Source organism: Bicyclus anynana, chromosome 13 (assembly GCF_947172395.1).
Source record: "Bicyclus anynana chromosome 13, ilBicAnyn1.1, whole genome shotgun sequence".
Lineage (NCBI taxonomy): Eukaryota > Metazoa > Arthropoda > Insecta > Lepidoptera > Nymphalidae > Bicyclus > Bicyclus anynana.
This window is the reverse complement of record NC_069095.1, coordinates 7,496,591-7,640,769: the sequence shown is the minus strand read 5'-3', so window position 1 is coordinate 7,640,769 and position 144,179 is coordinate 7,496,591. Positions and strand designations below refer to the sequence as shown.

General features: G+C 35.0%; 7 protein-coding genes and 2 long non-coding RNA genes across 11 annotated transcripts in view; 5 read left to right on the top strand and 4 right to left on the bottom strand.

Moving 5' to 3' along the window:
- Positions 1–21,766: 21,766 nt before the first annotated feature.
- Positions 21,767–23,409, bottom strand: LOC112043103 (uncharacterized). The gene is made up of 2 exons (XR_008251355.1): positions 23,176–23,409; positions 21,767–22,816 (listed from the first exon to the last, which is right to left on the bottom strand). It is a non-coding gene; the product is annotated as an uncharacterized LOC112043103 (long non-coding RNA).
- A 10,945-nt stretch (positions 23,410–34,354) lies between these two features.
- LOC112043102 (organic cation transporter protein) lies at positions 34,355–87,363 on the top strand. Its single transcript, XM_024078378.2, has 7 exons — positions 34,355–34,562; positions 79,742–79,920; positions 81,544–81,878; positions 83,025–83,345; positions 84,280–84,910; positions 85,391–85,503; positions 86,256–87,363. Exons 1-7 carry the CDS (start codon positions 34,490–34,492, stop codon positions 86,314–86,316), a joined length of 1,713 nt encoding a protein of 570 aa, XP_023934146.2. The 5' UTR covers positions 34,355–34,489; the 3' UTR covers positions 86,317–87,363.
- LOC128198624 (uncharacterized) lies at positions 65,796–71,420 on the bottom strand. The gene is made up of 2 exons (XR_008251356.1): positions 71,210–71,420; positions 65,796–71,118 (listed from the first exon to the last, which is right to left on the bottom strand). It is a non-coding gene; the product is annotated as an uncharacterized LOC128198624 (long non-coding RNA).
- Positions 87,364–92,344: 4,981 nt separating the features above from the next.
- Positions 92,345–109,515, top strand: LOC112043101 (organic cation transporter protein). Of its 3 annotated transcripts, none has more exons than XM_052884915.1 (7): positions 92,345–92,527; positions 103,906–104,075; positions 104,770–105,104; positions 106,242–106,562; positions 106,943–107,042; positions 108,104–108,213; positions 109,220–109,515. In XM_052884915.1, exons 1-7 carry the CDS (start codon positions 92,512–92,514, stop codon positions 109,278–109,280), a joined length of 1,113 nt encoding a protein of 370 aa, XP_052740875.1. In that variant the 5' UTR covers positions 92,345–92,511; the 3' UTR covers positions 109,281–109,515. The 3 variants fall into 3 exon arrangements, with proteins under 3 accessions (XP_052740875.1, XP_052740874.1, XP_023934144.2); XM_052884914.1 differs by having other exon boundaries at positions 106,943–107,276; XM_024078376.2 differs by having other exon boundaries at positions 92,348–92,527; positions 106,943–107,570.
- Positions 109,516–109,651: 136 nt separating this feature from the next.
- LOC128198621 (uncharacterized) lies at positions 109,652–114,087 on the top strand. Its single transcript, XM_052884917.1, has one exon. The coding sequence runs from the start codon at positions 112,167–112,169 to the stop codon at positions 113,352–113,354; it is 1,188 nt and encodes a 395-aa protein (XP_052740877.1). The 5' UTR covers positions 109,652–112,166; the 3' UTR covers positions 113,355–114,087.
- Positions 114,088–122,332: 8,245 nt separating this feature from the next.
- LOC112043100 (translation initiation factor IF-2) lies at positions 122,333–134,140 on the top strand. The gene is made up of 2 exons (XM_024078375.2): positions 122,333–122,490; positions 132,954–134,140. Exons 1-2 carry the CDS (start codon positions 122,461–122,463, stop codon positions 133,983–133,985), a joined length of 1,062 nt encoding a protein of 353 aa, XP_023934143.2. The 5' UTR covers positions 122,333–122,460; the 3' UTR covers positions 133,986–134,140.
- Positions 123,119–144,179, bottom strand: part of LOC112043087 (ATP synthase subunit O, mitochondrial) — a 385,841-nt gene continuing 364,780 nt past the window's right edge. Inside the window, exon 5 of the mRNA XM_052884919.1 lies at positions 123,119–123,128. The gene's annotated coding sequence lies outside the window, so the exon portion shown is untranslated. The remainder of the gene's footprint in view (positions 123,129–144,179) is intronic.
- LOC112043068 (histone deacetylase complex subunit SAP18) lies at positions 135,979–136,903 on the bottom strand. Its single transcript, XM_024078331.2, has 2 exons — positions 136,670–136,903; positions 135,979–136,461 (listed from the first exon to the last, which is right to left on the bottom strand). Exons 1-2 carry the CDS (start codon positions 136,742–136,744, stop codon positions 136,057–136,059), a joined length of 480 nt encoding a protein of 159 aa, XP_023934099.1. The 5' UTR covers positions 136,745–136,903; the 3' UTR covers positions 135,979–136,056.
- Positions 142,379–144,179, top strand: part of LOC112043099 (protein sarah) — a 6,002-nt gene continuing 4,201 nt past the window's right edge. The window contains exon 1 of the mRNA XM_024078374.2: positions 142,379–144,179. This exon is cut by the window's right edge and continues 4,201 nt beyond it. Coding sequence (XP_023934142.1) covers positions 142,537–143,208 — 672 coding nt within the window. The 5' untranslated portion in view covers positions 142,379–142,536 and the 3' untranslated portion in view covers positions 143,209–144,179.

Here is a 144,179-nt window from a genome sequence, read left to right as displayed (position 1 = left end):
TACACTTCCTGAACACACAACTCGACATTGTATTTATGTGTTATTTGTTTAAAAACGTTCGTTGTTGTCCACAACTAACATTGAGATGTGGAAATTTCCTCTTTTGAGCGCCTAATTTTTCATGACCTAGTAGTAACACATCTAACAGTATTTAAAATCATTGGTATTTTGTGGTAAAACACATACAATTTTTTCTTACTTTTAAAAATCCCGTTTATTTTTATTCATTCAATCACACTAACCTTATCTTAAGAGGAAATTCATAACTTGCCTCAATAAGTTTATTGACTTATGACACTTATGATCTCTTCGTTCGTTGTTTGAAAAAACCCACTTTCTACCCACGAACCATTCTAAAATAAAATAATGCTATAACTTTTATACGAACTTACCTAATAGTTAGTTAATAGGTAAAAATTACCATGTTTTCCTCTTATTTTATTAAATTCTTCTACAGGATGACCAAGAGTCTACTTTTCATTAAATAAAGATGTGTTAGGAAACCGCAAAACACAATACAATAGTTAGTAGGTAGGTTAAAGTAGGTATACGTTTGCTCTTGGGTTCTATAAATCGGACTTAGGTATTTATTATATCTATTATGGCATATATGTTAGGTACTAGCGGATGCACGCGACTTCGTCCGCGTGAAAATCGATTTCACTTTCAACCCCTATTTCATATTTAATTTTTACAAATCTAACTTGAAAAATAAAAGACTTTCAATACTAATTTTCATCTCCTGTTTCACCTCCGTTTGATTTAATTTTCGCGACAAAAAGTATACAACCTTTTTCTTTTTTTTCTTTCTTTACAAATTAGCCCTTTTCTCATCTGATAGTAACCTTCTACGTATATACCGTCTCAAATCTTGCCAAGTTTTATTTAAATACATTCAGTAGTTTCAGCGTAATGCCCGATCCACAAAACTACGGACACACAGACAGACATAGAAAAAAAAAAACATATTTGGCTTCAGTAGCCATTATACAGGTTGCTCGGGAGTATATCGCATAACTTTAGGGTATTATTCTTTAAGGAAAATTAATTTAGAATGTCTAAGGGTCTTGTGTTCTAAAATGAATATTTTTGGAGTGAAAAATATCCCATCCTTTTATTATGACTAACCAAACTAATTCATTGATAAATATCATGAAGTAGATTACTAGTGAAGTGCAGAGTGCCAGTTCTAATTTCTCGTCGATATCGACAGTTTTACCACTACGATTACATATTTTAAAATGCAAGGATAGATAAAGGCGTGTGTTACATGGATATTCTAATTATTTATTTACTTTGAACCTATAAAAACATAAAAATTAGACAGCTCGGTTCCTTTAAGTGGCCTCGTCAAAACCTTGAAGTTATGGGAAATCCCGAGCATCCTGTGTAATGCCCTTTAACTAAAACTTACAAAATAAGTTCAATGATAAACTTGACCTGCTATAGAGTTTTGAGTTTTATTATAAGTTTAAAAGATAGTTATCTAGTCGTAGAGTAGAGTAAGTAGAGCTCGGTAGTGATGATAGATATAGATGAAAATTATTGGTTTGTTCTTTCTTCGAAGAAATTCTAAAGTTCAGAGTTACGAAGTCTGTGGTGTAAGGTGTTACACCCCGGTGGCGCAGAGAGAACTCGTCCAAAGGGTCAATAACCTCTGATAGTGATCTTTACACACTTAATCACCTTAATTGGTAGTTTTTGCATTGGAGCAGGATTGTGGGTCAAAGCGTGAATTGATGAATACGAGAATAATTCTATACTAATATCATAAAGCTGTAGAGTTTGTTTGTTTGTTTGCATGAACGCGCTAATCTCAGGAACTACTGATCCGATTTGAGAAATTCTTTCAGTGTTAGATAGCCCATGTATCGAAGAACGCTTTATTATATGCTAAGACCAATAGGTGCATCAATAAAGAATAATTTTATAAAGATATTTAGAGTTATATCTTTGTAAAATGAGTAGAGGACTTTTTACAAAACATGCGACAATATAAATAAAATGGGGTGAAATAGGAGTTCAAAGTTTACATCGACTTTCACACGAACAAAGTCGCGGGCGTCTGCTAGAGGTCTCAGTTTGGAAATGATTGCGATTTTAATTAATTTTAATTTACCGTAAGAAGCAAAAAAAAGTAAGCTATTTTAATTATTCGTTTTGTTTAATAAACACAAACGGGATACCTACGTATGTACTTCAATATCAAATAGTAAAAAAGGTTGGTTTACCATTTGTTGAAAGCATTCAAAATGTAATCCATACATACTATGGAATAATTACTTGTACAGTCATACAATTCTATTAAAAAAGTAACTTAAATTACTATGCAAATCAATTTAAATAAATATACCCTGGGGAATCCCACAGGTATTTTTTGCGGTTACTCATTGTTATGTCTGTAAGCACCCACATCAAACCGGTGCTTGAAATATTTGAACAAGTTTAAATACATTTTGTAAATGTTTTTTTTTTTATCAGCTTGAGGAAAATTCCTTTTTAAGGGATCAGCAGTAGAACCAGAATTATTGTTTGAACTAGGGTATGCACTATAAGTAAAAATTGGAGGATTTTTGCATCTAAGTACTACAAAATGGCACGAACTCTCAATATATAATGTATCATCTATGGCACGAACTATAATGAAGTCGTAGGCAATGTAATGATCGCTAGATTTGTATGTGCGTACAAACAAAAATACTAATATCTTTGTTATTTGTGCGTTTATGTTTATAGTTCATATATTAAAAAAAAAAAAAAAAAAACATACATACAGCCGAACGTAGAACCTCCTCCTTTTTGGAAGTCGGTTAAAAATGTCACATTTAATGTAAGAAAGCTAAAACTGTATGAATTTTCATCTAATTACGATAAAAGATTTTTAATAGATTTTGAAATTTTATAATCTCATTTATTTTCAAATATCCAGACAAACTTTGCTTTTTATATATAAATTAGTTAACATTAACCCTATTTACCCGAATGTATCATAAAATCAGAATTGGATATACTATATGCAACTAACGTAGGTATAAGACGATTGTTTTCAAGAAAAACTACACAATTTAGCATCCTAATGGTACATTAAGTAACATTTATAAAGTGAATCCTGGCTAATGTCGAGTATTCATGTTTTGAATATTAATTAAATTTAGAAAAACGCCGATCGGAATTCCCCGTATAGACGCCACTACTTATATAAACATGATTTAAATAATAACTTTGGCGAATGCGTCTTTGCGAAAACTATCATAAAATGACGTCATAATATCGCCATTTAAGGCATTAGTCACTTTGCCACATCTTGTACGCAATAAAAACCTTATACGTCTATACAAAACGAAATCCTCTGTCTGTTTATTTGCGATAAACCCAAACACCACTGAAAGGATTTACACGCTGTTTTCACCACTAGATAGCTGTAAAGTATTTTTTTGAGAAAGCGTTCGATGTATAATTTATCAAGATTCTGTGTATTTTTGGAGTTTATTGGAGTTTACTCATTAAGAATCGATTTTTTATATATAAGGCGCCCGGTATGAGAAAAATCCGAGGGGTAAAACCAACTGAACTAACGAAAAAGTGTCACGTTTTTGGTGCGCACCTTTAGTGCGCAACTTTCTAATTTAGCTGTGAGTGTATTGAGACGTACATAGGGTATGCTGTATAGGCGACTATACCTATATACTATATGTTATTGGGCTTGTTTGTTTAATGATTATATCATTGTAAGAGTAAAATATATAATGTGAAGTATATTATAAAGTCTATTAGTTATTTTACAATTCTATACATTTAGTCTTCTTTAACATAAGTATTACTAAAGCCCTACTCGATGTGCACTGTTTACCAACAAAAAAAAGTGTGTATGTTAAAAAAAACAAAAAGTTAGCTCGAAGCACGTCTCAATACTCGCGCCTTATAAGTGAAAGGTGCGCAACCGATGTGCAGCAGGCCGCGGCGTGCGCACCCGCCTACAGCGTGCACATGGGTGCGATGTGCAAGTTGTTGGCGGCACAGCGCACGGTGAAAGGTGCGCAGAATAGGTTGCGCACAAAAAACGTAACGCATGTCATTTCATAACTTATTGGAGTTTACTCCTTAACAATCGATTTTTCATTTATACCCCTCGGTACGTTTTTTGTGCGCAACCTATTTTGCGCACCTTTCACCGTACGTAGCCGCCATAGCGTGCACATGCCTAGCGCGTCCGTACGCACGTGCACGCTGTTGGCGGGCGCGCACGCAGCGCTGCACCTGGGTTGCGCACCTTTCACTTTTCAGGCGTTGCTATTGAAAAGAGTAAACTCCATTCGTGCGACGGAGCTGACACACTTTTTTTTTATTCATATTACTAACGGACCCCTGCGAGTTCTTCAGCGTGAAATTCAGTTTTTCACAAATCTCACGGGAAGATACTCGATACCATTGGTTTTTTCAGGATAAAAGGTAGCCTATATGACCAATTAGTATATATTTTGACGGCCTCCGTGGCGCAGTGGTATGCGCGGTTTACTAGATGGAGGTCCAGGGTTCGATCCCCGGCTGGGCTGATTGAGGTTTTCTTAATTGGTTCAGATCTGGCTGGTGGGAGGCTTCGGCCGTGGCTAGTTACCACCCTACCGGCAAAGACGTACCGCCAAGCGATTTAGCGTTCCGGTACGATGTCGTGTAGAAACGCGAAAGGGCTGTGGATTGTCTTCCTACTCCTAACAAGTTAGCTCGGTAGCATTTTAGATTACATCATAACTTACCATCAGGTGAGATTGTAGTCGAGGGCTAACTTGTATAGAATTAAAAAAAAATAATAATGATAATCGGTAAAAGTAGGCTCTGAGTCACACAGCGGGCGATGGTACGAGCTATGCTTGGAGTATCTGCGTGATCGAATCAAAAATGCGGAGATTCGCAGAACAATCAAAGTCACCGACACAGCTCAACGAGTCGTCGAGCTGCAGTGGCAATAGTATACTTAACACGTTCGCTGGGATACGAGGTCAATTGACCTCGTACAGCTACTGTCATCAAGAGTTACGAGGTCGATGGACCTCGTACCGCACCAGAGGAAAGTACAGAAATGTCAGTGCGGCAGCGAACGTGTTAATATGTAATAGTTCTGACTATTACAGGCCCTCAGCTTAGCCATAACCAATTAAGCTAGCAACTAGACCTATACAAAAAACACTTGAAAATTGACAACCAAACATTAAAAACAGTTGCCCATATAGGTATAGTTAGGTACCATTCCAATTTATACACATATCTAATTTATTTTTGCATAACAACAAAGGCGGTTCGAGTATACATACTATAAAGAATTTAGAATGCGGATTAGAACTAGGCACCAATTAGATAATGGCCTTGTTTTTGGCAATCCTTTTCTTGTATTATTTAGACAAACTTAGGTAGGTCGTCATCGTTATCAACCCATATTCGGCCCTCTGGATTTGAATGAAATGAAATGAAAAAACACTTTATTGTATACCACAAAGAAACATACAATACAGAAAAATATTGGAAATAAAGAAAATGCACAATAGGCGGCCTTATCGCTAAAAAGCGTAAAGCTAAAAAGATGGAATCGGAGGCAGAGGTCATATCCACTGGGCTATCGCGGCTCACCAACAGGATAAGATTTTCGTTAGTTTGACGGTTGACATTTCAGCCGAGTAGTCGAAATTTGATCATAATTTTGAATTTTATCGAAGGTAGAACCTCCTTAGTGTAATTCATTTTATCGGTCATTTTTTTAAATATAGTATGTACTATTTTGTATTTTGTGCCACTACCCTCATTCTATGCAAAACTTTCCTCATAATGTAGGTACATACAAAAAAATATATATAATTTGAAATGGAGCACGTATTCTCCCACGCGAACATGATAATAAATCATTTACCTATAAGATTTTGCTTTTAAGGAAATTAAGTTACATACGATTATAGCTGTTAAAGTCTTATTTTATCTTTAAATCTCCATCGCCCCTGCATCAAGAATACATAATTTTCCAAATGACGTATTTGCAATAGGAAAATAGGATGCTTTAACAGGAAATTAGAAACGTTATAGAGATGCTAAGTTTATAGCATAAAAAAGCACGTTTCAAGAGGAAAACGGTCACCGTGGCTGTCCTGGGTTCGATCCCCAGCTAGGTCGATTGAGCTTTTCTCAATTGAACCAGGTCTAGATGGCGGGAGGCTGTGACTAGTTACCAACTTACTTTCTATACGTACCGAGATTACGTAAGCGATTTAGCGTTCCGGTACGATGTCGTGTAGAAAGCGGGGTAACTTGTTAGTAGAATGAAAATCCACACCCCTTTCGGATTCTATACGACATCGTACCGGAACGCTAAATCGCTTGGCGATACGTCTTTGCCGGTAGGGCGGTAACTAGAAACTCGTACAAGAACTACCAAAAGAAATAAAAATACTATGCAATAGCTTTATCGCGGCAGTCCCCGAGTGCTATGAATATTTTTTTTTATTTTATTAGATTTAAAGCCACGATCGAAGCTCACCATCATAATTAAATAAATAAATAAATAAATTGACTTGTGTCCATTTAGAAAATATAAAAACCTTAATTAAAAGAGCTGGGAATTGACCTCAGGACCTTTTGTAAATCAAGGCCACTTACTGAGCCAAATTATCGCCCTCTGTTGTGATCAGATTTGGCTGGTTTCTTAGAATGTACACAATAGTTTTATTCATTACAAATCCGGTTCATTTTGACGTTTGACATTTGACGGCGCAGTGGTATGCGCATTGGACTTACAAGACGGAGGTCCTGGGTTCGATCCCCGGCTGGACCATTGAGTTTTTCTTAATTGGTTCAGGTCTGGCTGGTGGGCTTTGGCCGTGGCTAGTTACCACCCTACCGGGAAAGACGTACCGCCAAGCGATTTAGCGTTCCGGTACGATGTCGTGTAGAAACCGAAAGGAGTGTGGATTTTCATCCTCCTCCTAACAAGTTAGCCCGCTTCCATCTTAGATTGCACCATCACTTACCATCAGGTGAGATTGTAGTCAAGGGCTAACTTGTCAAGAATAAAAAAAAAATGAGCTATTTATATTTTTTCTGCAGTTATGTCCAAAAACCCATGTCAAGGTAAAGGACAATACGTATATATGCTAAAAATAAACCAACTAAAATTATCAACGTTTTATAAATATTACCGAATCAGGGGCATAAACTGTTTCCGTAGTCTATTTTAAAATTTAATAAAAACGAAAAACATCGCAAGGTTTTATTATATTTATCTGCTGAAGAAATTTTTTATTCTTTAGAGAACGTTTATTTGTAAAACTGCACATTTATGTAAACGTACATTTAGTATAAATAACCCAGTGGATATCACCTCTGCCTCTGATTCCGGAGGGTGTGGGTTCGAATCCGGTCCAGGGCATGCACCTCCAACTTTTCAGTTGTATGCATTTTAAGAAATTACCTTTTAATTTTAATTTATCTCTGCATACCAGAGAATTATCTTAATTTTCTGCATGTGTGAAGTCTGCCTATGCGAATTGGCCTATTGGCTTAACCCCTCTCATTCTGAGAGGTGACTCGAGCTCAGCAGTGTGCCGAATATGGATTGATAATGAGGATTATGAATGATAGTATAGTATAAATAAATTCGCAATGTAATTTTACTAAATTGAACTTTAATCAATATGTTTGATCATATTCGCATAGGAATCAGCTTTACGTGTTGGTCAATATATGAAACCGAACTCAACGCAAACAAGGTCGCGGGCATCCTCCAGATTTTTTAAATTTTTTAATGACTAATCCTACTTCTTTTTAAAAATTTTACTATTTAACTTAAAAAGGGGTCTAAAAAGACAAGAAACTATTTCAGATAAATTAGAGAAATACATATTATGTACAAAAATGGCCATGGTAGAGTCGTGCTCGTTACCCTGCTCTCATTACAAATCTTTGGCACCTCATTCAGTAAAATCGATTCAGTAGTTTAGGCGCTACGGTGGTACATACATACATACATAGACTGGCAAAACCATAACCTTCCATAGGGCTTCACCGTAGTCGGGTAAAGAAGGTATAAATGTTAATGTGTTTACAATAATCTGTGTGTGTGGTATGGACACGACATTAGTATAATAGCAACTAGCAAGACAACGATTTCTCTGATCCAGTTAGTAATGGTATCGTTTTTAGTAGAGATCTTGACTTAGATTCCTAAATAAGGTCCAATAAGGATTCTATATTTGCTAAATTAAATGAATAATTTTCATAAATATATACGGACAATACGCACATCACTATTTAACCCCAAAGTAAGCATCGCTCATTTTTGACCAGTCTTACTCATTTTTTGTTTTTTTTTTTGTTTTTTTCTTTACAAGTTAGCCCTTGACTACAATCTCACCTGATGGTAAGTGATGATGCAGTCTAAGATAGAAGCGGGCTAACTTGTTATGATGAGGATGAAAATCCACACCCCATTTCGGTTTCTACACGACATCGTACCGGAACGCTAATTCGCTTGGCGGTACGTCTTTGTCGGTAGGGTGCTAACTAGCCACGGCCAAAGCCTCCCACCAGCCAGACCTGGACCAATTAAGAAAATCTCAATTGGCCCAGCCGGGGATCGAACCCAGGACCTCCGTCTTGTAAAGCCCACTGGGCATAGCACTGCGCCACGGAGGCCTTCAAATTTGTTAATTTTGTTTACTCGATTTCTATTCTCTTGTTATAAGTATAGATAGATATAGATAATATACCTACATATATAGATGTAGAAGATAAAAGAGCGGGTATCGAACTTAGAACCACGCGACCTTGATCCGACCTCTTAACCGTGAAACTATTGACGCTTATAATTGATTGATTAATTTGTAGTTTTGAACTGTGTAGTTAGATATTGTTAACTTTTAACAATGGAACAAATAAATCTCTTACAATAATTACTAAGTAACTTAAATTAATTAATGTTTTATTTATTATTTCCACTTCAGATCTAATTGGTATTGCGATTTGTGATTTATAATAGCTTTTAATAATAATGAACTAGAACTCTATAATTACGGACCCATTATATTAAAAATACTGAGATTTTAATTGAAAATAAAAATACTTCGTATTAAAAAAAATATTTATTATTTCTCAAGTTTTATATTTTTATTGGCAGGTACATCATCATCGACCATTTTGATCTTATGCATGTTGAGTTTATACTTTAGTAGTGTTGGACTCGGTAACGATTATTTATAATTATTATTAGATACTAGCGGATGCCCGCGACGTCGTCCGCGTGTATTTTACCACTTTAGGGGATGAATTTCAAAAAAACTTAAATCACATTATATTTCGTGTTGTTTTTATGATTTATGAACAAATTTTTAAGACTGTAACTCTAAAAATGAAAGACTTTTCATAAAAACTTTCAACCCCTATTTCACCCCCTTCTATTTTTATTTTAGAGTCAAAAAGTACCCAATATTTTGCTCCAAGGTCACATTTACCATTATCATAAAATACATCTTGATCGGTTCAGCCGTTTAGCCGTGAAAAGGTAACAGATAGACAGATTTACTTTCGCATTTATAATATTAGTAATATTGGATTATTTATTAGATAGTTTAGGCACAAGCCTAGAATAGCAAGCACAAAAGAAAATTCAACACTAATAAATTTTAATTCCCCAAATATGATTAACAAATGTGGAGTACCACAAGGAAGTATTCTTGGCCCCTTGCTTTTTATATTATATATTAATGACCTCCCTGACGTAACTTCTGATAAATATATATTATTTGCTGATGACATATCAATTATAAAAACTTGTAGTAATGACATAATAAATAGCGAAATTGACATCAATAACACAATCAAAACAGTTGTAAATTGGCTTACTGACAACAATCTTTTTGTAAATTTAACCAAAACGAATTATATGTATTATAGCTATTATAATAATAAAAAGGTTATTAACTTAAATTTAAGTCATGACAAACAACAAATTCACCAGGTAGATTATGTAACCTTTCTAGGACTGAAAATTGACAAACATCTAAACTGGAAAGTACATTTAGTCAATATATGTAATAAACTTAATAAATATAAATTTGTTTTAAATAGACTACGTAAAACTACATCTTTTGAAATAATGAAAATGGTTTATTTTGCAAATGTGGAATCGATATTAAGATATGGTGTAATATTATGGGGTAATTCATGTGAATTAGAAAGAGCCTTCATTGCACAAAAAAGTGTATTCGTGCGATATTTGGATGTCTCCCTACTGATTCATGTAGGCCTCTATTTAAAAAAATTGAAGTTTTAACTCTGCCTTGCCTGTATATATTTCAATTAGCGCTTTTTGTTAAATCTAATATGAATCTGTTTGTGAAGGCACAGGACCAAAGCAATAGAAACTTAAGACATCCCCAAAAATTAGTCTTGGGCAGATTTCCCAGAACTGCAACATACCTAAAAAGTTGCCATTGTATGGGTATTAAAATATTTAATTCGTTGCCCGAAAACATAAAATTATTGCCCTATAAAAAATTTAAACCCGCACTTAGAAAGTGGCTCATTAATTATGGATTTTATTCAACTAGAGATTTTTTTAATTATAAAAGCAAATAAAAAACTATGTATTGTGACATTTTTAATATTTCAATTTTTTTTTTGTTTGTATTTATTAATTATGTTTATCCTATGACATTGTAAAGATTATTATTATATTATTATTATTTGACATAAGTACTCGTACCTGCACAGATTGTAATGTTTTACTTGTTCTAATTTTTATTTTTTGATTAATCATCTGCTATTGAATTCATTTTTTTTTATATATTGTTAATAGTATTTGTAATATAAACTGTTGTATGCCAGAAATGGCTGAATACATTAGAATGTATGTGTTCTCAGCAAATAAATAAATAAATAAAATAAATAGAGCAGTCTTGCATCCAGTTCAGTCCCGCATTCTGTAAAGTTGAAACGCTGTGACATCGTTGGTTTCCATAGATACTTCTTAGTTAGTGGTATTTAATTATTGGCATCCCATAGAAATAAAGTTCAACTTGTTGTAGGCGAATATTCATTGACGAGTATAAAATAGCGGAATCACACCTCTATTAATTTTCAATAAGATTTAATAGTGAAAAGTGGCTGGGTCTGAGCTTCATATCCCCTCCCCCAACAAGAGGAAGGCTTGTAGTGAAAGGATGACACGTAGTTTCGTACCAGAACTAAAAATAGCTAGGCGGCGTCTTTAGCCAGTGGGGTGGTAGGGTAGCCGCAGCCATGCCATTACTAAGTTCAGGAAAGGCAGATTTTGTATGGGATTTTTCAAATCAAAATATTCTCAAGGGTCAACGCTTGCAATCTACGTAGTAGCAATGACACAGTCATTATAGGGCTCAGTCTTGAACTCATCGAACCTACAGGGCCACTTAAATTTATAACGGCACTAAAGTTTCGCAACTGTCAAGTGTTGAGCTGTTGCGTGATTTTGTAATTATGAGTATATGTTTACTACGATCATTTGGAACTGCCTCGTTGGTGCAGTGGTTATTATACATAATATCTAGGACAGACTAGTGCCTGCAAGCTCTCTCTACTACTCTACTAGTCAGCCACGAACCCGAAGAACAACAAAAGACAAGATATGCCCATAGGTTGTTATTTATTAATTTTTTTTATTCTTTATTCTTTTACAAGATAGCCCTTGACTACAATCTCACCTGATGGTAAGTGATGATGCAGTCTAAGATGGAAGCGGGCTAACTTGTTAGGAAGAGGATGAAATCCACAATCCTTTCGGTTTCTACACGACATCGTACCGGAACGCTAAATCAGCTTGGCGGTACGTCTTTGCCGGTAGGGTGGTAACTAGCCACGGCCGAAGCCTCCCACCAGCCAGACCTGAACTAATTAAGAAAATCTCAATCTGTCTAGCCGGAGATCGAATCCAGGACCTCCGATTTGTAAATCCACCGCGCATACCACTGCGCCACGAAGGCCGCCACAATGTTATCCACTGTTTAGCCGTAAAAAGGTAACAGATAGACAGACAGATTTACTTTCGCATTAATAATATTAGTAATATTGGATTATTTATTAGATAGTTGCCCCATGCTTTGAGCACGTTAATCCTGCACCCGCATTCTGTAATATAAAGCGCTGTGTGATGTACTATACTTTTTTCGAAGCAATTCAAACATTTCAAACCATCTTCGACCCTCTATAACTTCGTTGTGAGTGAAACCGGAAGCAGACATTGTATAGAAACGGTATATTTCAAAATACATTGAAAAGAACGCTTAGTTTAAGAATTATAACTAGTCAAAGTTTCCTAATTTTGTCAATCACTGACCGATCATCAAAACTCTATGGCACTTTCAACTGACATACAAGCTTCAGAGCGCTGGTTAAGTAGTGGGCCGTTTAAATAGGCTAATAATGATCAATGAATTATTATGTAGATTATTTACCACGAGGAAGCTTTTTATGACCACAGATTACTCTCGACTCATATGAATATTAATAAGAATGTGAAAAACCTAATTCTAAATTGAGAATCCACCTGTTATGACATCATTATAATTAAATTGAGTCAAGGGATCCATCAAAATGTTAAACAAAAAATTGTTTAAAATTCATACTCATTAAAATAAGAAACTTTTTTTAACACATTCTGTTTTTATATTTTTAGGGTTCTACAAAAGAAAGATATATATTCCCTTATAATATCACTTTTTTGTCAGTCTGCCTGTCAAGTCTGTATTTACGATAATTAATACTGTTCAAATTAACGAGGTTTTCACGTATAAGTCTTTTCAATTATATTTTGAAAAATATATTAGTAAATACAATTTTATATTTCTATGAGAAATATTTTGAAAAGCACAAAACATACGGATATGCATTTGAATTTTATATTACGGATATCCGCTAGGTACCCACGGATACGGAAATTGAAAAACGGTTAAGTTATGACATTAATTTTATAGACAGTATATTTGAAAGTTAACAATAACTTATAGTAGACTTATACGGAACTAATTTTCATGGTTTTATGGTACTATGGAAGGATTAACGACTATCTTAATGTCCTTCGAATATCTGGACTAATCTGTTCTAAGTTAAGTCCTTAATACTCATCACAATAAATATTATTACTCAGTAGGATGTAAGTAAGTATAATAATTTGACTAGATCGACTACTGTAGCTATCTTATGCTGGTCAAGGCAATATCAATCCATCCCACACTAAAATTTTTTTTTGAAAATATGTTTTCACAGACCAAAGTCGTGAACGTCGGATCAGTAAAATTGACTGACATATTACAAACCTCAAAAACGACCAGTGGTATATGATGACCTCTTTGGCGCAGTTGGTAGTGTTGTGGTTCTGAACAGAGACGTCCTGGGTTTGATTCCCAACTCGCCCAGTTTAGGATTTTATATTTTCTTCAGGTCTGATCTGGCGGTAGGTATTGGCCGTGGCTAGTTACCTACCACTCTACCGACAAAGATGTTACGCCGAGTGATTTAGCGTTCCGGTACGATGTCACGTCCGTCAGTTCGTAACTAACCGTCAGAGGTATGGGTAGGACAAACTTCTACCTCCTCCAAATAAACCGCCTTTCAACTTAGTCTGTGACGACCTCCGTGTCGCAGTGGTGTGTGCGGTGGATTTACAAGACGGAGGTCTTGGGTTCGATCCCCGGCTGGGCCGATGAGATTTTCTGAATTTGTTGGGAGGCTTCAGCAGTGGCAGTGGGTAGTACACCCTACCGGCAACGACGTACCGCCAAGCGATTTAGCGTTCCGGTACGATGTCGTGTAGAAACCGAAAGGGGTGTGGATTTTCATGCACCTCCTAACAAGTTAGCCCGCTTCCATCTTAGAGTGCATCATCACTTACCGTCAGGTGGGATTGTAGTCAAGGGCTAACTTGTAGAGAATAAAAAAAATGCATCTTCTGTCAACATCCGGTGAGACGCAGACAAGGGTTAATTAACTTGTCTTTTAATGAAAAAAAAAATGGTTGAATACAGAACATTTTTTTTAGTACTTAGACGAATAAAAAATGGTATATGTCGTGGAAAAACTTTTAATTAAGTTCAATACAATTTGTATAATGTAATTAAATAGATTTAGTTTTTTAGAAAGGGACCAGTAGTTGTGGTATTAGGTATACAACTGAGATAAGCCTTCACCTTGACTGATTCGGTAAAAGGCCTTTAGCCTTTGATTGATTATTTCATGGTACGTTCAACCTATAGCTGACATTGAGACAAAAGAGTTTAATGACAGAGATTCATGGAAACAATTGTCTATGCTTTTTTTCTGTACGCAAGATAGGATGATATAGACCGTGGAGTAAATTAACAATTACTTGCATCATCAACCCATATTCGGCTCACTGCTAAGCTCAAGTCTCCTCTCAGAATGAGAGGAGTTAGGCCAATAGAGTCCACCACACTGGCCCAATGCGGATTGGCAGACTTCACACACGCAGAGAATTAAGAAAATTTTCTGGTATGCAGGTTTCCTCACGATGTTTTTCCTTCACCGTTTGAGACACGTGATATTTAATTTCTTAACTTATTTAATTACTTGCATAACCGGGTTTTCCCTAGCCTAGTTCCCGTTTCTGTAGGAATATATAAAATATAACCTTGGTTACTTGGTAAAGATGTAACTTGAGTTATGTACTTGGGGATGGTAATGGGTCAAGTAGTTATTAAGTTAAAACGTAAAAAAAGAAATCAAATCTACCCCTACCTACTTCTTTGCTTCTTACCTCTTTTTAAAAAAGACGTGGTTTTTTTTTAGAAATAAAGTTGAGTTTCTTCCCGGCTCTTATCGATGGAATCTGCTTTCCTTACCGGTGCTAGAGTCAGTACTCACTGATAGGCTTAAATTTTCAAAATTTTCAAAAGTGTGTATGTATACCTTAATATTATATTTATGTAAAAACTGCGCTTAATAGTTTTTGAGTTAAGAGCGTTCGGATAGATATCGGTTTTTCAAGTAGGCTTACATAGGATGTAGTTTTTACATAAATATAACATCATGGTATCATAATACATAATAAAAATATAATTTTGTAGGAAATAGTAGTCTGAGACGGATATGACGTCACTCGATTTCGTGTTGGCTCGTGCCGACGCTGGGTGCCTCGACTTGTTTTCGTAAAGAGTAGGGAGTTAGAGATGGGTAGCTATCGGTTGGCGGGAACCACTTGCGATTTAAGGCGCTCGACGTACGGCCGGCTTTAGTATTCTCGTGGCGTTTGATTTGGAGTAATGAACACAAGTTCATTACTCCACTCAAGGTCATTCTGTTCCATTCTAGGGTTTGTTTTGGTTACAGTTAATTTGTTAATTAAGTTGTCCTTACCAATTAATGTTGTGAATCATAACCTTTGTAGGTTTAGTCTGCTAAAAATGTATTAATTAATAGTACACACAAAGTTTAAAGTTTAGATTGTTATTGAAAATGCCTCCTCCGAAACGGTTTGAATGTTTTAATGTTTATTTTTTGTTGAGATTAGGTCGTAAAGTATTTTTAACCTATTATGTACCACAACGATTTTAATAAGGATTTTAGTATTTTCTAAAGTTTCTTAACATACGTAACATGTAGTATGTATGTTGCGGTTAAGAAACCAAAAGCATCTGACCTTTATTTATTGTTTGTTCATTCATAGTTGTGTACAATACTCACGCACTCTCGTAAACCTTACTGATGTTACTGATATACTTTACATTAAATATTGACACATAACATTCAATATTCTAAACCATGCCAGACTTGCTGGCTCGATGGTATTGCAGTTGGTCTGTGAGGTGTTGTGGAACATGGGTCCTGGCCAATGAAATACAATTATTTTTCCAAGAAATCATCAGTATCTGCCTGTAGTTGGGAAGTTGTAACATTACAGTTAGGGTTGGCGTACAGTCACAAACAGGTTAGGTTAGGTTGGGCAAGCTTCAAATCCAGTGACGGATTTACAAATTTGCCGCCAGTAGGCCATTGAATGTTAGCAGCCCCTATTGATCTCTGAAATTCGATAGGTATCGTATCAATACCTTAAATTAGGTTAATAAAATTACAAGTTTTAATATTTTACTGTACAGGGCTGTACAGGGTGTACAGGACGTACAGAACTAATATATTAAAATTATCGTTACATTTTCTTTATTTCTGTAGAAGAAAAAGTTTTTTGGGGCAAATTTACCGCCCTCTAAAATCTGCCTTCATGCCTTCATGCCTAGGCTAACTACTGGTAAATTCTCCAATGTTCAAATCCCCTCTTATAAAATAGATTGAGGATTCAATAAAATAAAGCAAAATAGGTTCTAAGAATAATCTGAATCATAACTTCATTCACAACCATTTTTATGTCGGTCGGGAATCGGGATACGGGTTAAATTATCTCTTATCTGAAGAAGAAAGGATTAGGTGTCTCTGTGATAAATGCTGTGAAATATTAGTTAATATTTAATATTAAAGTAATTTTATAGCCGAAAGAAATTAAAGTCAAGACGTATGTCATCTGATAACTTAGTTGAGTTTAATCTTAAAAATACTTTATAAGTAATTTAATATTGCAACACCAGTTGCAATCTAATGATACAAATGTCATGGCTCTATTTATTTTATGTGACCTCTTGTATAGTATAGAGTACGGAAAGTTAATTTAAAAGTTCACTTTGACTTTAATCCGACGACGTGTCAATACCCAACGATTTTATATTATACTGTTAGATATGTTAAGTGCCTACAAAATCACCGCAAATAGTGATCCGAATTTAGCTACTCCACTGAGTGCACACATGCACAGTTTTGTGTTTATAAAGTTTTATGTATATAAAGTTTTTACAATTTTTGTTGGGGTCCCAAAGTGCTGAAATGGCGACCCCGCACTAGTAAGCGCAGTGTTGGTCGACCCCCCCACCAGGTGAACTAACGACATCGAGCGAGTCACAAGGATTCGCTCGATACAGGTGGCTCAGTATCGTGATGTTTGGAAGTCCCTACAAAAGGCCTATGTCCTGCAGTGGACGTCCATCGGCTGATATGAAGATGATGATGATGATGATGACACTTTCTGAAGACACAACTCGACATTGTATACAATATTTAGGTACGACTAAATAAAATTATGACAATTAGCCACCTTAGTTCGCCTCAGTTTCGACGCGCTAGTGACATATCTATAGTATAAAATCTTTCTGAATACCTCAATTTTTAACTACTGGATGACACTAAGCCGTGGGCCGCCGTCGGTCTATGGACCTTCATTTTAGTCTATGGGCCTGCGATATTTAGATCTTCGTCGTTTTAAAAGCTGAAAGTTTGTCAGCACATGCTAACATGGGATTTTTTATTTAAAAAATAAGCTCGTGCTCGACCACGTTCTCACCTGGTTTAAATAGATAGTTAGATAATTGAATTGATTGGCTGTAGATTAACATTTTATTAAATAGTTACGTAGATATAATACAAAAGTTAATGTCAGTGACCCTGCCAAGTGCCAACGTGCGATATTTACTGAGCTGAGTCATGGGAAGCGAAGTCACTAGATTCAATGCCAACGCGTAAAAAGCCGTCAAAACACCAAATCTTAGCACGCGACGTTGCTGCGATGTATACATTATTATTAACCGACTTCGAAAAAGGAGAAGGTTCTCAATTCGACGCGTATGTTTTTTTTAAATGTTTGTTACCTTATAACTTCGTCATTTATTAACCAATTTTGAAAACTTTTGAAAGAGTCCCATTTCATTTACATGAAAATTGAATTAGTAATTTTATGTTAAAATCAAAATAGCTGAAATAAGTCTTTGCAGTCAGTTCATTTTTTATGGTAAAATAAAAAGATTATCCATACCAAACTACCTAATATTATAAAGAGGTAAAGTTTGTAGTATTTTAGGGGTAATATCTATAGATCTACTAAACCTTTGAAAATTCTTTTACCACTAGAATGCCACGTTATTTATGAGTGTTATAGGCCATATTTTATCCCCGTATTCTCACGGAAACGAGAACTAGATACTTGAAAACGCTGAGTGGTGATACCCATATAAAAAAAGGAATAATGGTTAAAAACAACAGTGGAAACTACGCTGTGTTTAATAGGTATTTATATTCAGGGAGAGACGTCATAATTCGTAACTTTGTAAATATTATTCCGATATTCCTTACAAGTATTAATGTAGTAGATACTTATCTTTACATATCTTATACGCACATTACCTGTACACAGACGCCTCTATAAAGATCATAATATCTGTTATGACTTGTACAAATTGTTTACAAACGATAAACGTGATCTGCGAAGGAATTCTAGTTTTACTGGTCTAGCACATAATAAAGAGATTTGTTTGATAAATGTACACATAGTAATTAACTATTAATAAATAATCCCTTCCTACGTTTTATAAATATTAAGTGAGAATAACTACCACGTAAATAAAATCATGCTGGCCAATACAACAAATATTTCCACCACGTAAAACGTCCTGGAGCCGTGATAGCCCAGTGGACATGACCTCTGCCTCCGATTCCGGAGGGTGGGGGTTCGAATCCGGTCCGGGGCATGCACCTCCAACTTTTCAATTATCCTCCAACAATATGAAATTTGGGTGGGAGGTAGTACTGAGTTTGTATCAGGGCCGGATTTAGGAGGTATAAGAGTGGACGAAGTTAGCTAGTTTTGATATAACTAAATAATATTTCTAGGTTATTCTTCTGTTAGACCCTGAATATGACCGTCCACGCTGCAACGCCTTGTGAATTGAATGCAAATGGCGCCCTGTTAAATCTGGGCCGATCATCATTTACGCGTACAATTGCAGTAGTTTTATATAACGGGGTCCCACAATGAAGGTGACATCCATATTCCTAAGAGATAATTCTTAAAACATTTCCGAATCAAATTAGATGAGAGGAGACGAGGAAAAAAATTATCATATTTCTTGCAATTTCTTTAATTAACATAAGTTAATTTTCTGTTCAATACCAAGCCTTTATTCAGCGCCGGACCGAGGTAAATTTTAGAATGGAGCGAGATCCAATTATGGCGCCTTTCTTGTTTGCTCCTAACATTATATACTAGGGACGTTTGAAAAGTTCGTAGCCTAATTTATATCGGAATGTCATACATTTTTAACCGACTTCAAAAAAAGGAGGAGGTTTCTCAATTCGACCTTTCGATTTCGATTCGATTCAAGCCGTTTAAATCATAAAGATTTTAACTGGATTTTCAGATACTTCTTTCAGATACGGCTTTAAGTAACACAGCACTAACTTGACCGCCTTCAAACTGATGAACAAACCGAAGGCCGGTGGACAATAAAGTTCGCGGCCGAAGGCCGCGCGTTTTTTGCGCTTGCGTAAAATGCCCAGCCATAGTCACAGTCAGAAGCCCTATCACAAACCCCCGGCCGAAGGTTGGTACAGAATAAAGTTCGCGGCCGAAGGCCGCGCGTTTTTTGCGCTTGGGTAAAATGGCAGCGTTTTTTGCGCTTGGGTAAAATGTTCCAAAAAGGCAGAAGCAGTTTTGCGTTTTGGAAAAGTAATGGTTTTAGTTTTTTGAGATTCGCGGGATGTAATTACGGTGGATTACTAAAAAAAGGCGTAAATATAAACTCTGCTTAATAGTGAAATCTGCTGCGATGTTTCAGAGGACAAATTAAAGAAAAATGGTCATTGAGAAGAAAAGTTTTGTTTCATCAGGATAATTTGCGAGTTTCTGCTGTGCTTTTAACAAACGTGTGAACGTTTGTTAAAAGCATAGCAGAAATTCATCAGTATAATTTAGAATTCTTACCTTACCACCATATTCATATGATGTAGTCTTGTCTTCATCAGACTTTTATCTATTTCCGAAGCTAGAAAAAGCACTTATCGAGTTCAAAATTTTTATGAAAGTGGTCTATGCATTTTCTAAGAGTTTAAAGAAAAAAAATAGCTGGTATAGAAATGTTTCCAGGCCAACAAAATAAGTGTATTGAGCTCTAAATAAAGTTGAAAAATAAATTAACTAAAAAATTATAGCTTTGTAGTTTCCTGGTTTACTTAGGCTACAAACTTATGGAACGCGAAGATTTTGACCATATTCAGACCAATTGAAAATCAGGCACAATACCGTCTCTCGATTACGTAGTGCCCGGGTGCAATCATCACCCTAGCGCCGCTTAGTACCTATAGAACCAGCGCGGCGAGTGGCGCTTGGGCGCCCCTGAGATCGCGGCACGCGGGTGTAAGGCACCCCATGCACTACAGGTAAAGACTCTAGCTCACGAAGCGCTCGGGTGCAATCATCACCGTAGCGCCCTCTATTACATGTATATACCCGGGTTAAAATCAACGCACTCCCTGCACCATAGGTAAAGAAAGACGCCTCTATTAGAAGTAAATTCGCGCACGTCGCGTTCATCTCTTCGCTTTAAATATAGACGATCGATTTAATTTATTTCTTTTCGATCGTCTATATTTAAAGCCTTGTCTTTACCATTTCGGCGCCCCCTAGGATTTGGCGCCTGGAGCGACCGCTCCGTTCGCCGTATGGACGGTCCGGCCCTGCCTTTATTGAATAGAATTTTTACTACAATCATGCCTGGTGCAAAGCAATGATGAGGTTAAAGTTATTTATAAAAAAATCGCCTGAGTAATTAAATCACTTTAAAATAAAAATAAGTTACCTACCCACTTATTTTATAGAGCGGTGTTGCGATTTAAGGTATACGCACTTCACAAAATTTTGTCAAGATTAACTACCTATTTGTAGAAACTACTGATTCCAATGGTAAGACTTCAGGTTCGGCTGAGACAAAATTTAAAAATGTAGTAATCTAACCCACCGCGTGAGCCGTGATAGCCCAGTGGATATGACCTCTGCCTTCGATTTCGAAGAGTGTGGGTTTGAATCCGGTCCGGAGCATGCACCTCCAACTTTTCAGTTGTGTGCATTTTAAGAAATTAAAATATCACGTGTCTCAAACGTTGAAGGAAAAACATCGTGAGGAAACCTGCATACCAGAGAATTCTCTGCGTGTGTGAAGTCTGCCAATCCGCATTGGGCCAGCGTGGTGGACTATCGGCCTAACCCCTCTCATTCTGGGAGGAGACTTGAGCTCAGCAGGGAGCCGAATATGGGATGATAAGGAAGGAAGGAATCTAACCCATATCAAAACTGGCCAAGCAGTCATCAATATGCCTAAGATGCGGTTTAGTCGACATCATTGTAGATAACTCTCAGGCTTGGAGGCAGGATTTCCTTCACAATTACAGCTAAAGCAAGTGACATTTTATTCAGTTATATTGCAAATATACCTACCCTATACAATACCTACCTTACTCAAAAAATAATACTTACATCCGTGGGATCAAAATTGGTCCCTAAAAGGGAAAGGGAATTAAAGTCTTACTCACTAGACTAGACTATTAACACTTTCTCACCTTTACTAACTCATTTTTAATTTAATTTATAGCGCCTGCCAGCTTTAACCGAGCAATAAATAATAAAAGCTAAAGCTACTGTAATAAAATAAATAACAGACGGAATTAACCTCACATATTACAATAGCAATTTTTATGTTCACTGAAAATAATTACATCGTTTTCCATGGCTTAATGAAACAAATTTATTTAAATTCATAATTACCGAGAAGTAATTTTAGGACAATATTTAGGACTCATTTATTTTCTGGCACTTACATATACCGCAATTTAATTCCGAAGAAATGAAAAAAATACTGGACTTAGACAATTGAGGCACTAGACATTTATTTCTTACTTGCTACCTCCCAGAAGCAACGTGGTACATAATCCATAATTGCCTACCATACCTATATATATTAAAAACAAGTGCTTTATAACTTTGAATATTATAAATTTTATAAAGGTCTGGCCCCATTAGCTCTCATTTGACAGAAAATCTCCTTTGTATAAGTTTTGCACGCCTGTAGATTTATAATAGCAATTTTAATAATTACAAACATTGCATGTTAAGTCACTCTTTATCGATCGATTCATTTACACTTTTTGTTCGATTTTTAAACTGTTTAATAAGCTATAGGTGTATTTATGTCTGTATAAATTATATATATCTAATAAAAAGTTAGTTTCGTTTTTACTCATAATCACAGTGGAATCCATCAGAGATATGTAGTAGATAGAATAGATTTTTAAAACTACTAGGTAGGTACAATCATTTTCTTTACTATTATTAAATACTTATTTACTAAGTACAAATAAATTATTACATGGAAATATTATTATTTACAATTCATTATAATTAATATAATTTATAATTTAATTAGATATTAAATATAGGTACTTAAACTGTTCATCGTTGATCACCAGAAAGTATTAACTTCTCTAACAAATAGGGATTAGGTAAAACGTATTTGGGTTCGAAATCTGACATCTCTGCAATTCCATCATCTTGATGTTCTCCAGAAATTTCAAGTGTAGCTCCACTCACAAATTCAAAAACTCCATCAAATATTAAATGGAATATGTCGGCGACGGTAAACTTTCCCAGTTTTTTAATAAACCTCACTTTGCAATCGTGCAAGATTTTCCTCACGTATTTAAATACTTGAATAAGAAGATCGATCGCCACATCTTTTACTTGCGTTTTGACGAAAGTAATGATTGGTTCGAGGTTCCCAAAAGTGTTAGTTATTAATGATCTGAGTCCCAATTGTAAAGATTCTGTTCGCAACGATCGTTCTTCTCTATAGCTGCCCGTTTCTTCTGCATGTGTGAATGCGATTAGAAAATATATCACAAATATTGTCGTTGATGGATGCATCTGTAACAGAATATAAATATTAGCACTACTAGACAATTTAGTCTCGGACAATTTGTCCCGGTCTAAATTCCGCCAATCTATACATATTATTAAAAATAAATCCTCCGTCGCGTCAGTCTGTTCTTAATATTATTCGAAAACTACTAAACAAATTTTCAGGCAGTTTGATAGAGATAGCAATAGATAGAGTAATTCATGAAGAAACTTTAGGTAAATGATTTATCAAGGTTACGAGGTCCTCCTTCTGATGTTTTAAACAATTACATAATTTTCTCCTATCTCTAAACAGAAAAATATAGCTTGGTACACTATTAAAATAAAAATAAAACTAATAATAAAGAAACATTGATGTAACTTACAATTAATTCTTCTTTCTTTTCTGTCTCCCTAATATATTTTGGGGCACACAACGCTTAACAAACTTAATATGAGAATCGTAAGCATTTTTATACTCATGTTACGTAACTTACTCGTAACTTATGGTCTAACATTTGCTAATTGTTAATTTTATTAATTGTTACGATTAAGTATTTTGTGTGACTCAGTTTTTAATGAGGTACGTACATGGAATTTACTCATTCCATTTGAACTACGTACCTAATGTTTTAGTATTTTGGATTGTTTATATCAAAAACATATAAAGCTATTTAATTTTTTTTTCTGAAGGGTAAATTAACTGCCATCATATTGTATTATTAAATTAATTAAATATAAATAAAATTAATTTTCTTACTGAAATATAAAAATCCTGCAGATTTCTTACAAGCAATATGTACCATTGAGAAACGTTCATGTATTTGTAGGAGATATTATTTTCTAAAAAAAAAACATCTATAGTTATACAGAGAGCCGTGATAGCCCAGTGTACATAAATTCTGCCACCGATTCCGAAGGGTGTGGGTTCGGATCTGGTCCGGGGCATGCACCTCCAAATTTTTCAGTTGAGTGCATTTAAAAAAAATAAATATCACGTGTCTCAAACGTTGAAGGAAAAACATCGCGAGGAAACCTGCATACCAGAGAACTCTCTTGATTCTCTGCGTGTGTGAAGTCTGCAAATACGCATTGGGCCAGCACGGAGGACTGTTGGCCTTAGCAGTGAGCCGAATATGGGTTGATAATGATGATGATGATGATGATATCTTAAGAGCCTCCTAACGGGGCAGGCTTCCTTCTTACAAGAGATAGGATATGGAGCTTAGATCTAGCACGCGATTCCCTTCCCATCCCCATATAATTATGGAGGAAATAGGGTCATCATCATCATCATCAAATCAGCCGCCACTGTCCACTGCAGGACATAGGCCTTTTGTAGGGACTTCCAAACATCACTATACTGAGCCACCTGCATCCAGCGAATCCCTGCGACTCGCTTGATATCGTCAGTCCACCTGGTGGGGGGTCGGCCAACACTGCGCTTACTAGTGCGGGGTCGCCATTCCAGCACTTTGGGACCTTAACAGCTAAGCCACTACTAACTAGAAAATATAAAATAATATAAAATACAAAATAGTAAGGTACCATGTTACCACATGATACCACAATATTTGTACAATAAACACACCATGAAAATGCTAGGTGGTAATATAAACGGTCATCATTTGCTTATAAATTTTGCCAGTTCTGTAGAAAAATGACCAAAATAATTTTAGTATTTGCCAAGTATCTTTACATACTAAGAGCTATGCCCACTACAGTTATTCCGTGCGATAATTTACTTTATAATAAAACAAAAATTCTCTAGATTTCACTTCAAAAACTATTTGAAAGAATCTGAAAATGGTTAATACCCCAGATGGTTTTTATGCGGCATCATATCGGAACCTTAAGCTGCTTGGCGTTATTTTTGGTAACCCGTAGGGTGGTACCTAGCCACGGCCGGAGTCCAGACCTGAGTCAATTAAAAAAAATCTTGAAATTGACCCGAGCTGGAATTCGAACTTTAGAACTCTCTGTTGAAATCAAGGCTTTACCAACTGTGCCACAGGGATCATCAATAGTATATCCACGCGCCGTGCTACTGAACTTAAATAAGGTAAACAAACTTCATGAACTTATACTCTGCGATAACACAACAGTGGGAAAGTTAAGTACCATTTTTTTATTTTTTTTATTTTTCTAGAAAAATAAAAAAAAAACTTTAAGACTAGGATCTCACCTGATGATAAGTGGTGATGCAATCTAAAATGGAAACCGGCTGACTTGTTAGAAGTAGGATGGAAATCCAACCCTTTCGGTTTCTACACGACGTCCTACAGGACGGCCGCGTGGCGCAGTGGGTAGTGACCCTGCTTTCTGCATCCATGGCCGTGGGTTCGATTCCCACAACTGAAAAATATTATATAAATATAAATTATCATAAGTGTGATGAGCATGAGTGTTTTCCAGTGTCTGTGCGTATTTATACATTATATAAGTATTTATATGTAGTATATAATTGTATATTAATATTATAATTATAATATCAACTATCTTAGCACCCATAACACAAGCTACTCTGTATGCTTACTTTGGGGCTAGATAGTAATGTGTATTGTTTAAGTATGTTTATTTATTATAAAAAAAAAGGAATGCAAATCGCTTGACGGTGCGCCATTGCAGCCAGACCTGGACCAATTAAGAAAACCTCAATCGCTCAGCCTAGGATTGAACCCAGGACCTCGATCTACTGAGTCTACCGCGCATACCACTGCGCCACAGAGGCCGTCAAAACCTACAAGTAATATGTGTTAAGTACCTATTTGTATTTCTTTTTTGAAATAAACTCTTAGGTGCATTTTGCAATTATGTGCATTGAGCAATTCTTGGTGATCTTATGCATTATATTTAAAGCCATATGTATATATATACATATTATTTGTATATATATATACAAATAATCACCAAATCAATTGAAGTCATTGTGAACACTATTGGAATTTAGTTACCTATTATTACTACAAAAATATTGGTACCTACAAGTAAAAAAGTAAAAAATCAGAAGCAAGGAAAAAATTTACACCACATTTCCTGAAATTGCGGGGCACAACTAGTCACTTTATAAATCACGACTTTCACATATTTCACGCAAGCTGTAGTAATTGTTTACCCTTTTCAAAGGACAAGTAAAAGTGCATGAAGGCTGCACATAAAAAATAAGGGGTTATAATTAAGATTTTCGAAAAGTAGAAACTTAAAAATAAAAAAAGAGGTAGTGAAGGGAAAATAAAAATTTACATAGCTTTCGTGCAAGTAACCGGTCGCTTCAGGAAGCATTTTGGTGTTCTGCGTAATTTTTCAATAAGATAACTATAAAAAATTGATAATTTTTAGTTTTTAAAAATATTTTTAAAAGGCTTCCGTATAGTACGTATAACGTACGTCATACGAAAACATAAGAACATTTAAAGAATAACTTCATCACAGACGATCTTTGAAATCATTCAATATCACGTCTACCAAATTACATATTATTATGAAACTTATTCGTCAAATGAGCCTACAAATTATATAATTACATTATCAGGTCAGTTTTCAAAAACATGATAGATTAATATCGTAACCCCATTCAAGAGAGTTTCACTCGCACTTGTCAGGTTTTTAAAAAAATAATATAGCTCTGTTCAGTTTGATTTCATATTTTTTTTGAGACATTTTAAAGGAGATGGTCCATTTCAGGTCCACTGATTTGTTGATGATACAAGATCATCAACAAAATTAAAAAAATTCAAGGATTTAATTACAATTTATTAAAGTGAATAAATCTAACTACATAAAAAGAAATAAATAAAATAAAAACCCAAGTTTTTGAGTTATATTAAGATGGCGCCCATATAGCAACTATGACATGACAATTGACAGCAAACGTCAAATCGATTACTGTAATGAAAACGTCATCAATCCGCCACTATTACCCATAGTAATGTTGCAAATCTTGGGTGATAATGATCTATTTCGTAAGAATCAAAGTAAATTCGTAGATTTTTATAATCAAAAATAGTTGAAAAAAATATCTTCTTTTATTTCCGCTAGAGTACAATGACTGGACCTGGGCTCCATACAATTTTGGACCATCTCCTTTAAAATATTGTTCAGACAATAGGAGCCAAAACGCCATGATGGTCTTTATTTTATTTTTTTCGAGACGTCGTAAGTCCATAAACACTAAACCCCGACCAAACGGTTTAGTGTTTGACAAAATTATTAGTTACTAGCGGATGCCCGCAATTCAGTTTAACACAAATCCCGTGGATTTTTCCGGGATGAAAATTAGCCCATGTGTTAATCTACAGTAAAATCTATTGCCATGCTAAATTTCAGCCAAATCGCTTTAGTAGTCGCAGCATAAACGAGGAACAAACATACTTACACACACAAAACCTTCGCCTCTATAATATTAGGGTGATGTGATAGTTGTCTATAAGTTGTCCTTATTTTTTTTATAAAAACTTCTTACCTACTGATATTGATAACCTCCATTTAGAAAACTCGGATAAAAACTGGAATCAACATCCTCTTATCAGTCTATTTATTTTCTCATTGTTGTTGTTTAAAAAGATTGGCGATTCTCTCATTGAAGGTTCCGTACTGATAAAAATAATCTATTATGTATACTACAAACGAAATGATTAAAAATCCGGGGCCTTAGCCATGCTGCACGTTGATTCTCTTTCTACAAACGCTAACGCCTCAAAAACTAACAAATGTATGGGAATGACAGATCCGATCGACAATTTGATCACGTGACCTGTCGAAAGTGAATGTCATTCCCATACATTTTTAAATTTTTGAAGCGTTAGCATTTGTAGATAGAGAATCGACGTGCCTCATGGCTAAGGCCCGAGATCCTCTTTTCTCTTTCCCTTTCTGTATCTTTTTTGTGGTCCAAATAATATTATTCTGATGTGGTTTAGTTTACTAACTGGCCGTTATTTATAATTTCAATAGTCGAGGCGTGAAAGAGTAACAAACATTCATATCATCAAAATCAGTTTTCGCAAATCTCGAGATTGGATTTTGAGCATATCCGTTAATCCAGAGTAAAATCTATTTTCATTCCAAATTTCAGCCAAATCGCTTCTGAAGAAGCGGCGTTTAAGAGTAACAAACATCCAAACAAACATCCAAACATCTATACAAACTTTCGCGTTTATAATACTAGTAGGAAGTAGGATTGCTTTTTTTCCATTAGACTATCAGGCATTCCATACGAAATCCTAAAAATGATATAAATGATAATTATGCTTATACTTGTACCATTAATATTCCCCTCTATAAATATTAATTAGTCTGTAACTGAAACTTCCAGATTTCGATAAATGAGCCCCAAGTCAATGGGTATTTCTGCAGAAACGATGTCACGCTATCCACACAATAATTTCCCGATTATTTCATAATATCAGCGCCGGACCGAGGTAAATTTTAGAATGGAGCGAGATCCAATTATGGCGCCTTTCCTGTTTGCTCCTAACATTATATACTAGGGACGTTTGAAAAGTTCGTAGCCTAATTTATATCGGAATTTTTAACCGACTCAAAAAAAGGAGGAGGTTTCTCAATTCGACCGTTCGATTTCGATTCGATTCAAGCCGTTTAAATCATAAAGATTTTAACTGGATTTTCAGATACTTCTTTCAGATACGACTTGGTACCGCCTTCAAATTGATCAGAAGGTAGCACATACGATGTTATATTTCGCTTTTAATTTAATGGAAACTTTTTTATGATTTTAAGGTCGGTTGTTCTTTTTTATTATTTTTTTTTTAAAATTACCCTCATGTTAAAGCTACATTATTCAATGTATAGCTATGCCTTTTAATTTTATGCCTTCATTTGCTTCGTTACGTTCCCCACACGATCTCGTCAAACAAATCGTGAGTAGGTACTCGTATTTTTTAACATGAAAAAAAATAGAGTATCTTAATCTTAATAATAAACTTAATCACTGCAATGAAGAACTTGAAGAAGAAAGGTTTAGCAAAAAAAAACATTTATGAAGTCATGTTAAAAACTGAAGGTGAATTAGGGCCTTCGTATATATCGTGAACTTTATTCGGCATTTGGCCGGTGTAGAATAAAGTTCGCGTTTTTTGCGCTTGGGTAAAATGCCCAGCCATAGTCACAGACATAAGCCCTATTACAAACCCCCGGCCCCTGGCCGGTGTAGAATAAAGTTCGCGGCCGAAGGCCGCGCGTTTTTTGTGCGTGGGTAAAATGCCCAGCCGTAGCCACAGTCGAAAGCCCTATTACAAACCCCCGGCCGAAGGCCGGTGTATAATAAAATTCGCGGCCCAAGGCCGCGCGTTTTTTGCGCTTGGGTAAAATGCCCAGCCATAGTCACAGTCGGAAGCCCTATCACAAACCCCCGGCCGAAGGCCGGTCCGATCTTAAAGAAACAAAGCCTACATGTTGCCCTGAACTATTAATCTATTGGTGAAAACCGTTGCTTAATCTATTGGTGAAAACCGCATCAAAATCCGTTCAGTAGAACCAGAGAATAGCGCGAACATACAGACAGAAGGACAGACAGACAGACAGACAGACAAGAAAATTAAAAAAAATGTTTTCGTATTCAATTGTTCATTTCTAATTGCCCTAACTTAATTTTAGTTGAATTTGGCAAAAGTACAGACACTCAATTTCTACTCTTTTATTATAGTATAGAAGTTGATAGATAGATAGATAGATAGATAGAAGATAGATAGATTGACTTTTAGGAAGACAGCTGACACTATTGGCATCTCAGAAGCAATGTGCAAACATCACATAATCGCCTTGGCTTCTTTGAGTTGAACAAATACGCGATCGACTGACGAATTTTCGCAACTGCTTGGAGTTTAGTGAGAAGAGATACTTTTTTGTATATTTTGTGACCATGGTTAAAACCTGAGTATATTACTTTACTCCAGAAACAAAAGTACAGTCTAAAAAGTGAACACGACCAGGATCCAATGTTCCAAAAAGGCAGAAGCGGTTTTGCGTGTTGGAAAAGTAATGGCCTTAGTTTTTTGAGATTCGCGGGATGTAATTACGGTGGATTACTAAAAAAAGGCGTAAATATAAACTCTGCTTAATAGTGAAATCTGCTGCGATGTTTCAGAGGACAAATTAAAGAAAAATGGCCATGGTCATTGAGAAGAAAAGTTTTGTTTCATCAGGATAATTTGCGAGTTTCTGCTATGCTATTAACAAACGTTTCACACAAAGCATAGCAGAAATTCATCAGTATAATTTAGAATTCTTACCTTACCACCATATTCATATGATCTAGTCTCGTCTCCATCAGACTTTTATCTATTTCTGAAGCTAGAAAAGTGGTCTATGCATTTTGTAAGAGTTTAAAGAAAAAAAATAGTTGGTATAGAAATGTTTCCAGGCCAACAAAATAAGTGTATTGAGCTCTAAATAAAGTTGAAAAATAAATTATCTAAAAAATTATAGCTTTGTAGTTTCCTGGTTTACTTAGGCTACGAACTTATGGAACGCGAAGATTTTGACCATACTCAGACCAATTGAAAATCTGGCACAATACCATCTCTCGATCACGTAGTGCCCGGGTGCAATCATCACCCTAGAGCCCCCTAGTACCTATAGAACCCGCGCGGCGAGTGGCGTTTGGGCGCCCCTGAGATCGCGGCACCCGGGTGTAACGCACCCCATGCACTACAGGCAAAGACTCTAGCTCACGTAGCGCCCGGGTGCAATCATCACCGTAGCGCCCCCTAGTACCTATAGAACCCGCGCGGCGAGTGGCGCTTGGGCGCCCCTGAGATCGCGACATTCGGGTGTAATGCACCCCCTGCACTATAGGTAAAGACACTCTAGCTCACGTAGTGCCCGGGTGCAATCATCACCGTAGCGCCCCCTAGTACCTATAGAACCCGCGCGGCGAGTGGCGCTTGGGCGCCCCTGAGATCGCGACATTCGGGTGTAATGCACCCCCTGCACTATAGGTAAAGACACTCTAGCTCACGTAGCGCCCGGGTGCAATCATCACCCTAGCGTCCTCTATTACCTGTATATACCCGGGTTAAAATCAACGCACTCCTTGCATTATAGGTAAAGAAGGACGCCTCTATTAGAAGTAAATTCGCGCACGTCGCGTTCATCTCTTCGTTTTAAATATAGACGATCGAAAAGAAATAAATTTCTTTTCGATCTTGTCGTTACCATTTCGGCGCCCCCTAGCATTTGGCGCCTGGAGCGACCGCTCCGTTCGCCGTATGGACGGTCCGGCCCTGCATAATATTATATATTAATATCATTAGTTTACTTTGAATGTTGTATTGATTTATTTAATCTATACTTATAATAAATCTGTAGAGAGGTCAATTCTGTACATGAAATATATTTCCAAATTAACTATCAGGGGGTGATTAGTGATCGATACTGATACCAAAAATGCAATCAGTAAAATTTTTGTCTGTCTGTCTGTCTGTCTGTCTGTCTGTCTGTCTGTCTGTATGTTCATTATAGAAACAAAAACTACTGGACGGATTTTAACGAAACTTGGTACAATTATTCTACATACTCCTGGGCAGGTTATAGTATACTTTTCATTACGCTACAATCAATAGGAGCAGAGCAGTCAAGAGAAATGTTGAGAAAACGGGAGAAGTTACTCAATTTTTTAAGCTTCCGTCGCGTGTACAGCCTTAATGGTTAAAGCTACATGGAAATCATGTATGACGGAAATGTTCTCCTTAAAATTATCTATAAAAACACAACAGCATATATATGTCTATCTTTTATGGTTGACTCACAATAACACGTGTAACTCCCGATAGCTTAGCAGTTCGGATCTTTCTAATTATATTTGTCTACTCTTATGTTTATAACACTCATCACTCATCCCTAACTAAAAAAGTTAACATTATTACCTATTCAACAACTATTCAATATTCAATAAAAAAAGAATCATAAAAATTGGTAAAGAAACACCAAAGTTATACAAGAAATACGCTAAGCCATCGCGCGTGAATACTAATTCATGCTATATGGATTATTTTTGTGTATCGGTTGCCGCGCTCGATGCGACTCGCGTGGGGGGGGGGGGAATAAATAAAGAAGTGCAGCCTTAATGAGTAGGGTAGGGGTAGGGTAGGAGTAGTGTAGGGTAGGGGTAGGGTAGGGGTAGGGTAGGGGTAGGGTAGGGTAGGGGTAGGGTAGTGGTAGGGTAGTGGTAGGGTAGGGGTAGGGTTGGGATAGGGTAGGGTAGAGGTAGGGTATGGTAGGATAGGGGTAGTTGAAAGTTTACAACGACTTTCACGCGGACGAAGTCGCGGGCGTCCGCTAGTTTATCAATATTTGAACTACCAATTATATTATTGTATAAGTATTAGTAGTAAGTAATTGTGTTTGTCAACTCTTCCTAAACTGTTGGATATCGGGAGGAATTTGGTATATTTTTAACCGACTTCAAAAAATAGTATATTCTCACATTGGACGCGTATGTTCTTTTCTTCTTTTTTTAATGTTTGTTACCTCATAACTTTGTCATTTACTAACCAATTTTGATAATTTTCAATCAAAATCGATTGAATAATTTTGTTTTAAAATCAAAATAACTGAAATACGTCTTTGAGGTCGGTTCCATTGTTATGTTAAAAATATTATGAGTTAGTAGTTAGAGGTATAGCTTGGCATCTTCGTTCGTATCACTTCCGATAGCCCGCGCGGGCCGGGGGGCTGTAGCGATGAATGAAAAACCCACGACTGATACACCTCACTTCCCCGAACGCACGATTTCACACTCGCGCAGTTTTTCCCCACGTCGTCCGCACATCATGGGAGTGTCATTAATGAACTTACCAGACTATAGGACTATAGGGATATGTAGGACTGAGTGATGCTCACTCAATGAAATCTCCACCCAGTTCTTTTTAAAAACTCTGCAAACTTTGCAAATTGTATACAAGTATTTGAAAATACGATCGAATCCAACACAGCTGGGTTCGGGGTCCTTCGCGATATCTTTTCGTCTAAAGTTCCACAGTGCTTGATAGTCGATGCCGGCTAATGTCTTCACAGATTAAGTTAACTTCACCGCAGTTAGTGAGGCTAAAATAAACATTATCGAACCAAATATGATATGTGTATCAGTCAATTAACGCTTATCATGCCAAATATACTTATTTTCGACCTATTATTACGTTTACTATAATTATATTACTTATTTGTACTATCTGGAGGTTTAAGTTGATAGATAGATACCTACACTTTAAGTTTTCAAGGATTTTAGTGAATTACTTATATTCAAAAAATAATATTAAAACTATTAGTTATTCAATGTGAGACAATATCGGTTCAAGATCATTTACTTCTTTCTTGGAAATTCAAAAATTTAAATAACAAAAGCCAAGTTTTAGGGTACAGACACATAAAGTCAGACTACTACGAGTACATCAGTCACGCTACGACTCGAAAGTATTCTTGACATTGACAAGATTGGTACCTATGTGTGCCTGTGCCCTAAGTATAATAAATTTTCAACGAGGCGATTTCCTGTAAACGTCACACTAGCGACTTGTCGCATTAAAAAGTAGGTATATTTTTCAAGCTTTAATTCTGTATGAATGGTTGAATACCTCTATAGAAGCAGGCGTTACTTTGAGAAAGTTCATTATGATTACTAATTAATTCATCTACTTTGCTTTTATCTGCGAAAACCGACAAATCCATGCGACAATTTCACCCAGGTCCCACGTAAAACCCTAAAACCGAATCATTCTCAGGAAATGTTAACTCTACAACGTTATTTGAAAACCTTGTCTAATACGCGGGAATCAAAATCACCATGATGAAGATGAGGCGTAAAAGGTACTACGCAGACTTCAATAAAACATTTATAGTCGTTAGTGTGCTCTTATGTTTAGGACTATTTGCATACAGTTGAGGATGAGGTGATGAGCTACGTAGATTTTTATAAAACAAATAGTCGTGAGTGTGGTCTTACTATAAAGGACTAAGTCTAAGACTACGATTTAAATGAGTGATGTGATATGCATGCAGTGGAAGATGAGGTGATGTGATAATTGCTACGCAGACTTATATAGAACAAATAGTCCTTAGTGTGGTCTTACGCTTAGGACTATTTACATGCCGTTGAGGAAGAGGTGATGAGCTACGTAGATTTTTATAAAACAAATAGTCGTGAGTGTGGTCTTACTCCTAGGACTAAGTCTAAGACTAATACTTAAGTGAGTGTGATTTGTATGCAGTGGAAGATAAGGTGATGTGGTAGTTTCTACGCAGACTTATATAAAACAAATAGTCCTTAGTGTGGTCTTACGCTTAGGACTATTTGCATGCTGTTGAGGATGAGGTGATGAGCTACGTAGATTTTTATAAAACAAATAGTCGTGAGTGTGGTCTTACTCCTAGGACTAAGTCTAAGACTAATACTTAAGTGAGTGTGATTTGTATGCAGTGGAAGATGAGGTGATGTGATAATTGCTACGCAGACTTATATGAAACAAATAGTCCTTAGTGTGGTCTTACGCTTAGGACTATTTACATGCAGTGGCAATGAGCGAGGACGCGTAAAACTCTTGCCGGCTGCGCGGGCGCTACCTTTGCCGGCTTCAGTCAGAGCAGTTCGTAGCTCCCCACACTACGGTGTTATACGCGTACACATAACATGTACTGAAAGTTACGTAAACTATAAAGGGACTATACGTTTAGTGATCATCATAAATGGGCGACGTAAATAAGTTGAACACTTTGCCGGACCTCATGAGAAAGTGCTTCAAAATGGGACTATTTAAAAGTGAGTGTGATTTTTATTAATGACTAGCAAAGTCTCGTTGTTTCACATAGTTCCAATTCCTGTGGGATTATAGTAATAAAATATAGGCTATATTACTCCGTGATAATGTAGCTTTCTATTGGTGAACGAATTTTTTTAAGTTTATCTTTTTATCTTTATAATACTAGTTCAGATGTCGTATTCATTTTGATGCTATACTTTTCTAATCCCTACATCTTACAGTAAGGGTTAAAATTCAATAACCTAAAAATAAACAATAATATGACTTAATTATTCTCAAGTTTGTTTTGTTAAAAATAAACAAACGTAAGTTTAATGAAAGTTAAAAATGAACATAATAACAACTTACTCGATTCGACCAGTGATTTTTTAAGAAAAAGATTTAACTACATTACGTGATTAGGAGTAAATGTGACTATTTAACATAACAGTTATAGTAGCACCGCAAATGAATAATTTCAACATGTTATTTTTACTTGACACCTAAAGCATTCATATAATGTTGTGCTAGACTTGCTAAACCATCTACGTGTACTATCTATGAATGATCTTTCATCCTACTCCTAACAAGTTAGCCCGTTTCCATCTTAGATTACATTATCACTTACCATTAGGTGAGATTGTAGTCAAGGGCTAACTTAAGAATCATCTTAATATCGCAGAGAATAAAAAAATACCTACTATACATACATAACTAGATCTAAAAGACAAAACGACTTCATGAAAATGAATAATTACGATACAACACAGATATAAATCGTTTTCAAAGCACACAATTTTACTTTCCAATAAATAAAAAATTGTATCAACTTTTACAAAATTACATTGACACTGTAACTAAAAGTTATAATAAAGCAAGTACAGCCTCAATAGCTCAACGGTAAGAGCGGTCGGACTCATCACCGAGGGTGGTGGTTCGATCCCCGCCCCGTTGGTCTATTGTCGTACCCACTCTTAGCACAGTCTATCCCGACTAGATGGAGGGGAATGGGGATTGGTTATATTTAATACATAATATGACAAAATTTCTTTTTTTTTAAATAATAATAATATCTAAAAGTCTTAACTCTTTACTAAAAGTTATAGTAAAGCAAGTAATGGCTGTTTACCGATGATGAAATGCCTACAAATCGACAAGAAAGAGAATCAAACCTTGATTTAATTCCAGGTCGACATTTGGTAACCGACCTAGGTCAATGTTATTTAACAATATAAAGTTTACTATAATGCACTGTTACAAGCAAAACATGCCTCTCCCTTTTTGTAAAACATAACATTTTTTTTTTATATTGTATATAAATTAAGTAGGAACATATTTTGATTATTATTTATTTCTTTATTTGCATTCGGAAAACTTCTCGACATCATTTCGTCCGAAATTACTCAGTGCTTGATGACAAAAGTCTTCGAACAGTGCGTGTTGCCAGTGATGACCTATGGTTCAGAGACTTGGTCGCTAACTATGGGCCTCATAAGAAAGCTCAGAGTCACACAGCGGGCGATGGAACGAGTTATGTTAGGAGTACGTCTACGTGATCGAATCAGAAATGAGGAGATCCGCAGAAGAACCAAAGTCACCGACATAGCTCAACGAGTTGCGAAGCTGAAATGGCAATGGGCGGGGCACATAGTTCGAAGAGCCGATGGACGTTGAGGTCCCAAAGTACTGGAAAGCCACCAGGTGGACTGACGACATCAAGTGTGTCGCAGGGATTCGCTGGATGCAGATGACTCAGTATCTTGATGTTTGAAGTCCCTACAAAAGGCCTATGTCCTGCAGTGGACGTCCATCGGCTGATATGATATCGGAGAAGCCGTAGCCTCAGAGCAGGTTCTAAGCTTTATGTGTCAAGAATGGCAGATACACAAAGTAACACTATCAATCACCACCGAATCGATCATTTAACTTACAACTACAGGTCTACCCTCTAATTACACTTGATCAAGTATAGCGCTGATACTATCAGATGTAAACCAGGGTTATCTATGATAGAGCAAGGAGTCAGCTACCAGCTGATGTCAGACTTGTAACTGATCCAGTTGGGTTGAAGGGCCCTTTTACAGATATCTAATACTCCCCCATTCTCAGCTGGTGTTGGCTCCCAGCTAATTAACTAACAATGCAATGGCCTTACTTCTATTAACTCACCCATTGAAGTTCGGAAACACTATCACTGTATGGATAACTGACTCACCGAATTTCTTCACTCACCGCTAAACTGACCAGATCCAGCTAAAGCGTTCAACTGGAAATCTACCGTGAGCTCTCTCAGAGCATTTCTCAGAGTTCATTGGGGACTCTTTATTTGTACACTACAATTAGAATACAAGCGAAACGGAAACATAAGAAGTAGAATACAAAAGGCGGATTTATCGCTTTACAATATTCACTTTTATAAATATTTCGGGTTATCAGTTTTAGATAGTAAACGTTTTACATGTAATTAGGATACTTGACACGTTCTTTTTTCGCCAACAGTTTATGAACAGCTGCAAAAGTGTAGATTTTGAAAAAAATATACTTAATATACAATTTTATTCGCTTTCAATCTAGGTAATAAATACGTATAGATTGGGTACTTTTTCGATGTTTCTATAATGGTACTTGTGCACCTACTAGATAGATTCGACATAGTAACTGAAATAGAAAATGGTTCAAAAAACAGCATGAAATAAGGAGGAAAGTATTGTCTACATCTATTATAACTATACCAAGGAGGTCAAGTGACAATGAGATATAATGTTACATACATATATCTCCCAATGCTATACCATAAATAATATAATTAATACATTACGTATCATTATTACTACCCGTATAAAAATAAATACCTATAAGTAATGTAACTCGAGAAAAAAACAAAGAAATTATTGATAACATAATTAATAAAAATTAATAAAACAGAAAGTAAACAATGGAGAAGAATCTTGATTTATTATGTTATTTATTATTAAAAGCCATTAATTTACTATTTTCAAATAAAAACTTATTTCTTACCATAGTTTCAAGTGTAGCCATAATTTGAGGTACTGAAAATGGAACTTTAATTTCGAAAATTCGAAATAAATTAAACAATTTCATAAAAGTATGAGTAAAGCCTTTCATCAAGTCATCGTTAGGTAATAAGTACTATGTACTCGTATTTATTATGCAAATTATATGTAGGATAAATATATTGTACCATGGATTTTTTTATAAAATGAAACCAACGTCGGCTTTGAGATTATTTTCTGCACAATACGGTAATGAAAGATTTCAGTTTAAACTCTGTCAAAGCTAAAAGGGTCACAGATTTTCACACGGGCGTCTGAAATGTATAATAAACAATAAGCGTACCCAGTAAAGTTTTGCTTTGACATAATCAACTTGATAAGATCACTCCATTGGCTAGTGAAGTCACGCAAGCAGCCAATAAGCCATCGCCTGTCGGCAACAAACAAAAGTTTTAACCGCTTATATATAAGAAGAATAATGACAAATATGACAAAAGTTTAAACGTTTTTAAACGATATTAACATGAAAGGTAAAAAATAGAACCATGGTATTTCCAATCAAGTCCATGTGATGTTGCTATGTAATAACAATAGATGATAGACGAGTAATTACTAGAAAAGTATCAAGACGTGACGAGAAACGATTTTTACATAACATTTCAAGAAAACCAGCTCACGTACTACAAGAACAATTCTTGATAAAACAATACAATAATCAGTAGGTACTTTGACAGGAAAAATGATAATTGATTAATCAACTAGCTCTGAGATGCTACTTTTTAGTTTTAATATTACGAAATTACCTAAGATGTCCAGTCAAACTGCCCAATTTTCGTAATCGTTAAATAACATATTATAAATTATCCTTCGTAGCGTCTATCTGATTGTCTATTCGCGGAACTGAAAACCTAATGATTTTCAAATGATTTTTATAAATAATTATATCTATTGGATATAATTTTTATAAATAATTATATCTATTGGATATAATTACATGATTTGTTTTGTGTAAATTTATTGAAATAAGACGACAATGGTTGCAAGTGTCGGAAAAAGTCTAGTCATCTTCGGTTTCGTCAAAAACGCTGCCTATGCCTTCGAGAGACAAAAACCCTATTCGCACGAGAGTTTTTTAACGGACGTTAAAAAACCGTTCAAATACAATAAATTCATTCCCAAGTATATGTTCACACGACAGTGTTTTTAAAACACGACTATTTTTTTCGAGCAGTGTTGCATTTTCAATTTTGAGCGATGGAAACCTTCATTTAACTTTATACTTTAATTGAACGCTTTTTAACGTCCGTTAAAAAACTCTCGTGCGAATGAGGGCAAACGGTGCATGGCACCTGGCAACATATTTTTGTAAATTTGTTGCCACGTACCATGCACTGTTCTTTTAAGGATTTACAAAAATATGTGATAGCATATGTATCTGTTGAGGATAGCTTACTATCTTAATATTTTATCTTCTTTTCTTGGTCTTTATTGGTACATGCATTGTAAGTCCACAGACTTCACGCGAACGCAGTCGCGGGCGTTTGCTTGTGACAAATATAGTAAGTGCAAACAAAACACTAATATCGAACAATCCAGTTAACGGTTGACCATCACTGCCGTGACTAAATCATATAGGAAATAGAAATGCAATTACTCATGGCTACAAATTGTCTGTTGACCATCAATTTTTTCTTACGTCGCTTAATTACTTTTATCGTGACAAAGAAACATCATTATACAAGATCCCTTTCTCAATAAGTATACCTAGGTATTTATATCATCATCATTAACGACCCTTATTTGGCTCACTGTTGAGCACGAGTCTCCTCTCAGAAAGACAGTGGGTAGGCTGATAGTCCACTGCGAATTGTCAGGCTTCACACACTTAGAGAATTAAGAAATTTCCCTTTTTTTCCTCACGATGTTTTTCTTTCACCGTTTGAGATACGTGATATTTAATCTTTTAAAATGCACATAACTTGAAAGTTGGAGGTGCATGCCCCGGACTGACTTCGAACTTCCACTAGGTTATCACGTCTCTTGCGTATGCTTATTTGCAACTTGAGTATACTTGACAGAATCAGAAATAACATTTTTTTCCGCAAATAAACTGCACTGATATAAGAAGCGCTTACCTATATTCTGAGGTAGATTGTCTATATAAAAAAAGTGTGTCAGCTCCGTCGCACGAATGGAGTTTACTCTTTTCAATAGCAACGCCTGAAAAGTGAAAGGTGCGCAACCGAGGTGCAGCGCTGCGTGCGCGCCCGCCAACAGCGTGCACGTGCGTGCGGACGCGCTAGGCATGTGCACGCTATGGCGGCTACGTACGGTGAAAGGTGCGCAGAATAGGTTGCGCACAAAAAACGTACCGAGGGGTATAAATGAAAAATCGATTGTTAAGGAGTAAACTCCAATAAGTTATGAAATGACATGCGTTACGTTTTTTGTGCGCAACCTATTCTGCGCACCTTTCACCGTGCGCTGTGCCGCCAACAACTTGCACATCGCACCCATGTGCACGCTGTAGGCGGGTGCGCACGCCGCGGCCTGCTGCACCTCGGTTGCGCACCTTTCACTTATAAGGCGCGAGTATTGAGACGTGCTTCGAGCTAACTTTTTGTTTTTTTTAACATACACACTTTTTTTTGTTGGTAAATAGTGCACATCGAGTAGGGCTTTAGTAATACTTATGTTAAAGAAGACTAAATGTATAGAATTGTAAAATAACTAATAGACTTTATAATATACTTCACATTATATATTTTACTCTTACAATGATATAATCATTAAACAAACAAGCCCAATAACATATAGTATATAGGTATAGTCGCCTATACAGCATACCCTATGTACGTCTCAATACACTCACAGCTAAATTAGAAAGTTGCGCACTTAAGGTGCGCACCAAAAACGTGACACTTTTTCGTTAGTTCAGTTGGTTTTACCCCTCGGGTTTTTCTCATACCGGGCGCCTTATATATAAAAAAACGATTCTTAAGGAGTAAACTCCAATAAGTTACTTCTAGAATGTTAGTCTTACGTTGGGAAGTTGGTATCGTTACACAAAATTCAAAATTCAAAATTCATTTATTTCAAGTAGGCTCAGTTTACAAGCACTTTTGACACCTCGTCGTCTCAGAGAGCACGTAAAGCCATCGGTCCCAATCATAATATTAAATAATCATTAACATCTGAAATACTTATGCAATTCCGTTGCGTTCCGGTGCGATGTCATGTGGATTTTCATCCTCCTCCTAACAAATTAGCCCGATGTCAGCTTAGATTGCACCATCACTTAGATTGTAGTCAAGGGCTAACTTGTAAAGAATAAAAAAAAATATAATTCAAAAGACACCATAGCCTGAACTGCATAGCTGTATACCGACTTTCAGCTTTTATAAAGTGTCAAAAATCTGCCGTAGACTATCAGAAAGTAGAAGGGAATCAAAATCGCCCTTGACATGTCGTAACAAACAATATTCTGCATGTTACAAAAGCCTCTTAAGGGAAATAGTAAAGAAACTGATCGTCCCTCAACTTGTACATCCTTATTTAATTCTTTCCGGTCACCATAATTGCGGTCACTTAATCCTTACGTGTCTACCTTTTTATTGTCTCTAATACAATTAAGGATAGCTTACATCATGTTTTCCTTCCTCACCTGTAATCATCGATGTAGATATAAAATGCTTTATCCTTAATGACTGACTGATTGAAGGATCAATGAACAGCCATAACCGCTGATCGAAGAGACCTGAAACCTTTCAGGTGTGTTATTTGTATGACGTAGGCATGTGATAAGAAAGGAGTGATGTGAAACTTTAAAGATGTTTTCTTTGTATGACGTAGGCATCAGCTAAGAGAGAGTTTTCCGAGATCCTACCTCTAAGGGGATTTAAAGGGGTATTAAGTTCGCAAGGGAATACGCGACTCCTTGGTCCAATCGACGTATAAACCTGCATTAATGCCTGTAATAATATAAAAATATGTTTAGCTTTTGCTACTATTCGTATTGAGATCACGAATATAATCATTAAAACGGCACGTGAACATTTTATTCTTCACGTGATAAATCATGAACATTGTTAAAATCATGACAGTATTTAACATAAATAATTTTTCATTTGAATAAAATAATAACTAAATTCAAAGTTACTATAGAAAAATCAAAATATAGTTGACGACCTCCGTGGCGCAGTGGTATGCGTGGTGGATTTACAAGACGGAGGTCCTGGGTTCGATCCCCGGCTGGGACGATTGAGGTTTTCTTAATTGGTCCAGGTCTGGCCGGTAGGAGGCTTCGGCAGTGGCTAGTTACCACCCTACCGGCAAAGACGTACCGCCAAGCGAAGCGGTACGATGACATAAAAACCGTCAGACGTCGGCATAAAATAAACTTGTACCTCTTCCAAGATAACCCGCGACCATTTACATCTTTAGGTGAGATCGCGGTCAAGTGTGAACTGATTATTAAATTAATTTAAGTGTGTGTCAGCTCCGACCCACGAATGGAGTTTCAGACTTTCTATCAGATCGACTGTCTAAATAAGTGTTTGTTGCCCCGCAGCGTACACTGTACGTCTCAATACCTACGCCTGAAAAGTGACAGCGCACGGTGAATGGTGCGTGGAATAGGTTGCGCACAAAAACGTTACGCTGTCATTGGTTCATCGAATTTTACTGCCCATATTTTTTTCATACCGGGAGCTATATATGAAAAATCGTTTCTTAAGGAGTAAACTGAAACGTTGAAAGATATTTTCAGATTAAAGGTATGATTAAGAACATATTAATACTACTACGAACTTGTTTACACTGATGTGAAATAGACAAGGCAATCTACAGTGTGAGGTCTAGGCTTGTTCTAGTCACTGCGCTCATACAGTGCAAATGTCTATTTGCCGGTCCAGTCGTTTGAAATAGGCAGGGTTTTTGCAATCAGGGCAGAGCATGCATCAGTGGTAAACCAGAATGGTCTGAAGTTCTTTTAGTTTTGTATTCAATATCCATCCTTCTATGTTTAAGTACATTCCTACATATACTATTGTATTGTACGTATTTACTAAATACTTAAATAGTAATAAAAATATGTGATTCTATTGTATTGTACGTATTTACTAAATAGTAATAAAAATATGTGGTTAATTAAATTACTTGATTTTGGTATATACATTAAGCTCAAAGTCATTAATTAATATTTATTTACACTTTTTTTTTAAATCTTTAACAAGACATATAACCAAATATGTAATACATTATTAAAAATTAATTAATTAATTATACTGTAACTTTGATACAGTCTACTATAATATGTTAATGCCTACTTCAGTAGATGCCACTTTATGAGCAATGCATTGAAAATAGGATCGTGATAGCCCAGTGGATATGACCCATGCCTCCAATTTCGTAGGGCGTAAGTTCGTATCCGGTCCCGTGCATGCACCTCTAACTTTTCAGTTTCAGCATTTCGAGAAATTAAATATCACGTGTCTCAAACGTAGAAGGAAAACATCGTGAGGAAATCTGCATACCTGAGTTTTTTTTTTCTACATGTGTCAAGTCTGCCAATCCGCATTTGGTTAGCGTGGTGGACTATCGCCTATTTCTGAGAGAAGGCTCGTGTTCAGCAGTGAGCCGAATATGGGTTGATAATGATGATGACGATTGAAAAATAATTTTAAATTCGGATATGTATAAGTTAAAATAATTGTAGTCACGCGGACGAGATTTATAATGATTTATTTATGATGTTTGTGTCATTATTTAATTAAAATGTCCTTGAAACATTTGGACTTAATATCTTATGGACTTTATAATATTTTTTGGGTGGGTTGTTTTTTTGGAACGATGTTTTCTTATTAAGACAAACGGAAGTATTATTATTGTTCTAAAATTAATACACTATTTTTGAATAAAACTAATGTAGTTTGCACCATAAAAAGTTTGGTGTGGGATATTTCCTTCCTTAACCAAAATCTAAATATAGACAAAACAATGCTTAGTTGTAGTTAGAATCGCCTAATTTCCGGCTACATTATTTTTTTATTCAATAACGAGTTAGCAGTCTAAGATGGTAGCGGGCTAAGGCCTCATTCGCACGAGAGTTAAAAAAGCGATGCGTTAAACCCCAGCGTTGGCGGGCGTAGTGTATGCGTATAAATTTAAATGAAGGTATATTCTCTCCAACCTCTCTATCCAACGCCGAAAATTTAACATGCAACACTGCTCGATAAAAAAGTGTCGTGTTTTAAAAACACTGTTGTGTGATTATGTTTACTTGGGAATGCATTTGTTGTATTTGAACGCTTTTTTAACTTTCATTAAAAAGGCTCTCGTGCAAATGAGGGCTTACAGAGAGCACGTACAAGTTTCATCATCATCATCATCATTTTCAGCCGATGGACGTCCACTGCTGGACATAGGCCTCTTGCATGGACCTCCAAGCATAACGATCTCGAGCCGCCAGCATCCAGCGGTTTCCTGCAATCCGCTTGATGTCCTCTGTCCACCTAGTGGGGGGTCGACCAACACTGCGCTTTCCGGTGCGGGGTCGCCATTCCAACACCTTGGGACCCCAACGTCCATCGGCTCTTCGAACTATGTGGCCTGCCCATTGCCACTTCAGCTTCGCGACTCGCTGAGCTATGTCGGTGACTTTGGTTCGTCTGCGGATCTCCTCATTTCTGATTCGATCACGCAGAGAAACTCCAAGCATAGATCGCTCCATCGCCCGCTGAGTGACTTTGAGCCTTCTAATGAGGCCCATAGTTAGCGACCAGGTTTCGGATCCGTATGTCATCACTGGCAACACGCACTGTTCGAAGACTTTCGTCTTCAGGCACTGAGGAATTTCGGACGAAAAGATGTCGCGGAGTTTTCCGAACGCGGCCCAGCCGAGCTGGATTCGGCGATTTACCTCTTTCTCGAAATTGGACCTTCCTAACTGGACTGTGTGTCCTAGGTATATATACTCGTCTACAATTTCGAGCGCAGAGTCCTCAACAATAACTGGGTGGAGCGTTACATGAGCATTAGACATGATCTTCGTCTTGCTCATGTTCAAAAATGAACGTACAAGTTTAATCTACACAAACCACAAGTTTTATATCGCTAGGCGTTAGAAGCTCACATAAACATACACTAAATACGTCTTTATAACTTTATTTTCACGAGAGTATATCTATACTTATAATAAATCTGTAGAGAGGTCAACTCTGTACATGAAATACATTTCCAAAATAACTATCAGGGGCTGATTAGTGATCGATACTGATGCCAAAAATGCAATCAGTAAAATTTTTGTCTGTCTGTCTGTCTGTCTGTATGTTCGTTATAGAAACAAAAACTACTTGACGGATTTTAACGAAACTTGGTACAATTATTCTTCATACTCCTGGGCAGGTTATAGTATACTTTTCATCACGCTACGATCAATAGGAGTAGAGCAGTGAAGGGAAATGTTGGGAAAACGGGAGAAGTTACTCCATTTTTTAAGCTTCCGTCGCGTAGGGTTTCACGCGGACGAAGTCGCGGGCGTTCGCTAGTATAGTATAAAGTTAAATGAAGGTTTATTTCCAACGCCCTTTAAATATCAAACCTCGTCGTAGAATCGTACTAATAATATCAGTAGAGGCATCCGAAGATATAAAACATTTAACTGAATATAAAACGCTGCAACTGAGAAACAATCAAGTCGTTTTCTAAGGTCATTGTAGCGTTAATTGTAACATGTGGCGATAAATTAATTAAGATTCATACGAAGCATTAATGTTTATATAATACTTCTTCTTTATATAAATTAGTACTTCAGAATCGTTCACAAGTATTTTACGAGAGGTGTTTTTATTGTTATCTTATATCATGTTATGCTAAGCAGTCAATGATTCAGGTCGATAATTAACTTCGGTTTTCAGTATCCGAATTTAACCGTATAACAGAAAACATATGTAACAGTATCCTGCATGACTGTTTTCACTAAGACCATATAATAATTATTTTATTTGATTTCTTATTATGCTCAGTATTATTAAAAATTTATAAGAATCCAAACCTTCAGTGGAGAGCACTCCCGATGGTCCACGCGGGCCGGGAGTTGGGTAGCGACCTCTCACCCGCGCAGTGAGATAGCAGCAGGGGGTAGCAACATATCCCACCCGTCGCCCGCATATCATAGGAGTGTCATCAACGAACTTGCCAAGCTATAGTATCTACGCAGATAGAATCCTAGATGCATCAAAAGACAATTGTTCCGCGGCGAATCAGATGATGGATAGGTCTTAAATCTGGGTTTATTGCCCGACCGAATGTGGGCTAGGATAATAAACAAATGGTTGAATACCGGTAAATACTCAGTAGAAGAAATTGTTATGGACAGCTTCCGTCTCTATAAGTTGGTGACCTAGTTGGAATTTCATAAGACCACCAGTTGTATCGAAATTGCGCATTTCGGCTACAGTTTTAGCGTTGTCTATATTCTGTACTATTTATTGTCCCACTCCTGCTGGCCTATTCACTATTTTGGTCTTTATTGTCAACCTATCAAAATAAACATCAAATTAATTAACAAAATGTCATTCACCTACTGTGTAATATCAACCAATGTGCCTAGTGGGAGTTTTCAATATTTTCATACTGTTACTATCGCGTTGACGTAAACGCGATTTTATATTGAATTAAAACAGTTGTGCAGTAGTGCCACTAGATGGCGCTGTTTCAATTCCTTAGAAATTCGCGTTTACGTAAACGCGATAGTAACAGTATCAAACTGCCACTAGGCCCTCTGTAAGCACCAAATGAGATTTTTACATAGAATCTTAATTTCACATACGTCAAACAGTGAATAAGCCTGCTGGGCTTCCTGCCCCGTTCAAGAGATGCTAAAATGCAATGAAGATGATTAAAAACAGATCACAATCAGATTTTAGAGATATTATTAGGCCCGGAGAATTCCTTTCTACATTGTTTTTCAGTTAGCATGGGTACGGTGACAGTCGCCTGTATGACGTTCACAATGCGTACTATTATCGTAAATCTCGGAAAACTTTTAAGCGTGAAATAAACTGTCACCCGCACCGTCCTACATGAAACTAACTATAACCTATAACTCTGGATATTAGTGAATCTCTTATAAAAAATACGCAATAAGCAATAACTAAACATTGCTAGACCATGTAACTTGCTCGTAGTTTCGCATTGATGTAAAAGCAAAACAAACAACAATGTAGCATTGCTTTTATATTACAATCATTATGGTTATCTATAATAATAAAAATTAATACAGAAGGCCGTTATTCTTGAGACCGCGCGTATTGTGAGGAGGTTCCTCACTCTGAAGCCGTGACCGCCAGTTGGTTGGGCACTCAAATGTCTCGCAGCGCGAGAGAGTTGATTTTTTTTATAATTTTTTTATAGTGTTTTGTAATAAATAAACAAATGAGAGTAAAAATAACTAATGTTTAGGTACAGTATAAGAGCAAGTCATAGGCTAATATGATTTCTGATGCATTTTACAATCTTGAAAATAAGATCGTGATTAGGTACCCAATTTTTATTGGTAATAACCCACCATTATTACTATGAACAAAAATGTTCCATTACCTTTTTGCAATCAGATACTATGAAGTACCCACTCAAGCCAGTAATCACTAAACTTAACCTTCATAAGTTAATCAATTTGAAAACATCTATACATAAAATTACGCGTACTTTCAGAATAAATAGTATCACAGGGTCAAAACATACTCGTATATAACCATAAAGCAATATCAATATGTCGGAAGTGACAACGGACTTCCGAGGGCCATGTTTGTAGTAGTTCCATTTATAATTACGCCTTTAATGCAGTTTATCGAGCAGTAAATGTGTTAAATAATGCGAATTGTAGTAATTGCGGAACGGTTTGTAGGTGAAGGACATATTTTAGGCGTAACGTGCGCAACGCGTGAGAGCTGCGGTGCGATTCCGTTATTTTACACTCGTCGACGAACTCTTCGCCTATAACATCTCTTATCTGAATTTGAACATTATGGTTAGATGCGAAATGAAATCTATTTTTACGTCACTAACAACGAAGTTAGCATGAAAACATACGATGTCATAACGCATCAACTTTACAAAATTTGAATACTTTTGACAAAATCCCTAGGGTGACCAAGTTATATTATTTCTTCGGATTTTTCAAATTTTTTTATCTTGAATAAATTTTTTCATTGCAGTACCTGATCTGATTTTTGTTTTGTAGGGGAAGCTTTGAGTGTAATAAGTATTTTTCTTTCATTAAGATGACCCTATTAAACAAATATGTCCTGTAAAATATGTGTAAACGGAAGTGTAAATGTAAAACTGATTTTTAAAACCTGCTTTTTCACTCTTAAACTTCTGGATTTTTGTGTGGATTTTATGAGTTGTATCGAATAACTATGCATATCTAATGATAATAACACGTGAGGTGATCTTACGTGCATATAATCACTATTGAATTGAAAAACAGAAATCTGAATTGCACCTTATCTTACAATAACGCACTTACCATAATTTTGTAGCAGCGCAATATCCGTTTAGGTATGTTTGTTACAAAGTTAAGTAGACACCAGGGGCGATGTATTCTTAGAACTCGATTCCTAGCGGATTACCTTTTAAAATTCCATACATACTTGTACATATTCGTTGTAGTTATAATTAATTTCTACAATCTGTACAATAAACGGCTGCGCGCAAAATTACCTATTACAAAATATTAACCCTCGCTACTGGTAGACACTAGAGAAGTGCATTTCCTATAGTGCATTTGCATACATTCTCTAAAGCCTCTATTATCTACTAAAAATATGTTCTGTTTACCTTTTGCTACGCTTGTATGGGTTTGACCATTCTAACCTATTAGATTATTTTCTTACGAACTTTCATTTAGCACACATCGGAATATACATCTTTAAATACATAACATACCTCAATAGCTCAACGGTAAGAGCGGTCGGACTCATCACCGAGGGGTGGTGATTCGATCCCCACCCCGTTGCTCTATTGTCGTAGCCACTCCTAATACAGTATTTCCCGACTAGTTGATGGAGAATGGGAATATTGGTCATTTTTGGTTTTAAAGATATGATCATATTAAATAACCTTTAGAAATCTAAGGATAGTGAAGGATAGAAAGAAACATTGAATAAGCAGTTGCGTTTAAGATTTTGTTAATATTTTTGTGGTGTGTACTAAAACTAACATTAGCTTGAAAGTGTAATATCACTCCCATAGTCTAATATGTTTGTAATTAGTCGGTATTGGCTATCGCTACGACCTCGCACGAAGTCAAATGCAAGACCGACGGTTTTACATATTCACACAAACTACAAATACAAAAATCAATATTTTTTTGGGGGTATTTGTCACAAAATTATATGAATTTTATTCGATGTTGTACAAACTGTATTCCACGGCAATCAGTGCGCTTTTTGTATGACACCTACTGTACAAAAAATTATATTAAGTAACGTTAAGTTGAACAAAGCATGTTGGTTATGAAACAAGCGGTTTTCAGTACATTTATAACCCTGACCAAACGTATCACGATACCTGCACCTAAATAGGTAGATTATTTTAAAAATATTTACTTATAATTTGTATTGTAAATAAATATCTAATATTTTGATATTTACTTTATTTATATTATACTAGCGTACACCCGCGACTTCGTATGCCGTTAGACCTCCTTAATCCGGCCCTATTGCAAAATCCGTTCCTAACGGATACCTACTAACTTTATACTACGTCCCAGGCAAATTTCATCTTTCTACATCAAGCGGTTTTCGAGATTTCGTGACCTGAATTAGCCGAATTTGGGTATTGAGATATATTATAGCCTGGATTAACACATAGCTACTTTTAATCCCGGAAAATCCATGTTTCCCGTGGGATTTGTGAAAAACTAAATTCCACGCGGACGAAGTCGCGGGCGTCCGCTAGTATATTAATACTGTTATAACAAAGCAAAGTACATAATGTTTGGTGCATAGCATTAGTGTATACGTGTATATTACTCAGTGTAAACGTTTTTATGAAGGTTACTTTTTAAATGTGGCATATGGTAATTATAAAATGTGATTGACAGTAAATACTTGCTTACACATTATTCAACAATAAAGTAGCATACCTACAATGTCAAACAAACTATGAGTATTAACTTTTTATACATACTTACCTAATGTATAAAAAGTTTATGATTACCTTTAGAAATATAAGGATAGCTAAGGATCTCTCTCTCTCCAGTCGGTCCCTCATGACTGAGGATCGTGACCACCATGGCGAGTCATCTTTTGGTGTACAATGCTCCTCCATCGAGTACGGTCACTGGCCATTTGGACGGCAATGTAAAAGGTGCGGGCTCCTGTTTCCTTGAGAAGATCCGACCATCGGGTTGGAGATCTACCTCTTGGCCGTTTGCCTTCCACATTTCCCACCACAATAATTTTCTCCAAGTTGTCGTTACCACGACGTGTGATATGCCCAAAATAACTGAGGATGCGCTGTAGACAGATGGTTGAGAGACGTGTTTTAATTTGAAACTGTGAAAGAATTGACACATTTGTACGTTTGGCAGTCCACGGTATACGTAACATTCGCCTCCAGCACCAAGTCTCGATCGCATCAATTCTTTGTCTTTCTCTGGCGTGAATAGTCCACGTCTCTAGCTAAGGATAGAAAGAAATTAAATAAGCAGTTGCATTTAAGCTTTGGTTTTAAAACGAAATATCTAAATACTTTAAATATATGATACTAATATTTTTAATGTTATATGGGAAAGTTTGTAAGTATGTGTGTCTGTGTAATCACGTAAAACAGTTGATATTTTGAACCTAAATGGAATCATCATCATCATCATATCAGCCGATGGACGTCCACTGCAGAACATAGGCCTTTCGTAGGGACCAGCGAATCCCTGCGACTCGCTTGATGTCTTCAGTTCAATTGGTGGCCGACCAACATTGCGTTTACTAGTGCGGGGTTGCCAGTCCAGCACTTTGGGACCCTAACGTCCATCGGCTCTTCGAACTATGTGCCCTACCCATTGCCACTTCAGCTTCGCAACTCGTTGAGCTATGTCGGTGACTTTGGTTCTTCTGCGGATCTCCTCATTTCTGATTCAATCACGCAGAGATACTCCTAACATAGCTCGGTCCATCGCCCGCTGTGTGACTCTGAGCCTTCTTATGGCCCATACGAGGGTGGGGTGAACAGTTCTCGGCCTGACAATATAAGACTGTGATTTTCAGTTTAAAATTGATTTTATTTTTCTACGTAGTCCACCTTGACTTCAATACACTTGGTCCAGCGTGTCTCCAATAGGATTCCTTCCCGGAAGTGAGATTCTAGAAAGCTGTGAAAATATCCATCTGCAGCTTCCGTACTTTTTAACGGTTGACATGAAAGGAACAGAGTCCCCGTACACTTTTATCAACTTCGGATGAATTTAAAAAAACAAACAATTTTATCACCGCATGATATTCAAGTTTATCCATTCTCGAGAGTAATACTAAAGTCGTGTGTTGTAAAAATTCGTGTGAGCGAACTACTTGCAAGAAAAAGTTGAAACTTACCATACTAATAAGAGGTGCATCTAGACAGGAAAAATATTTTTTTCCTACATGGAACGCTCTATCTGTGTCAGGCCGAGAACTTTTCACCCGACCCCACTAGTAGTTAGCGACCAAGTCTCGGAACCATAGGTCATCACTGGCAACCTCAGACCAATTATTGTATAGGACCTGCCTCGCTAGACGTTACTTTTTTGCCAATGTATATGATCAACGATCTAACGCTATTTTATAAACTGTCTACAAAGAATCGATGTTTCATAGTTGTAATTGAATTCGTCGGTTAAAGAGCTGCTTAAAAATACATTTTTATGTAGTTGAATGGTGTAAAAAAAGGGCAAGAACTTCTAGTTTAGTATAAGATATGCACCAAATCTAAGCTCGTTTTGTTTGGAAAGACAATTTTGTTAGTGAATATGGGTGCAATACTAGTCCTTCTATAATTGGTCTGAGCTGGCAACGCACTCTCTTATCCTAAATAAAAAAGTCCGATACAATGTAATATATTCTTTTATACTATTATAAAATAATAATGGACAAAACATTTTAAATTAATTAATATTCATTTATTCGTCAGCTGATCCGGATATATTTTTGTTATAATTTAATTCCTATTCAAACGAATTTATTTTTAATGGTTAAACGCCAAATTCACACACATAAAACTCGAGGACTTACTTTATGTTTTTTTTTCTTACACGGCCGAGTAGCGCAGTAGTGTGAAGGGTCACACAGGGGTCACAGGGGTCTTTTGTACTAAGACCGTAGGTTCGATTCTCACAACTGGAAAATGTTTGTGTGATAAGCACAGATGTGATCCAATCTGGGTAATTTTTATATAGATGTAACTTATATATAGATGTAATTTATATATTTTATAGGTAAAAGTGCCTTTAGCCATCTTATACATCGATTTTCTTTCTACAAACGCTAACGCTTCGAAAACTAAAATAATTATATATTAGGATGACATTCGTTATGGATAGGTTACGATCAACTTATCAACCGGATATGTCAATTCCATAGGTCTATAATAGTTTTCCAATCGGTTTCATTTGTAGAATGAGAATCAATGTGTACCTACACATTGATTCTCATTCTACAAATGAAACCGATTGGAAAACTATTATAGATACTACAGCCTTTCTTGATGAATACTGTTTACCAACAAACATATTAAAAATGAGGGTATAAATCACTAGTCATTTCACACCTAATAACAATTATAATTCACTTGTACTTAAAATAATGAAAATAAATTTGATTAATAAGCTTAGAACAATTAGATATGGTTAATATATTTTATATAACATTTTATTAACAAACCATACATAATTTAAAATAAATAAGTTATGAAATGACATGCGTTTTCTACCTTCATGTCTAATTTCTTTGTTAGTAAACTTTGTTAGTAAACTTTTTTTTTATGACTAGGCTAACGGCTACTTTCTTACTGCTTGCTTACTTTGGGGCTTGATAACGAATGTATTCTCCAAATATATATAAATTAATTATTTGTAACATTAAGCTTAACCTCTATAATCTCGGTGTAATGTTGTATTATCTTCAATGTAAACCGACACAATTAATTTAGCGCGCAATAACCTATGCCCATGAGATAGCTAAAGTGCTAAATAGGTGTTATTGACTTAATCAGACATTGATAATAATAAGATGCCTAACGTAAATTACTAACAGATCTTTCATATTTGTCTGGACTGGTAAAAGACATCTGTTTCATACTAGGCGCTCTGGACAAGTGCCCAAGGGTTTAGTGCCCCCGATGGTTAAAGGGGCACGCTAGTTCCAGTCAATACTATTAGGTGTACTAACTTTGATCCATTTTTTTTAACTTTTTGAAGTTTTATTGTAAAAATACTTTCTTATATAATTAAATTATTGTTGTTATAATTAAATAACAACAATAACACATTGTTGTTATTTAATAGTTATTTAATAATAAATAGGCCTTCAGTAAAAGTCACTCATTGTCATTTGGTAATGGCAGTCACTGTCATTTGGTAATCGCGGACTTATTGTTTTTGTGTTTAGGTTTAAGCCTTAGGACTTCTTTCGTGGCGCGGAGTCTATGTACTAGTCAGACTTTTAAGCAACTGCTCACAAGCAATGAAATGCCGATCATCATTTTGGTGATACCCGATACTCATTTCACAAAAGATGTTACACTTATTATGAACTTCTAGTTTGCAAATATATGAAAGGCTAGGTATATTAATATTCATTGCGGTAGAATAATTATAAAGTTATGGAAGTCATTTATATAATAAAAATATGGAAGTAATTTTAATCTACCTTTGCCTAGGCCAATCGATATGGACCTAGACCTAGTTGTCCTTTCGTGATTCTCATCATTACCACAGGATACGTATAGTACAAGATTACTAATAGATATAAAATAGTCTATAGTGACATTTAATTTATTGATTTATTGGAACACTATCGGACGCCCGAGACTTCGTCTACCGTGGATTTTTCGGGATAAAAAGTAGCCTCTATGTTTCGCAATAACCTCCTCTATCTTCCAGTAAAAGTCCCACTTAAACCATTCCAAAGCTTATCTGAGACAAACACAAGGACATACAGACACAACAATTTTAAAGAGCTGTTTTGTGTTTTGGTGTCATGTAAATAACTATGAGCAGTAGAGAAAAAACAGTTATCTTGGAATCACAGACAAACACTTCAATTTTATTTATATATGCATTAATGGTGATAATAACTGAAAGCGTATTTACGCTTTATTTATTAAGACCATTTGGTCTACCAAATGGTCTTAATAAATCACTCAATCGTAAATCACCGAAGAAAAAGAAAAGACTACTCAGAAGTAGTCTTTTCTTTTTCTTCGGGATATTACAAGAGAATCAGGGAGCTTCGTCGTTATACTACACTTTCATACCTACGTAAATTTTACATCTTTAACGGCTTTCAAACCTTGAACTTCTTACTTATTCGTACCTATGATAGGAATAAGTATGGTGTATAAGTATATTGGAAGGAGAAATACTGGACAAAAGAGCATAAGGCTACAAAAACGACAATGGTTGGTACGAGTATAAGAGCTAAAGGCTAGACAGCTAAAAGAAGCGGCTAAAAATACGAGAAGGAAGGCTTTTCACATATTGACCGTCAAATTTCGATTCGATGATGGCATTAGATTATGATATTGGTAAGTGTATGGTCTGACTGACCTTTTATAAAAAGACTAGCTGACGCCGCGCGGTTTCACCCGCGTGATTCCTGGTCCCGTAGGAATACGGGGATAATATATAGCCTATAGCCTTCCTCGATAAATAGGCTATCTAACACTGAAAGAATTTTTCAAATCGGACCAGTATTTCCGGAGATTAGCGCGTTCAATCAATCAAACAAACAAACTCTTCAGTTTTATAATATTAGTATAGACTAAAAAGTTTTATTTGGAACACAAACAGGATAATGAAATATACAAAGATCTTGCTATCACAGGCTCTAGAACTTTACATTGTAAAATGACTTTGACTTTTCGAAATCAATAACATTTTACGTTGCTCCAAAATTATGTTAAAAATAATGTCGTTGTTTTTATTTATTGATCTATTTATCGATTTATATAAAAAAATAACAATGCAATTATATTTTACTGTAAAATGTAAACCTTGACTTTTCATGTATCTGAGATAACTAATAAAGTCGTATACTTATGTACTTGCCTCAGGTAGGTTCAGTGGTTAGCATGTATGGCTTCGGATCACGAGGTTCTTGATTCGGTTCCTGGGTTGAACTATGAAATACATTTTTTTTTTCATAGAAATTTTCATTAAAATTTCTCAAAAAGTAGCGAAGTTAGTGTTGTTACACCTCAGGAGGACACGTAAAGCAAATAGGCTGATAAATAAAATAATTGTGAGCCGTCAAGGGACGCCTGGCAAATGTGAAACATCGACATTATTTGTAAAAATTAAACAACACTATACACTACATATAAGAGCCGTGATAGCCCAGTGGATATGACCTCTGCCTCCGATTCCGGATGGTGTGGGTTCGAATCCGGTCCGGGGCATGCACCTGCAACTTTTCAGTTGTGTGCATTTTAAGAAATTAAATATCACGTGTCTCAATCGGTGAAGGAAAACATCGTGAGGAAACCTGCATACCAGAGAATTTTCTTAATTCTCTGCGTTTGTGAAGTCTGCCAATCCGCATTGGGCCAGCGTGGTGGACTATTGGCCTAATCCCTCTCATTCTGAGAGGAGACTCGACTCGAGTATACACTATAGGTATCCGAGCTCAGTGTAGCGAGAGAGATGGCTTAACGCCGGATCGAGTGGGAGAGAATCGCACAGTTGCACTACTGCATATAGACTGTATATATATATATATATCATCATATAGCGTGGCGACGCGTCGCCACGGCATGCGTCGCCACGCCAGAAATCGGTTTTACGTGCGTCTATAGATGTTTCACATCAAAATAACTTATGTACTTATTGCATAATACTGCATAGTACCAGTATATACATTTTTGTTTATGATTTCCCTAAATTTAAATCTTTTGTTTTCAAAATTCTTGACGACTTTTCGAGGTTACTACTTTATTGTTGTAATAATGAGAATGTCCTACTGTTTCTCATTATTGTAATTAACCATAAAAAAATGCATTAATATAACTTCCCTCTTTTTCCCAAGAACCCTCCGATGTATTAACAGTTAATAATGCTCATGGAAAATTTCCGTTTGCTAATAACTGGACCTGTGAGGTGTTAGATTCGATACCCGTCCGGTCCGTTGAACCATTATTACACCAATTCCTAACAAAGCCTTAACGATTAAAATGGAAAAAAATATAGGTAAAATTGAAAAATGTGCTATATATAAAAATATACTATATTTGCTACCACTTGACTCCTAAATAGACGACAGGTCGCCCATCGTATCCGTTACGTGACATGTAAAAAAATATAAAGTAAACTAAGGGCAATAGGCGAGCACAGTATCATGCTCCGCGCGATAGAGGAATATAAAGATTTTTTAAATGGCTCACAACGGTAGATTAGTCAGATTTTTGAGACTTGAACTACTTTAAAAAATTCAAAGAGGGGAGGAGACAATACACACATCTCTATCTAGTCCCAAAGTAAGGTTAGTGTGTGTTATGTGTACTAATATAGCTTGTTTCATTATGTACAATGAACATTAATATACACTACACAAAAAACTTATTCAATGTATAAATACACACAGACTCTGAAAAACATTATGAAAAACTTATGATAAAAAAGTTTCCAGTAGTGAAAATAGAATCCACGGCTGTGGATACAGAACAGTGTCACCATTTTTCATTGCGCCACGTGGCCGTCCAAATACTGCGGTCACCAGTAGTTGTCTTGTACCTTTTGTTTAGTGGCCAGCTTGATGAGATAAGATCCCTTAATATAACCAATAAAGCACTTTCCGCTCGCGTAAGTAGGTAGGTAGGACGATGTCCTCACAACCGAGTAGCCACTGTGTATTTATTTATTTATTACAAACTTTTGTTTTAGTCTTTGGGACTTAGATTAGTTAACGATTGATTGTACTTAATGGATGTTACTAGGTACGCAAAATCATTTGAAACTTCGTTATATTAGAGCATTTATATATTCAGATACAATTTCTATATCTCGAGAATTAATTAACGTATCGAAATAATTCTTTCACGAGTATTTTTTGTTTTCAACGGAGAATACAGAAAGCTAACATTTAAAAATAGTTAACATTATCCATTCTAAATTTGGTACTCTATACTACTTTACTTGCATATCTTCGGTATTAGTTTTAATATTTTAATACTAGCAAACTTCGTAATTCAGTTTTTTGTAAATCCCATGAGCTTCATTAGTCCAGGGTAAAAAGAAAGAAACATGGATTTTATCCCATTCACATCAGTCCAGCCATTTCATAAATAAGTCAGGACATACAAACAGACAGAGACGGACAAAGCCTGTTTGTGTTTTGGTTTAGTTAAAATATAAGCACACACACAAACGCGTACCGCCAAGCTACTTAGCGTTCCGGTACTATGTCATGTAGAAACCGAAAGGAGTGTGGATTTCATATTATATTGCATCATCACTTACCATCAGGTGAGATTGTAGTCAAGGGCTAACTTGTAGAGAATAAAAAACAAAGTAGCAAAACTGTAATATAAGTAAGTTAATAAGAAATAAATTTATTTGACTAAATAATAATCAAAGAAGATGTACCTACCTACATAAAACAAAAGAAAATCCTTTTAACATATGACATTGTGTATTATAAACATAAATTTGATAACGGCAGGCGTTCACAGAGCCATTGTTAACCATTAAAAATAAAAAGGAAAAACAAAAATGTCTATACAAACGTTTAAGGTTGCAGCTCTAGAGATGGGCGGTAATAACTGCAACACTGCTCCACTAAAACATTAATATGGTAGGCGTCCACATCACATAATACGGATTTTTCATCAACAGCCTGTATTCGTCCACTGCTGGACATAGGCCTTTCCGAGAGCGCGCCACCACACACGATCCTCCGCCTTCCTCATCCAGCCACTTCCCACTACCTTCTTGATGTCGTCGGACCATCTAGCTGGAGGGCGTCCTACACTGCGTTTACTAGTACGCGGTCTCCACTCCAGAACACGTCTGCCCCAGCGGCCATCAGTTCTACGACAGATATGGCCCGCCCACTGCCACTTCAGTTTGCTGATTCTTTGGGCTACATCAATTATTTTCGTTCTCCTACGGATTTCCTCGTTCCGGATTTTATCCTTCAGAGAGACTCCTAACATAGCCCTTTCCATAGCTCGCTGAGCGACTTTAAATTTGTGGATAAGGCCAATAGTCAGTGTCCACGTTTCCGCTCCATACGTCATAACAGGCAAGACACACTCATTAAAGACTTTTGTCTTCAGGCTTACGGCTTACGGATACGGATTTTACGGTAGATAAAACCCGTTCGATGCGATCCGTGCGATGCGGATCAGTGGACGCCCTTGTTTGTCTTTCTATACAAACAATACTGAAATCCGTTAGATGCGATGCGTCCCATACGATGCGGATCAGTGGACGCTTGCCATATTACTACTTTAGAGAAGCAGTGTGTTGCAATTATTATCGCCCATCTCTAGAGCTACAACCTTACATGTTAGTACAGATATTTTTGTTTTTCCTTTAATTAGTAATGGTGACTAGATATCTATACTAATATTATAAAGCTGGAGAGTTTGTTTGTTTGTTTGATTAAACGCGCTAATCTCAGGAACTACTGGTCCGATTTGAAAAATTATTTCAGTGTTAGATAGCCCATTTATCGAGGAAGGCTATAGGCTATATATTATTCCCCGTACGTCTAAGGGAACGGGAACCACGCGGGTGAAACCGCGCGGCATCAGCCAGTATCAAATAATACCAAACAGGCCCATTCGCCTCATCTGCTGGCTAAGTGATCAATATGCATAAGTGGTATTATTTTATTAAAACCGACCCCGACCCGCGTGTATTGTTGTCTTATACTTGACCCAGCTTACGCAGGATAGAATACAATGATATAAACAATAAACAGGCCGTTTCGCATATTAAAATTATTTTCTCTCCACGATTTATGAAATAGATTACAGAACAATGAGTTCACGTGGGACATGATTATGGTTAAGCATTTGGGGGCATGGTCAAAGGTTCATATTGCTGTCTTAATTACATTGTAACTAGATTTATGCCTCATAAGTTAGTTGAATGAACTCTACCTAATTAGGCTGAAGGTTTTTATGTAATATCAGTATATTATCAGTGTTAATGATGGCAAAATGGAAACTCTCATATAAATAACTAGCAGACGCCCCCGCGGTTTTAGCCGCGTATGTCCCGTTCCTGTAGGAATACGGGGATAATATAAAGCCTATAGCCTTCCTCAATAAATGGGCTACCTAACACTGGAAGACAAACAAACTCTTCAGCTTTATAATATAGTATAGAGTATAGACTAGCAGAAATCCCCGCGGTTTCACCCGCGTAGCTCCCGTTCCTGTGGGAACACCTTAATAAAACAAACTTATATGACTTGCAAGTAACGTAGCTATCTATTGGTAAAAGAATTTTTAAAATCGGTTAAGTAGATCCGGAGATTACCCCCTTGTACAATACACTTTACCTCTTTATAATATTAGTATAGATTAGTCCCGTTTTAGCATTTTTTATTGATCCTCCTCTATCCTCCTCCTATTTGTCGTAGTCTGACATTAGTATCCTTGCTCGATAAATGGACTATCCAACATAAAAATACTTTTTCAATTAAAACAAGTCGTTCTTGAGAATAGGGTGCTCGACCAAACGAACTTTTCAGCATTCATCATCATCATCATATCAGCCGATGGACGTCCACTGCAGAACATAGGCCTTTTGTAGGGACTTCCAAACATCACGATACTGAGCCACCTTCATCCAGCGAATCCCTGCGACTCGCTTGATGTCGTCAGTCCACCTGGTGGGGTGTCGGCCAACACTGTGCTTACTAGTGCGGGGTCGCCATTCCAGCACTTTGGGACCCCAACGTCCATCGGCTCTTCGAACTATGTCTTATGTTATTCAGCATTATCATATAATTAAAGTATTGATGCTTTATCATATAATTTTAAGGCATGTATATATAAATGCGAACATTTATTCGTAAGTTAACACTTGCGAGTAGAGTAACCAGAACAGTGACCGAGTGGGAATCAATTTCATTGAAGCGATCTTCCGGAGGCGTCCCCCAACGCTACGCGACACGCAAACCATCATCCACTTAATATAAGAATTACGGCATGAATCTAGGAATTTTGTGCCAATAGCGTCATACTAATCATTAACACCTGCGTGTACTTAATCTATTTTTATGAATAACACAAGGGTAATCGAAGGAAGTTTAAAAAAAAAATCTGCAACAGAGGTTTTAGCTTTCTTCTCGGTCTAAACTCAACGAAAAAACCTATATCACGCATAATCTATTCATGAAAAATGCTAGGTAGGTATATCGATGTATTGAATTTTGAATGATATGCGAATAAACGAAACAAACATAATTATATAATAATATAGTTCGTTATCAATCCATATTCGGCTCACTGCTGAGCTCGAGTCTCGTCTCAGAATGTCTCCATCTCTCAGAATGTGGCCATCGATATAAATCGTTAGATGGGCCCCTCCATACTAAAGAACGCACAATTTTATGTCATTATCCAAAGACGTGCACGCACATCTTATCTTTACGTAACAAGCGTATGCTATGAGTGGAAAAAAAATTTACTGTTTTTTTTTTTAATTTTAATCCGTTAATTATGCCTTCGTGTTCATTTTGGAAGTGTAAAAACACAAGTCACAACATAAATAAAGAGAAATGTGTTACGAGTGATGACGTACTCAATGTGCGAAACCAATTCCGCGACGCTTTTGAGGTCCATTTAACGATCTACGATCGATGGGTTAGGCCAATAGTTCACCATGCTGGCCCAATGCGGATTGGCAGACTTCACACACGCAGAGAATTAAAAAAATTGTCCGGTATGCAGGTTTCCTCACGATGTTTTCCTTCACCGTTAGAGACACGTGATATTTAATTTCTTAAAATGCACACAACTGAAAAGTTGGAGGTGCATGCCCTGGACCGGATTCGAACTCATACCCCCCGGAATTGGAGGCAGAGGTCATATCCACTGGGCTATCACGGCTCTTACTTACATATTGGTACATCGCTACATGTACAGTACATTAGCTTTTACGTCATAGTAACACAGATTAGATCGATAGTCATAGAAAAAGTCCAAGAGCGATTGTGCAAAGCATTTGTTCACGGAAAAATTACAACAAGGATTGCGTAGAGTTTTGAAAATTTAAGAAAAAAAGCTCAATTAAAACTTTAAAAGAACACGTAACTTCTTTCAACGGCTTGGGTGTTAGGTACGTATGAGGAAATGTCAAGAATTTTAGAAAGAAAGAAAGAAAGAAAATTATTTTATTTGGACACACACACACATAATACACAAAAGACAACAAATACCTAAAACAAAAGACAGAAATTTTAAAAATATAGTAAACTAATAATTTAAAGATATTAAACTAATGATTAAATTAAATCCAAAAAAAAAATGATGTGTGTGGTACCAAAATGGTCTCCACTCAGCATGTGCTACGCTAGTGATGGATGCACCAGCGCAGCGCTGGTCTTCCGTGGAACCATGTGGTGACGCGGGCGGAAACAACAAGAAGAAGTGTTACTAATTGATAATTAATAATAAGAACATAATAAATAATTATATATATATATACCTTTATAATTATATTTATATATATATATATATATAGTGTGTTAAATAAATTATTAGTAGTTGTCAAGTGTAGTTGTTTTAAAATATCATACTTAACCTAAAAGTATGCATACTTTCAAAATAAAGCCAGACTCCGGAGTAGGTATATGTGACCTACAATTCAATATTTGAAAGCCGAGTTTTGGATTCTGTATATTTATATATTTTTTTAATACAATACACAAGCAAGCATGAGCCGTGATAGCTCAGTGGATATGACTTCTGCCTCCGATTCCGGAGGGGGTGGGTTCGAATCCGGTCCGGGGCATGCACCTCCAGCTTTTCAGTTGTGTGCATTTTAAGAAATTAAATATCACGTATCTCAAACGGTGAAGCAAAAACATCGTGAAGAAACCGGCATACCAGAGAATTTTCTTAATTCTCTGCGTGTGTGAAGTCTGCCGATCCGCATTTTGCCAGCCACTATTGGCCTACTATTAGAAACGCTATAACACTTTCAAAGCCAATCAGTCTTCCGAAAATAGCAACAGAGGAGCGAGAAGGGATTTGACACACGATAATAGAAGGTTTACAAAGTTGCAAAATAAAACTGTATTTCTGTTATCAGCCACGAGCGCAGTTATTTTTTGTTTTTTTTTTTTTTTTTTGTAAAAAATACTCCCTGAAATATTGTACGTTCTGACAGCTTTAGCTTTTTAAAACAGTCAGAAATCATTCAAAATTTATTGTACCTAACGCAATCAGGAGAATGAACGAGTTCCACAACAAAAAATACTACTGTATCTTAAATTGCATAATCACTTAAAACGTGAACGCGACGGACCGTAAACTTGTCAATAAAAAGACTGTTAACTGATGCAGAATATTGTAGCGTAACACTACAAACGGGGAGATGAGTCAAACGGTGTAATATTACCGCATTATCATAGTACGAGCGCTGCGTAGACCAGTGGAGCCAATTTAACGGGTCATTTGAAGGGGTCATGACACCTGAGCCTTGAGCGTAGCTTTTTGACATACGTATCTATTACCTACGAGTATGTCGGCGGAGCAGACTAAATACTATTTCTGATAACGGAGAAGCCGTAGTCTAAGAGCAGGTTCTAAGCTTTTCGTATCAAGGATGGCAGATACACAAAGTAACACTATCAATCATCACCGAATCGATCATTTAACTAACTAATACAGTTCTACCTTCTAACTTCAATATTGATCAAGTACAGCGCTGATACTATTAGATTTAAACCAGGATTAACTATTGTGGAGCAGGTAGTCAAGCACCAGCGAGATTATGGGCTGGCAACCGCCAGTGGCAGGATTAAAGACGTCTTTTTCAACCGGTTAATGCTCTCCTTCCTCGCTCGTGTTGCCTTCCAGTCAAGTAACTAACAATGCAATGTTATTAATATAATAATCTCACTATACGGATAACTGACTCACCCAATTCCTTAACACTCTGCGAAACTGACCAGATCCAGCCAAAGCGCTCAACCGAATACACTTGAAATCCACCGCGAGCTCTCTCAGAGATCGCCAACTGACAGACGTCCACAGATAAACAACTGACAGATAAACGACAGAAAAAAAAACGTCAAGGTGTGCTTCTAAAAGATATCGCCACCTAATCAATGTAAGATGGCTACATCCAATCCTCCAAAAAGTACAACATATAGAACGCTTAGAGCAGAGCCACACAATGCGTTGCGGCGCTGCATCGCAAAGATTTCACCGTATCAACGGGCGCCGCAACGTTATGTTGCAGCGGCACCGCAGCAGCGTTCGACATTCTGTTAATAAAGTAATGTTGTGACGCATAGACAACTGAGCGGTGCCGCTCCGACGTCGCAACGCATTCACCCCTCCCCGCCTCGTCTCGGTGGTTGCAAGTCCGGTCCGGTGTGTCATACCACAGATATTTATGTAAGACGACGCAGCGCATCGTGTGTCCCCGCTCTACAGTGCATCTAAACATATATATTTCAATTTGCAAGCCCCCAATCATAGTCTAATTCATAAGTATAGGTACTGTTTTTAACTCCTTTTTAAAATCAGATTACTGAACTAAGATTTAACTAACTAAGATTACTGAAATACGATTCATATAAATCCATTCTATTACAATTAAATAAATAAGAGAATAAACCAACTCCAACACTTGATGAATTCTTGATAAAACGTTATCGTATAAATCCATTGTGACGTATAGTTCTGATATCATTAAGTGTGTAAACCAACTAGACACTTGATCAAATCAAACATTAAAACATTAATTGAAGATTATACAATTGCTAAGACAACTAAGTAGCTATCTGTAGGTATATAAAACTGCAAACGACATTAAAATACACGCATTTTCAACAAAATATTTCATTGTTTTTTCAACGAACTGCATTATAAGTTAAGCAAATAAGGCTTTCGATTTGAGATCGTCTACATCTTCTTTAACACTTATCATGCTAAGTATGATAGGAGTATGTTTCCTTGTCTATGATTTGAACTACCTTAAACAAAACTACATGGACGATAACTTCTGAAAAGCAACTGAAATTGATAGCGTAACGTTTCAATCCCTGAAATCTTTTTTGCGAACGTTGTCAACGGAAATTCGCTTCTGGGCGATGAATGCGAATTAATTGGTTGCCATTGATCAGTAATAGTTTGAGTTAGGTTGTTAAGGTTCCAAATCGTGTCCAATGGGTAGGTATAAAAAGTTAAATGGTTATTTGGTAGTTAACTTCATTTTGGCGGTCTTTTATATAAATACAAAATGCATCTATTTAAATTACACTCAGTTAACAAGCACTATGGAAACGTTAAGTTATGTCATGATTTAATACATATATCACTAAATATCCTTTCAACAACCTATTTTATTGGCTCAAACCTTTATAAATATTTTTTTTTAATATAATAAATAGATAGAATATAAATTTAAATAGGTATTTAAATATTTAGTGTACAGAGTAGTATTAATCCCCTTTGAAGTTCATAAAGATAACATCGTCACTTATCATCAAGTGAGATTGCACCCAAGCGATTACTTATCTTTGAAAAGATAATCTAATGCATTGCCTAGATTACTTTGTACACCTTGACTTATATATTAACAATTTAACATTAAACAAATATTGAACGCCAACAATTTTGCAATCTTTATAAAAACATAGATTATTGTGAATTAAGTACTATAGTAAAAGCAAAGGAATAAAATAACACAAGCTGGAATGTATAAACTGTATTTCAAATAACTTATTACTCATTCTTAAACAAATCGTTACTTTGGTAGATGGATAATACATTAATTAAATAAACTTCACGCCACATAATCGCATGTTCGCCTCTTTTACAAAGAGTATATATCACAATACCCTACCAACCTCAGAATAAAACCATTATCATTAATAAACAGTACAGATTAAAACATTTATCTGGAAGAAGGAGTTTTTATATGTTGTCTTATGTATTTATAATTATTTAAATAATTAAAAATCTAACATTCGGCCATACTGACTACAAGTTTGTCCTCAAACTTTGTAAACATAAATAAATTCTAACATTACATTATTATAAAGATTCACTGAACTATGTCTCATAGTATTTAAAATTTTAATTTATGTTTATTACCACAACTCATTAATTCTCCAATAATTTCTAATTATAACAAAAGTGAGTCCCAATTAATCTATTATTATTACTACTTGCTAAATTCACTGATTTACAAGTAGTAAAATTCAATTTTGTCATTACAGATATTTTCTAATTTTAAACCTTGATTTAACAATATGTTGAAACACCCTACAATACATTTAATTATTCTTTAAGAATTATATAATTATAGTTTAACAGATTTCTCATTCAATATTTACAAATTGTGAATACAGACCTATACAGATTTTGATAGTGATTCTATTGATAAAAATCCAAACACTTAAATTCAGTTAAACTGGTATGTTAATTCTTGTTTTTACAAATTTGAAATAAATTCAATCTTTAATCACTTCCAGATTCAGTCCAATTACCCAAATTCATGACAAAATTGTCTGTCATTTTGTCATTCCTAAACTAAACTAAAAGTTATGTTAATATAAAGTTATAACTATGAAACCTCGATTCTACTGAGACAGTTCTTATAATCGCATTAGATCATACAAGTAAATCATGTACTTTGACGAAAAACAACATCTAGCGAGGTAGGTCTTATGTATGTCTGAGCTTCCAGATGACAAGAGGGAGCTTTACTCTAGACAGAGACTTATTAAATATTGTAATTAACTTAGACAGAGTAGTAGATTAATTTAAAGCATTAAGTACATAGACGATATGTAATATTTACAAATGTAATGTCTTTATCTTCTAATATTTGTCTGAGCTTCCAGATGACAAGAGGGAGCTTTACTCTAGACAGAGACTTATTAAATATTGTAATTAACTTAGACAGAGTAGTAGATTAATTTAAAGCATTAAGTACATAGACGATATGTAATATTTACAAATGTAATGTCTTTATCTTCTAATATTTGTCTGAGCTTCCAGATGACAAGAGGGAGCTTTACTCTAGACAGAGACTTATTAAATATTGTAATTAACTTAGACAGAGTAGTAGATTAATTTAAAGCATTAAGTACATAGACGATATGTAATATTTACAAATGTAATGTCTTTATCTTCTAATATTTGTCTGAGCTTCCAGATGACAAGAGGGAGCTTTACTCTAGACAGAGACTTATTAAATATTGTAATTAACTTAGACAGAGTAGTAGATTAATTTAAAGCATTAAGTACATAGACGATATGTAATATTTACAAATGTAATGTCTTTATCTTCTAATATTCGGCCATCCTTACTAAAAGTTTGTCCCCAAACAACACAAGAATATCATGAAATTATGACATTACTATAATATCAACTATAAATAGAACAATGTTAACAATAAAATTTTATAATTAATTATCACACAGCATCCCATAAGTTATTTAAAAGAATCCAATGAAACTATAATGAAATTCTTGATTTCTTCTATATACTTTTATCATAAAAATGTTAAATAAGAATAAGAGTGATACATATTATAAATAAACATAATGTTCATGTGAAGCTTTTGTCAATCAACTTATCTATTTTCATCATTTCAAAACATTATTTATATTTGTCAAATTCGTCATCATCGATTAATGGCATCTGCACCGAACCCCTCACCACCCAGTCCAGAACTAGTAAAGTTACAGGACTTTGTGATCGTGTTAGACTTCCAGATGATGTGTGACATCTGCACCGAACCCCTCACCACCAAGTCCAGAACTAGTAAAATTACAGGACTTTGTGATCGTGTTAGACTTCCAGATGATGTGTGACATCTGCACCGAACCCCTCACCACCAAGTCAAGAACTAGTAAAGTTACAGGACTTTGTGATCGTGTTAGACTTCCAGATGATGTGTGACATCTGCACCGAACCCCTCACCACCAAGTCAAGAACTAGTAAAGTTACAGGACTTTGTGATCGTGTTAGACTTCCAGATGATGTGTTGCATCTGCACCGAACCCCTCACCATCAAGTTCAGAACTAATATAGTTACAGGACTTCATGATCGTGTTAGACTTCCAGATGACATGTGATAGAAGATAATCAAAATATAAAATCAGATATAAATACATATACATACATTTTTAAACGACTTCAAAAAAAAGGAGTTTATCAATTCGTTGGAATCTTTTTATATTTATTTATTTATTTTATTTTGCTGTGTAATAATCAATAGAGAAATTATTATACAACAAATATATCCATAATCATTCACAAAACAAATAACGGTATATTAGTCGTCATAACACTACTATACTATAATACTATCTAAAATATTATCGATAACACCGGCCGACAAATGAATACTTTTTGAACGTTGTTTTGATTTCAGTAAAAATTATCAGTAATTTATAGTATTTTGAACACAAAAATACCTGCACAATTAATCTATCACATCAATTTTTTTTACAAAAAGGAAAACAAATTTTACTTTAAAAGCTTCTAACATACAGCAAAAATAACAATATCTGTATGATTGTCTTGCTTTCACTATATCATAGGTAGTACCAAAAGGTAGAGATTGTCTTTTGCTGTATGTCCAGTGTCCACTGCCTTAATTGTTCAACACGATTAGTACAAACTGCAGAGTCCACGATTTTATTTGTATTTTGAAGTCAAAATAAGCTACATATTTATTATACATATTTTCCACAAATTTTTCAGTTTTTGCTTAGAATCATAAAGTTTCAACAAATGTAACAAAATATATCTGGACTATTGTGACACTTTATAGAAGACGTTATGTTTATCAGACGTTTTCCATCAACAAAAAAAACCATTAACTAAAATATATATATATTTTTTTTTTTAACAAAGGCACTATAACAGCTTATTTCCACGAAACGCGTTACAAATAGGTGTGTCGTTGTTATAACTGAAGTAATTTCTCATGAGAGGTCGCTTAATTCAAAGAAAGAGTGCCAAAACTCGAAAATTTCACTGAAAAATCAAAACTAGCGAATATATTAATTTTACTAAAAATCTGATGTGATATGATAAAATTAGGTCTGATTTCGTAATCAGCACTACAAAATCAGTAGAAAAAAAATAATTATATCTTGGACAACGAAAATCGTGTCGGCCTGTGTAATACATCTATCCTTATATTAAAATTTTACCAAAACACAAATCGTCATCAGTAAGTCATAATTAATGAATAACATCATGGATGTGAGCAAATATTTAAAATATATGTATATATGATATCAAAACTAATAACTCTCAATATAATACATAATTATAATATCATCATATCATAAATAAAAATACTAAATTTAAATCGTGTGTTATCAATACATAGTGTAACTTCTCTCATCTTTGTGATTTGGGTCAACTGTCGAATAGGGCTGTGTTCAACCCAATGATTATCATGAGAATCTCATATATCCCATATTCATCAATCAATATCCATGCATCTCGGATCTGTAATCAAATATTTTCACACAGTATCACATAGCTCAGTCACTTAATCGTTCAGATAAATATCATACTTGTTTGACAAATAATTTAATTTAACATAACTAGCATACCTAGCATCCAAGAGAAAATCAGTCTATAATTGAATGAACCTTAGACCCGGTACATAAAATGAAATAAAATGTTAAACATGTGTTAATCTATCAATTTACTTTAATTCAGACAAAAGACTCTTTCTCTTAAAGAAATGCTTTTTTTTTTTAATGATAATAAAGACTTCTTGAAAATATTGCGATTTATGATTGTAATAATTTTAGTATGTAATCCAATCCTAGTAGTTATCACTAGATAAGAAAAGATGATATTTGACTATGTATTGTATAATTATCTTCAGACTACCCCCTTTTTTGTAATAATAGTAGCATAAACCTGTCTTAGACCAGACCACCCCCTTTGTTATATACCTCTAGTTTGCTATCAGAGGTTTTACCTATTCATTAATTTTAGTATATTCTTTTTTTTTTAATTCTGTTAAATTTCTTTTTTTTTTTTTTTTGGCTATATCCATTAATTATTTTACTGATGTAATGATTTAAGTCTCTATATTGATTCATACTTGATGCAGACCACCCATCAGTTGCATGCAGGTACCAACAACTCGGTGGCGTGCACTTTGTAGATGCACAAATGTACTGACTACCTAAGGACCCAATACAAATCTATATTCAAAACCTATACCACTTAATATGTTGGCCAAGGAATTTTCTAATTTTTTTTTTACCTTTAGTGTACTAGTATACCCTAGTTAAAACCTTATGCACATATCATTGTAACCATCCGAATATATAATTCTAACCACAACCCCATAATAATTACTAATTTTCATAATTATACAAAATGTTGCAATCTAATAAAATGCTAGAAATAAACAAATGAGACATGGATTAAATACACTAGTGTATCTGCAAATAATAAACTGATTGATTGAATCTAAAACAACAGCAATAGTATGGTTAATTTACTTGTATGTAGAATCTATACATCTGCACATGATCATTAATGAAAAGAGAGCCCAACGTCACCCACCCACAAAACTGTCAAAATATGTCTTAGACAAATATTTTACAACCTATTTATGGCAATCTGTGTCTCTTTACTTGAAGTCCATACAGACTGGGCTCTAAGACAATTTGTGATCAATGATATTATTATAATTAATTATTTATTACTCAATTGTCACACAAGTAACTTTTTAATATCACCCTAAAAAAAAATCTCCAATTTAATTAATTATAAGATTTCATTAAGATGAATATCATAATATCTCTTAGTACTCTTGTAGATAAGCCGAATATAATAATATTCATGGATAAGAATCATTTACTGTGTTGCTGCAGATTGTTAATAACTGTTCTATACTAAATAGGCTGAAGGCATGTTGTCCACGCTTGAATAGTTAAATAGGTTTTCAAACATAACTACAAATTTATTTTTCAAGAAATCTATCAATCCAATTTCTTAAAAGATTTAAAAAAATTTATATTAAGTACATACAGTAATCTACATAATGATATATCTAAGCAAATCCTATCTGAAAATATTGTAATAGCTGTCTCAAAACTTGTTATCAGGTACCTACATCAAGGCCTAAAATAATACTTGAACCATTACATAAAACTTCATATATTTTTAATTTTTATGTTATTCAGTCATAAAAACTCACATATAACAAATGTATAGTTTGAAGTTACAGGCACAAAAAAAAACAATATTTTAGTTAATTCATTTTAGTCCCATGTCAGCAACGGATGTAATGTAGTTCTATAATTAAGATTTCTCAATATTACATTATGCCAGTGTCCTACATCCTAACAACCCTAGAGTGGTCTGTCTTCATACGTTAATTTCTTGAGCAGTGTGTATGTGTGTGTGTGTGTGTGTACTTTTCACTTAAATGATTTTGGTTTCCTAGATATAGTCATCTAACAAAAATGTTTTGACAATAAGCCAGACAAACTGACAACCTATCAACCATACTTAGTTTCACCTAGTGATTATTTATTCTTTGTAATTTTATTTCATATTAGTCACAACTGAATAATTTATGAGGCTGTTTAATCAAACTAATAAAACTCACCAGACACCTAGTTTAATATATTTAGACATCATTGGTATTTCTCATCCGTCAAACCAACAGGATTCCATCTCATATAACTCTGCAGCTAACACCACACATGCATCTTTGTATTTTGTTATTAATTTACACGTTCTTCTCTGTTCTCTCGCAGTTTTTCAAATAATATCCTCTTATGAGTGCTGTTGGACTGTTTGACTGTTTTGCTCATAAATATCGTCAACATGGTATAAGTGTGTTACGTTTACGTTTCTTCATTCTTGTTAGATATTGTAAGCATCGACAACCGACATCGCATAAATACTTTTACCGGGACCAGTGCGGCGTGCGTCCCATAGCCGTCAGTGGTATACATACTTAATGGTTGTACACACGTATGATTTTTATCGCATTTCTCGTAATGTAAACCACTGTTTCCCAAATTCACACTTCATTTAAATGCCGTTACATTTTCTTTCTGTAGATCGACTTTAATGTAGGTAATGACATCGTGTTCGTAGGTACTCTCACTTCTGATAAAAGCAAAGGAATAAAATAACACAAGCTGGAATGTATAAACTGTATTTCAAATAACTTATTACTCATTCTTAAACAAATCGTTACTTTGGTAGATGGATAATACATTAATTAAATAAACTTCACGCCACATAATCGCATGTTCGCCTCTTTTACAAAGAGTATATATCACAATACCCTACCAACCTCAGAATAAAACCATTATCATTAATAAACAGTACAGATTAAAACATTTATCTGGAAGAAGGAGTTTTTATATGTTGTCTTATGTATTTATAATTATTTAAATAATTAAAAATCTAACAATAGAAACGTAGAAAGCGGGTCAGTGTCAATCAAAAGTATGGTAATTGCATGCGATTTACGTGTTACCTAACCACTCTGGTTAATTTGTCATTTTCTGAAATTTTCAATTTCCGTAAATGGTTATTATCCTAACGATTGGTACCTTCGGTACTTCGGCTGTATTGCTGTAGGTAACATAGGTATTAATCTTATGCATCGCAATGGATAATATCTCCATGAATCGAGTCCAGCAGGCTTATTCACAATCTTTGACGTATCTTAGTTGACATATACGAAATTAAAATTCTATGTAACAAATGTCATCCGGTGCTTACCGGGGGATTTCACACAGTAAGTAAATGACATTTTGTCAATTGATTTGATGTTTATTTTAATAGGCTGAAAATAAAGACCGAAATAGCGAATAGGACAACAGATCTGACTCGTATATTATTATTTTATTAATTTTAAATGAAAAATGCTTGTATGTACAAGTGTGTCATTAACAAAAGCAAATAAAAGTCAAAATGAAGGTAACTTTATTTCGGAACCTAAAATATTATGTGATACATATAATTTATGTAATACATGTAAAATCAATCAAAATAAGTATTAAACAAATTAAAGACGAATTAGAAACAGAGAAGATAATACAAACAGGCAATTAAAAACAACTCTACGCTACAAATTAAAATTGACCCAAAATACTGATGTTTTGAATAACATATTTATAACAACAGACAATAATAATGGGAATGTACATTAATATAAAATTAGTAGCTGTTCTATAAGTACATCATATTATTATGAGAATTAAAAAAAAAATTAACGTTTGTTAATTTTTTTTTGTCTTTCTTGACAAGGAAGTCTCCTTATTGGAACAAATGTTCTAAAAATAATAATAATAACTAATGTTTTTTTTTTTATAAATACAACGTTAAGATTACTTCTTGAAGGAAAATCTTGTTTTTAGATTTGTCTTATTTTTAGTACCTACGTCTTATGTTCAATTCGATAAGATTGTTTTAAAATCAAGACAGTTGTGGCCTTTTATAAATATTTGGATATCATGTTCTGTTACACATAAACTGAAAGACAGTAAATAAATAAAGAAGTCTAAGTTGCTTTAATTTTATTTGTTCAAAAGCTGATGCCGCGCGGTTTTACCCGCGTGGTTCCCGTTCCCGTAGAAAAACCGGGATAATATATAGCCTACAGTCTTCCTCACAAATGGGCTATCTAAAACTGAAAGAAGTTTTCAAATCGGACCATTCGTTCCTGAGATTTGTTGTTTGTTGGTTTGATTGAACGCGCTAGTTCAATCAAACAAACAAACTCTTCAGCTTTATAAATTAATATAGATTCATTTTGATTCATATACATCGTGTGATCTCTATTTGAAATTGATTAAATTGAAATGAAAATTTCGGCTCTTGTTTATAACAAAAGACCTACATCATATCATGAGCAATAAATTCATGTAGCAACAAATACATCTAAATTCATAAAGACTCTTCTCATTCAAAATTATCTACTTTCGCTTTTTACGTTTTTTTCAGCTTTATGTTTGTATGTAGTTAGTTCTCTTTAAATTATCTCCGTCGAGTTTTTGCAAGACTAACAAACATCTCATTTATCTATACTAATATTATAAAGACGAAAGATTTGTTTGCATTGAATAGGCTTTGAAACTACTGAACCAATTTCCGAAAAAATCTTTCACTGTTGGGAAGCTACACTATCCCCGAGTGATATATATTTATAGGCTTTATTTTATTCCCGTATTCCTACGGAAACAGTAACTATATCTCCCAGTGAAAGTCCCTTTAAAATCGGTCTTTCCTAAGAAGAGACAAACAGACAAAAATTTAAAAAAAAATTGTTTTTTTATCGTGTAAATAACTTGGTAATGTATCGATATAACTACGATTAAACGGGGAAAGGACGTTCATGACTTACTTATATTGGTAATGACCTCCAGTGCAATGTGAACGAACCGCAACTAAACCTCGATTAAATACCGGATATTTAAAATACACGGAAATCTCTACTTAATTGATTACAACTTGTTTTAGATTAATATTTTCCTTTCGGTTAGTATAGCAATGCATCCTAAACATTATCGTAAAAACCTTTGAAATGAAAAATACTTTTTAGATTAACGAAAACTTTAATCACAGTTGTCAACCGAGCCTTTAACAAACTTGGTCAGTAGAATATTATTATACTTGATTTTGATTTTGGTAGCTAATTGAGTTACCAGGAAATGATAATTACAGAGCGTCGGAACGCTAATTTTAGGACAAATTTTAGGAACAATTTGTAGGACAATTTGACTGTTAAATTGTATAACTATTAATTTTTTTTTAAAGAATATTTGCTATATTTTTAAATATGACCAATATTCCCATTCCCCTTTAACTAGTCGGGAAAAACTGTGCTAGGAGTGGGTACGACAATTGACCAACGGGGCGGGGATCGAACCACCACCCCTCGGTGATGAGTCCGACCGCTCTTACCGTTGAGCTATTGAGGCTCAAAAATAATAAATACTTATATTTAAAATATTGAATTTATAAAATCAAGGTTTACTCGCGGTTCGTTAACATAGCTTTGAAGATCATGACCAAGGCGCGCGTGTCCTTTGCTAATCGCTGCCTCGCGCGCATTCTCTCTATGAATCTATGACATAATAGTCTGAGAGCTGCAGTGTCCAGACCTTCATCACACTAATACTATAAAGCAGAAGACTTTGTGTTGTGTGTAGTGTATCTATATATTATGTTTTATCGAGCTCATCTCAGGAACTACCAGTAAATGAAAAAAAATGTAAATGACATCCAAAGAAAATAAGGAGTGACAAAGGCTACCTTTGGGTGGTTTGTCTAGGAAGAGATACTTAGTATGGAAATCTTTAACATTCGAGTATCGGACTAAGTTACAGGCGTATGTTAGTAATTTTATAAAAGCTGAAACTATTCAACCCGTGCAGTGTTGGTCGACCTCCCACCAGGTGGACGGACGACATCAAGCGAGTCGCAGGGATTCGCTGGATGCAGGTGGCTCAGTATCGTGATGTTTGGAATTCCCTACAAAAGGCCTATGTCCTGCAGTGGACGCATAACTAAATATACGGTAGGCAACTACAAAGCTTAGATTATAGTGAAAAAATAACGAAGGAAACTTTTAAAAAAAGAAAAAAATACTTTTGTAAGCAGTAGGTAACAGACACCCAAATCAACAAATTGTAAAAGACAAAATCCCTCATAAAAAATATACGAAGTCTGGTTATCCGAAACTAACTGATAACGAACGAACGATAGATTAACGCTTCATGATAATTTGATGACGATCTGGCACTTACAGACGCCACAGGCGCTTGCTCTATAACAAAACGTGCCTTTCCGAGGCATTCGATTGATTAGAACTGATTCATTCACTCATTAATTGCACGACATGATACAGCAATTGAGCTTCTACCAGTATATAAACTATAAAGTGCACTTAATTATGAGACGCTATTAATAATGTCAATGAAGAGTCCAGAAGGGTGTCACTCGGACATATTGTGTTACGATAAGGAGATACCCACGTAAACAAACGCATATGTCTTTTTTATTAAAACTGGGATGACCTACTCACGTAGAAATGATTACAATTGTAGGGCAACTGTTGCCAAAGACGATTGTAAGCTATCGTGTTTAAAGTGCATGTTAGAATGGTTTAATAAATGGAAATTGGAGGCAAAAATTATAGTCTGGCAAATACGTTGATGACACTCCCATGATACGCGGGCGACGGGGGAAAAAACTGCGCGGGTGTGAAATCGTGCGCGCGGGGAAGTGAGGTGCCCCGGCCCGCGCGGACCATCGGGAGTGTTACAAACCAAGTTGCCAAGCTATACAGATATTGTTTTTGAACACTTTATAATACTGTGTTGTATTGCCAACCTGCTTTGGAGCAACGTGATGGGCTTAAGCTCCGATTCCCTCTTCTATAGAAAAGGACGATTAACCTTATAGTGAGCTGTCAAAATAGGCTCGTAATGATGACCATATTAAGGGAATATAAAACAGGTAATGAAGGAAATCTTTGGCCGCCTGTAAAATGTTCTAAAAAGTCTTTTAACAGGAGGTAAACATACTCAATAAGCAAACCTGTTCAGGCGCACTAAAAGCCTGCTTTCACCCACGAAGCATGCTAGCATGCTCATAAATCGCACGACTATTGATTTTTGAGCAAGCTCGAAATAAGCATGCTCGTTATTAGCAATGTTGCGATACACATGCTAATAAGTAGCAACTGCTCAATCGTAGCATGCTTTCGTGCTTGAAATGAGCATGTGTAACAGTCGCTTTATGTTTGAGTTTATTTCGCTAATTATGATAAAAAATTACGTAAGTAGCTTAAACCAAGCTGTTTATATTTTAGCGGACGCCCGCGACTTCGTTCACCTTTAGACCTCCTTAATGTAGCTCTGTCCCAAAATAAGTTCCTAGCGTCTACTATCTATAAACTACCTCCCTGCCAAATTCCATACTTGTGCGTCAAGCGGTTTTCGAGATTTTATGATGAATGTTCTTTCGCATTTATATATTAAGATATAAATATTACCTACAAAATCGGTAGAGTAAAATAAAATATTAATGGAAAAATACTAGAAACAAAAATAGAAATAAACCAAAAACATACTCATAAGAAACTATAACTGGATGGTATCAGTTTTAGTAATGGTTTAAGATCTACACTTCAGATAAAACGAATAATTTGATTAGTTAATTCTCTTAGGCGGCTTAGGTTATAATTAAAATGCTCAAAAACGGATTATGTAAGTAAAAACAAACGGTAATTTGTAATGAAAAAAATCTGAATTCGTTCATACTATTTTTAGAATTATTTTGATAAAGTAGGAATGAAAAACATTTCTCGGAAATGTAGGTACAGAATGAATTTATCAACCGACGAAAAAACGGAGAGAAAACAATTCAACGCGTATATTTTTTTTATGTTTGAACACGCGTAACTTTTTATTGTGTAGTCCGACTTTGACAATTAAAAAAAAACTTGGAATATATTTTGAATTTCGTCCCATAAAAATTTTAAGCCATTTCTGACAGGACCACATGAAAAAACAAAATCTAAATCTATAAGATATTCTCACATGGCTTGAGTTAATATATCACCGGCTTAGCACCGCCTTCATGCTGATCAGCAGGTAGAACATATTATGATGTTATTTTTCACTTTTTTAGTTTAGTGGGTACGTTTATGTTTTTTAAATCGGTTATATTTTTCGGAAAAAATATTTACTAATATGTAGGTATATGTAGCCGCTGCGCATTAATATCCTTTGAATAAACAAATGAAATAAATATTAAAAAAAAAACAAAATATCCAAGAAAAATAAACCCGACCAATCAATGTTTTTTTTAAATAATCCAAAGAACACCTCAATGACTTGACGTAATTCATTTACAAAAGTTTCACTTAGCATTTTTTTTATTTACTTGTTGACGGGTAAGTTCACTTAAATCAGAGCCCTTTTTTTTGTCACAACAATGACCTCAAATATTTGATTACATTTCACGCAGATCAGATTTACACCAAATAACAGTTACCTGAACATTTGCTATTAGGAAGGTATTATGTTTAGTTCCGTAAATCTAAGACGCTATTTGCAAACACGTATTTTATAACTCGGGTTACAGTAATTCAGCTAACTGAAGGTAATTAATATCTAATCAGTTCCTAATTGTATAAAAAAACATTCGCATAACATTACCTAATTGAAAAAATGAATTATATCTATAATTCCAAATCTAAATCTCAATTTAGGCTGGTATGAGGCTTCGGCCGTGGCTAGTTACCACCCTACCGGCAAAGACGTACCGCCAAGCGAGTTAGCGTTCCGGTACGATGTCGAGTATAAACCGAAAGGAGTCTGGATTTTCATCTCACTAACAAGTTCATCTTACCGCTTCCATCTTACACTGCATCATCACTTACCATCAATATTTTATGAAGATGTTTAAGACGTTTAGGATGAGGATAATGTTTATTCTAAAGAACAGCTATACTCTAATAAGTGGGTTAGCAGCGGAAGGGATTTTAGCATAATTTTGTACTAGATTCAAAACCATCTACATACTTTCAAAACCATCTACATACTTGCATTTATACAAATCCCTGATAAGGCCTCAACTGGAATATGCATCTTGTATATGGAACCCTCTCTATGATAAGTACAAACATCAGCTTGAAATGGTCCAGAAAAAATTCCTTCGCTCAATGCACTACAGATGCTATCGTTCTAGACTTTCCTACTCTGAGCTTCTAATGAAACACAATCTGCTGACACTTGAATCCAGGCGTAAGCTCTTAGAAGCAACGATATTGCATGGTCTGTATCACAATAAATATGATTGCTCTGATTTAGTCAGCAAATTATCCCTTAATGTCCTCAGGTACGCAGGTCGACGCAAGGTGCGTGCTTTCAATTTGTTCACTGTTAAATTTTGTAGAAACAACGCTGGAAAACGCTCGCCTATGCGCCGACTTGTGGACACGTACAATAACTGCTTCGATGAAGTCGATATATTTAGTATGTCCGAAAGCATGTACAAAAAAGCTATAACAGATATTTAAAAAAAAGAACAATCAATTAACTTAAATAGTGTGTAGTCAGTTTTGTGTAAATTATAATTTAGGTTTAACTGTATTTAACTGTTATGCGGTGGTATATTTTGATAATATAAATTATTTGTTTACTTTTAATTACAAAAAAAAATATTCATATTAACATCACTATAAAAAAAATGTTCATATTAACATCATTAAAAAAAACAATCAATTATTTGAATTATTCAGTAAAAAATTATTCAGTTTTGTGTAAAATATTTAAATTAGGTTTAACTGTTATGTAGTGTGTTGTAACTGTTATAGATCTCTCATTTATTTATTAGTTTTTTTTCATTTTAAATTTTATTAAATAACATATATTATTGTTAATTGGTATATTTTAATAAGTAGTATAAATTCTTTGTTTTTATTTATGTTATTGTAATTAATTATTTTTATTGTCTTTTGTGTACTTCTTCCTTTTGATTCGACTGCTTTATGTTAACCACTTTCCTTGTTTGTCTTGTAAATGTCATTTGTAGGTATGTTTTGTGACGCCTTTATTTTTAATTTGTGTAATTCGTGGATAGTGTTGTTGTTTACATGTTTATTAACCCCTTTGCATGGTAATTTAAGCCTTACTAACCTCTAATATGTAAATGTTTTCTGTCCCAAATAAATAAAAATAAAAAAAAAATAAAAATAAAAATAGATGAAAAATTCCGGACATACTCACAATAATTTATAATCTAACTACCTAACATTATTGCACAAAATCACTAACAATAACAACGTGACAGACAGTACGTAAGAATGTTGAAAGAACTAAAATCAAGTCACCAATGACCCTCTTAATAAAATTATACTGTCATAACAAATTTATACAAATACCTCCTTTTTGTAATTAAATAATTATGAATGTTACTAACTGCCGTACTCGAAAAATTTTAACAGTACTCGTAACTTGTGGATCTCTAAATCTGCAATGTATCTTTAATTCTATGAATCCGTTTAAAACACATTCACTTAGCTTTTCATAACAAATAATAATTAACTATAAAACCTCGAGTTGCGGAATGTAAGCTATTTTAGGATAATTTATATGCTAAGCAGGTAAAATATGTATACTGTTTTAATTTTTATTCAAATATTAAAAATCACATTAATACAGTTTTTGGTTTTGATTAATATCGTGAATTGTGACATATTCTACGAACAGTCCGCAGATTGTATATAATTGTAAGAATTTAATCAAAATTCATTTAATTAAAGTAGGTAGGGTAGGCTTAGTTTACAAGCATTTTTTGAAACGTCAAGTTTAACTATTTAAACTATTTAACGACACCGGTTCGGAAGGCAGGTTCTGCTGAGAAGAGCTGGCAATAAACTCGACAGTTATTTTTTTAAATCATAATTATTTACATGTTTATTAACATTACATAAAATAAATAGTATTGTTATCCGAAGCTGCTCTAGTAGGATCTTACCAAATTTTACTAACAGCGAGAACAACACGAGAGGAGGAGGGGAGTATTAATCACTTGTCAAGGAATTCCTTAACCCTACATCCTTTGGTCACAAGTCCAGGACTCTTGAAGTTTTTTCTCTGTACCACTTGATGGACCCGACACCCGCACGGTGAATCCATTCAATGCTAAGATAATCGTCTCTAGGAACCTACTTAACACTCTCTTAACCGAAATAATTTTGTTTCAGTAATCCCAAGTCAAGGGTTGAGTAAAGAGAAGCACCAAGAACCAGTTGAAGACAATGAGCAAGATGACGTGGTGACAGCCGTCATCGGGAACTACGGCCGATGGCAGCTGCTGATGACCTTCCTCTTGTCACTCTTCTCGTTCCCCTGCACTTTCCACATATACCTACCCACATTTACGGTAAGAGCTTCATCCGATCACATATTAATCTTTTTTTGGAGTTTATTGGAGTTTACTCCTTAAGAATCGTTTTTTATATATAAGGCGCCCGGTATGAGAAAAATCCGAGGGGTAAAACCAACTGAACTAACTAAAAAGTGTCACGTTTTTGGTGCGCACCTTTAGTGCGCAACTTTCTAATTTAGCTGTGAGTGTATTGAGACGTACATAGGGTATGCTGTATAGGCGACTATACCTATATACTATATGTTATTGGGCTTGTTTGTTTAATGATTATATCATTGTAAGAGTAAAATATATAATGTGAAGTATATTATAAAGTCTATTAGTTATTTTACAATTCTATACATTTAGTCTTCTTTAACATGAGTATTACTAAAGCCCTACTCGATGTGCACTGTTTACCAACAAAAAAAAGTGTGTATGTTAAAAAAAACAAAAAGTTAGCTCGAAGCACGTCTCAATACTCGCGCCTTATAAGTGAAAGGTGCGCAACCGAGGTGCAGCAGGCCGCGGCGTGCGCACCCGCCTACAGCGTGCACATGGGTGCGATGTGCAAGTTGTTGGCGGCACAGCGCACGGTGAAAGGTGCGCAGAATAGGTTGCGCACAAAAAACGTAACGCATGTCATTTCATAACTTATTGGAGTTTACTCCTTAATAATCGATTTTTCATTTATACCCCTCGGTACGTTTTTTGTGCGCAACCTATTCTGCGCACCTTTCACCGTACGTAGCCGCCATAGCGTGCACATGCCTAGCGCGTCCGCACGCACGTGCACGCTGTTGGCGGGCGCGCACGCAGCGCTGCACCTCGGTTGCGCACCTTTCACTTTTCAGGCGTTGCTATTGAATGAGTAAACTCCATTCGTGCGTCGGAGCTGACACACTTTTTTTTTTATTTAGTTCAAGTTAGCACTTGAATGTGAACTCATCTTGGTGATATGTGACGTATCAGTGAAAGATAGAAGCGGGCTTACTTTGAAGAGTTACAAGTTTATTCACACTTGTAACTCTTCAAAGTAAAAAAGTAAGCCTGCTAACCCATAACTCTAACGGTTCCTACCCGGCATCGTACCCGAACGCTAAATCACTTGGCGATACGTCTTTGCCAGTATGTTCATACTAGCAACGGCCAATGCTTACCGCCAATCCAGACTTGAAATAAAAGAAAATATAAAATCTTAAAGCACTTGCAGCTACGCCAGAAACTTATCTAAAGTTCCTAAAAATATTCTTCATCATTATCATTTTTCTTTCTTTAATGGCAAGGGACAGGCCATAAGAATGGTTTTCGATGTTATTCGTAGGTCTAACATCACTGAGGGTCTAACACTGCCCGTAGTGGCGGTAGTAATATTTGAGTCTGTAATCATTATCATATGTTAATGTTAATGACCAGAAACTGAAAGTGCTTTCCGAGCCACAGGGATGTAACCAACTACTACTAAAAATTACTTGGAAGACAGAAAAGCTCAAAATTTCATAGTCCCACCCAGAATTCGTATCCGAAACTGCAAAAGCTGACTACTGGACCAACGAGGCAGTTCACAAATAGAATAATAGATACTGTTACTAAAATTATGTTTTAGGGGTCTAACCTACTCTTATTTTACTTTTTCAGGCCAAAATGACAAACTTTTGGTGCCGCAGGCCCGATAATCTATCAAGCCTACCGTTAGATCATTGGATCAATTACAGTCAGCCAATAGACGCGTGCTATGTCCGGGTACTGCCTGCTGGTATAACCGCTGAAAGTATTATGAACTACACGGCACCTATCCTGGACTCTTTCCAGAAGTGTACAGAATGGGATTACGATCGTTCAGAAGTAGGAGACACGGTCATATCAGAATGGAATCTCGTATGCGATAAAGCCAATCTCACTGTGTTAGCTGAAGTAGTGTTTTTGGTTGGAGTTGGTGTTGGTGGGGTTATTGGTGGATGGATATCTGACAAGTAAGATCTTTTTATTCCGTATATTATGTTTTATTAACATAACATTAGTTCGCAAGATAGTGCATGATTGCTATCTCATCTGATCTTGTTTAAGACTAATAATAGTGCTACTCCAATGATGAAATGATGAAAAAAGTCAAACAATTAAGTAGTTACTACAAAGCAAACCATTCACCAACAGTACTAGATAATAAATAAAAATGATTGAAAATTTGATACAATTTTTGAATTTCTTTTCATTAGTATGATTTAGATTGGATAAAGGATTCTGTGAATAATCTTCATAAACATTAGACGTAGACACGTTTCTGATTTCTCAATAAACAATACATAATTACTATTTTTAGCCTTAATTTGATGTGGTACTTAGCAATTAAGGCTTATTGAAAATTTTAATAAACAAGGAAAAATTTACCACACGATCTCACTAATAAAAAAATAATTATTTATTATTTACTCAAGAACTGAACTAAAAATCGAGAGAGAAATCTTTATACACTCGGAAATCGTAGGACGGAGGAATTTTCTTCCTCCGTCCTTCAACCTCTTTAATCCGACCCTGTCACAAAATCCGTTCTTAGCAGGCATCTACTAAATATAAACTACGTCCTTGCTAAATTTTATCTTTGTACATCAAGCGGTTTTCGATATTTCGTCATGAGTGTCCTTTCCCTTTTATGTCATCAACAGCTTGTATTCGTCCACTGCTGGACATAGGCCTTTCCGAGAGTGCGCCACCACACACGATCCTACGCCTTCCTCATCCAGCCTCTTCCCACTACCTTACTACCTTATTGATGTCGTCGGACCATCTAGCTAGAGAACGTCCTACACTGCGCTTGCTGGTACGCGGTCTCCACTCGAGAACACGTCTGCCCCAGCGGCCATCAGTTCTACGACAGATATGGCCCGCCCACTGCCACTTCAGTTTGCTAATCCTTTTGCATACATCAATTATTTTCGTTCTCCAACGGATTTCCTCGTTCCGGATGTTATCCTTCAGAGAGACTCCTAACATAGCCCTCTCCATAGCTCTTTAAATTTGTGGATAAGGCCAATCGTCCACGTTCCCGCTCCATACGTCATCACAGGCAATACCTTTTATACACTTAGATTAATTTTAATAATTTTATTTACTTGTTTCAGATTTGGCCGTAAAAAGATACTCATGGGAATGATGGTGGCACAAAGCGCATTAGCCATCTTATCTCTCCTAGTACGTTCATACTTGCAGTATGTCGTGGTGAGGCTTTTCATGGGGCTGGTGTCAGTGTCCGTGGTGTATGCCGCTTTCGTTCTATCCGTGGAACTAGTTGGTGGTCCTTGGGTGACGATTGCGGGAGTATGCAATTTCTTCCCTCTACCACTGGCTTATGTGATCGTGTCTTTGCTCTCAATGATCATGCCAAACTGGAGGGACATTCAACTTGCGTTGACAGTTCCGGGATGCTTTCTAATTGCATTATGGTAAATATATTATAGTCATAATTATTAGCTTAATTTAACGGGGCACTACAGTGCCAGACCTCTCCCACTTTATAGATATCGGGATGTGGAACTTAAGTCCACCACTCTGCTCTAACGCGGATTGGCGGGCTTAGGATGATAATGTTAAATTCATTGATCGCTGATGTTAATGACCGGGAGTGGCGGCGTAATGTGCAAGGCACGGGTGTGTCATACTACAAACTTCCTTACTCTGGGTTGAGAATTTAAACTGATTTCTTAGAAGAAAGAAACACTCCTATTTCATAACCCGACCCAGGATTCAAACTCGGGACACTGGATCAACGATGTAATTCATCATTGACAACCCATATTCGGTTTACTGTTGAGCACAAGTCTCCTCTCAGAATGAGAGGGGTTAGGCTAATAGTCCATCATGCTGGCCCAATGGCAGACTACACACTTCCGTAGAGAATACGGAAAATTCTTAAATTTGCAGATTTCTTCACGATGTTTTTCCTTCAACGTTTACTGAAACGTGATATTTAATTTCTTAAAATGCACATAACTGAAAAGTTGGAGGTGCATACCTCGGACCGGATTCAAACCCTACCAATCCGAGGCAGAGGCTATCACGGTTTCTACGAGGCAATTTTTTTTTTTTTTTATTCTTTACAAGTTAGCCCTTGACTACAATCTCATCTTGATGGTAAGTGCTGATGCAGTCTAAGATGGAAGCGAGCTAACTTGTTAGGAGGAGGATGAAAATCCACACTCCTTTCGATTTCTACACGACATCGTACCGGAACGCTAAATCGCTTGGCGGTACGTCTTTATCGGTAGGGTGGTAATTAGCCACGGCCGAATTAGTTACTGCAAATATACTTTAAGTAACTGCACGTATTTGTAAAGGTTTTCTAAAATTGCAATACAAAATTCTTTTGCGCAATTTCAGGTTTGTTTTACCAGAATCTCCAAGATGGTTACTCAGTGTAGGAAGGACACAAGAAGCCAAAGTGATATTAGAAAAAGCAGCAAAGTTTAACAACAAGGGAAACGTAATTGATTTGGATAAAATGCTATCATTGTACAAACCAGAGGTCAGAAAAGAAGAGCCCAGTGTTACGATGCTATTTAAAGGATATTTAATGAAAAGAACGTTATGTTTATTTATAACATGGTTTTCCATGACCATTGCTTATTACGGTCTCGTGTTGAATATTGGAAAATTCAACATGGGCGATTTGCACATGACTTCGATAATTCTTGCTTTAGTTGAAGTACCGGCTATAGCGTTGAGCATTCCTATACTATTTAAGGCTGGTAGACGAATGCCTATATTTGCTTCTATGTTTATATGTGGAGCCGCGTGTATTGCGAGCGAACTTTTATCTATATCATTCAATGATGAGTGGATTATGATATCGTGTCTCATGGTGGGGAAGTTCGCAATTGCAACAACCAATATGATGTTACCCATTTTTACTGCGGAGCTATATCCTACGATAATAAGAAATTTGGGCGTTGGCGCCAGTCAAATATCATCAGGATTCGCACTGATTTGCATTCCATATTTATGGGAATTGGTAAGTCAATATAAATTTTTAATTATTGTTTAATTAATAAACGTTAAAATAATGAAATTACTGTCGCTAAACTCTTACAATAAGTATTTAAAAATGTATTTGTGAGGCAAACCGTTTTGGTTCTAATTTGCTTTTCAGTAGTTTAAGGCGCATTCTTAGCATATTGAAAAAGAATTATTACCAATTTCTTTAATTTTTTTTTTATAATATAAATTGACAAAACAAGCAGATAGTATTTCATATATAGAAAAATCCACAATAAGCTACCCCACGTTATCTTAAATTACAGGCACTTAGCCTGTGTCTTGTAATTTGTACTATTATATATATTCTGCTTGTAATTTCACCAACAAAAAATTTAGGTCTAAACATATCTAAGCTTTTGCAAAAAAACATGACGATACGCTACATCATAAAGTGCCGTACTCGTAGAACAAATAATGAAACTGCAATTATTAAATGTTTTGTTAATATTTTCAGACTAAATTGAATATCCACTTGCCAATGGGGACGATAGCGGCGTTGAGCGCAGCAGGGGGAACCATAGTCCTCTTGCTCCCTGACACTGTTGGTTCCTCGAAAGAAATGCCAAGGTATGTGCGAAATTATTTGTAAGGGTGAGGTTAAATGAGCGTAATTTTGTGAGTTGTCAGTCGCGTAATTTCTACTGCATCCGGTTTCATACAAAAGTTCAGTTCCTGCCACACGGCATTGCATAATGAGTTGTGTTCCGACTTACACGCGAATTTCTGCGACCGAAATTACGCGACTGACTACTCACAAAATTACGTTCGTTTGGCCTCACCATTAGGCAACTCAGAAAGTCGGTTTGGTGTTCCCATTATTGACCTACAAGTACAAACTCCTTACTGTGTTTAAACTAAACGAACGTCAGCACAGTAGGAACGTGTTGTTAAATTATTTAAAGTGATACAGGAAGCGTATGGCATATAATCCAACTTGTTGATTGTTTACCAATAAACCGTTGCTTAGCTAGCTCTCACAGAAAGATTTTTAACGATGTTTCTGCTTTACTAACTCCTTCAGTTTCTAACACAAAGCTAAAACTGCTCCACTGTTACAGGACATACAGGGTGTCCTGTAATAAAACTTGAAATTAAACAGTTTTTACGAAAATTGATCGAACAGATGAATATGATATATGACACTGTTGATTTTTTTTTCTTTATTCTTTCCCATGGGGAAAAGGCAAAGGTATTGCACCGTACTGCCACGCTTCAGTTTTTTGACAGTGTTAAAATTTATATGGAGAAGAAGCTAAAGCTAGTTCTTTTATTTGTTTTGTCTTAATTTTTTTTTAATAGTACATTTTTTTTTGTTACAGGAAATCTGTCACGTCCCCTTGTAATGGAACATTTACGGTCACCGATGACAGAGGACACTAACTGAAACGAGGATTCTGTAAAATGACGATTGCACAGTTTTATGATTTGAATGCTAATTAGACATAAGTATTAATCAGACCAATTGCCTTCTATAGGACCTGCCTTGCTAGAGGTTACCCCTCTGTCAAAAGTATTATATGGATCATAATCTACAGTGTCTATATAATCGATGTTTCATTGTGTTAAAATTACACCGGTGTATTACAATTCAAATTTATAGTTGCGTGTAGTGTAAGGACACAGGATATATTTATTAATGTTAATGATTGCGATGTGTGAGTTTACCTTGTAAACCCCCCTAAAAAAATAGAAATAATTTTGTTGGTGAATTGGAGTCTCATACCAATTATTGTATAGGACCTGCCTCGCTAGACGTAACTTTTCTGTCAAAGTATATGATCAACGATCTAATGCGATTGTAAAAACTGTCTCTATAGTATCGATGTTAAATAGTTGTAATCGTGTTCGTCGGTTAAAGAGCTCCGAAAAAATACCTTTTTGTGTAAGTGAATAGTGTAAAAAACTGACAAAAACTACTAGTTTAGTATAAGATATATACCAAATCTAAGCTCGTTTTCCTCAGAAAATGTCAGATAATTTTGTTCGTAACTATGAGTGCGATACAGGTCCTTCTATAATTGGTCTGAGATTGGAGTGCGATACAGGTCCAATAGGCAACAGAAGGTAATTGGTCTGAGGTATTAACTAATAAGCAAGTGATAGTAAGATAATTAATAAATGTAGTTATAGGTATGACTGCAATTGATGTAAATTAAGAACAAATGGAAACATCGTAGGTTTTTCCGTAATGTTGTTAATAAGATATTCAATAAGATATAAATAATTCACACTTCAACAGCTTATAATTTAATTATATTATGTCCTCGTATTTGAACGGCTACAACAAAATGGCGAGATTTTTTATAGTATGGTTTTTTCAACTCTTACTCTATTCTCTTCTTTGTCTCTTAGACCTGCTGGCCTATACACTATTTTGGTATTTAATAACCTATTAAAATAAACATCAAATCAATTGAAAAAATGTCATTTACCTACTGTGTGATATCGACTAGTAAGCATCGGATGATATTTTTACATAGAATCTCGTTTATTTCAACTAGCATAGTCAAAGATAGTAAATAAGCCTGCTTGAGATTCAAAATCTGACTCAAGAGCATTATCATAATTTTGAGGAATGAGCGGTTTTAAAAATTTTGACCGTTTTGGCATGTTTAAAATAAATACCCTTTTATCTTTGTTTCAATGACAAAAAGCAATAGAAATAAAATTGTAGAAAACTCAGTTGTCAATATAAAAAATTATACACTATTTTGGGAGTTGTATATTTTGGCCACTGTTGCGAAAAAACGATTTCCACCCCTTTTTTAACATGCCGGTTGATGCTTAGGGGTTAGAATTCCAAAAACTTTGACTTAAGCCCTCCTAAACATCTTCTGATGAAACTAAAAGAATCCTTCGTATTATTTTCCGAGTTTTAACTTTCGAAGGAACTACATATTTCCACCTAACTACCTTTTTAATGTGTACTGTTAAGAAGTACCTACCAAGTATTTTTATACTAAAGTTAAAAAATATATATAGTTAGATTAATTTAAGTAACGTGAAAGTTGTACAGTAGATTATTTTTAAATGCAATACTCGTAAGTTACATAAAACTTATGATTTATAATGTTTATAGTATAATTAAAATAAATTATTATTGTAATAGTTCTATAACCTTTCCATACGTGTCAATTCACCAAAGTTTCATCAAAATCGCTTGTATAGTTAAAACGAATATTTATTTTTATTTAAAGTTCTATTTGTAAATATTATACTCGTATATATGTAAATATCGAATTTCTTTAGTTTGCGTGATAATTTCAATCTTTACGCTTACCTAATAAGTCGTATAGATGTAATGATTATATTATATCAATTGACAAAACATATTGCGCAAATTCTAAAGAACCTTGTCCTTATTCAAATCTATTTAGAGTATCTAGTACTGTATTTATAATTGTCGATTGGCCAACATTTTTAGTGTAACTAATAAATCGTGTCGTATTTTGCATTTGTGAAAATATATGAGTGGTCTACACAGATAACTCAGGGTCAGTGGTTAAAAAATACTTGTCTACATTTGTATTAACTATTTTAGGTACATGCTATATATGGGAATAAGTAATATAGCCTATATTACTTATTCCCATGAATGGAACGGAAACCACGTGGGGCGTTGTTGTGGGGTGGTAGGGGGTAACCTCTGGTACTCCTTTGTATCTAAAAATTACTTATAAATTAGTACGTACGTACCTCCGTTAGAGCCGAAATGGCCCAGCCTTCGATTCGGCCTGAGAATTTACGTGTGTGAATACTGCCAAGCCGCATTGGACCACACTGGCATTGGTGGCAGGATTGGCAGTCGTTTGGCCAATGCTTAACGACTCTCATTTTGAGAGGACTCGTGCTCAATAATACGGGACCCCTGTAGTCCGGGGGCCCCGTATTATTGATACGGCTGATACGGCGGTAGCTAATGACTTGTGAGTGGGGACATGATATCTCATAATATCTCATGTGTTTAGTACACATCTGCTGATTTCTTTATTACAATTTTAAAAGACAAGGCTTTAATATTGAGGAATCAAGAGGCCCCTTAGGTTTTTAAATCTCATGCCCCGTCTATTTCCGGTTTAGTATTACCACATAATAGGTACCTGGTACAAAAACTTCGCGTAACCCTGACCCTGATATATCAGATTAGACTAAAGATACGTATTTAATATCAGATAATCGTAATGATTTGGGCTACTGTACTTATATCGAAATTTTATATTATTTATTACAATTGAAAAAGTGTATAATATAGAGGGTGTCAGGAAACAAGATATATTCCTTACAAGAGCTTTAAGTAGAGCACATTTGCTAGTTGATTTAGTCAAAAAACACCATGTACGTATCTTGGTAATTTCTGAGTTATAGATAGTTAAGGATTTTAATTGAAATATCCAATTTTCAAGTTAAAATTAACTGCTGTATAAAATCTAACGAGGTATTGTTTGTTATTTTGTCGTTTTCTGATATATTATACTTATTCCATTTTCTGCCTAAAATCAAAATACGTCAGAAAGTCCAGAAATTTTAGTTGAAATCCTTGAATCTTCCAAACCTCAGAAATTAGGTACTAAGTTTCGAACTTGATGATATGGTAATGGTATGACTAAATTAGTAACAAATGTGCTATACTTTAAGCCCTTGCAAGGAATGTATCTTGTTTCCTGTCACCCTGTACTGTACTTTATTATAAGTCTAGAGTCAAGAAGTGAGAGGCATCGTTTATGCAAGTATTTTATTTTATATGTAATTTGTTAATTTTAAATATAAGTTAATTCTTCGATAAAATAAAATTATATCTAGTAATACAATCAATGTAAATATGTAAATTTTACAAGGTCATAATGTTAATCTAATATTTTAATTGTAAAATCAACGTCATGAATTTACGTGTAGCAATACACATTAAGATATTTAATGATATTGCTAAGTAGTTTTTAAATTTATTTTATCGCTATTAAATCACTAAATAATCTAAATCATAACTGTGGTTAAAATATTAAGGCAACTTAATATGTAGACAATTCTGCGACCCTTTTTCATTAGATGCATTGAATGATTTATCTATGTCTATTTACAATATTCTGCTGACGAGATAAATATTTTCTATTTTAAAGATTCAGTAGAAAACTTGATGACGTGAAAGAAAGTATATTTAGGATCTTAGACTATAAGTTTTGTAAATAAGTTCATATCAATGTAAAAGCATGACAGATAGTTAAATACATTAATAAGAAATTACTGTAAATAACTTTAGTATGTAATTTTATCAGATATATTCGATTAAAAACTAAACATTGGACAAATTTGGCGCATTTTTATAAAAAAGTATAAATTATTTCCCGAGAGTTATTATGAAAAATGTAAAATAAATGATAATGATACTAGTTATTTATTGTGATAACATTATAAGGAAAATTGTTGGAATTGTTAGATAGATAAATAAAAATATACTTACATTGTGTAACTATATTTAGAAATACATAAAATTGTGTATAAAATCCAATAAAAAATAAAATGCTTGTTTGATACTTTGCTACTTTTATTTATCTTCTTATAAGTACGCATTACGTACGTACGTACTTCTTATAAGTACTCCGTATTGACGGCCTCCGTGGCGCAGTGGTATGCGCGGTGGATTTACAAAACGGAGGTCCTGGGTTCGATCCCCGACTGGGCAGATTGAGATTTTCTTAATTTGTCCAGGTCTGGCTGGTGGGAGGCTTCGGCCGTGGCTAGTTACCACCCTACCGGTAAAGACGTACCGCCAAGCGATTTAGCGTTCCGGTACGATGCCGTGTAGAAACCGAAAGGGGTGTGGATTTTCATCCTCCTCCTAACAAGTTAGCCCGCTTCCATCTTAGACTGCATCATCACTTACCATCAGGTGAGATTGTAGTCAAGGGATAACTTGTAAAGAATAAAAAAAAAAAAGAAAAAAATACTATTACAAGTACCTAAGTGCGATCCATCTTAGACGCACTGATAATAATCAACATTAGGTGAGATACAAACAATAATTAATTAATCAATGATAATGAATACGAATAAAATCGGTAATTTACGTGTGTACTTTACAGGCACTTCTGATAAGTGCGTTAATAAGTGACAACTCAATGATTGCGGATTAATATTTGAAAATCAGATAGGTAAAGAAAGTTATGGGCTAAAGGTTAAGGAAGGTTAAAGGAAGGAAAATAGACAGAAAAAACGAAACATTTTTTGACCTAGCCACGGCCGAAGCCTCCCACCAGCCAGACCTGGACAAATTAAGAAAATCTCAATCGGCCCAGCCGGGGATCGAACCCAGGACCTCCGTCTAGTAAATCCACCGCGCATACCACTGCGCCACGGAGGCCGTCGAATAGTATAAATGTATAATAATATTTTGAAGAGGTAAAGTTTGGTGGTGGAGTAAGTAATCTCTGGACCTGTAGAACCGATTTTGAAAATTCTTTTACCACTAGAAAGCCGAGTTATTTGTAAGTTTTTTGGTTTTATTTTATCCCCGTATTGTCATGGGAACGGGAAGTACGCGGGTGAAACCGCGGGGTGTTGGCTAGTATACCATAAAGAATATCAGGTTTATTTTAACCTGGCTGGCTACTTATCCCTTTTTTTTTATCCTTGACGGTGTACCGTACGGTTTTGCGGGCAGAGTGCCGTAGCCAAAAACGGAAGGCATAAAACTCAAACTAAAACTCAAAATTCATTATTTCAATTAGGCTTACTTTTCAAACGTCAAGTTATGTCATGATTTTTTTTTATTCTTTACAAGTTAGCCCTTGACTTTAAGATGGAAGGGGAATAACTTGTTAGGAGTAGGATGAATCCACACCCCTGTCGGTTTCTAGGCGACATCGTACCGGAACGCTTATTCGCTTGGCGGTACGTCTTTGCCGATAGGGTGGTAACTAGCCACGGCTGAAGCCTCCACCAACCAGACCTGGACCAATTAAGATAACCTCAATCGGCCAAGCCGGGGATCGAACCCAGGACCTCCGTCTTGTAAATCCAATGCGCACACCACTGCGCCACGAAAAAATTTCATGGTTTTAATAAAGTCGAAAACTTAAAATTAAAGTAACGAGGGTTCCAAACGCACCTTGGTGCGAAAGAGCCCACATCAAACTCAGACAAGCTTTATTTTTTTGTTTATCCCAAAGTACACACTACACCAGACCATATCTGAGACAATTTAAACAATATAAAATCCTTTATTGTATACAATATATGTATAGCTGGGAATCGAACCTGACAACTCTTGTAATCATTGCCATTACCAGATATGTCGAGAGTATTTGTATTATATTATCACAATCTCATCCAGATAAGATTTAGAATTGTGAATGTGCTTTATAGTCGCAGTGGCTAGCAAGGACAAGTAAACTGCTAATTGCCGGTGTTTTGTTATGCTTCAGTCGAATGCAGCCGTTGGTACTGACGGCAACACAGTGCAAATGTTCCTACCGCGGGATCTATGGTTCACGATTACGCTACAAGATTTTTATTGTTTATCCTTAGTTTCTTTGTAAAATAAATTTAACAGTTACCAGTTTAAATACTTACCACGTCAATATGGGACTATTTAAAAGTAAGTAAAACCTTGGATATTTCCTCTTGTACACTTAAGCTATTCCTCATTCGTGATCTGCATTGCAAAGACCTATATAGTTCTTCTAGCTTCCGTTTTCCTAACGATATATCTTCGAATCATGACTGAATAGGCACATTTTTACGTTTAATAAATAGGCTACATTACCAACCAGCAATCTTAATTGTTAAAAAATACGATTTATAAAGAAGTTCTGAAAAAGGAGTTTGCAAATTGCGCGCGCTTGTTTATATAGAAATACCGCCTCATTACAACGTTAGCAGCGAATATTTGGTCCAAGAGAAACATCTTATTTGTAATTCCGTTAAAAACACATTTAAATTCTGGGTTTAATTAAGGTTAGTTTGTGACGGGAGTTGACTGTTCTAATTTGAAGAATACTATATTTTGTCACAAGATTTTTCTGCAAATTCAACCTTTTTTGTTACAATTTCAACACGAACAGTATCTTAGACAAAGAAAATAATATTTTTATACTTAATACCTATATAGGTACTTTGGCTACCAATATACCTACTTTGCGTAGCAAAATTGTGTCAGTAAATAAATAAAAAATTTGGTTCATATTACTGTATCTATCGATCATTAAGCCCATGTTTATTTATTATTAACATGGAGTTTATTTATTATAAAAAACATAGGTAGGTAATCGAAATTGCAGTTTAAATACCATACCTACATAGTCCATTGTTCAAAACCTGTTCTGCAAAACGTATGCAAACTACGGAAATTATTCTCGAAAATACATTCGGCTTGAAGCTAAGACTGAATGCATTTATCTTCGTAGGTGTACTATGAATACTATGACGTCACAATATTTTTGGCAAAAATTATGGAAAGTTTTATGCATGCATTTGTTAACACTCTTATAGTCTAAGATCCGGCATTAGAAATATAAACTCATCTGTTTATTAGTGATAAGAAATAATTGATAAATAATACACACGTGCAAATATTTGCTAGGTTGCCTAGTTAAATTGCAGCCTGACACATTTTTCATGAAAATCTATGAAACCATGAACTAGATCAAATAAAACTAATTATAGTTAAATTAAGCAAAAAACAAAGCTTTCATTTGATAATATTAGACGACTAAATAACCGTTGAGGATATATCAATTACTCAACTCTTTATAATATCTGGCAACCCCATAGATTATGTGTGCAGGCAACCTTTACGTTTTTAATTCTGTTAAAGTATTATTTTAACTAGTGTACGATTTTCTTCATTATCCAATGAGGTAAGTAGATTAAATACATTAAATAAAAAAAATAATTATATAATACTATCCGGCCGCAATTTGACTAGGTAACCTTTTTGCTATGTGTCAATGTGAATATTTTCTATCATTTATTTTATATCCCAAATAAACAATACATGAGGGTATATATTTCTCAAACCGGATCTCATACTATTATAGCATACGAGGAAACAACATATACTACCTACTATGGAATGCATATACATTATTGATCATTTAAACATTCAACGTATTATAAGTTAATAAAAAAATATTATATTTCTGCAATAATAAAATACCCAATAATAATAGTAGGTAGGCATTCTAGACCCAACACGTTACCTGTGAATTATTTATGACCACCAAAACAATACGTCGACAGATCCTTGGTTTTCCAAGTTGGTTTTTATTTAAGAATCTTTGGGAGCAATTACCGTTCTCAGCGTTCTCACACAGTTACGATTTTCAAGGGGTTGGAATAACCACATCTTGGTTACTCTGCTGGGCTATTCACTAACTTTCTATTAGCCACTATTTGATATAATTAACATCAAATCAATAACAACTGCGTTTTCGTATTCCGTAAAGCCCATTGTTAACGAAAATAAAAATTTCATAGGTACAAATAGGTAAGTAATTATAATCAGTTAACAATAAATTAATACTTAGTGAATACGATATCACTTGATATAAGAATATCATCTGGCCTATTCATTATTTTGGTCCTTATTAACAACCTATGTGAACATCAAAAGAACTGAGAAATATCATCTACCTACATTGGACTTGTTCCGCCGGATAAAAAAAATTTAAAGGCGCCATCGTCAAATCTGCAATCGGCCAATACTAATATTATCGTCATATTTATTCATTTTAAACTATAATATTGACATTTTAGTAGCATATTTATATATATATTGTCGATACTAAATTGTTTTTTACCATGGCTGGACACATTGTCCACGATCATTGTGTACTTTTTTCATAACATGCACTGTATAATAGCAGTAGGTGTATCAAATATAAACAAAAATAAAAAAAATAAAATAAAAATATCTACGAAGGGTTGAAGGCACCGGATGGCATTTGTTACATAGAATCTCAATACGTCAAAGTTAGCGAATTAGCCTTTTTCGGGGATATAAAGACGCCATAGTAATTGAAATCTACTCTACCTGCATACTTCGCTATAAACTTCTATAGACAAATGTAAAATCTAAGCCGCAATTTTCATCGTTGCAGTTCGTGGCACACAATTGCATAAAAATGCATTATAAATTTAAAACAGGTTGTATCTTATTTATTATAACCTTGTGACCTTGGAATAAACATTTAGACCGCATCTACAAAACATCGACATTCAAGTACAAGTTTGTATCGAAACTATGGCTAACAATGCGATATGACTGAATTTTACTTTATCGACTTTACTTTTTTTTATTATTTAATAATTATAAGTTACTTGACTGCGATCTCACCTGATGTCAAGTGACGAGTTTAAGATGGACAGTCTTACTTTGAAGAGTCAGTAAGTATCTACAAGTTTAGCCTCAATAGCTAAACGGTCAGACTCTTTTTTTTCTTTTTGATAAAAATATTTGCCATATACTTTACAATTTGACCAATATTCCCATTCCCCTCCAACTAGTCAGGAAAGACTGTGCTAGGAGAGGGTACGATAATAGTCTACGATAATAATAGACCAACGGGGCGGGGATCGAACCATCACCCCTCGGTGATGTACGCTCTTGCCGTTGAGCTATTGAGGCTTACAATTACCGAGGGATGATGGTTCCATTCCCACCCCGTTGGTCTATTATTATAGTACCCACTCCTAATACATTTTTTCCCGACTAGTTGGAGGGGAATGGAAATATTGGTCATATTTAAAAAAGGTAAGGCAAATATCCTTTTAAAAAAATAGTTTATACTACCCATACCTCTGAAGGTTTTTATTTTTGGCTAATTGGCTGACCCAATTGAAAAAATTGTCATGTAAAAAATGTATTTCGCTGAAGTGTACCATAATTTAAAAAAATTGTACACTTATTTATACTAACTATAACCTACGTCTCTGTCAAATTTCATCTTTGTAAGTAAAGCGGTTTTCCAGTTTTCTTGATGAATTAAATACTTACCTTTAATAGTAATGACCTTTCGCATTTATACCTATATTAAGATTTTTATAAAGCCAAACTCGCTATGCTTTGTTTATTTATATAATATAAATTAAAGATGAGGTTACAAACCGCTAATTTTTAATATTAATTTCAATAAACTTGTTCTTATTTCCTTAAAAATAACAATAAATACAGTAAATTTGACAACAATAGATAGTTATTTGTATTATATCTTTGAATTACATTAAAAAAAATAATAAATTAGGTATGATATGACATGCATTTTCTTCCTTCATTTTTAATTTGTTTGTTGACAATAAATTTACACCGAGATTGGCTTTAGTATACCTAGTTAGTGTTGTAAATACTCGTACTAAACAAAGGAGGTTTAATTGCTAATAGCCTTGTAGGTACAAATGTTTTGCATGCAACTGTACGAATAAATTAAATTGGAGAATTTAATTTAAGTTCATAAAAACGTACCTAAGCAAATTTAATAGATTAATTATCGTAATAATATTACAAACACTTTTGAAACTTATAATAACTTATGTTAAGCAACGTTTTTATGGTGATAAGTAAAGTCAAAAACTAAAACTTGGTCCAAGAAGAGCCCACAACAAACTCAGCCAGAGTTTCTTTTTTGCTCATCACTATTTTACAATATTCTCTAATAGTCCTAAGTGCATTTTATTACCAAGTTTTCGTATCTATACCAATATTTTATATTTTTTTGATTGTTTGTTTGTATTTAATAAATAGGCTCCGAAACTACTAAGCCGATTTGAAAAATAGGTCGAGGTAAAAGGGTACAGGTAGGGTAGGGTAAGGGTAGAGATTGATTTGGATACCCTACACACACACACAAAGAGGGGTAGGGTAGGTTAGGTGTAGGGTGGGTGGGAGTACAATAGAATAGGGGTAGGGAATAAGCCAAAGCGAAGCTTGACCGGACCGCTAGTCATTTATATAACCATTAACAATATACAAGTTTTAATGATTATACATATAATAGGACTATATAAGCTAGCGTTTATATAAAAATTTGAACTTATTGAGAGACTTGACTTTGACGGCCTCCGTGGCGTAGTGGTATGCGCGGTGGATTTACAAGACGGAGGTCCTGGGTTCGATCCCCGGCTGGGCAGATTGAGATTTTCTTAATTTGTCCAGGTCTGGCTGGTGGGAGGCTTCGGCCGTGGCTAGTTACCACCCTATCGGCAAAGACGTACCGCCAAGCGATTTAGCGTTCCGGTACGATGCTGTGTAGAAACCGAAAGGGGTGTGGATTTTCATCCTCCTCCTAACAAGTAGCCCGCTTCCATCTTAGACTGCATCATCACTTACCATCAGGTGAGATTGTAGTCAAGGGCTAACTTGTAAAGAATAAAAAAAAAAAATAAATAAAAAAAAAAAGACTTGTCCGTGGTTTCATGTGGCAGGTTCATTATACGTATGCAATTAAATACCCTTGAAAGAATTACTAATTTTTTGTACATAACTTAATGTGGTGTGCAACAATTTTATTTTTATTTACATTTTAAATTTACTTGCGTTTTTATGAATATACCTACTTTAAATTCTCAGTACTGACTATGAACTGTCATAACTCATAACTAACTTTAAATAATTTCTTTGATTTCTCTGTTAACGAATCTTTATGTCACGAACAGCTCTCTTCTGCAACACAAATACACTAACAATATTAGTAGAATTTCAGTCAATGGTCTTATAGCGAAAAGCTTCGACCAACACCTTAAGAAGCTTTCGCTTATCTGTTAGATCAAGAGTCGGATACAAAAGGCAGTGATTCTTGAGACGGGGCGTATTCTGAGGAGGTTCCTCACTCTGGAGTCCTTACCACCGGTTGCTTGGACACTCAAATGTCCCGCAGGAGGGTTGGTTTTTTTTTTATAAATTTTTATAGTGTTTTGTATTTTATATTTATATTGACATTGATAAAAATTAAAAAAAAAGAACTAGTAAATAAATGAGAGTAAATACAATTAGTAGAATTAACCCAAAATAAAATACCAGATCTGTTTTTAACATATATTGCTTACATGCAAGCCAATGTGGTGGCTAACGTGGTCGACTATTAGCCTATCCACTCTCACACACATTGAGCACGAGTCTCCTCATTCGGAGAGGAGACTCGTGCTCAACAGTAAACCGAATATGGATTGTTAATCTTGATGATGTTTGATACTTCGGCTTGATAATGTTGACGTTATCTAACGATAAAATAAACTACCGAACAATCCTGCCCCCTTAGCCAAGTGCCACGTGATTATCTTTCTGCGATCGCTAACGCTTCGAAAACTAGAAAAATGTATGGGAATAACAGATCTTGATCACGTGACCTGTCGATAGCAAATGTCATTTCCATATATCTTTCTAGTTTTCGAAGCGTTAGCGATCGTAGAAATAGAATCGACGTGCCACTTGGCTAGGGGCAGACCCGTTGTCGTTACAATCAACGAATTCTAAATATAAACATGAATCAATTTTAATTGTGTTTTAAGTTACTAACCTGTCGTAATAATAATTATTATTCCATTGCAATATACACCAAAGCCTATTGTATACTGTGCCAAAGCCGTTGTGAACTGCCTGCTAATTCGAAATGTTATTAATTAGGTACCTACTACCTACTTCACTAGTATTATAAAGCTGACGAGTTTGTTTGTTTTTTTGAATCGCTTATCTCAGGAACTACTGGTCCGATTAAAAAAAATATTTCAGTGTTAGATAGCCCATTTATCGTGGAAGAATATAGGCTATACATAAGTTATTACGCTAAGGCCAACAGGAGTGGAGCACCAATGAAGAATGTTCAAAATCGGGAGATTTTTTTCTGCTGCGCTGCGTAAACGATTAAAGTAACACATAAATCATGTGTGACAGAATTATTCCCCTTTAAAAGTTCTAAAAAAAGTCCGTGACAGTGAAACTGAAATCCACGCAGACGAAGTTGCAAGCGTCCGCTAGTTATAAATAATATTGGTAGAATGTTTTAAATGCAAATAAAAAGTGTGTAACATTCTTTTTAAAGGGAGGCGTCCACAGATCCACATAGAACTTATTGGACGCGTCGCATCAAACAGATCGTAGTATACTTTGTCTACTACGTTCTGAGCTGATCTGATCGTACTATACTTATCAACAGATTCGTGCTATCCGTACAATGCGGATTAGTGGACGTATTTGTATGACTTTCTATACAAAGAATATTAAGATCCGTTTAATCTGATGCGTCCGTACATATAAAACGTAGGTACGCCTACCATAGATAGGATTTGATACATATCCGTTTCAAATGCTAATGAGTATTATACATTATCATAAGTGAACAAGTATTAAGTAGGTACAGCCTTCATAGATAAAATTTGTCTAACTTTTTTTATTGCTAAAATTATATATTATCATAATCTTGTAAGCTTAGCGATTTGGTCTGTGATAGTCATCTAAATATAAACTAGTCTTATACATATTATGCTAAAAAGATAACTAAACTAATTAACAGACTTTTTGTTAGACAGTGATCTATTTATAACTATGGGTAGGTACTATACCTAATGAGAGAGCAGGAATCGGGAATCTGTAATTTGAATAATTAAATTTTTTACCTGCTGATCAGTTTGAAGGTGGTGCTAACCCGGTGGTGTATTAATTCAAGCCATATATTAGGAATATCATAAAGACTTGATGATAACCCATATTCGGCTCACTGCTGAGCTCGAGTCTCCTCTCAGAATGAGAGGGGTTAGGCCAATAGTCCACCACACTGGCCCAATGCGGATTGGCAGACTTCACACACGCAGAGAATTAAGATAATTCTCTGGTATGTAGGTTTCCTCACGATGTTTTCCTTCACCGATTGAGACACGTGATATTTAATGTAAACTGATAAGGAGTTCCCTTAACTGTCCTTCGTTTTCATCACCAGACTCCTAATGATAGTCACTATCCATCTAGGTGGAAAGTTCTCATCAACACAAATGAATCTAGCCCAATCACAAGATAAAGTAGCTACTGTACACCGTTGAGGAGTTCCATTAACTGCCCTTCGTTTTCATCACCAGACCCCTGATGACAGTCACAAACCATCTTGGTGGCAAGTTTTCATCTATACAAATTTATCAAGAACAATATGAAGGTAGCTACTGTAAACAGTTGGGGTGTTGCCTTAAGTGTCCTTCGTCTTCATCACCAGACACCTAATAACAGTTACAACCCATTTCGATGTAAAGTTCTCATTCACACAAATTAATCAAGCCCAAACACAAGGTGACTGCTGTAAATCCTTGAAGAGTTCCCTCTCCTGTGTTTCAGCTCTATCATAAAATCGAGCCCAGAGCTTTATTAAGTTGTAGTGCTTTAAAGTGCTTAATAATAAAGTTAACAAACGCACTAGTCATTCTCATAATTTTCGAAAGTTCTCCTCGATATCTCCAAGACCTCTTGATCAGATCCTAACATGACAATGGAACCACCTCAAGACCTGTTTCAAACAAAAATAGAATTAATCAAATCGGTTCAAGCGTCTTCGAATAGTCGTGTAACATACAAAAAAAAAAACACAAGGAAACATACAGTCGTATTGAGGACCGGTATTTTAAAAATAGAGCAATAGAACACAAAAACCAATTTTGATTTTTTTTTACCAATCTCTTGAACTCTATAACGAATTGTAATGCACTTAACAACACATACATTACTTGTACATTCGTTTTTAAGTCTTAATATATTAAAAAACTAACAATTACTCATAATAATAATATAAGTTATTGTTTATTTTTGTTTTTAGTGTACAATAAAGTATATTTCTTCTTCTACTGGTAATATTATAGAATAATAGCGGACTCGCTCAAGCTTCGCTTTGACTTATTAATTTATTTATTTGCACTTCTTCCCTATCCCTACCTTACACTACCATACTCCTACCCCTACCCCTACCCTACCCCTACCCTACCTCTACTCTACCCCTACCCTATCCCTATACCATACCCCTACCCTACCACTACCCTATCCTAGGCTTTAGGGGTTTGAAAAATAGATGTTGGCCGATTCTCAGACCTACTGAATATGCACAAAAAATTTCATCAAAATCGGTCGAGCCGTTTCGGAGGAGTTCAAGTTCGAACACCGCGACACGAGAATTTTATATATTAGATAATGGAAATAATTAGCAGTAAATAAAGCAACATCTATATTATCAATGCCCGCTTGTTTTCTTGTTCAGTTCTTTTTTTTATCAATGTTATTTTGGACCCCATGGATAAAATGTTATTCGAAAAAAAAAGTTGTAAATAACAACTCCACAAAATATTGTTAACATGTAATTTATTGATGCAAATAAAATAAAATAATGAATGTCAACATTGTTAAATGTTTATACTATGTTGATTACATACCAAATTGTACATTTCCTAATTACCCGTCAGTTTGGATTGTTTGGAGTATAGCTAACAAAATTTGTAATCTTAATCCGTCTTGAGCAATTATAGCCTTGCAATCCGAAACGTATACACGTATAAACGTAACCTACCTCTACAATAAGGTAATCTAATCATAAAAAACTGTACCATCAAAAACATGAGAGTAAGATAGTGTCTTTATCGACTAATAGATACTTACTACATTAGATTAAACATTAAAAAACCGTTTACGATACTCTCATAGCACCACACTACTAAATTCGAGTTACTAAGATTGATTTGGGATTTACTACTTGTTATGTAAATCATAAATAGTAATTCATCGTAAACTTGTCTTGTAGAACATTCCTATCAGTTATTATCGTAAAATAAAGACTAGAAAGTCCTAATAGTTTTAATATACTAGCGGGAGAGCCGTGATAGCCCAGTGGATATGACCTCTGCCACTAATTCTGGAGGGTGTGGGTACGAATCCGGTATTACTACAAAAAAATTACAATCTCCTAATTATGTCGACAAGTTGTAGAACGGACCAACCACCAAGTCCTTGAATATACTTAGCTATAGCTTAGTACAATCCCACTCTAACGAATACTGAATAAATCTTCATGAATGAATTAGATACCAAACCGGTTATTGCGCTCTCATTACAGTGAATTGTTGAAATGTTAAATTCCTGAGGAATTGTTGTTAAAATTATTAATACAAAGTTTATGCTCATGGCTTTTAATTAACTATCGGTTGCAATTACCACCATCGCATCGGTGCTATCAAACCAAATCAGTTCAGCCGTTTTTGTGAAAATGTGTAATAATTATACAAACATACAAACATTTACATACAGAAATTTCACCTCACCTTTCCAATTTTTTAATATGTAAGTCTAGTGGGAAACTATGGACCATAGTGACCATGGTGACTTTGGGATATGTACTCGTAACATTGCAAAACGCCCTAAACATCTGAGTATAAAGCCTAAAAATAGGGCCCCAGACTTTTCAGAATAACTCATAACTGTAAGTAGTTAAAACTTAAGAAAGAAAAAATTAAAAAAAAAACCGTAACTTTTAAAACTCTGCAAAATTGCATCGTCTTTGAAAAAGAACCTCAGTAATGTACAAACTTAAAAAAAATCTCAATCATTATCGGATCATTGTCTTGTGAATATTAAACTATGTATACTAATGCCGCCGACAAAAAATCTAATTAACAAGAAACATGCAAACCTCCTTCGCAGCATTTTGCACTTTGCACGCTTGCCTTGAACTTTTGTGCAGTTATTTGCAAATCTATTTATATCTTCTTCCTTAATATCGTTTTAAAATCTAAATAAGAGTGAACTTATATCTCTTATAGGTTCTTGTATCTCTTGCACATTCTAAAACCATCAAGAATATTGCACTTACCTATAAAAAGGAGGATATTGTGTACCTACCATTGAATACGCATTAATTTTATAGAAACCTCTATAGAAAACCCTTAGTTATGGACCACCAAACAAAATAGCTATCTTAAAATTAAATAAATTTTTCATTTTTTATACTTAAAGAGGTACTCTTGCTAAATGTTTATGAAGTAGTTCTTTAGGCTCGGTAATATTCTAAAACAGCTTGACCCATTTGAATATTTACTTTGCTTTAATAAAGAGATTGTTAAAAAAATACATTGGTAAACACCAAAGGAACAGCAGTTAAGATTTCGACTTTAGTTTGAGGGTCGGGGTTTCCACCCTCAACATGTTCGTTCATATCTGATTGGCGAAGCGAATACACCTTGGCTGAGTTTGTTGTGGGCTATTCTTGGACTAAGGCGCATTTGGAGCCCTCGTATTCTCCCTCCTTTAATTTTAAGTTTTCGACTTTTCTTACCACCATAATCATGACATAGCTCGACGTTTCAAAAGTGCTTGAAAACTAAAACTCGAAATTTTTGAATTTGTAGTGAAGTTAGGTAATATTTTCTTCAACGGAAAGGGAAAACAGTTTACTTCACACACCACGTAAATTACCTATCCATGCTAAGCTAATCTCACTCTACTGATCTCTTTCCGGCGTGTCTATCTGCCGTGTTATCCTTGAGGAAATAGAGTAGCATCATAGTGCATCTGTGTTGCTGCACACACTTATGCCTAATAGGTAAATGGCTAACCTCAAAGTGAGATTGGCCGCCATGTTCGAAATACGATTAGGAGGACAATAATGTTAAAATATCAGCTAAAGAGAAATGAAATTAAATGAAAATACTCTTTATTGTACACCGAAAATTATAAAATAAATTAAGTAATTGTAAAATAAAAGAAATAAATTAAGTAGGTACCTACAATAGGTCGCCTACCTATTGTACCTACTTAATTTATTTCTTTTACTTCGCTGAAGCGATCTCTCCCAAGCAACTTATAAATAGCGGAAATAATAAATAATCATATATAGGGAAGGGTGTACGCACGAAAAGAGAAAAAGGAATATAAAAAAAAACACCATTAAAATAAAAAAATAAATACTTATACTACTATTATAAAGAGGCAACTGGAGTGATTATAAAAATTGTATGTTTCAGTAAGCCCCGTTCAAGTACTAAATAAAGGAAACCAACAAGATTCCGCCGAAGAAAAAGATGCCGTGTCGACCATCATTGGAAATTATGGTCGATGGCAGCTGATGATGACGTTAATCTTACCACTGTTTGCCCTCCCATCTACTTTTCATATATATTTGCCAACATTTACGGTAAGTCACATTTGATAGCCCAGTGAATTCTGCCTTCGATTCGGTGGGCATAGGTTCAAATCCAGTCCGGAGCATGTACCTCCAACTTTTTAGTTATGTGCATTTTATGTTATGTGTGTTTTCTCATCGGTGAAGGAAAAACTTCGCGAGGAAACCTGCATATCTGAGAACTTTGAAGTCAGCTATTCCGCATTGGGCCAGCGTGGACTATTAACCTAACCCATCTCATTAGTAAGTAAGTAAGTAAGTAAGTCTCGTAGTAAGTCATAATCACCTTAAATAATAATAATTATTATATGATAATTTTTAAATAATAATAATTATCCGCCTTTTTAACGCCATCCACAGGACCTATTTTAGGGCACAGGTTACGTGAAAAAGTCACAGAAGTAGGATATATAATGAAATTAATTTAATCGACGAAGCTCTAAACTGCGCGTAGCCCGACACGCACTTCGACCACCAAGGTGCACGTCGATTCTCTTTCTACGACCGCTAACGCTTCTTAAACTAGAATGAATGGGAATGACAGATCTTGATCACGTGACCTGTCGATAGCAAATGTCATTCCCATGCACCTTTCTAGTTTTCGAAACGTTAGCGATCGTAGAAAGAGAATCGACATGCCACTTGGCTAGGGGGGCTGTACGTTTAAACAGATAGCTAATTGACCTTTAATAACGTTACCTTACAGACAAAACTAACGGATTTTTGGTGTCGAAGGCCTGCAAATTTGTCAAGTCTACCAGTAGAAAGCTGGATCAACTACAGTCAACCTATAGATGCCTGCTCTGTACGAGAAGTTCCTCAAGGAATAACTGTGGAGAGCATAATGAATAACACGGCTCCTATGTTGGAGTCTTTAAAAAAGTGTTTGGAATGGGAGTACGATCGTTCAGAAGTTGGAGACACTATCATAACGGAATGGAGCCTAGTGTGTGATAATGCCAGTTTCACCACATTGTCTGAAGTGGCGTTTCTAGTCAGCGTTGGTATTGGGGGCGTGACGGGGGGATGGTTTTCTGACAAGTAAGATACTTATTATTTTTCACAAACGGTTAATATTTATTAAAACACAAAATGTAAAACTTAACTGTTAATACTTATCAAGCCGCCTTTGGTAGGGTGCCCATCACGCAGGCAGCATTCCCGCTTTGAATTGCTATTGAAATTATTTGCACGTTAAAGTTGCTTGCCCGAGGGTCGCCTGTTGCCTCCCTGAGACGTTTGCTAATCTCCTTGTGGAGAATCTGGGCGCTCCTGCTCCACCTAGTGTCTCGACGCCAAACGGATCGAATTCACATTGGGCGTCAAGACAACTGTATTTCAGTAAAATACTTATTTGTTCAAGTAATCCTAGGCTAGCAACTGCACCAGTGTGTCGTTGGCAATGGTATGTGGCTTCGAACGAGGTCCTAAGTTCGAATCCTGGGTCATGGAGTATGCCAATGAGTTTTTCTTTCTTATAAGAAATTTTCAGTTAATATGATATAAATGCATTCGAATAAATACACAGTACACACACACATTAAACATAAACCAGCTGTCCAATTCACGAACTTTGGTCTATTAGCCACCAAATATAATTAACGTCATATCGATAGCCGCATTATTCGTATTCCGCGAAAAGCACATTGCTTAAAATTAGAATGTCAAGCAGTTGTTAGTTATATTGATAGCGATAAATTATTAGAGATACGAAATGCAGTGTCTTAAGAACAAACAAATACACGGCGCAGTGGTATGCGCGGTGTATTTACAATACGGAGGTTCGATCCTCGGTTGAGATATTGAAATTTTCTTAATTGGTCCAGGTCTGACTGGTGGGAGACTCCGGCCATGGCTAGTTACCACCCTACCGGCAAAGACGTACCGCCAAATAATGTAGCGTTCCGGTACGATGCCGTGTAGAAACCGAAAGTGGTGTGGATTTTCATCCTCCTCCTAACAAGTTAGCCTGCTTCCATCTTAGACAGCATCATCACTTACCATCAGCTGCGATTGTAGTCAAGGGCTAACTTGTAGAGAATAAAAAAAAAAAAGTTTGACAAAGTTGGATGAATAGGCCAGCTTGACTGAATAGACGTGTTCTTATAGTCAGAAAATAAAACAATTGCATTTAAATATAATCATTTGAGTACATATTAATATATGCTTTTGTTGCAGATTTGGTCGCAAACGAACACTGATGGGTATGATAGCATTCCAAAGTATACTGGGTGTATTATGTATTTTCGTTAAGACATTCACACAATATATTCTGGTACGACTCGCTCTGGGACTGGTGTCAGTATCAATTGTGTACGCAGCCTTCGTACTGTCTGTGGAACTGGTGGGCGGACGATGGGTGACGATCGCAGGATCTTTCAACTTCTTTCCATTGCCTACAGCTTACATAATAGTATCGCTGGTATCAATCGCCTTGCCTGACTGGAGAGATATCCAACTTGCACTGGCTATACCAGGACCGTGTCTACTTCTACTTTGGTAAAGTATATTGCAGCAATTATTTTATTAATTCTCAACATTGACTATTTTAATTCTTACATTCAGTTACCTTAGTCAAAAAACTGACTGTCTTAAGCCCTTTTAATTACTCAATTTTTTTTAACAAACTTAACTTTAACTGATGTAAAAAGTATGTGATGTTAAATGAATGAATCAAATTGGGCACAAAAGTTTGTTATCTGGAATATCGCAAGTACCTACTCCCGAGTTAGTAAGTATTTTAGTAAATCGATTAATAAACCCAAAATTAAATCAAATCACGCAAAGCAAAAGTTACTTTTGATCATACACATATCTTCCTGGATTACTGGATTCAATTTTTTAAATATTTACACATAATATCTACTTCCTTCCCACAGGTTTGTTATACCAGAATCACCTCGATGGTTGTTAAGTACCGGAAGAATTGAAGAAGCTAAAACTATATTAGAAAAAGCAGCAAAAATTAACAACAGAACTGTTGACGATGTAGATAAAATAATAAAGTTATACTCAACTGATCATAAGAAAGAGGAACCAAGCGTACTAATGCTTTTTAAAGGATATCTTTTAAAGAGAACATTTTGTTTATTTATCGCTTGGTTTTCAATGAACCTCGCATATTATGGTTTAGTTTTGAATATTGGTAAATTCAACTTGGAAAACCTGCATATGACATCGATTATACTAGCTGTAGTTGAAATACCAGCAATAGTAATAAGCATTCCTATACTGTTAAAATCTGGTAGAAAGTTTCCTGTGTTCGCTTCAATGGTTATTTGCGGGTTGGCTTGTATAGCAAGTGAATTGTTTACTATATTGCTAGATAATACCTGGGTTATTATATCATGTTTGATGATTGGCAAGTTTACCATCTCGGGAACTAATGTGATGTTACCAATATACACGGCAGAGTTGTACCCAACTGTAGTGAGAAATCTTGGTGTCGGTGCTACTCAAGTCGCTGCAGGGCTGGCGCTTATTTGCATTCCTTATTTATGGGACTTGGTAAGTTACTTAGTAATCAAATTCTGCTTCAAGACATTTAGACATTTAAAGCTTTTATAATATTATGAGATTTTAATTTTATTTATATCTTGTTCAATTTAACAATAGGTATATTGTATTCGTTTTTTTCAAACTGTGAAAGATAATCAATCAATTAAACTTCCATTAAAAAACTTAATTGGTAAAAAAGGGTACTTGGTCTAGTAGTCAGGTCAAGTCTTAGGCAAGGCTTTAAAATATTTTAATAGGATTGTTTTTCTTTCAAGAACATCTCATAAGCACTTCGGGGAAGTTAGTATTGCATCAATCAACATCAATATCCGACAATGAGATGGTTCATGATCGTCACAAAGTTAAACACGTAATGCGCCAACCCGCATTGAAGCAGTGAGATATAGTATAAGCTCCTATCTTCTACAAGAAGAGAAGCTTGGCCCTGTAATAGGCTATTAAAGATAGGTTGATGATGAAAACTAAAACTCGAGAAATCCTTGAACAATTTCACCAAGTTAACTAACTGTGTTTGGTTTCAGACGGCACTCAATGCTCACTTACCAATGTCCGCACTGGCAGTGCTGAGTATAGCTGGGGGTGGTATAATTCTTCTGCTGCCTGACACGAAATCCGCTAAAGATGAATCAAGGTAAAACTTTGACATCTATGAAAATTATGTAAATACAGATAAAAAATGAAATACACCTTCCTGTTATTTTACCATTAGTCAAACTAACGCTGGAAAAAAGGTTGGAGTCCTGTGTTTATTAGTCACTAGCAGTAACGACTTACATAAATACCTAGATCTCGTCACAATAGCCCAATATATGAAACAGCTGTCGAAAACTTATATTGAGAGAGCCGCCACCAACCCCAACTAACTTACAACCCCAACTAACTTGCTACACCCCTGATTTCAACGCCGATTGTAGATCTAGACGCCCAAAAATTATTAATCTATGGTTAACGGTGTAGGTTGACGATTTACTTTTAATGTCAGTAATTTTTTTTTGATTTGTAATCTTATTGTTTACTGTTTGTTAACCCAAATAAATAAAAAAAAAAAAATGTCCTTTACGATCCTGACGATGACATATCAAACGACAATGTTTCCTAGGGAACAAACAAAAGCTACACAGCATCTTCGCCGGTAAAGACGAGGTCCCCGATATCTGCCGCCACTCGGACGTGGGCTTTTTAACTCACGATCTCGGAAGCACCGGACCTGATACACTCAGGCTAAAATACCATTCCCGAACGGCCCTCTAAGCCTAACCGAGTCTCAGAGGAGACGCCCTTCGAGGGTCGTTCCGCCCATCTACTCTGCTTCTGCCTTTGGCCCCATCAGGCCTCACCCAAACCCCCCGGTGACGCCGGTGAGGTCCCAGGACCATATTGCACTTACCTACACAATCAGAAAATCATTCACTAGCAGACTAATAAAAGCAATGCTTTGAAAGACAGAAATAGTTTATAAAATATAAACCTATCTGTATTTTATTGATTGGACTTTAGTCCAGAACTCCAGACTATGAACCATCTCTGTGTTTTATTGAGTTCAGTTAATTCTTTCGAGAATAATAAATGTTAATACATAACTATGTCTAGGTACTGAAATTGTATCAATATATTTACATTATTTATGTTATTTACAGCAAAGAGACCACAAACACAGCATGCGGCGGTACTTTTAAGACAACTGAAAATACGTCATGAGCTTGACTTGCCAATGAAGAATGAAGGTTAAGATTTCAAGACTAATAGAACATAGTGTGAGCCAGCAAAAAGCAGGAGTTGGATTAACACAGAAAGTTATACTTAAGTCTATGATGGTTGCTTCCTCGATCATCCATGTCAATTAACAAAGTCTATGGCAATTTATTTTGCAGACTGATAAGAGATAAGAGTGTATCCTGAATCATAAAATGTAATATAATTTTATTTTACTATGGGTATATCATTTTATTTGTACCTGAGTATGACTCTGAATTCCTCGTAAAAGACATGACCGAATTTGATAACACTTTTGTGTAGATAGGTAGGTACCTATCTACCTGGTACATACGTATGTTGTATGTAGGTTTCTGAATGGTTTGGTGACGATCGAATTCCACTACCAACAATCAGTGGCGTGCATTTCATACATGCATTAAAGTTCTGCAAAAACTAAGAGATGTTTTTCTTATTGCTTATTAAATGTAGATTCCCAGTACCTATGCTTAATTTTGCATACCCTGATGGAAAAACTTATACACGCCACTGTCAGCGATACTTGTGTAATACAAATACTTGTAGTAATAAAAGTAATATTTATTAAAACACAAAATGTACAACTTAAATATTAAAATAGGCATACATTGAAATAAATTAACTAAATTTATAAAATTAAAATAAATTCAAACAATTGGATTTTCTAGATTTTTAATTTTAATCGTTTGCCAGAATATTTTATCCTAAACATTCCATAACCCACACTTTCAAACACTATTTTCTCTACAGTTGGTGTTGTGACAATCGTAATTAATTATAATTTGCTAATTAATTAATTTGTATTGAAAAGTGCATATTTGACGAAAGATAAAAGAATCTTTAAAATTTCATAATATGTAATTAGTGGATCTATACTCGTACATATGAATGTCTTACATTGTAATTCATGTAGGTACTAATAGTATGAAGATGTCCTAAAATGCACGTTGTTTGTAAATGTCATACATAGGCTATATTTAATTTTTCCTCGTATTCACACGGGAACAGGAACTACGTGAATGGAACCGCATCAGCTAGTTGGTAAAGTAACATAATAATTACACTATTTTCTTTGTAAACATCATTGCATTATTTTATTTACAGGCGTTTGCCTGATCAAGAATCTAAGACAGATTCAGAGTTTTTCGAAAATCTACTCGCTAGTGTAACTCGTTGAAGTTTTAAGAATCTTTACTTAATAATTTTTAGTCAAAAGTTTGACGAATTATAATAAGTAAATAAGGTATGATAGATAATATTAAACGTTTTTAAGATAATTTATAAATTTGTGTATTTTGTTATTATAAACAAAGGTAACTAAATGAAATTCTCATTTAATTTTATATATATTGTTTATTTCACCGGTTCTAAAATTTTAAATCTTAAAATTTCCATCCAGTGGGAACACTATTCCGTACCGACTCTTAAATCTATGATTACACCACTTCTCTTTTCAGATACATATTATTACTCGTATATAATCAGGATACTCGTACAGGATAAGCCAAGAACCAAAAAAATCTATTCAGGACAATCATTTATTGCAATACTAAATACGTCAATACTATACTTACGACTGTAATAAATCTGTACATTGAATTGATTGAAGATATTTTAAAAATTTGTGTTGGTCAAGATTTAGAATAGAGTATTTTAAAATTACACATTTATATATGGAAGCAAATGGGAATATTTCCAAAAGCGACAATAATGTATTTATTTTTTAATGAAAAAAAAAATATTTAATTTAATAAATGTGCTAACTTTTTCTCAATTACATACATATTTTTATTGACACATCGTAGCAGCGAATCGTGCACATTGTTTTCCTACACTGCAGAGGTTGCAGTGCTATAGACGGAGAGCCTGTAAACCCTCGCTAGAGACCCTTGAAGTTTCAAATTAAATAGTGTTTTACGAAGGGTTGCCATGAAGCCAATGTCTGGCAAATGGGAATATCATTTATCATATACGTTATACTTAGACGGTTGAGGGTCTAGATCTTTAAACACTTCTACCTCCCAAAGTCAGCACGGTCCAAACTCAATTGGCAACCGTACTTACTTAGGAGCATGAGTTTACTTTCAGCTTTTATAAAATAACGAAGGTCTGGGGTTCACTTCTTCTTCTTCTTCTTCTTTTCGGATCATCATCGTTTCGTTTCATATTTATGTTATCAAAAAGAGTCATTATCCAGTATCATCAGGAGAAAAAGTGATGTATAAAAGCTCTGTCAGAGATTCGTCTTACTTCTCTGCGTGTGTGATGTCTGCCAATCCGCATTGGGCCAACGTGCTGGACTATTGGCCTATCCCCTTTCATTCTGAGAGGAGACTCGAGCTCAGCAGTAAGCCGAATATGGGTTGATAATTATGATGATGATGATAAATTATAAATAATATCAGAATATATAGTGGCACAACCGAGTCAATGACTCGAGATGCTCTTCAAGAGGAACGGTATGGGTAAAATAGAGTTAATATAAATTTTAATACCTCTCCAATTTAGTATTAAAACAGTAATTTGTTTAATACTCGTAGGTTTTGAATGTTAATCAATATAGAACAGAAAAAGCTTTTAAATCGACAACATCAAGATAAATTGATAGATAAGAATATTAATGTAAATAAAAAGTCACTAGAGGTATTCATAATTGATCCATTTATCGTATTGCCCCTGCTGTCACTTCAATTTATATATCTGCAGTAATTTCATTACCTTAAGTGAATGTTGCCTGTAAATAAATAATCAATTGAATGATTTGAGAGCACCGAATATAGTTTATTCAAATGTCTAACGTGAAGTGTGACTGTGGCTTTTATTACCTACTCATTAGAATTGTAGTTTTTTAAAATGGAAGCAAAAGTATTAGAAAATAATCGTGATCTGATTCTGGGCGCATTAAATCCGTTGCTAAAAGTTGAAAATATGTTAGGCTTCTTTCGATTCCAAGTTGTAAATGGTCAGCTAAAAACATCGAGTAGAAAAATGAAACTCTATGCATTATTTGTGATTTGTGTCGTAATCATGACTTACTATGTTTTATATTGCAGTGCATTATCTTCTAAATCTATTAATATCTTTGAGGGGGCATCTGCACTGATAAAGACACTACAGTATGCTGTGTTATTAGTTAATGTTTCGTGTTTTAATAAAAATAGTATAGTTATCATTGAGTCATTTGCTATAATAGATTATGAACTTAAAGCTGCAAGTAAAACTGTTTATAAAAAAACCCGACAGCAAGTACTAATTAGTTTATCTGTATTGATTGGGATATATACAATTGGTTTAATGTACGAATGTAAAAATTGGTGTAGCGAAAATATATACAGTACTTTTTTCCACCTTGTCACTGATATCACGCGTCATATTCAACTATTTATGTTCTTTATTTTTGTGAAATTAATAACAATGCGTGTAGATATTCTGAACGAATACTTAAAACAAATCACTGATTTAAAAAGCGAAAACCAATCTGATACTTACTCAAACAATCAATTGCCTCACAGTGTTGTAAATTTCAACAAATATTTTGGTGGCCCTTTGAATAAAAACAAGAGAGAAATTATATCCTTGGCAAAAGCTTTCGATGCTTTAGGGGAAACTACAAATAACATAAATGAACTTTTCAATTACCAAATATTCAATGCCCTCATCTGTACTTTTGGTTATAGCATTTTATTGTCTTGGATTGCAGTTCAATATTACTATTATACGCACAATATTGATACTATATTAGCACTAATGTCACAATGTCTTTCTGAATTGTTTTTTATTGCTTTGGTATGTTATGTATGTGAGGGTATGTATTTAAAACGAAATACTACTAGAGTGTCAGTAAATAAACTTATTATGGATTACGATCTCCCTCGTGAAAAGCGAATTCAAGCGAAAGCGTTCTTTGATTTGATTGAAGTGTGGCCAATGCAAATACATGCCTATGATATGATTTCTATTGACATTAAACTGATGTTAAAACTAATAAGTGTATCAACGACTTATTTAATCGTTGTAATTCAAATGTCAAAATTTACATAATTCACTATGTTAAGATGAATACCTACGCCCATAACAGAGCAAATCAGACGAACAAGATAGTGACCTAGCTCGTTCCTCTCTGTAAAAGTATAAGATCAACCATCTAACACGTTTATAAAACTACTTTTATACATTCGATGATGTCGTGTAAATCAACTTTGTCAAAAAAAATATCTAAAAAGATTCGATTTTTCAGCCTGAACAGCAATACATCGATCGAGTAATCGAATATTCTGTGTAACAATACCAAACGGTATGTTTGTTAAAGTTGTATGACTTTGTGTACACGTGTGTATTATATGTTTAAGAACACAAAATATATTTATTCGTGTTAAATATTTTCGATGTGTGAATTTGAGCATCAACTCTCTAGAAATATAACCCATAATTCTGTGCTACCGAGCACAGACTTGTGGATTCTATAATAATTCTAATAATTACTAACTTTGTGTATTGTCGTTGTATAGGTATTTTTAGATTGAATAAGATTTTATAATAAGCTTGTCCCAGACAAGTTCGATTATTAGGTTAGTTGTGTTTGTGATCATATAGATAGTTTGTGATGCTAGTTAAAAATTAAGAACTTTTCAGTTGGTTAGAAAGCGTGTATAATTTTTAAAATAAACAAATATGTTACGTTAATTCTGAACTTAAGCGGATTAGTACAAATTATTGTCTAATTTTTTTACTTCGTGCGATGTTTTCTAAAATTTTCAAGTGTTGTGATTTATCATCATTAAGGACATAACCTCATAGACTTCCAAACATAACGTTATCGAGCCGCCAGCATCCGGCGACTCCCTGCAACCTGCTTAATGTCCTCGGTCCACCTAGTGGGGGTCGACCAACACAGCGCTTTCCGGTGCGGGGTCGCCATTCCAGCACCTTGGGGCCCCCAACGTCTATAGGCTCTTCGTAGTATGTGACCTGCCCATTGCCACTTCAGCTTCGCGACTCGCTGAACTATGTCACAATGTCAGTAACTTGTTTTTATGATTAAAGTCAATTATGTCTACTAAAACTATCAGTTGTTTAATTCCTTCTTCTCTCTTTCTATGTCTGTACTTACAATGTGTATTTCTTAATAAAATATTGTAATGAGTTTTGACATTTTAAAGTGTTGTGATTGAACTTAATTCTGTATATTAAAACTGACAGTTGTTTTATTTGTTCTTCTCGATTTCATTAACTGTACTTACCTAAATATATCTTGTTATACAATAATAATAATGTGTTAATTAAATATATAAGATTTATTTGATGATACAACAAGTACCTGAAGTGTTTTATAGGAAAGATTAATGAACGGATTGTCATGCAATGTTTACCAGAGTGATTTGTGTGGATACAGACAATAGACAGATTGATACAGACAATAGACAGAGTGGTTTGTGAAAAAAGTAAATACTGTTGTACAGTCAGAAAAAATTACGAATTACATACATTACATACAGCCGAACGTAGAACCTCCTCCTTTTTGGAAATCGGTTAAAAAGTGAAGTCGTGTTACATCAATAATGCTGTCTAATCCTAAATTCTAAAATATTTAATCATCGCCACTCATCGACGACGTAAAGAGACTAACTATTACGTAGAACAACACTAGTCCTCGTATAGTGTAAGCACATTATTTATAAGCGCATCATCATTATCAGCCTATTTAACAGGCGAGGCCTGACCCACTTATAGAGCCAGGCCTCGTTGTACATAGGAGAGATGATATGGAGCATAGACCCATCACGTTGCTCCGTTGTTGCGATAATGTTAAATTAGTTGACGACTCCTATCAGATGTTAATAACAAAGACCGAGACCGACGGCTTAACATGTAACACCATCAATTTCCCGGTGTAACACCATCAGTTTCCAGGATTCAAACCCAGGACTTCGTGATCTGAAACCACAGAGGCTAATCACTGGACCAACGAGGCAGTTGTAAGCGCATCATCACCCATATTCGGCTCACTGTACGAGTCTCCTTTCACAATGAGAACGTTAGGCTAATAGTCCACCACGCTTGCCCAATGCGGATTGGCAGACTTCACACCTAGAGCATTAAGAAAATTCTCAGATATACAGGTTTACTCACGATGTTTTTCTTTCACTGTTTGAGACACGAGATATTTTATTTGTTAAGCGCATATGTAATGCTAATGCTATAATTAAAAAAGTGACTACTTGCTCGTACTATTATGTACCTATTATGTGTTAGAGAGATCCAGGTCACGGTTGGTTCATTAGCCCAGGCCTCGCTAATTATACGGGACAATGACTTCGTCTAGGGCACATGGTCGACGCATTCTCGGCAACCATCACATTGTCGGTAACGGTGACCCGGCGTCATAGGACGTGACGCGGGTACTAATCTATGACGACGACTGCGTTGTGTCTTAAATAACCTTAAGGTACTGTTACACATGCTCTAAAATAGCATGCTAAAAACGTGCTATTAAGTGTGCTCCATACGAGCATGCTTATCATCAGTTTACATTTGCTAGCAATAAGCATGCTATTTTTAAGTATGCTCCTGAATAAGTATGCTCAAAGCAAACATTCCAATTACACATGCTAACTTGTATCTATCGCTCTCTGTTTATAGTATCGTGTTAGACAGGGAGAGATGAAGGTGAAGAGAATACAGAATAGCAATGCTGATCGACTAGCATACTCAATTAGCATACCTCTACAGACGCACAGCATGCACATTATTAGCATTGTTGCGATTCACATGCTAATAAGTAGCAACTGCTCCATAGTAGCATGCTCTCGTGCTTAAAATGAGCATGTGTAACGCGTCGGAGTAGCGTAGTGGTGTAAGCTCCATATTCCATCTATAGGTACGGCGAAATTGGACAGTTAAAAAAGATTGATAATAATGATGCTGAAGTTCACGGCATTTATCAGAGTAGATCCCGTACCTGTCATCATAAGCCTATGTACAATATCTGACAATAATAATAACTAAGTAATGGACCTTGCTCATGAGATTACCGCCATGTGGAATGTTGAGTCAACTTTTATTATTGTTCCGATAGTTGTTTCAGTCAATGGTCTTATAACGAATAGCTTCGACCAACATCTTAAGAAGCTTTCACTAAGCTGTTGGATCAAGAGTCGGATACAGAAGGCATAGTTATTCTTGAGACGGCGCGTATTATGAGGAGGTTCCTCACTCTAGAGCCCTGACCACCGATTCCTTGGGCACTCAAATGTCCAGCACCGGGGAGGGCTTATTTTTTTTTATAAATTTTAATGGTGTTTTGTATTATATTTTTATTTTAACATTGTTAAAAATTAAAAAAAAAAAAATTAATAAATAAATGAGAAAATCTAAGTAATAAATAATCTACTTAATAGATATTATTATTGTCAATTTTTAGTTAACAACTTGGTGTACCTACTAAGTACAGCTAGGTAACTAGGTGTAACTATTGCGTTCCAACTACACAAATGGTAGTCACATTGGGGTACCGAATGTGGTTAGATTCTATACTTAGAAAACCGCAACGCAAGTGGAATTGTCTTTAAATGTCGAACAAAATGGTTAATTTTTATTTTGTTGTTAGAATGAATAGGTTGTTCTTTAACGTTAACTAATATTTCCGTCGCAGTTAGAACCCGATTGTTACGATCTTCAAATTTAAATTCGATTAAACCGATCTGAAAAAAATGCAAAGAAAAGTACCTTGATACAGAGCCGTGATAGCCCAATGGATATGAGCTCTGCCTCCGATTCCGGAGGGTGTGTGTTGGAATCCGGTCCGGGGCCTGCAACACGAACTTATCAGTTGTGTGCATTTTAAGAAATTAAATAACACGTGTCTCAAATGGTGCAGGAAAAACATCGTAAGGAAACCTGCATACCAGAGAATTTTTTTAATTCTCTGCATGTGAGAAGTCTGCCAATCAGCATTGGGCCAGCGTGATTGACTATTAGCCTTACCCCTCTCATTCTGAGAGAAGACTCGAGTTCAGCAGTGAGCCGAATATGGGTTGATAACGAACGAACAAACGAACCCTTAACATCAATGCAAATGCAAAAAAAAGTCGGTTGTCTGTAAAGTCGATTTACTGTCGATAATTTCGAACGTAACCACGTCTCATTTTTCAAAATAAAATGTTTGTTTTTCTAAAATACCTACTGTTTAATAATAATCTAATACCTAATAATCTTCATAGACCAGAATATACTTTATTTCTTATAAAAAAAAGTTGGCAACCCTAGAGCGAGGGAACGACGCATGACGTCATCTTTTTTCGAGTGTGCAGTGTCCTCCATCGAATTATCGACGTTGTCACGTCAAAAAAAGAGAATGTAACGTGACAGGATAAAGTCACTGTGGCTATGTATATCCGTGGTGTCACCTGGATCGAAGTAGCAGCTGAAAATCAGCACCGCTTGGCCAAGTACCTTGCTTGGTTTATGCGGCACAATGCTGAGCTGTTACCTTTTTTCAAGGTTGTGCCAAACATGACGAAGTGGTTTTTGATGCTTCAACTACTTTAGTTTTGATTTACAATTGTACAGGTGGTTGAAGCATCAGACACTACAATAGTGCTTACTTAGGCATTGTGGTGTTTGGCACAATTTTTTAAATAAATGTTTATTTTTTCTTTAAATCTGTCGGGTCTACTAGTTATTAGTAGGTGTAATAAAAGTGTCATCATTTATTCCCAGCACTAGTGACTTGCCGGCGAGTCGCAAAGGCAGTGTCAGTCGAGCCCCGTTACCCGCCCTGTATCGCCTTTTTCAATGGAGCGTTTCTGATTCGACACGACGCATACTCCATTTGTAACAATGCCACATGTTTCTGGGTCATATTCATAGTGCTCGAATGTTGCTGCTTAATGTATTTATGTCAGGAATCGTGTAAGGTCAATGACCTCGAACTCAGGAGTATCAACTCAACTGCTAGTTTTGATTATGGAAATGAAACTAAAATATACTAATTAAATAAAGTGATGCATTGCTTTTCCATATCTGGCTCACTGTTGAGCAGAAATCTTGTCTCTGAATGAGAGAGAGTTAGGCCAATAGTCCACCACGCTGGCCCGATGTGGATAGGCAGATTTTCGCATACGTTGAGAATTAAGAAAATTCTCAGGCATGCAGTTTTCCTCACGAAGTTTTCCTTCACAGTTTGGGCAACGTGATATTTAATTTCTTAAAATTTACATACCTAACTGAATTAGATCTTTTATTATTTAACTAGCGGACGCGCGCGACTTCATCCGCATCCGAAATTTAGTTTTTCACTAATCCCTCGGGGACCATGAAATTTTCCGGGATGTAGCCCCGGGAAGTAGCCTATGTGTTAATCCAGAGTAATATCTATACCCATTCCAAATTTCAGCCAAATCGGTTCAGTAAAGAGTAACAAACATTCCAACAAACATCTAAATTGACATCCATAAAAAAATTCGCGTTTACAATATTAGTAGCATTACAATTATTTTCAGAGATAAAATCAAATGAAAGGTTTACTAAAGGTACGTTGATATAGTTAGCAGTCATAATAGATTGCTTCAAATTGTATGAGTTTCAGTATAGAGAGTTAAAATAGGATTGAAAACAAATAACTTCATTAAAGCAGGCTCGATATTGAATTCCACAAGCAAGTGTTATCCAATCCTTGGACACATCATCATAGTAGCAAATCGCACATTCCTCCAAAAGTTATCTACCTCGTACAGATTTCTAATTTCTAATGTGATGTACCATCACACATGATTGCATTTTCATTCAAATTATCAACAGTAAATAAAATGCGCCGACTTCATAACTAACACTTATCGGAAAATCGTCGCGTCAAGAACGCGGGGAATGAACTATTTATACACATAACTCTCACTCGTTGTGATGCTGCCGATACACTTTCCGGTGTAGTGTGATTAGACTTCAGCGCACGTCTCCACGACATGTGACGCTTATGTAAGACGGTGATCGGACGCAGTGCGCGATTGTGCACTACATTCGATTCTAATCGGAATAAAACCAACTGCTGGAACTGATTTACCTGTAATGGACACACTTGTGAGTCTCAACAAACTAAACGTAAATTACACTCGTTATATTCGTTCAGAAATTAAATAATTTTGAATTACCGCTGCACTTTTTATTCATCATGCCCGGGATTATGTAAAGTGTCGATGCAGTCTTAGGCGTAGGGGGTCATTGCTCACCCTAGGATTCTGGACTACCGATATTATGATACTAATAACAGACTTGTTTTCGGGGGTCAGGCCTTTAAGCCAATGGATGCAGTATAAGACTAGGGAACCGGGTTTACTTGGCAGACTGCAGAGGTATAGGTTCATTGGCTGGTGGGAGGCTTTGGCCGTGGCCAGTTACCACCCTACCGATAAAGACGTACCTCCAAGCGATTTAGCGTTCCGGTACGATGTCGTGTAGAAACCGAAAGGGGTGTGGACTTTCATCCTTCTCCTATCAAGTTAGCCCGCTTCCATCTTAGATTGCATCGTCACTTACCATCAAGTGATTGTAATCAAGGGCTAACTTGTAAAGAAAAAAAAAATATTCAGCGCACATTCTTAGTTATAGTTTCTGCGGGGCATCATATTGGAATACTGAATCCCTTGGCCTTGTCTTTGTTGGTAGGGTGGTATTTAACAATGTCAGACGGCCGCCACCAGACCTAAACTGAGCCAATTTAGAAATTTTTAAATCCTAAACTGGCTCGAGGTGGAAATCGAATCGTAAAGCGGTAGTACTTTTGCACCAGAGAAGTTGTAAATTATTAGAATATCAGAATACGAAAATTATTAAAACGGATGTGTTATCTGAGTTAATGTCGGGAGATGTGCACAATTGCTCCGTCAATCCAATTGCATTATCCTGGCGAAGACAATGACATTAACAACAGTGAAAGCAAGCTACATCTCACTGTCGTTAAAATGTAACGTGAATTTTATTTTGGGATCATCTCTAAATAACGTGTTATTACATAAAGATTCTTTACTCATACACCTTTGAACAGATTTTTAGTTTTTAACATTACATTATAGCTAAATATGGTCAATTTTGTAAGCGTCGTAAATACTCGGTCATATCGAATGACTGTGTATTCGCGGCGCTTGGCTTTGAGACTTTAGGCCCATGGTCTATTTGATACCAAAAGATTTGTCAATGTTATGTCTGACAAATTATTCCATGCGTCAGGTGACCCAAGAGCTGGCGCTTATTTGGCCAAAAGGTTAGGCCTTTCCATCAAGATGGGTAATAGCGCCAGCGTATTGGGTTCCTTGCCTCTGGGTAAACATTTAGATGATATGTATTTCTTATAATTATTTTATTTATTATAAATTTAATTCTTAGTTTTAATTTAATTAAAAGATTTAATATTGTGAGATGATTATAAAGATTTAGATAACTAAAAGGTTTTTAAGTTAGGTAGGCACTAACATATTCATTCCCCAATACAAGTACGTACTCAGTCCTCTGAGTAGGCAGTATATTTTAGCATCTATGATTTGCACGCCACTGCTATCTATTGCTATTTATACTGTAATACGAACTGACCATGGTAGCAAATACTTGTAATCGAGATCAATCACGGTCTTTTGTTTTGTTTATAGCGCATACGCACTGGTTATACAATAAACGAAGGCAAATAGTTACGATCCACAGCTATTGCCACACCTGACATATCGCATGCTGCGAGCAATTTGATTGAATTACAAATCGGTACCGAACAATGCCCAACATTGTGACGGGACATATCGGAGACGTTTCGTTCCAACCGGCTATTGTAATCGTGCGCTGAAGGGTCTAAAATAACAAGTGGATTTATATTATTCATTGCATTTGTATAAGGCAGATTACACATTTGATTGAAATTATTTTTTTGGGTTAGTGACTAGATTTTACTTTGCGCCGACATATCCACGAGGATTTCCTCACTTCACTAGATTTCACTCACGTAGTTTCCATTCCCGTGGAAATACAAAAACAAAATAGAGCATGAGATACTTACTAATAATGTAGCTTTCTACTATAGTCTGGCAAATTCATTGATGACACTCCCATGATATGCGGGCGACGGGGGGAAAGACTGAGCGGGTGTGAAATCATCCTTCAACGGGGAAGTGAGGTGCATCATTCGTGGGTTTTTCATTCATCGCTAAACGCGCCCCGGCCCGCGCGGACCATCGGGAGTGTTACAAACAAAGTTGCCAAGCTATTGTAAAAACGTTTTCAAAATCGGTTCCATACATTCAGAGATTATAGATGCAACCTCACGAACTTTATAATATTAGTAAAGGAGTATAGATTAGTAGACACCCCGCAACTTTAACCGCGTAGTTTTGATTCCCGTGAGAATACGAAAATAAAACATAGCCTACATTGATGGTTGATCATTTAGCTTTCCGATGGAGAAAAAATTTTTGAAATAGGTTTGGTAGTCCTCAAGTTTCGAAAGCTTTTGTAACAAACGAAAAATGAAATCTATCCTCTTTATAAAATTAGTATTTACTAGCAGACGCCGGTTACACCCCCGTGGTTCCCGTTCCCGTTGGAATACGGGGATAAAATATACTCTATAGTACTTGGGGATAATGTAGCTTCCCAACAGTAAAAGAATTTTCTAAATCAGTTCAGTAGTTTCAGAGCCTATTCAAACAATACAAACAAACAATCAAATCTTTCCTCTTTATAATATTAGTATAGACTAACAGTTCAATGTAATTTTATCAATTTCTGTAGCGAACAGAACGGGAAAAATTGACTAACGTTTAATATTAGTAATAACAGGTGTTTAACTTTTTAGTATCATTACCTGATGATCTTTACTACTAGTACTTAAGTAATTCTATTTAATCGTTTCGACGAAAATAACGAAAATGTAAATGGATAATGTGGAAGTGACGTATTAATTAGCTCGTTTAGCGGTGTCTTCGCGTTTAGTGCAGCCAAATTACATTGTTATGCGTTTTATTGGTGCTACATTAAGTTCTGCATACGTTCTTAATCGGTCACCTTGCAATAAGGTATGGTAGCCGCATGAGGCACAGGGCGAGAGTGGGCGACCTCATATAGCTTGCGCGGGAGGCGTTTCCTTTATTTGTTCACTGTAAACGGCGTGCTAATGTCGTGCGGCAACATGCGGACATTACTGGTGAGTGACAAGGCCAATTGATTGATCAGGACATCCATTAACCTCAGTAAAACTGTAACGCACATATTGGATGAACAATTAATTAATTTAATAAAAAAAAGTAAATTTCTTTTTTATTTTTTGAAAATTTTGTTTGATTTTTTTTTTATTTAATCACACATTAGACAATTGTTAATCAAATATTGGATGAACAATAGTTTAAATCTGTTGAATGTACTAAAAGTTTATTTTAATATTGTTTTATTTTTTTAAATTTCATCCTAGAAGTTTTTATAGAGTGACAGTGTACACAAGGTCAATGAATTGTTCAATTCGTTGTTCAAAATGTAACTTAAATATTGGATTAACAAAGAATTATTCCATTTTGAATAATTAATATTTTTTTTGTGTTTTATTGGGAAATTTAAATGTATTAAAATAATATTGCTTTTGAACGCGATGATTTAAACTGCGATAAAATCATAGCTATCATCTATTCCAAAAACGGACAATTTCTTTATTTGTGAACATGTATTTAATTTCAATCACACCCTAAAACTAAACAATTAACAATTACGAGCTATTATGAGCGAATGGTAGAGTATTTACAAATAGTCAAACTTGACGTTCCGAAATTAATTGTAAAACAAGCTACATGAATATATTAATTTTGAATTTTTGAGCATATAACTTAGTTTCGAGATAATTTTGTCTATTTTCTGAGATAGGTAGCTTATCTAAAGCAAGTATTAAACCATTAAAATACATCGAATTGAAATTTCAAATATAAACTTCATTATAATTTACAAAATAGTATTTAGTTCGCCGTCTTACAGCCGCAACCAGAACGTAGGTATCGATTTCGCATGGTAGCCTTGAATTGAACATATCAAGAACCGAGAGGGCGGCAAATCAACTCATAACCTTTTGCACAAAAATGTTTGCCCTTCTTAATTTCTAAAGCGGAACTAATTGTTCCAATGCGAACACAATTCAACTGACATTAACGAGATTACGTAATGCACGCAATATGGACAAATTTACTGGTTGCGTTGACCACTGCAGCTCGAACAGGCTCTACTAAATGTACTCATAGATACAAAGCTGATACCCGTTCTGTTTCAACGCGCTAAAATTATACCGTTCACTGCAAAGAAAGATTTTATAATTTACCGGTCGTGCCAGTTTAAAGTTAATAACTATTAATAGATAACGAAATATCGCAACTGAATGAACCTGTGAGAAACCCTCGGAAAATTACCGATATCACGAATATGAAATTATTTCTCAACAGACATGTACCTACTTTACTAAATTACGTATCACTTCTTATGTAACAAAATTTTAAATCTTTATAGAGATACCCAACCCTCCAGTCACGGCAGTTACATTTTAGCATTATATACCAATTATTCAATAACAACAAATATCTTGTATGTATTGATTTCATGATCAACCCATGAATGAGTGCTCCTCTCAAAATATAAGTGCATAAACAACCCTTAGAGTTTGTAGAGCTCAAACTACGGCCTTCAATTAATATTACAAAGATCTAAATTGAAACACTAAGTTTTATAGATACATAATATATCTACTATGTGCTCGCAAAGTAAAATCTAAATCTTTGAATATATTTTATAGAGACATGTAGAGGTCTGTCATGATTATTATATTTAATAATTGCAAAAAAATACCTACTCGAAAAATAGGTGAACAAAAACAATAATAAACAAAAACAAACCTACTTTAATGTAAATTCATTCATTTGAATTTATTTCATATATTACATAGGTTTAAAATGTAGGTTGTGGTTACAATATGACAATTTATCGTTGTCTTTACTTTCAAAGCAATCGTAATGTCACAACTGTAATAAAAAATAGTAGCTCATGGTACTCGTATATAGATTAAAGCAATATAAAAGTAGTTAAACGCATTAAATTGTTACAAGCGTACGTAGGTACCTACCTACCTAACGAAATATTTGCGCTACGAAAGGTTTACTTTGCATATCAACTACCCACGCGTTTCGAAATTAAAGATATCGCAATTCATATTTATTAAATTAATAGCTAATGTTTACAAAAAAATTCAAACTTCTGTAGCGCACGGCCTCTGTAGCGCAGTGGTATGCGCAGTGGATTTACAAGACGGAGGTCCTAGGTTCGATCCCGGCAGGGCCGATTGAGGTTTTCTACCGACAAAGACGTACCGCCAAGCGATTTAGCGTTCCGGTTCAATGTCGTGTAGAAGCCGAAAGGTGTGTGGATTTTCATCCTCATCCTAACAAGTTAGCCTGCTTCCTCTCCTTCCCTAATCTTAGATTGCATCATCACTTACCATCAGGTGAGATTGTAATCAAGGGCTAAGTTGTAAAGAATTATAAAAAAAAATTACTACACTAGTATTATTCTAGTACTAGTCAGGCCCAAGTCTCTTCACCTTAAGATAAGTGTACATCGAACATTGTCTGCGTAATACCAATAAGGAAATCGCAAAACGGGATCATATGTGATCGATACTAAATCAATCGAAGCGAATCCAAAGCCTAAGCCTGTAACTTAAGCCCTATACCTTGATTACAAACTAGGTAGTACGATAGGTTTACCTATTCGCTGGGTTATATATATCATGACCTTGACGGCTCAAATAGCAAAGGACTCCTTACTTACTATTGTAATATAAAATAACTTAGTATTATTGTGATATGCATCAAGTAGGCTTAATATGATATTGTATGTCAAGGGCCTAATCTAAATTGTACCCTAGGACTTTTCATTAGAACAAATATAGCTTAACTTGGATAAAATTATATTCCTGCTTAAACACTTAAGTTTTTGACTAATACAACTCAAATCTATTGTGATCAGCCTCTTAATATTATTAAATCTTATTACATTTAGATCATATGCGTTGAATTACACTTTAAGAGTCTCTGACCTTAACCTTATATTTCTTATAAGGATATGCCGGTTTCTTTGCGAAGTTTCTTTCCGCCTTAAAAGGATAAATTAATTATATAAGTCCATCTTAATTATATAATTCAAAGCATAAATAAAGATCCTTTTCTAAAGCAACACGCATAAATAAGATAAGTTTATCAATAAACTTGGTTTTTTTTATTATGATTTGTACATTTAAAACATTTTAAAACTCTATTAATAAATCTTTACTACTAAATCATTAAATTCATATTTAAACTACTTGAGTAACAATAACGTTTGTATCGAATTTTTTGTTTGGGAAAGATAAATAAACTTTAAGGTTGCGAACAAAAGACATCAACGCGCTTCCGCCTACCCATATCAAACAGCGTTGTTGACAAAATAATAGTTGCTGAGAAAAACAGCGCTTACATTTTAGAAATGCATCAATTTAAAATGTATTAAAATAATGCTATTAATATGAATTTATAGGCAATCCACATCCAATATATTATTTTTAAAAACACAAACCCTCAAACTTTTGGTAAAAACAAACAACATCTATATGATTTCCTGTATTAAAATAAAATTAATTAAGAAGTAATCTTTTACTACAATCTAAAAAAGGAGGCGTGATTTATTTCGATTTTGTGATATTAACATAGAATAAAACAAAGTCGGTTCCCGTCGTCTGTAAGCTGAAATCTTTTAAACTATGCAATGGATTTTAATGCGGTCTTTCTAAGTAACAACTCGAAAAAATATATACCTATTTAACTTTATTTTCCATGCAAACGAAGTCACGGGCTGCGCTAGTAGCCCGTTGTCAAAATGTAGGTACATACATTATTGGTATTTAATATTAATGATTATTTTTGATTCATTCAACACTATTCACGCTTGACATTATTGAGAGTAAGTGATCATTGAAGGTCACATTTTTTTTCGGAACACATGCAGTTGGTATTGACAAAGACCTCATACATAAAACCTTAACATAATTTTTTAATAGTTCTCGATCATTCACGTACAGCCTCCGAGCCGGACTTGCTATTTTATATACCTACCTAATGTATGCAGTAGACAACGCTTTACATTCTCATTCTATATAGTTTAACATTTTAATTGTGGAACATTACTCATTTAATATTTGTTTTAAATGTTACTAACAAATATATCAACCTAAGTCAAATACAATTTGGTATAAGTTTTTGATATTTACTACCAAAATCCGGCTGTTCTGAATAAATTCTGCTTTCATACCTGGTAGTAGAGTGCACTACAAACAGAAGAACATAACTTTTCGAAAAAGTTTGTAAATTAAACAATATGATAATGAAAGAAATATCTTTGTCAAATATAAATTATTATTATTAACAAACTTTATGTTTTGATATATAAACCATCTCTAAACAAACGTTAAAAATTTGTATTTAAAAGAAAGAGATAAATAATAATAGAAAATATGTAAACGGCATCTTATTACCGCTGTTTTAGTGCTTTAATGGTTTCGTATATATTTCTAAAACGTTTCTATTAAGCTATTTATGTTTCATTAAACAGAGTTTTGAAATTCGATAGTTCTGTACCAGTAAAACGAAATTCATTTCCTAATTTGGGTATTCATAGACACAGACAAAAGTTATAATAAAAATGGCAAATTGTAAAATATGATCAGATTGAAAGTGGTTTATTTTACAATATAATCTTAACTTGGATCTACCTAATAACTTGTAACAATAATTTGTAGATCGCGTAATCAACAAACCGACTTAATGTTACCTATTCTTAAACGAAAACAGGCTATTTTTACATGAAAGTTGTCAATTGCCCTTTACTTGATATTACATAAAAATTGTTCAATATTCAGTTCACCTTCAATGAATCTCTGATACAGGTTACCGACGTGTTTATGTAAATATTGCATGCTATAAGTATATTATAGACTTTGTATAGCTCATTACATCACTAGGTCTCAAATTGCCTTCGGTAAATTAAACTATCCTGCAAATTATAATGTTAATTTTGGTAATTAGGATCAAATTATTGCATAATTTATACTTAATGCTTGTAAGGTACATACGTATTTCCTATTTTATCTATTTAAGTACCTACAAGTATACCAAGCTAGGCGTTGAAGTTGCACGAATAAAAAATATGAAAACCTTGTCCATAGAATGTAGGGAAGAATTTTTCTTTTATGCTATTTGTGCGTAGGTATGAAAAACCGATAACACTATTTTACAGACAACTTAATATAGGCATTAAAGGATATACGGTTGATTATAAATTGCTTCAATTTTCTAAGAGCTACGAGTGTATTCTTAAAAATGCCACGGTAACTATACTATTTGTTTTATATAAAACATTATATATAAATAATAGATACTTTCAACTTTATGGCAGATATTTATCATAAATAATCTGGTCTGCATATTAAAATGGTTTAATAAATGTTGTCGAATTTCAGTAGGTATGTTGTTGCTGTTCTACGCAGGATTTTCTGTAACTCCTTTAATTATTAAAATTTAATAAAATTTTCTTTAATAAATAATCATCAGGCTGACGTAAGACACTTCAGGGAGAGTACTGAACTATACTGAAAATAACTTTTGTACGAAAACTTGCCAAAACTCGCTTATTTTTTATATTGGGTAAATAAATTAAATTGTCCCTGCCCAATCTTTTGTGAACAAGTAGGTATAGAACACAATATACACTTTTTTTCGCGATGATAAGAGATAAAGCTGCCTAGAATGGCACAACAGTTGACTAAAATTGCAAAAATGACCTTGCCAACCCACCATCCTAAAATTTTGAAAATATTGCATTGTATGTTAATTAACAACTAAGCAAGAGCTATAAATAAATTTAACTAAACCTAAAGGATGCCTTATGTATGGCTGCCTCGGTGGTCCAGTGGTTAGCTTACGTGGCTTCGGATCATGTAATCCTGGGTTCGAGGTTTGGGTCGGACTATGAAATACTGAGCTTTTCTTTATTCTAAGAAAATAATAACAAAAATTTTAAATTTTGAAAAATCCCTGAAGGTCTTGAAATTATTAATTACACTCTTGATCAGGCCATCAATATTCTCTTTCGAGTATATTTGCAAACATTCGGTTATTCTTCCTCACTTTCAACCTCCACAACTTTTAAACGGCTCACCCGATTTAGAGAGACTTAATAAGAAATAGGTAAATAGATTTATCATTTTTACCTATTGTATCTATTTCTAGACAATCCCAACAATTATAATTTAGTAATTATAAACGCGAAACTAATAAAGTAATTGGCTGCTAGCTCTATCAGGATCGTGGAATTTAAATTTAGCAATAACGTGTTTTGTAACTTCTACTGTGCAAACAAAAATTATAGCACAGACTCTTTTGCAAAAATTGCAGTTTATTACATGTTTTCACGAGTCTCAAGACAGTAAAGAGATCATAATATTTATGTTTATTTTCAAAATTATATTCACTTCCAAAAAGGAGGCGGAGAAGCTACGCTATATGAAAATCTGATAGTTTAACATCAATGAAACAATGTTTTATTGATGATAAACTATCAGATTTTTGACTTTTATTCATTGTGACTATTTACACGTACTCATACTCGCAGCTCCCTAATATTGAAAACCCAGTAGGTACGACGACCGTTCCCAAATATTTTAGATTTTAAAATTAAATTGTTTGCAAACCCCGACGCTCAAAATAGATAATATAAACAGCTAGAATAACGTAGAACGTAGTATAAAACGTAATTGTAACGTTGTATAGAATAAATAAATTAATTTAGTTTTACTTTTGTCAGAAATTCTTTTATCACGGATAAGCTTATACGATCTTCACCGTAACAATAATACTTATATAATAGCTAACAATCACTCCGATCACGTCAGCTATCTTCTATATATATAAAAATGAATTGCTGTTCGTTAGTCTCGCTAAAACTCGAGAACGGCTGAATGGTCTTATCTTGGTCTTCAAATGTTCGTGGAGGTATAGGAAAGGTTTAAAAGGTGAGAAAAATTAGAATAATTGCTGGGAAAACCATAAAAACAACCCTTTTCTATTTCCCATACAAACGTTTAAGAGTCAAGGGGTAGGGGTAGAGTAGTGTAGAGTAGGGATAGGGAAGAAGTGCACATAAGTCAAAGCGAAGCTTGACCGGGTCCACTAGTCTAACTAATAAAAGTTAACCATGATTTGTTTAGAAGAAACAAATACACACACACAGACAGACATACTAACGCAACGTTAATTAATTCCCTGATATAGTGTATAGGTAGAGAAGATCGAGGACTTAAATCTTCTTAGATTACAGTTCGCTTATAAATCGTTTAGCTGTTGAGTCTTGTTGCATTTGTTCTGGGCTGTTCTGCTAATTCCAATGCAATTCATAGAATGGACATTTAGTAAGATATTATTTACAAGCTATGCCTGAGTCACTAGGAACTAGTAGTGTTATTGTTTTACATAGGCAATATTACGTCCGCATCGAGAACTAAACAAGTTAGGCATTACTGTTCTTGTTTATCTGAGTTACGAAATTCACAAAACTTGAACTACCCGACCATGACTAGGACCCAAGTACAATGTGTACAATAGTCAGTAGATACCGGTACTTCAGATAGTGTTACATAAATAGCCCCCCTAACCGTGGCACGTCGATTCTCTTTCTACGATCGCTAACGCTTCGAAAACTAGAAAGACGTATGGAAATGACATTTGCTATCGACAGGTCTTGTGATCAAGATCTGTCATTCCGATACATTTTTCTAGTTTTCGAAGCGTTAGCGATCGTAGAAAGAGTATCGACATGCCACTTGGCTAGGGGGGTAGGTACATTTAATACGTTATCGATTTGTATTTCTACACTTTGTATCGACATCCCAACTAACACGTATGTGAGTTCTATGTATGAAAGGAAATTGAGTTATTTTTCAGTTTTACATTTCGTAAGAGTGTGAAAAATAACTCATGGATGTAGTAAAATAAAATGACATAGGTAATTTTAGGTTCTATAATCTTAATGTTTATGCCCAATTTTAATATTCACATCGCAAAAGCAATCACAGTAGGTAAATCATTCAAAAAAATACCTTGTATTGTAACATAGCCATAAAATAGCAACGAATTCGTAAAATTAACATCAAGTCATATATAAATAAAGGAAAGTTGCATACATAAAAAAAAATATTGACAGAGGTACCTACTTACAATAAAATGAATGCATTATAAGCCTTCCTGAATCTGATTGGTCTGTAAATTAAACTTAGTCACGAGAGCGTTGTCACCTTGACTGGCGGAAGAATGGGTGGCCCGGGCGTCCTTACTGCTTTCAGATCGAGGCTTTGAGCCTCTATTGGCCGCTCAGGAATTTTAACTACGTGTTGCTTGCGCCTTGCAAAGATTATAAAAAAAGATAACAGTTCGGAAAGTGTCGCCGCTAGATTCTCAATCAATCTCGATCAAAAATTGAACGAGAAAGTATTTATATTTCTTTTTAAGGAATATTTGCCATATTTTTCAAATGACCTACATTCCTATTTCTCTGCAACTAGTCGGGAATAATCTGCATTAGGAGTGGGTACAATAGTCCAATGGGTGGGGATCGAACAACAACCTCTCGGCGATGAGTCTAGCCGATTTTCCGTTGAGCTATTGAGGCTTTTTATGTAACAAAGCTCGCTTGTTTTCACATGTCATACATGTAAAAGAAAGAGAGCTTTTGCTTGTATAATGTAAAATCCTTCATCATCATTATCAACCCATATTCGGCTCACTGTTGAGCTTGACTCTCCTCTCAGAATGAGAGGAAGGCTATCACGGCTCTATAAAATCCTTTAGTACTAATTAATTAATTATTCGGTACTAAGATCATATTTTAATTAGTAGGTACATATGAGTAAGCAGAAACCAGATTTGCTGCGTGCTATTTTCTGTCTTTCCATACGTCTATTCCTTCATTCGTGCCTATGTCAATTTCTGTGTTTCTGACGTGTATGTAAAATTGCATGATGTAAAATAGTTGATACGTGAAAGAGTAAATAACATACCTACGTACCAAACATAATCACATTGGTATAATTCAATAAATTATTATGATTGGCGCTTTTAAAGTAAACAAACCGTAAAACAAGACAATAGTTTCTATACTCGTAAATAGGATGTTTATTCATCTACGAAAATTAGGCGGATTTTAATCACTACCACTTAATCGATTAGATGTTTTCACTAAAATACCACGGTGCGTAACGTAATTTCAATTGATTTCACAGACTACGTCACAGAAAACATATTTACAAGTATTACGTCGAACTTTATACCTATTATTCAGGTACGTACTTGTTGTTACATTGAAAAACTTGATTACTCGCTTCAACCGAATATTATAGTGTGTTCTGAAAATGGCAAACTTTAAAAAATAAATAAGATATTTTTGGAATAGTCGGTAATAATGAAATAAAAAAAAATATTTCCATAGGCCCATAACCTATTTTACAAATTTACACTCTATCTGAAGACGTTTCTCTATAACTTGTTCATTCGTATCTACCTACCAAGTAGGTTACCGATTCATTCATACAATTGTTAACTTAATTTAGTTAAGCCATATATAGCCTACTATACAATAATTTCTTTACGCAACTAATAATCAAATTAACATGTCTGACCTGTTTTGATTCGGCAATAGCTTCTTCTTTAACGAGTTTCACTCTATTTAATCAAAAAATGTGTTTTAATTGAGTGGTAATGTTTATTCTATTTTGCACGTAATTCGCTACATTATAATTATATTGTACTATGTTTTTTGTGGAGACATTTTAAAGTGCTTAGACTCAAATAAAATAAAACAAAACAAGTCAAGCAAGGTATGGTTAGCAGTGCAACAGCGCTCGTGAGCTAGGTAACTGGCAAGGCCCATTACTCTCGAAAGTATGTTGCTATATCTATTAATTGCGTAGTATGCATTCCAGTCAATATTAATTCTAGTTTTGTGTCACATTCTTGCGTCCTAATGTTATTATTATATAATCATTTAATTAGGTAGATAGTATCGGTATATTACAGGACTGTAAGTTCGTAGCTTAAAAACAATGATGTATAAAAATAAACCTTGGCTGAGTTTGTTGTGTGGACCAAGGTGCGTTTGGAACCCTCATAACTTTAATTTTAAGTTTTCCACTATTATTACCACCATTAGATTAAATTAAATTATGACATAATCTTAACCTTTTAAAAGTGCTTGTAAACTAAGCCTAATTGAAATAAATGAATTTTGATTTTTTTTATACCTCCTGATGCTTACTATAAGTCTACGTAATTTGAGTTAGAACACTCGCATTAGGTAAAAATACCATCCAAATTGACTCTGTAGTTTTGGCGGATATCTTTGTTAAACACATAACATAACATTTATATACTTACGAGTACATACGGTTATTAGTACTATTATATACCTGTCATAATAGTTATTAATAGGTATTAAGATATCCGTTAACAGTTTATTTAATAGCAAACATAAATAACTAATATATCCATTTTGTTGTTTCAGATATTTATGCTGTGCGCGGTCACAGCTTATGCTCAATTTGATTCGCCAGCGCCGCCGAGACTCCAAATTCCCGGCGCAGTCTTGAGCGGCGGACCAAGACAAGGGGGACTTCGACAAGGAAGGCTACAAGGCGCCCCCATCGGCGTCGCTAGAGTAAGAAGGCCAGGGCTCGCAAGGCCTTCCTTCAAATCGGTAGATGCAGCTCCTCGCCCGAACCTCCAATTCCTAGATGAAATATCCAAACCAGTCACCGAAGAACCTGAAGAAGACTTCGACATCAACACGCCGACAGCATTCATATCTAATGCGTTCTCGACGCCAGAATCACAAAATGAATACTTCGACATAACGACGACGTCTCAACCAAAGCCACCCGCGATCTTCAACTCATCACCTTTCCAACCAACGACGCCGACGGCACCAAGGCCGGAGCCAGTAAGACCGACGCAATACCGACCACTGGCACCACAATCGTTTTCTCCTGTGAGAAACGAGCCGCCACCGAGGCCTCAACCCGCTAGACTGCAACCTCTTTCGAGCAGACCACAGCGTCCCGCCTTCAGACCCGAGCCTAAACCTTTCGTTGACGAAGACGATGAATACATTCAACCCGTAAGACAAGTAACCAGACAACAAGCACCCGCGAAGCACGCCGCCCCACAGAAATACATACCTTCCAGCAATAGGGATAAGAAGCCGGTAGCTCAAATCATTCGTAAATACAGAGAAGAAAACGAAGATGGAAGTATAACATGGGGTTTCGAAAATGACGACGGTACTTTCAAGGAAGAAACAATTGGCGTAGACTGCATAACTCGCGGGAGCTACGGATATGTTGATCCCGACGGCATTAAGCGTGAATATAACTACGAAACTGGCATCGCCTGTGACAAGGCTAAGGAAGAAAAGGAACAAAAGGGTTTTGTTGACTATCAAGAGAACAAAGCAGTTTTACCTAACGGAATAACGATAGATCTCAACGCAATGGGTAAAAAGTCTAAGAGGCCATTCAGATCAGCGGGTAACCTTTAGAATTTAAGTGCATACGATATGTATTTATTTTAGGAGCTCTAATTTTAAGATGTTTATTTGTCTTAAACATTAACTGTAATTTAGAACCAGTTTGTTATAACTAGGTCCTAGAACAGCCTGAACTGACAAATAAAATGTTAAGACCTTAATAAAAACTTTTATTTTACAATACTTTAACCCCGAATTTAAATACTAAATGCTATCCTCATAAGTACCTAACTAACAATGTCAACTCATATAATTTTTTTAACAAATATTTTTTCTTGAATTTTAGCACTATGTACCCAAGTAGTACAATTCTTTGAGACAGAACTTATAGAGAAATATGGTAGTACCATTGTAGTACTATGAACTTTATGTATTGTGGCACTATCCCAGCAAATTGAAACATTATGACCTCAGGATAACAGATTGTGGAACATATCCTTGGAACGCCCAGCAATATTATTAGGCAAGGATTTTCAACTAAGGCAGGCTAATTCTAATAACTAATTATTTTGTAAGAAAGCCAAAAAATAAAAAGAATTATTCAAATTGTCCAAGGATCTTCGAGTAATCAGGTAACATACATACAAAAAACCAGTTGAATTGAAAACCTCCTCCTATTTTTGAAGTCAGTTAAAAATATAAATATAATTATTTAAGACATTTTATGAGTTAAATAATAATTATCTTGCAAAGTATTATACTCTTGCATACAAGTGCATAGTTTACTATTGCAAATAAGTAGCTGTTTTTATTTCATTAAAAGGTATTAATTTTAAAAGCTGCTAAGCACTTATGGAAAGGAAAGAAATATGTACTGATTTACAGTTACACAACATACAGTTGTGACTACTATAGCCATACTACGAGTAGGTGCACTATTTACCAACAAACTAATTTAAAATGCATTATTTATTGCAGGGCGTTCTTTTTTTGTTCTAGCTATAAGCTATATATTTCAAATTTATTATTGTAATGTGCCTGCCTAAAAATAAAGATATTTCTTTCTTTTCTTTCAAATGAATAATAAATCTTTAGTCATTTCACATCTACTATTGCTTATAATCTGGCAGAGCCCCCACCAAGTTCAGTTAACTTGTTATTAAATTAATGAAAATAAAATTGATTAATAAGCTTAGATGAATTAGATATATAGTTAATACATATATTAACTGTTTAGAATAACATTTTATACAAAAAAAAAACAAAATATATCAACATAACATAATTTCAAATGAATAATTAGCTATCTTAAGTTTCATTTTTAATTTGATTGTTGAGTGCACATAGAGTATGGTTGAGTATAGACAATCACAGTGATATCACATTGATGCAGGATGCCTCAGTCTTGGCAATTAACATCAACATTATCACCCTAAGCCTGTTATTTCTTTATTCTTTTCAAGTTAGCCCTGGACTATAATCTCACCTAATGGTAAGTGATGATGCAATCTAAGATAGGAATGGGCTAACTTGTTAAGAGGATGAAAAATCTATACCCCTTTTAGTTTCTACACAACATTGTACTGGAATGCTGAATCATTTGGCGGTAGGTCTTTACCGGGAGGGTACTATTTACTTATTAGTAAGTGATGGTGCAGCCTATGGTAGAATGCGCTTGCCTAGAAGACGCCTATTCACTCTCGACTCGAAAATACCCATGTCATAGGCGGTCAGGAAAACAGAAGCTGGAATGGCATTAAATAAATTCTCAGTGTGGATCAGGAACAAAGATGCTAAACGCTTCGTACGCGCGTCCAAGGGATATCAACTATGCCTCGGCAATGCCTGCTAGTTCTATGGTAAAAAGGTGAGCCTGTCAACCCACAAAGGTGCTACATAATGGGTCGAAGCTCCTTATCGCCTCTACTATAGGAAGGGCGAGGGAGGGCCCTGGCCTTGTGGTGACCCACTAAAATTGACAGATAATAATTATACATTTACAATATAAACAAGAAAAAAACAATAACTGCAAAATTTAAATGGGACTGTCAGTAAAAATACAATACCAAGTATACAGTAATAACTGTAAATTTATTACTATATAATTACTTACAAGATACTCTTAAACTTATTCTTTTACAACTTAATATGGACGATTGTTCATATAAGGTTGAGGCCTTCGCATCGGTGGTGGCATCCTATTAGGCGGAGTTATAGAGATATCCAAATAGTTGCCAATTTGAAATTTGACTGCAGAGAGAGTTTTGTTATCATCACCACCTCTTTGCCCTGAGCAGGTCACACCGATTTCTCTCATACGATAAGTTGGAGATCTCATATCTGGATAAACTATAGCAAAATCAAAGTATGTTCCTTTACGTCGTGTCTCAGGGTTGACTTCTTTCACCAATCCTGTAAGTTCCCGCAGCGTTGCATCCATCCAAGTGTAAATCTGCAACTCGTTCTGGGGTACATTGCCTCTAGCATAATCTCCGGTCGAATTGTGCCGACCAGTTGCACAAAATACACGTAGCAAGAGCGGGCAAGTCTGTAAAATATGACAATCAAATTTAGTATAGTTTGGAGTGGTAAAGTTTTTATTAAAAGCTCGAAATAGTAGCGACATATCGTCTGTCCAGTGACTCAAAAACTGAAAACTTATAGTGACCGACTGTACCGTTCATTATTTTATAGATTAGTTTATAAGAAAATAAAGATTAGAAAACTGGATTTACAAACAAATCAAGATGTAGTACCTTCTCTCTATCAATTGATTTCTCTACCGGTCTAACCTCTTCGACGACCATTGATTCCAATCCCGCCATTTTCATAATCTACAAATTTGGCCAATTTGTAATCAATAATTTCTATTGTGCATTCAAAATATTTAGTACTTGCCACTTTGAATACTTATTTTAAAATTTAGAAAAAATATTTATCAGATTCAGATACAAACAGAAACCATAGAGCACAAACCAAACCACAGACGTCAAATAAAATATTTATCTATTAATCTGTGGAAAGCACAAATTCAAATTGTTTTTGTAAGACTAGGGTTTCTAGTCTTTTTGAACTTTGACTTTGAGTAAAATTCTACAAAGTCTTTTCTGTTTTGTTTTTTGTTTGTCTTGTCTGTTTTGACCTTTGACATTTTAGATTTGACTTTTGCGGTTTACCATTGTCAAGAAAAAAAAGCGCGGGAACTTTCGAAGAGCCAAGACGCGTTTTGGAAATAACTTAAAATTTTTATTTATAAAGTATCATTTAATTAATAAATTTAGTTGATTATTTTCTGTTTATTATGGGGAGAGGGAGGAAAAAACGCAAAAAGGAGGATGGAGAAGTAATGGAGTCCGTCGGCTCAGTTGATTCCGACGGCGACAGCGACTCCTCAATTTTCACACAAGCGAGAGAAGATAATATAAGTACAAATAAATATGTTCCATTTAGAATTCCTAATTACCAAAGACTTTACCCAGAAAACAGTACTGACTTTGAATATATAGTATTCTACGAAAGTGTCGATAATATGAAACCTATAGGAGATAGGGATATGATGTCCCTATCATCCAACTTAAAAAGATACAACAAAGGCATAAAACAACTAATAAGAATGAATAAATACAAAATAGGAGTATTATTTGAGCGACCAGGGCTAGCAAATGCAGCCTTAACAAATAAAAAATTTTTAGACAATTTCAAAATGAATGCTACCTTACCTGCGAAAGCCACAGAAATAACAGGTGTAATTATGCATGTCCCAATAGAATTAAGCAATCAACAAATATATTCTGCCATAGACAGCTCCAAAAATATTGTAAGTGTGCGAAGATTTATGAAAAAAATTAAGACCGATAACTCTTCTCAGTTGCAGCCTACAAAAACTGTTTCCATTACATTTTCATGTCCCGTCCTACCCGAGAGTGTAGATTTAAACAGCTGGCGGTTTGAAGTGAGACCATACATCCCCCCAGTCAAGCAGTGTCTACGGTGCCTCCGGTATGACCACATTGCAAAATTTTGTAAGAACTCGGAGAGATGCTCTATTTGCGGAAACAACCACAATTATAAAGAATGTACAATAAATACTACAGAGGCAAAATGCTGTCATTGCAGCGGTAAGCATATTGCAATATCTTCTTTATGTCCAGTCAAACAGGAAAAAATTCAAGAAAATAAAAACAAAGTAGAAAGAAAATCATATTCGTTTATTTTAAATGAGAAATCGTTTCCTCCATTATCAAAGCCTATTTCCCCATCAGATCAATTTGTTTCCCTGTTAAATTCTGACTCCATCCTTAACACTCTATTACACTCAATAGTTAAAATTATAACCTTAAATAAGGTAAATGAAAAAGAAATTTCAACCCAAAATATAAAAGATGTTCTTCTTGAAACTTTCAATAAATTTAACAAAAAACATTTAAATTAATTTATGGATTCATTAAACATTATGCAATGGAATGCTCAGAGCTTGCAAAGTAATCGACATTTATTTACACTTTTTTTAAAAGAGAATAACATCCATGTAGCAATTATTTGTGAAACGTGGCTAAGACCTCATCATCAATTTAGTATAAAGAATTACAGTTTAGTTAGATTAGACTCAGGTAATAAACGCAATGGAGTAGCTATTTTAATACACAAATCTTTACATTTTAAACATATTAACACTTTTCATGATAATTCAATTCAAAATGTTGCTATATCCTTAACCTATTTAGACAAACAAATATCTATTGTTAGTTGTTATAGTCCTGGTAATTGTTCACCAATATTTACAAAAGAAAAACTTAGCAACTTAATTAAATCTATTCCTCAACCTATGTTAATTGCTGGAGATTTTAATGCTTTAAACACAGTATGGGGATGCTCTACAACAAATAAAAGAGGTTCCAATGTTTTAGAATGTGTACAAGAAAATGATTTAATTCTTTTAAATGATGGACAAAAAACTACTGTAGGAACACACATTTGGAAGCCAAATGCTTTAGATCTCACAGCTGTTTCTTCATCATTAGCCTTATCTTGCTATTGTAAGGTGGTTGATGACCCGATGGGGAGTTACCATCTACCTGTAACAATACAATTAAATTTTAAAAATAAAAACTTAGAAGACCTAGACAGTAACATATTTCCAAATAAAATTAATTCAAATCTTGTAGATTGGAAAGCCTATAAGACATTTTGTAATGACTTATTGTTAAACCATACATTTCACTATAGCAATCCCCTGGATTCATATCATGATCTGATTAAATTATTAAATTTTGCCAGAGATAAGTCATTGGTAACTAAAAGTAAAGCAGGACCTAAAAAAAACACACCAATAAGACATAATAAACAAAGAATACCATTTCCATGGTGGAATTATTTATGTTCTAAGGCTGTTGAAGATTCTAAACAAGCATATATAGAGTTCAAAAGTGATCCATGTTTAGAAAAATATCTAAAATTTAAAAAATTACAAGCCTTTAAAAAATTTGTTCTAAATAGAGAAAGACGACTTAGCTGGCAAAATTTATGTGAATCTTTTAATAGGAATACACCATTAAGTTACATTTGGAATATGTCTAGAAAATTTAATAACTCTTTTTTACCACATAACAATAGTAAAATTCCCAATTGGATATATACATTTCTTAAAAAGTATACCCCAGACACTGTCGAGTCACGTTTGAATTTAGATAATAATTTGAACAATTGTATTAGTAATGATTTTCTTATTAAACCGTTCACATATCAAGAATTAAATTCAGCAATAAATTCCCGAAGAGACACAGCCTTTGGACTCGACGGTATTCCCTATAAGATGTTGAAACATCTAGAAGAAAGTAGTAAGTGTGTTGTTTTAAAGATCTTGAATTCTTTGTGGAAATATAATTTTATTCCTAATAATTGGAAAACCGATTGTTTAATACCCATTTTAAAACCGAATAAAAATGTTAATTGCTATGATTCGTATAGACCAATCGCCCTTACTTCTTGCATGGCTAAAATTTTCGAACAACTTTTAAAACAACGGTTAGAATTTTTTATTGAAAAATATAATATATTACCATCTAATCAATTCGGTTTTCGTAAAGGTCGTTCTTCGAGACAAAGTATAGCAAATCTTCAACTAGATATTTATAAATCCTCTTTACAAAATCAATGTTTTATCGCTGTTTTTTTCGACATCGTGGGAGCTTTCAATAATGTTAATTTACATATACTGACAAAAGAATTGGTGTTGCTAGGAATACCAAATAAATTAATTTCCTGGATATTTAATTTCTTACATGGTAGAGAAGTCTACGTCAAAAGTTGTAATTCATTAATAGGCCCTAGATATTCTTACAAAGGTGTATCTCAAGGTGGAATTTTAAGTCCTTTATTATTTATTCTGTACATACGTAGATTAAATTTAGTTTTAGGTTCTAATGTTAGTAATCTTCAATACGCTGATGATTTAGTAGTTTACAGTAATGACTCAAATATTGATAAATGCACTAAGGTTTTAAATGAAGCTTTAATTAAGCTACACAATTATTTTAAATATTTAAATTTAGATGTTAACATAGACAAAACAAATGTAGTAGTTTTTAACAATAACTATCCCAAATTTAATATTCAAATATATTATAGTGACATCGAGCTTAATATATCGGATGAAATAAAATTTTTAGGAATAATTTTTACTAAGAATACTACATGGAGTAAATATGTTGATTACGTTGTAACTCGAGCTTTTAAAGCATCAAATATTATCAAATCCTTAACAAAAACTTATTGGGGTGCTGACCCAAAAATTTTGTTAAGTCTTTATAAATCTCTCGTTCGCAGCAACTTTGAATATGGATTTCTGTGCTTTGCCTCATCTAAAAATTTAGTTTCTAAATTAGACGTTATCCAAAATAAAAATTTAAGAGTCATAACTGGTGCCATGAAAACCACTCCTATAAATGCCTTACAGAATGAATGTAACGTTCCTTCATTACTAATTAGGTTTAAATATTTAAGATCAAAGTTTATAATAAGGTTGTTATCACAAAAATCAGATCCTCTTTACAAAAAACTTGATTCTATAAACTCTAATTTTTCATTTTCTGTATCATCTAAAACACCTTTCTTACTTCACGATTTCTCTGAATTAAATTCATACTTAGGACAAATTATATCACAAAATGAAAATAATTCTGCTTGCTTTTCTGGAGATTATGATAGTAGATTCTTACAAATAAACATAGACATAGACACTAAGCTAAGAAATAAAAGGGAAGTTTATCAAAAGATATCCGAATATGAGAACGTTAAGACAATATTTACTGATGGATCAAAAACTGTAGATATCACTTCATTTGCTTTCTATATACCTCACCTAAAATATGGACATGGAGAACGTTTACATAAGGACATGAGCATTTATTCTGCTGAATCTTTAGCTATTTTAAGAGCATTACAGTATATTAACGATTGTAAATATGAGAGCAACTGGTTAATTGTTTCCGATAGCAAGAGCATATTATCAGCACTTAAAGCAAATGCTTTGAATGTAAAATCAAGTGAATTTTTATTTAAGATCCAAGATATTCTATATCGGTTACAACAGCAGAATATTAAAGTTAATTTTATGTGGACACCGGCACATATAGGAGTCGAAGGAAACGAACGAGCAGATTATTTAGCTAAATCCATTACAAGTTGTAAAATTAATAATCCGATGACAAGTCATAAAATACCTTACAACGATTTATTTGCACTAGCAAAAAAGATAATGATACAAGATTGGGAAAATGAATGGACCAATACTACTAAACTGAAAGGCTCTTGGTATGCAGGCATAAATGAAGAGGTGGGCAAAAAACCCTGGTTCGCTAAATCGCAAAACTATAACGGAAGAAGATTTTACATCACACTTATACGATTGAGATTTGGACATTGTAGATTTAACGCTCATCTTAGCAGGATGGGTATAATCTCCTCCCCGTTGTGCTCATTCTGCAATAATAGATTTGAACAAAGTTTAGATCACATATTTTTCGTTTGTCCCAGATTTAATATAGAGCGTTTATTATTTATTGACAAATTATCAGAAGTTTATAAACCACCAAAAATTATCCCGCGCACAACTCAAGAGCTTTTAAAGAACATGGAAGCTTACAAGATTATATATGAGTATATTATTTCTACAATTGAAGACATTTGAATTCACCGGATTGGAAAATACTGAAGAAATGGCCTTGTGCCTTATCATGAATTAAGGATCAGAATAATACCTACTCGATTTGACTATAGTACAATCAGATGAATCTTCAAAGATTAATATTTATAGAAGAAAATCTATAAGATAACACACGACAGACAAGGCTTTGCCTAATAAAATACAAACTCAAGAAATAACTTCATTGACGTATGAACAGGCTGTATGGTCAACGATCTTTGCCTGTCCCAAAGTTGGGGACAAATAAAAAAAAAAAAAAAAAATTTACCATTGTCAACATTTTGACATGTGACATTTATTTATTCTTCGAGTTAGATCGATTTATTGTTTTAATAATTCATAGTGAGAAAAACTGTTGTGATCAATAAGTATAGGAGAAGAACCAAACGTTTTATGTATAAAGTTTAAGCTACCATTATAATGGCCAATAAGGAAGACGAAGAAACGTTTCAAGAAGACGACGTCTACATCAACCCCGAAGATGGTATGCCTAACATTCATCCTAATATAGCGGACTTAGAACAAGATGCAGATTCTCAGGACGAGTTGAATGATTTCGACGACTTACCTAAATCTGTGATCGTAACAAATATTCATAGTGATGTGTTCGGCGATGAGAAATTGAAGAAGGAATTGGAGGATCTGTTTCGTACATTTTCGGATAATACAACGTTTCAGTGGTTGCGAAGTTTTAAACGCTTACGTGTTAATTATGACAGTCCAGTAGCGGCGGCGAACGCTCGCGTGCGCCTCCATCAATTCCCGTTTTATAATTCGTCGATCAATTGTTATTTTGCACAACCAGTGACGCCTATTTCTTTAAAAAACCTGCGTCCGCCGGCTCCCGTCAAACAGTATCTGATTTCACCCCCTGCAAGTCCACCAATAGGCTGGGAGCCACGGGAAGAAGGAGAGCCTATCGTGAACCCTGACCTACTGGCTGCAATAGCCAGCCTTGCTCCGGGTGAGAGCCATGAACTGCACGCGCCTACACCGACCCAGCCAGCCATAGTCGTGCACACTGCTTTATCCTCTGAGACCAATACTCCAAAACTCGGCCCAATGCCTCATACATGTTGTCCTGAATATTGATATGCCTTGTTATGGAATGTAGAAATTTATTTTTAGAATAGATGTTTAAAAATGCTTTTATTCTATCACATGTCAGTTTTTAATGACACCAGTGATGCCAAAGAGGAAATTGCTAAACTTATTTTATAAATTGTTGTATCAAATTTTAGGCTGATGTTTGTTGAACAGACAGTTTTATATCACTAATAATAATGATAGGCTTACATAGATTGGCTTATTAGTTTGTTATAATTTTGACAAGTAAAGTATTTCTATATTAAATTGGTGCTATTTTTTGAAAATTTAACATTGCTTACGTTTGTAAACATATTTTAGAATAAAGTGAAAAATCTTTGTAGTGATCATAAATAGATCCTTATTTGTTTATGGTGCGGTATGCAGGGAAGCAATAATTTGATTTACTGTGTTTAAAATAAAACATATAGTTGATTTAAAAAATCAGTATATTTGGGCTCGCTTTTATATTATTGTGTTTTTATGAGTTCACAGTCATACTACTTGAAAAAGTTGTATCACCAATCTTCTTAATTTAATCATTTATGTATAAAAAGTACTTAATGTGTACAAGCTAACTCATTTAAAATAATTTATATACCACTAAATGTATATGTTTTACTTTATACTTTGTGGCGAATGTAATTTATTTTTGTGGAAAAAAATTACTATTTACTCAACATTTTAAATATACTTGTTGCTCTGAAGTCTACTCTCTGAATATTCATGAGTAATTTTGATTACAGTGTAGCTTATGTGCATTGTGCAATCTTTGCAACCAAATTCAGCATGACAAACTTTGATTTTAACATTATTGACACATTGTACCTAATAGATTTATAATTTTTACTTACAGTACTTTTCTTGCATATCAAGTGATTTTGCTAAAATAACATAGCAGCCAGTAAAATAATGATTATGTTTTAAATATTTCTGCCCATTTTTAACCAACTTTCAAAAGGAGTAGGTTCTACGTT

Bases quoted from the DNA above. Each gene is read 5' to 3' on its own strand.
- LOC112043102 (XM_024078378.2), top strand. From the start codon at position 34,490: ATGGGCGACGTAAATAAGTTGAACACTTTGCCGGACCTCATGAGAAAG. The intron at 34,563-79,741 runs GTGAGTGTGATT...ATTTTGTTTCAG, and splicing joins CAAAATGGGACTATTTAAAA to TAATCCCAAGTCAAGGGTTG. The intron at 83,346-84,279 runs GTAAATATATTA...GCGCAATTTCAG, and splicing joins TGCTTTCTAATTGCATTATG to GTTTGTTTTACCAGAATCTC.
- LOC112043101 (XM_024078376.2), top strand. The intron at 107,571-108,103 runs GTAAGTTACTTA...GTTTGGTTTCAG, and splicing joins TTCCTTATTTATGGGACTTG to ACGGCACTCAATGCTCACTT. The intron at 108,214-109,219 runs GTAAAACTTTGA...TGTTATTTACAG, and splicing joins TCCGCTAAAGATGAATCAAG to CAAAGAGACCACAAACACAG.
- LOC128198621 (XM_052884917.1), top strand. From the start codon at position 112,167: ATGGAAGCAAAAGTATTAGAAAATAATCGTGATCTGATTCTGGGCGCA.
- LOC112043100 (XM_024078375.2), top strand. From the start codon at position 122,461: ATGTCGTGCGGCAACATGCGGACATTACTG. The intron at 122,491-132,953 runs GTGAGTGACAAG...TTGTTGTTTCAG, and splicing joins GCAACATGCGGACATTACTG to ATATTTATGCTGTGCGCGGT.
- LOC112043068 (XM_024078331.2), bottom strand. From the start codon at position 136,744: ATGAAAATGGCGGGATTGGAATCAATGGTCGTCGAAGAGGTTAGACCG. The intron at 136,462-136,669 runs GTACTACATCTT...CATATTTTACAG, and splicing joins AATCAATTGATAGAGAGAAG to ACTTGCCCGCTCTTGCTACG.